At 43.4% G+C, this 144,179-nt stretch overlaps 1 protein-coding gene across 1 annotated transcript; it reads left to right on the top strand.

The window, feature by feature from the left end:
• The first annotated feature begins 64,075 nt into the window (after window positions 1-64,075).
• Window positions 64,076-116,290, top strand: BARX2 (BARX homeobox 2). Its single transcript, XM_032802370.1, has 4 exons — window positions 64,076-64,473; window positions 106,420-106,717; window positions 113,646-113,730; window positions 115,089-116,290. The coding sequence occupies exons 1-4, from the start codon at window positions 64,287-64,289 to the stop codon at window positions 115,338-115,340; spliced, it is 822 nt and encodes a 273-aa protein (XP_032658261.1). The 5' UTR covers window positions 64,076-64,286; the 3' UTR covers window positions 115,341-116,290.
• The last annotated feature ends 27,889 nt before the right edge of the window (window positions 116,291-144,179 follow it).

Here is a 144,179-nt window from a genome sequence, read left to right on the forward strand (position 1 = left end):
TTGTAACCACCCTGAAAAATACAGTAGTATTTTTAACCTTCTTTAAAAATGCAACAGTTATATAACTAAAGAGAACTTTCTACTTGCCATTTCTTCATTCCACTTCATAGCACTCCCAGCATACACAATATTAGCCATTACAGTAAACTGGGCTCCTATCCCCAGCTAAGGCCTCGTGAGTCTCTGTCCAAAGTGCTGTTTTGTTGCACTGGCTCAGATGGAAAAAATGGGGGGGAGAAATGGGGGAGGAAGAAAAATTATTGTAGTCTATCAGTATCAGCACATATGTTCAGTTTGATGCAACAGAGCAGGGCTCCAGGCAAATCCTCAAAGCGGAGGGAGATAGGACTTTAAGTCTGGGTAAGTGCCAAAGCCAGCAAAAGAATCAGAAGACGATGACAGCCTTGAAAATGCTCAGTAGAGGTCTCAATGGCAATTAAACTCCCGATTTCCTTTATGCTCAGACAGAAGCAATTGCCTGACTCCACCCAGAGTTGAAAGTGCTCAGCATCTTCAATGACTGAGCCGTAAATTTCCATTTTTTCCTCAAATACTGTAAGTCAGTAGAAAGTGCTTCAAATTCAATATGAAAGCTAACTAAGGAATGTCTACTGATTTAACACACACACACATTCTCTCTCTCTCTCAAAAATGTGTGTGTGAACAGTGAGATGCCCATTTAGTGCACTTCCATATCGTGTGTCTTTCATAGCACATATCTTGACTATAGAACGCCCTAATAATCCAAGAAAGTTTGTGGATGTTGAATGCGGCTTAAAAGAACTAAAAAGGCTCTCAGAAGAAACCAATTTAAAAGTATCACAAAGGACACTTTAAACAATAAAAAAGGAAGAGGTGTGTAGAAACCCTACATTACCAGCTCCGTGCTAGCTGAAGAGTACAATGCTGTCTTCCAACGTTTAAACAACATTAAAATTAGACACATGCACTTTGAAATCCCAATTATCCCTTTCTTAACAAATAAACTCTGGGGCTTATAATTCTACTGAATCCTAGAGATGCTCCTCCTCTGCTTACTGAGGAGCACAGGATGGGGACTAGATGGAAAGAATTAAAAGCAAGCGCCAGGAATTGAACATAAATACAAAACAAACTTTGTTTTTGTTTTGTTTTGTTTATAAACAGAAGGAAGTATACAATGCACTAGCTGTGCCTGAACATTCAGATTTATTTATAAATAATAAAAGAAATATTTACATTACCCAGAGTCAATAGGGCAAACACTTGGGGAAAACAAAACAAACAAGCTAGAATTCAATGAAAATTTATCACTGAGTCATGGCAAAGGGCACTGATTCACTGCAGAAGAATCGCGCAGAAGCCCTAGTAAAGGGAAGTCACTTTTTTCTTACCTTAAAAGAATAAATTCTAGCGCGAGAATAGCAAATTGCAGGTTGTCAGTGCAGGGACTTTCCTTCTACTCTGCAGTAAATAGGACAGCTCAGTGCACACTAATGAGCAAGGCAGGGAAACAATTCCGGGACTCCTGCCCCTTTCCTCACTGCAACCAGCACTGTGCTACATACGCAGGTTGCCTGCGATACACGGGAACAATTCAGGATTTCTTTTCACTCTTGCATAAACCAGGGTTCCCTGGCACATGATGCGCAGGGCTACGATTCCGGAACTCCTACCCCTTTCCCCATTGCCACAGGCACATTTCTCGGGATGCACTGGAACAATCCAGCTCGCCCATTCATCCTGGTATAAACTGGGGCTGCACGGTGCACACTACATGGCGCTGCCGAGGGATACAAGGCAGGGACTCCTGTCGCACCGCTCGGTAACCAGCATCATTGCAATACGCAGGCTGGTCGCGATGCCCCTGGAGCCGTTCAGTCCGGTGTAAAGTCGATGTGCGCGGTGCAGTATCAGACAGCGGCGCTCGCGGGACCAAGCCTAAGGACTCCCACCCGGGACCGGGACACGCACGCTGCACGGGAGCAATCTCGGGCATAAAGCGGCGTTTTGCAGAGCTGTGCGCCCAGCAACCCTCCCCCCGCGTCCCGGGAACCGCCTCGCGCACACTGCCCGGCAGCCGCAGGGGCGCACACCAGCCCCGCCCGCTGCACAGCGCGCCCGGCGGGGCCCGGCCCTTCGCGCCGCTCCTGCCCGCTTAACTTCGCCCGCCCAGCCTAGCGCCCGGGCCTGGCCGGGGCCCCGGCGGCGCCGCATCTCTCGCCGCCGGCCGGGCGGGCTCCGCGCGGGCTGGACGCTGACAGGGGGAGCAGGCGTCGTGAACGAGCCCGGCTGGCGGCCTCCGCGCCGCGCGGCTCCGCCTGAAAGGACTGGGCGGGGCTTGCGAGAGGGGCCGGCCTGGCGCCGCCGCCAGGGGGAGGGGCCCATTGCGCACTCCCGGGGCCGGGGGAGCCCGCCCCAGCCCCGCGGGAGGCGCTGGGGGCGGGCACTGCGGGATTATGGGGGGGCTGGGCACTGTGGGGAGGTGAGAGGGATGGGCACTAGGAGTGGGAGGTTGTATGGGCACTTGGACGGGGCTGGGCACTGGGTGTGTTGGGGGTCTGTATGGAGGAGCTGGCACTAAGGATGGGGAGTTTGTATGGGCACCGGGGAGGGGCCTGAAGCTGTTTGGGGTAAATGGTCGTTGGGGAGGAGCTGGGCAACTATGGGGTGGGAGTTGAGGTGGGCTGTTATGGGGAGCGGATGGGCAACTGGCAGGGGGCTGGGGTTGTGGGGGGGCTGTATGGAGGAGCTGGGGCACTAGGGAGGGGGAGGTTGTATGGGCACGGGGAGGGGGCTTGAGCTGTTGGGGTCTGTTGTTCGGGAGAGAAGCTGGGCACTATGGGGTGGGAGTTGAGGGGGCTGTTTGGTGAGACTGCGGCACTGGCAGGGGGCTGGGGTGTTGGGGGGCTGTATGGGAGGAGCTGGGGCACTGTGGGGGGAGGTGGAGGGGCTGGGCACTAGAGAGTGGGAGGTTGTATTGGGCAACTTTGGGAGGGGGCTGGGCACTGGGGTGTTGGGGGCTGTAATGGGAGGAGCTGGGCACTGAATTGAGGGGTGGAGGGGCTGGCACTAGGAGTTGGGAGGTTGTATGGGCACTGGGAGGGGGCTGGTCACTGGGTGGTTGTGGGGTCTGTAGTGGGAGGAGCTGGGCACTGTGGGAGGGAGGTGGGAGGGGCTGAGGCACATAGGATCTATAGTGGGAGTTGTATGCGGCACTGGGGAGGGCTGGGCACTGGGGTGGTTGGGGGCTGTATGGGGAAGCTGGGGCACATGATGAAGTGTGGGAGGGGCTGGGCACTAGGAGTTGGGAGGATTTGTTATGGGCACTGGGGAGGGGGCTGGGCACTGGGTGTTGGGGGTCCTGTATGGGAGGACTTGGGATAGGAGGGGAGGTTGTTGGGCACGGGGAGGGGGCTGAGCTGTTTGGGGGGGTCTGTGTGGGAGGAGCTGAGGCCTATGGGTGGGAGTTGAGGTGTTGGGGAGCTGGGCACTGGCAGGGGGCTGGGTGTTGGGGGGCTGTATGGGAGGAGCTGGGCACTAGGGAGGGGGAGGTTTGTTGGGCACGGGGAGGGGGCTGAGCTCGTTTGGGGGGTCTGTGTGGGGAGGAGCTGGGCACTAGGGGTGGGGAGGTTGAGGGCTGTATTGGGGAGTGGCACTGGCAGGGGGCTGGGGTGTTGGTGGGGCTGTTATGAGAGCTTGGCGACGTGTGGGGGAGGTGGAGGGGCTGGCACAGAGTGGAGGTTGTATGGGCACTGGGGAGGGGGTTGGGCACTTGGGGTGTTGGGGGCTGTATGGGAGGAGCTGGGCACTGTGGGGGAGGTGGAGGGGCTGGCACTAGGAGTGGGGAGGTTGTATGGGCACTGGGAGGGGGCTGGGGCACTGGTGGGGTGTTTGGGGTCTATAGGAGGATGTGGGCCACTGGGAGGGGGTGAGGTGTTGGGGGCTGTTATGGGAGGAGCGGGCACTGGCTGGGAGGGCTGTGTGGCCAGGGTGAGGGGGCTGAGGCTGTTGGGGGTTCTCTGGTGGAGGAGCTGGGCACTATGGGGAGGAGCTGGGCACTAGGAGGGGGAGGTTGTATGGGCACGGGGAGGGGGCTGGGCTGTTGGGGGGGCTGTGTGGGAGGAGCTGGGCACTATGGGGTGGGAGTTGGGGGGGCTGTATGGGGAGGGCTGGGCACTGGGGTGTTGGGAGTCTTATGGGAGGAGCTGGGCACTGTGGGGGGGGGAGTTCTGTGGGGGCTATATGGGGAGCTGGGCACTGAAAAGGTCAGTATGGGTACTGGGAGCTGGGTACTGGGAGCAGGAGGCTGTATGGGCACTGGGAGGCGGCTGGGAGCACTGAGGTGTTGAAGGGGCTGTATGGGAGGGGCTGGGCAACAGGGTGTGGTTTGGGGGTGGAGGTGCTGAGAGTCAGCCCCAGGGTTTGAGTGAGGTTGGGAGTGGACAACAATGGGCATTTTTGTGCATGAGAGTGCTGCTAAGCTGGGCGGCTAAGACATGTAAAGAGAAGACTGCCTGTCATGATGACCAAAGTTGTCTCATTGTTTCCCCCAAGTGTTTATACCCATGTTCTCTTATACTTAAAGTGTAAGCCTCTTGAGACAGGGACTGTCTTTTTGCTCTCTGTTTGTACAGCATCTAGCACTACAGTAATACACATCATAAACTGATACCTGTTATTGGTGTATAAGTGAGATCAGAAAGTAGGTCCATCATTTGGCAGTTGTTTTCTCTGAATTATGGGACACTAATCCCTACTTTTACTACTTGCAGAGGGTTATAATGAAACTTTGAAGTAAAATGTCTTCCACCTAATTATCAAAGAAATCTAGACATAAAGCCCAGGGTCAGTCTAGTCAGAAAGGTCAGCCTGATTTAATATTAAACAAAAGCATTCGTTCCTCCTCTCTGCCTCAGATATCTTCCAGCTCAATGCAAAATTAATGGGAGGCAAGTATTTTATGAAATCAAAATTCTTGGAGTGCTGCAGTAAAGATTTACGTTCACAAGCTTGCCAATTCATTTTGTATGGGTCAAATTTTTAAAAGATATTTAGGTGCCTTGTGGGATTTTTGTAGGTGCTTTTGAAAATTCTTCTAGGCACTTACATACCTTTAAAATTCTGGTCCTTGGTGCATATTTACAGCCAAAGAGCACTATTGTAGACCAATCCTTTCAGAGCACTCATCTGTAGTACTGAACCAAAAGCATGGGCCTATTGTGAATAGTGCACACAGTACCTTGCACTGGACAGTCCTTATAGAAGCTGTGGTAATTATTTTGCCTTCAAGTACATACAGAGGTGAAGTGGGGGATGGCAGTTTATTCAATTTGAATTGTAAAAATGCAGGTTAAATTGCTATGCTTGGCAGGATTTGATTTAAATTAGTTACCAATAAACTTCAATGTCACCTCACACAGAAATCAACCCCAAAAAATCTATCAATAACAGTCAGCAAAAACAGCCTCCCCCACATCTAGTGCCTATAAGGATCTGGTGTCACTGGCCTAATGGGCATGCAGGGAGCCTTCTGCAGTCACGCTGCCATGGCCCCACTTACCCACTCATAGCTGGGAGTACATGACCCAGCCTTGGGCAGGAGCTGTTCAACAGCAGAATGCCCTCCCTGCAGCCAGAGGCTTGTCTTCCTCCTCCTTGTATCCTGAACAAACTGTCAGGGGGCACCTCTGCTCTGCATCTCCAGGACCACAGCCTTCCCCATATCTTCCACCTGCAGGGAGACAGTATCACTCGCCCTATATGGCCAGGCATGGACCCCTTTTCAGCTCCACCATCACAGTCCCACTCACTCCCTGGTGAGGAGTGAAAGGGCTGTCCCCAGCAAGGAGTCATTCATCAGCAGAGTGATCTTCCCCATGGCTGGGGACTCTTTCTCTTCCTCACAGCCTAGGCCAGAAGGCTGTGCTTCGCCGAGCCAGGACCACAGCCTCCCCCGTACGTTGCTGCTGGGTGTTCGAGCCCCTTAACCAAGCAGGGGCAGCTCCTTGTAGTCCCACTCTCAGCATTGCCCTAATGCTAACCATAACCCCTTCTTAATTTCCTACAACTGTGAAAATTAAAATGGTTATGAATAAAAACAAAGTTTACAAATAAAAATGGATATTAATGGTCAAAATATAAAAAAAAAGTTAAAATCAAATTCTGCCAAGTTATAAATAGCCCAGGAAATGCTGTATTATGGACCACTGAGAGAATATTCCCTCGTTGGATTTTATACTGTCTTGTTTTTTGTTTTTCTCAGTGTTAAAATTCAGCATTCTCTTGCCCGTGCCCCTTGACAATGGGACAGTTTAAGAATATATGTGGCCAGCTATCTAATATTATGGTGGGATAAACTATGCCCCAGTTTCCCAACATAGTGGGGAGGTGGGGATATGAAGGATTAGTGGGGTGCTTGTAGATGGTCCTTGGCTGCTCTATGGAGTCAGCTTTAAAAGAAAAATGGGGCAGGAGGGATAGCTCAGTGGTTTGAGCATTGGCCTGCTAAATCTAGGGTTGTGAGCTCGATCCTTGGAGCAGGGGGTTGGACTAGATGACCTCCTGAAGTCCCTTCCAACCGTGATACTCTACAAAAGGCATGTCTTTAGCCCTTATGCTTGCAAAGACAATTTTCAAAGCATGACATGAGTGTAAATGGTGCAATGGCTGTCTGAGTTTACATAGAGCCTGAAACAATAGCTCTGAGATGGCAATATTTTAAATTGGTTAAAGTGCTCATCAAAGAAGAGGAAATATGTTATGAAGACCTACATTAGAGTTTCCCGAAGTGTGTGTTATGGGACTGGGGAGATACAACCAAAGGAGTAGCTGAGGTGGGGTGCCACATATATAAAAATTAAGATGGCAAGGTTGCAAGGGGAGATGTGATTGGTTTCCTTTTCCTGAATGGAAGCTCCACTTTCAAAGGTTTGGGAGAGTGGTTTGTATTATGGCCTGTTTCTATGGTGATCCTGTCAAATCTAACCCACTAAGTAGGCTGAAGTCAAGCCTACTTGGATAGGTCATCTCCAATGAAACCTTGGGACTCTGCAAGAAGTGGTTGTGTTGATTCAATAAAGGCCTTTCTCTCTGACTACTGCATCAGTCCCCTAACAGGCTGCACAGGAATACTGTGCTACTGGAGGTGGTGTATTTTGGAAGAGCTATAAAACCAAGATCCTAACATTTCATAGCTACAGAAGATGCCATGGGTATTTTTTTAATAAGAGAAGGGATATTGGTGCCCTCGTTGAATTCCTAGTTAACTACACTCCAACCACCTAAAGTTGCTCTTAGATTTTATGAGCATGAGGTTGGTCCCCACGTCCTGCCAAAACTGAGCTGTTAACACCTGTTGTATTCCATCCAATAAGCAGGTGTGAATTAAGCTCATCAGTGTAATCTGGTCTGTTGATTAGATGAATGTTTTTATACATCCAGTCAAATAATAACACACCAAATATTAATTATTGCAGGTTCTCCAGCATTCAATGGGTTGGCATGTCCATCATGAAAATATCACATCTGAAATGGCCACCCCCACCAATGTAAATTCAGATAAACGTCATTAGGATCCTTCAGATGGTCTCTAATGTTTGTAACTGGAGTACAGACACCCCAGGACTCAGAAGACCTATAAAAGTGTTGCTTGATTCCAAAATGCAGTGGCCAGCTGGAACCACTGAAATTTTTCAGTTGGACTTCCACTAGTAGCCTATGAGAAAGTCAAAGTCTAAACTGTTTCCAATGTTATGACCTTAAGTCTGGACCTAGGGAGTCTGTACAGAGGGGAATGCATTTCCATGGTGTGTGAGGTGATTCCTGTTTATCCATTACCTACTTCAAGTGCTTTGAAGAAGGGTGCTGCAAACTTACATTGCTAATATTGTGACCACCCCAAAAATCCATGCAGCCCTGCACTCCTGTTTATTAGGCAGCATCAACATTAGCGTAGTCTCGAGAGTTTTCACATATGTAGACTCTGTCATATTCCTCATGTCTTTAGAATGAATAACTCAGTGATGTTGCCAGATGCTTTTGCTGCTGCTCCCAATCAGAATATTTTTTCATTATGTCTGTATAACTGAAAACAAATGGTGAGACTACCCATGGGAAAGTGGCCTAAGAACACTGGAGATCAAAGAAAGGTCTTGGCTCAATGGACTCTATATCCTGAGAGTTCCTCCTGCATTTTCTCTCTTTAGCTCCCTCCCACAAAACTGTATATTGTGGCTTGCACGGCCTTTATTTTTTAAAAAGTCTGAAGCAATTTTGCTTTTTCCCAACAGCAGGGAGGGAGGGGGGCGGAAATCCCTTGTTCCTACCTAAAGAGTTGCCTTTGGTTAGTGTTCATTATGTCCTTCAGTGTGGTCATTTGTCCAACAACTGAAAGGGGCCGTGGCTATGCCTGGGAGTGCTGGCAGGCTGACTGGAAAAAAGAGTGCAAAGTCCTTGCACCTAGCTCCCTTAGTGGAAAGAACTGACATGAACTGCTTCACCCCCTGCCAATCACAGCTTCTTGCTGTGCTGTCTGGAGGGCTTGTCTGCCCTTTATAATCCAGACCTAAAGGTCACTCAGTGTTGTTCACCTCAACAGCATATTGGTTTCAGAGAGATCTTTGTCCAAAGGCAGGACAAAGTGCCACTTCCATTACTCTGACAGATCTGAAGTCTGCTGTCTTTCCAGTACTTTAGAGAAAGGTGATCCATAATTATATTATCATGAGTGAGAATTTGGTCCCCTTGTCATAAGAGACGTCTTTGAGGATAACATGGCTTGTCACCAACCCAGTTTTGCCCCAAGGTTCATCAGCTACAAGGTTTTTCTTTCCCATTAAGAAGCAAGATTATGGAAAGGGAAGAAATGATCTTACCTGGGTAGAACAGATGTTATTTTTCTCCCATCAGTGCTGACAGGAAGAAGGGAATTCACACATTGCTGGGAGAAATTGTGGAAAGTCATAACTTATGTTGTTGGCTGGCTAAGAGCGACCTAAGCTATACTTTTAGATGAAGCTGTCTTGGTTGTGTCTTAAAAAAGTTTGATGTGTAATGTGCCAAATAGTTCTGTTTCACACTCTTTCTCCCTCTTCTTCCTCTGAATAATTGTTATTGAGAATGAGATGATGGATATAACTGAATTATATGAATGGGAAAAACACTTCATTTGAAGATTCCTTTCCCATCACTTAATATAAGAGGATGGTGCAATCACTGTCAAGAATTGCTGCATACTGTTTACAAAATAAAAGTCAAACCATAACAAAGAAAACAAGTAAAAGAGAAAAAGAAAAGGAATGAGAGGGGGTTAGGGAGGAATGGGGGAAATGGGCTGCTACTCTACAATATTGCTATAGATTCATCTCAAAATCTCACAGCACTTCATAGACAAGAGATGGATGAATGTATTAGTCCCATTTAGTAGAGGGAGATTGAGGGTATTAGTCCCATTTAGTAGAGGGAGATTGATTTTATAATTATCCATAGTATTGGGAGAAAGGAGAAATAACCCTTTGCTAGAGGCTACTTATGTGACCCCAGGCAAGTCAATTCACTTTTCTGTGCTTCAGTTTCACAGGTTTAAGACAGTACTCACAAAACTGTTGGGGAACTTAATTAAATTAATATTTGTTCAAAGTGCCTTGAAATCCTTAAATGGAAAGTGCTTTAGAAGTGCAAAGTGCATTGAAAGCTGAAGAGAACACCCCTCCGAGTGACCTACAGTCTTAAGAGACTGCTCCAAGTAATTTAACGTTAATTATAATCATTTATTTTTGTGTCAAAGGGGTAGTTGAAGGAATGTACCCAACTGAGAAGCAATTAGGTATACAAAATCTACATCAAGATATACAAGTAAACGATGCAAGCAGGAAGTAGCACAGGGCTATTAATAGTCTATTATTCCAATAGTAGGAGGAAAGCAAGCCAATACTCAGTGAAATAAATCAATTTGTAAGCAGTTCGCAGGGAGTCATACACAAAGGCCAGTTAACAGACAGAACTTGGTTCTGCATCATTATAACTAGGTACTTAAGATATTAGGGGAGGATATGTCATATTTCCCTGGATGTCCAGAATTGTTTTATGTTGTTTTAGTTCAGGGCTGAGATATATCTTGCTTCTATGTGGACTGCAAAACTACAAAGGGATCCTAGAGTTTATCTACACATAAACTTTGTGTTTTAATTAAACCAATGCAAGTTTGCACACAGACACCGTTATTTCAATTTGGGTGGTTTACTGTATTTACATAAACCAAAACAAACCACTCTTTAACAGAAATAAGCATGTGAACAAACAAACTTGCATTGTTTTAGCTAAGTCAGTTGAAAAACACACCTTTAGTTCAACACGTAATAGACAAGCCCCTAGATATCAAAGATGAAATCCTGACCCCATTGAAGTCGATGTGAGGGTTGCCATTCACTTCAATGGCACCAGGATTTCATCCCAGGCCTAGACAGTACAGTTATGAGAGGTCTAGATATGTTCTAAGAAGAATAAACACATAAATCGGGAGCTCAGAATGTTTGTTTGGGGGATAGCCTGTTATTTAAACTGTTTCCAGTGTAAGTTAAAAATATTTATATTGGTTTTGGTTTTGGTTTCTCTTTTAAACTAAATCTAAATTTTGCGCTGTTTGCCCTTTTTACTAGTCACCTAGCTTACTTGTATCATGTACTGAACATTCTGTTTACAAAAACTTCAGCTATTACTAATTAGAGATATTAAAGCTATGGATGACATTTTTCAAAAGGAACCCAGATTTTTAAAGGTATCACACCTAAAGATGCAGATAGATATCTAGAGGGATTTCAAAAGCACCCAGGTGCCTCACTCCCATGGGATAAATCTTAAATACCTTTAAATATCTGGCCCGTAAGAGCTTAAGTCTCAATGAAAGTTGGCTCTTAATTCACTTAGGCCCTCTAAAATTTGTTACACATACTCCTATGAGATTCAGAAATACCCAGAGACACAACAATTACTGCATTAACTGAACCCATAGTCTGCTTTCAGTGATGACAGCACCCTAACATTTCTCACCATCAATCGCAGATAACCAGAAACAACTATTTGCTGTACTATATTTATAGTAGTGGAGCCCCATCTCAATTAAGCAGAATTCAGGAGTGTATTCATGAAGAATGCCATAACGTATTGCTGTTGCACAATATAATCAGGTACTAAAGTGATGAACAGGTGGGTTGTTAATAACAGACTCATCAGACTGGAAGCTGTGCCATGCCATGTTGTTGGCAAATTGCAGTCCCATAGACAGATTGCAGTCCTTACAGACACAGATTGATGGAAACTGTGTCTGCAGGGATAATTCAATATTTTAAAGCAATACTATGATGTTCTGAATGTCCTGAAATGTGTCTTCCCTTAAATATCATAGGCAATATTCTGCTCTCCTTTACAAAAGCATGCATCTAGAATAACCCCATTAACTTAAGTGGATTTACAAAGAAATAAATCCAGAGTAATTTACAGCAGTATTTCATGATAAATGATCTAAGGGAACAGTTCATAAAAAGCCTATAGTCTAAAAATGATTTGTTCAAAAAGTCCAGTAAATAATGAATATATTTGCCACCAATTGGACTAATTTGGGATGATTCATAACCCCTTCAAAAAAAAAAGAGTCAGAATAACTAATTGAAAGAAAAATTGGATGAATTTATTACCTCTACTAAGAAAACTGTGTCAATGCTGTTTAGTTATAAAAGACAATCGAGAAGTTTGTAAGGATGACCACGGAATGAAGGGATATTGAGTCCCTGATTCTTCAAACACATATTTTTACACAGGTGTTTATTGTACATGAGTAGTCCCTGGGACTACACACAGGTATAAAGTTAAGCACATGGGTAAATATATGTAGGATGAAGGCCTAACATTTTGTTTCGCTCAGTCTCCTTAAACAAGCAAACCCATCCCAGTTAGAACTCAGCCTACTGAATAGAATTCTTCTAGTTTTTCAGGCTTATTTTACTTCCCAATTACATGCAAACATGATGCCACACTTGGAATAGATTAACTTTGACTACTTTTATGGTCACATAAATGCTCCTGAAGCTACACTGGCATAAAGCATCTATAGAATCAAGTGACTAGTTGGGTTAATCACATGGATGTTCCTCGGAGAAAGTGAACTTCAAGCAAGCACACTCAGGCACTTTGATCTAGGAGGGCAGTTTAAATGGGGGTTCTATTGGAACTATTAATTTTTTCAGTAGTGTTCTTTTTAGATTGTTCTCTCTGAATTTCCTTTAGGATCCCAGGGCCAGGCTTGCAATTTGTGTGGCTTTAATCTGAGTCAAGCTCCCCAGCTGCCAAAGACAGAGGTTTGTACAGTCAACTATTCAAGTATTCTCCAGGAGCAGTATAGGTGGAGAGTTGCCTCAGTAAGGTCTGATTACCAAGGGGTGTGTTTAAGGCCAGCAAATGACTTATCTGTCAGCAGGGCCCTTGATGATTCAGTTCCTTTGAGTTTAAGGTCAATCTTGTGACTTGTCTTACATTAAACAAGTGCTCAAAGCCAAAGTAATGTAATAGACATTTCTGTATTTGCTGTGTGCAAAACTAGCTGTAGGTTTTGGGAGTTCCTGCATGCATTAGGACATCGGGGCACCATGAAGATGTCCACATCCTTCATAGCACAGCCATGTATGGGCTGAGGTTAGGGTGACCAGATGTCACGATTTTATAGGGTCAGTCCCAATATTTGGGGCTTTTTCTTATATAGGCTCCTATTAACCTCCACCCCCTGTCCCGATTTTTCACACTTGCTGTCTGGTCACCCTAGCTGAGGTACCTGGGCAGGTCAAGGATGTTTGTCATTAGGATATGTGGGTTTTAACAACTGACGGAAGGACATCTATCATTGGGGAAGGCAGAAGGGTTTACGCAACAAGAAGGAAAGTAGAGAAGGTTTAGATAAATACAAAGGTGTTGTCTCCCAATGTTCATCTTCAAAGGTAGAGGGTGGGGTAGACCATCTAGTGTGCAAGGTCTTGGATGTATGAGGGGAGGGGTCACCCAAAAGCATGTCGCTCTGTACTGCTATACACTTGGCACTTGCCTAGGGGTGGCCATGATTGCAGGGAGCCCATTGCAAGCGCCGAATAGTCATTTAACTGGAAATTAATTTCCAAGGCACTATAAGGTGCAGTTCAGAGGCAGGGGAACCAAATTCTGCTTTGACTTCATAGCTGCCAAGTTTTGAGAAGATCCTTGTGTGACAGTTGACACACATTATGCACAGTGCTAATTTGCATTTCTGTGAATAATTCAGATGTGACCATGATATTCAGTTTATAGTCAACATATCCTGCCACAAGGCGTGGCAGAAACATACAAATTGCCAGACTGGATAAACCCTGAGGTCCACCTAGTCCAATATCTGATCTGACAGCGGCCAGCACCAGATGCTTCAGAAAAAAGTGCACGTAACCAACAGCAGTAGATATGGGATAATCTTCCCCACATCCAGTCTCATCCTGGTCTCCAGTAGTTAGATATTTTGAAAGGGATACAAAATTTCACGCTTCGGGCTTATAAGCCAGTCTCTAACTAGTGGAAACCAGCATGAAGCTGCATGAAAACAAAAAAAGCAGCTGATGCTGGAGAGGGTGGGAGGGATGCTGGGGTGGGAGAGTGAGTGCTGGGGTATGTCTGGGGGTAGTGGTGGGAGTCTGGAACTGCTAGAGGCAATCTGGGAGTGCTAAATAGTTATCTGTGGAACCGCTGGGCATACCGCGCTAGGTGGCTGAGTGGAAAGCTGGGGATCTCAAAGGGATGTTTGGTTGGGGGCTGGAGTAAGGTTACCATCTGTCTGGAGTTTCCCCAGATCGTCCCCTTTTGAGGTAGCTGTCCTGGGAAACCTGTAAGGGTGGTCAGAGCACACTGCCAGCTGTCCAGTTGTATGGGCACAGGATGTTATTTGTACCTCAGAGGTGGTAGCCCTAGTGTGGAAAGAGCTGTCTGGGGTGCAAAACCGGGGATTGGCTGGACTTGGAGAGGTGGGTGCGAGCATGGGCCCAGGGTATCTGGCTCGCTGAAGGGAAGCTGGAGTTGCCTGGAACCATTATTGGCCTCTCCATCTCTCCCTACTAGCCCCAGCCATCTGTTCCCCCACTTGGCCACACCTTCTACCCTACGATGGAGGTGCAGTGACAGGGGAGACTGAGAAGCCATGTGGCGGCCTGCAAAGCAGGTGCCACGCTGACTTCTGGTGGCCACCAGCAGCAATTGCAACCTATCATTGGTACCCAGTTGGATGTGTGACTTTTTAGCTGGACTGCATGAGTGTAATGTGTGATGCCGGACACTTAACAGCTCCATACCTTCTGTCCTGTGCAACATACATCACAGCCAATTTTTTCCCTTACAGCACAATAGAAAACAAATAATTATGAGTTTGGGAAGTATTAATAATAAGTTAAAACAAAGAGACAGGTGAGGCAGCAGTAGTAGGATTAGGGCTACACAGTCAGATGGGGACTCAGTACAGCAGCAAGCAGCAGAAAGCTCAGAGCAGGATGCAGGGAGGAGGAGGAGCAGATGCACAGTATATCTGTGGCACTCCCTAAATTAAAATGACTCAAGGGACTAGAGGCAGGACATCTGTGAGTCATGCGACTCCAATTTGGCAGCAACATTTTGATGGATGCCCGCTAGAACCTGAACACCATGAGGCAACATTTACACTGTTTTATTATTCCATGAAATTGATCTTGCATGGAAGAAGAGTAGAAGAGGGTTTACTTTTCAAGCTCTTGTTAAATTTCTTCCTTGTTAGCTAATGGGCTGTGAAATGCGGAGGCAGGAAAAACCTGATAGCAGCTGGTGGTAACTAGAGATGAGTAGTTTAGATCTGAACTTCCCAAAAGCTCAAGAGTGTTTGATCTTGCATATTGGAAGTCAGTGGGATTATTTTGCCTCTATATAGGTGTATCTGAGAGGAGACTTTGCCCTGTAGTTTACATATATCAGAGCTGAAGGATGTGAAGTCAATGAATATCAGAGATAATAGATAATTAATCAGTGGAACTCACTGCCACAGTATATTGCATCCCACAGCTTAACAAGATACAGAAATCACTGGACATTTATATGGAGAATGAAAACATTCACAGTTATATAATAGGATCAAATTATTATTGTTAGAAGGGCTATTTAAACCTCATGCTTTGGGGCATAAGTCAACCATTAACTGATGGGGTTAGGAAGAAATGTTCCCTATGGGTGGTTAGTTTATAATTGTTCATTATGAAGTTTTTTGTATCTTCCATTAAGGCAGCTGGTTCTAGACACAGTCATAGACAGCATGCTGGATTAAATGGACCATTAGTCTGATCTGTTATAACAATTTCTATTTAAAATTCCTGATGTATTTCACAAGTGCAAATGGGTTTGGTAGCCATTTCCCATAATGAGTACTTGTCCATATCACAAAAAGAATGATGACAAAATAAAGGCCTTCTATAGCTTTTTTCTTTTTTTTGGTGGGGGTGGGAAGGAAGGAGACAAATTCTTACATATTATGAATTAATCGATTCTAATTCCCAAAATAACGGATAGTTCTTCTGTATAAACTCTCACCAAAACATTCATCTTGGACAAAATATCAACCCGGTGTGAATTTCCCATTAGCCTGGATTAGATTATGAGATTTTCTTTGCTTAATCTTATAAACGATGCTATATAAAAATGTATTTAATAATCATATAAATATAGAAATCTATTTAAATTAACATCACCCACTTTAAGCCCCTGAGGCTTAATACAGACTAAAGATAAACTCTAACAAACTTTCTCAGTCCTATAAAGCTTAATACAGACAGACTATGGTATTGTAAAGATGAAAGCTGTAGGAAAGCTCAAAGCTTAGCACTTATCTTGACAGAAATAAAGTTAAATACTTACTACTGTATTTTTTAAATGCTGTAAATCTTAATACAGACTGTTACTGCACTTAGGATCAATTTATAATCACTCTGAAGTCTATGACAAAACTTCTGTTGATTTCAACAGCCCACAGGTTTTGGCTAACAGCTTTTTTTAAAGCCCTCTATAGATATTATTTCATGTTAAACCCTGTATATAGAGCTTAAGTCTGTAGATAGAAATAAAGCTCAAAGCTTTAAACTGCAAACCTTAATACAAACTGTAGCTAGACAACAGATAGAAAGGAAGCTCAAGTTTTATGCTTTGGACTTAGTGGCAAACACTCAAAATAGGCCCCATAACAAATATTGCTAGTGAGGACTGAAGTGCTTTGGCAGAACTCTGATCATAGCCAAAGATTGGAACAGAGATGCATTTAGAGAGACCTGTATGTGTGTAAGGGGAGGAGAGATTGGAGTGTGTTTGGACGAAGACTGACCTGGGAGGAGGTGCGCAGGATTGGAATGGCATGTGTTGCACGTCAAATGGACATAGATCTGCAAAGCTGCACAGAACCCAGTACTGGAATATTAGATTTGCTTGCAAATAAAGCAGGGCTATTGTTGACATGTGTCAGAGTTCTTTCCTTCTGCAGTAGCTACGTCAAAGGCTCTGAATGGATGAGGGGCAACTCTGCTCAGTGGAGACACTGATATTTGTCACACAATGCTAGGCAGATAAAATGGTAAAAAGAATAGGCGAATAGAAAAGCCAGCAATAAATATGAATTTGAAATAAGGCAAGTTGAAGACCAGCAGGTTCTTCAGGGCAGGATACCCCTATCCAATTTGCCTGATCACCACTGCTTTGCACATAGTCATTTGGTCTTTATTGTGTATCTGCTATGGTATATTTCAGCCTTTTGTTACTACAAGACATAATATACAAGAGGACAGACTAGCAGCAAGACAAGAGTTAGTGACTTGGGACATGGGCCGTCATGTCTAGTGGTTAGAGTAGGCATCAGTAGTCAGGAATTGGAGCCCAGGGTCAAAGTCAGAGTCTCAGGGCATGTCTATGCTGCAATGTAAGCCCAGAGTTAGTAGCACTTGAGTTAGCAGACCCTGGGTTTGTTAACCAAGGGCTTGAGCATCTACTCATTTATAACCCAGGTTAGGAATTATTGAGCCCTGGGTCCCAAACTGGGGCTCCAGCATCTACACGGCATTATGTGGGGCCAAGTACAACCACCTGCATCCCAGACTTCCTAGTGCCCTCCCAAAGAGAGGCTGCTGTAGCCTTTTGTTCCTAGTGCAGTGTGGGAAAACTTGACTGTCCACCAAACTTGACTATCCAGAGAACAAAGAAAGTCAGCCTATAGGATAATGGGATACTTTTAGCGGATTCCCAAAGCATGAGTCCAGTAAAGATCACATGCGAGACCCCAGGGTATGTCTACATTAAAGACTGTGGTAAATTGCTGTCTGTGCAGTGACTCCACAGTCAATGGTTTTACAGGCTTAACAGGTGCCCAATGCACAGGCGTCACACACAGTGGCATTATCGAGTGACAAAAGAGCCTTAGGGGAAGGTAACACTGTTCTAGGAGATCATTATGCTAAAAGGAGACTAGGCTATGATGGGAAAGAAGCTAGGGGAAGGATCTGTGTATGTTCTGTAAATTTGCCAGTCTCTGCAGGCAGATGCTGAACTAAAAATAAACCAAGGAGTCTGCAAGCAGCTTCTTCCTACTCTCCCTTCACATGGCCTCTTCCTTTGTCTTCCAGCCCATGAGGAATCAGACAGAGCCTCTGCTGTCTGGCAGTCTGTTCTGGAATTAGCTGTGTTTGCACTGTACATTTTTGTCCCTCACTGTCGCCCTCTGCAGCGACCCTATCCAATGACAAGCAGAATGTCACATCTAAACATTAAGGATGTCTCTGTCTAACTGAATCATTCTTTATTATTGCATCAGGCAGATGTAGGACTTAGACTTCCAGGAAACATTTATTAGATTGTGTATCAACCTGGGATGGCTAATCTTTTTTATCAGCAAATTATTACGTGTCATGGAATCTGTTAAAGATATAAGCTCAGTGAAGAGGAGCTTTTATCTAATTTATTCTAAGGGGCTTTTTATCTTTTAATTATCGTGTTTTGTTAACTTAGTTCTTCTGACAGATGCAAGATTAGCAGCTCCAGAGAAAGAAACTTCACTTGTATCCACAGAACACCTATTGCCTGAGGTCCTGAGGAGGACATTCAGACTCCATGGGCTGTTCAGCCCTCGGCTTTTTTCTTAACCGGCTAACAAGGCTGCAAACAGTGCTAGCTGTAGTGGTGGTTTTAACAATGTGGATATTTGGACTAAGACCCAGCAAACTCATTCCATATAAGCCACCACATAGCCATTAGAAAGAGCACATCTTTCCATCACTATTCAGCTGAATTAAAACAGACAACTTAGAGATGAAAGGATCCACATTATATTACCAAAACCAGACTGCAAGAGTGCAGGAGAAATACCTGGTCTCTGACACATAAAGGTTTACACGTAATACCAACTCAGTTTTCCCAGTCTATCTCTTGCACTCTTTTTGTTTTACAGGTATTCAGGGGAAAAGCTCCAAAAGTAGACTTTGAGAGGAAGGATGGTCAAGCAGTTAGACAGCTACCCCTGACGGAGGGAGAGACAGGTTCAATTCCTGCTCTGCTTCAGCCGTTCTGTGGGTGTCAATCAGGGGCGACTTTAGCCATTTTGCCGCCCCAAGCACAGCGGCACTCTGCAGGTCACCAGTCCCGTGGCTCCGGTGGACCTCCCACAGACGTGCCTGCAGAGGGTCCGCTGGTCCCATGGCTCCAATGGACCTCCCATGGCATGCCGCCCCAAGCACGCGCTTGGCGTGCTGGGGCGTGCAGCCGCCCCTGGTGTCAGTGAAGGGTTAAAAGAACAATTATTTTGGTGCAAGGATGGTTCTCTCTTTAAATTAGTTTCTCTGTTTATGTAATGCACCTTGGTTTAATGCACAGGAAATGTGTTTGTTTCTGAGCTCTCCAGCTGTTATGGGGCCTGCTGTTTACCTCTAAATACATGGTAAATCTATTTTTCTAACTGCTTTATGTACTTGTACCAGATACAGAGGACTCTGATTTGTACAGTCCCTTTGCCTATTTGGCTCAGAACAATTTGTTTGGTGAACACACTGAGTCTGATTCTCCTGACACCCTAATACCAGAGTAAATCCAGAGTCCGGCTACTGAAGTAAATGGAGTTGACATATGTTGTTGTTTGGAGGAGAATCAGGTTCACTGATTCCTTTAAAAATATTGTCAGAGATTCTACAGCACTTTTCACAGCTCATGAGAGTGTTGGATCCAGTGGCTTGACCCATTTCTAGCCTAAATTATTATGCTATGGCCTATACTAATTTCCACTGTATTTACAATTCATTAGCTCTCCTTTATTAGCATTGTAATCATCACAGACCACACTCTTCTAGAAGGTACCTGTCTCCTTTCGGGTCAGCAGAACTGGACTGACTGGATGGAGATTTCACAAGGTCGGAATAGCTTACAGTGGAAGCTGGCAACTTCTAGAAATAAGCCAGCAAAACAGTTATGTAATAAGATAACTTGCAGCATCAGGTAATAAAAAGAGTGTCTCTGATTCAGAACAGGGTATGCAAAGCCCGTGAGATGGCTGACACTCCCTTGAGAAACTGGAGCTGAGATCCACATGTCTTTCTGCCTTTTTTGGGCCAGAGATCAGGTAGGAATGGCCTTTCTTGCCTGAAATAGCTACTTCTACTTCTGTCCTCTGCAGAAGAGCAGAGATGCTGCAGAAATGAAAAACAATTGAGGGGAAACACTAAATTTTTTTCCTGCTGAAGCCCAGATAATGTTTTTTTATCTATCTAAAGTACTTACATGGCCCTCATTACAGTGGTATCTGACTGTGTCACAGTCTTTCGTGTATTTCTCCTCACAACACCCTTGGGAAGCCGGGAAAAAATGCTGTCCCCATTTTACAGATGAGGAACTGAGACTCAGAGAGGTTGAGGGTGGGATTCACAAGGCAGACTTAGGCTGAGCACTGCAGTGCCTAACTTTTAGGTGCCCTGCCAGCAAGTGGAATTCACAACCAAGTCAGGCACCCAGATTCCCCACACAATAGCCATCTAAGCTAGCCAGGAGGCAATGATGAGGGGAGGGGTGTTGGCCTAAGCCTTACCCATCAAAGGGAGTAAGGATACGTCTACACTACAAAAACCCCGTGGCAGAGAGTCCCAGAGCCCGGGTCAACTCACTCAGGCTTGCACTCCAGGGCTAGAAACAGCAGCATAGACATTCCTGCTTGGGCTGGAGTCCAGGCTCTGAAACCTGCTGAAGGGGGTGAGGTCTCCAACCCAGGGCAGCCCAGAGGGGAGGGCAAGTGGGGCAATTTGCCCCTGGCCCCACAGGGGCCCCCATGAGAGTTTCTCGGGGCCCCTGGAGCAGGATCCTTCACTTGATCCAGGGGCCCCGGAAAACTCTCACGGGGCCCAGACCCCCGGAGCGTCTTCCGCTCCGGGTCTTTGCCAGCAGGGGGTCCTTCCACCCCAGGCCACCGAAGTGCTGGGTCTTCAGCGGTAATTCGGCGGAGGGGGGCCCCCGCCGCGGGTCTTACCGCCGAAGCAGGGACCCCCTGCTGCCGAAGACCCCAGGCCCCCTGAATCCTCTGGGCGGCCCTGCTCCAACCTGAGTGAGAACATCTGCACACAGAGGTGCTGGAACAATTTTTATAGCGGTGCTGAAGATGGAAACCATGTATTTGGGTTGTTATTACTACTTCAGGCCAGGAGGTGCTGGTGCTGGAGGTGCTGCCACACTCATGTCTGCATAGCTGTTTTTTTTGCATTGTAGACAAACTTTTTGGCATCCAAGTCTGGGCCACAGGGAGATGCCTCCCTCCACTCAGGATTCACAGCCCTGGACCCTCTCTTGGAAGAAGGCACCTAAGCCAAGTCAGTGCTTTCTCAAGAAAAAGCAAGATGCTACCCCCCTCACCATGCAATGGGCTAGTGCTCTCACCCAGGCTAGTTGAGATCTGGGTTTGAATCCCAACTCTGCCTAACATAGAGCAGGGGTCGAACTCAGGCCTTCTACCTCCAAGACAGTCTCTTAACTGCCGGGTATTCTGGAGTGGGTCACTTTGCCTCTCCTGTTGAAGCTGTTCTGCTTCATAGAAGTGAATATTCATGGAGCCAGAGAGAGACTCTAGAACTCAGGGGTCAGGGTATTCACTGCAGGTATTCACTGTGTGCAGTGCCAGTTCCTGCTCTGATTATAGTTAATGAATACAAAGTGGAACAAATTCAACAGCACAGATAGCGATAAACCAACCCCAGAATATCCCAAGGCCCAGTGATCTGGGTTTGAATTCCTACTCCCCATCAGGCCGAGTGGGGATTAGAACTAGTGGTACAACATCCATGCGAGTCCTCAAACCACTGTGATATAGATCATAAAGGAACCATCCTGTCCCCTGGCTGTGTTTTGTACAGGGCCCAGCCTGGTAGACATTTATCTAAGGCAGCCTCTGAGCCGGTTGACTGGATCAGGCCCCGCAGGTGAGGATAGGAAGGGATTGTGAAGCCTGATGGGGCTTAGTCATGAGTTAAGCCCCGGGCTGCTCAGTGATGTCGGGACTGGCCATGTGTGCCGCTGCCTCACCAGCAGAAACGTATGCACTTTGCAGACTTTACCAGGAGAAACTTGGGCAACTACAGAGTTAGGGTGGTAGCTGAGCAGGGGTTTTGTGAATGCCACTAGCACCTAAATGTTGGACTTAAGTGTCTGTGTTCCCCCCCTCCCAAGTGATTTGTGGGAGAACAGGAGAAGCCTGGCCTCCCAAGCCTTCAGCTAGTGCTTTAACCACTGGATCCCCTTCTTGTCCATCTAAAGCTCTGGAAGGAGTTCTGAGTGGGTTCTAGTTTCACTGAGATGGTCCATCTGCCCCTATTTACAATCACCCAAGTGGTTTCTTTCCTGCTTGAGCCCTGGAAACTTTTTACTCTCCAAATTCTTTTTTTGCTGAGAGGAATAATATAATAAACCTTTAGCACTATTACTTGCGGTTTGCAGGTCACTGGCAGAAGCTGGTGGTTCAAGTACTTTGACAAATTCTAGTTTGGTAAGCATCATCCAGGCACTGATTAAGATCAGTGGCTGGGCCTATCAAAGAGAAGGAATCCCATCAGAGTGAGATCTCCACACTTCACTGCACAACAAGAATCAAAGCATTTCCTGGTTTGCCTGAGGATTTTATGGGTTTTTTAACATTGTTGTATTGATTTTCTTTCAAATGCAAAAAAAAAAAAAGGAAAAAAATACAGATATATCAGAAAGAATTAAGAAGAGCAGTGGGCTACAGAGGCTGAAAGTAGGTCAGATGCATCACAGAATTTTAAAAAATCATTATGATTAACAGAGATTGAGGAAAGCAAGAACAAATAGTGCCAAAGGGATCCAATTTATCAAGCCACTTAAGCAAAAGACTCTAATTAAGTGGGGTCACCACACCAATCCACCAATTCCCAGCAAATGGAGAGAGGTGACTCTTCCCTGTTGCAGACTGATTTCTTAACCTGCCTTTGCTCTATTGTAACATGACCACCCTTGTAGAAACCTTCATGCGGTCCCCTGTGATTGTCACCACTGCTGAGGAAAAGCCAATGCCCCAGAAACACTCTTTTTCTATTTGAGCTGTTCCTATTCCCAATTCTTTTAAATAATAATGAAACAACATCCCTGTTAGATTGCGAGCAGGGACGGAACCCTCAGCCTCTGAAGCCTGCAACACTAGTCCTTGACCTAAAAGATTAACTTCATTAGCAGAAGGCAAAAGCAGGAGGCTATCCTCTTTATTACAGAAGGGACCATGCACATATTTTACTGGTGAATTACAATCATGGTTACTATTTTTACATTGCAGCCAACCTGAAGGTTGCAATTTAAGGATCACTGCCCCATTGTGGCCCTGCCCATTTGTATATATAAATATAAAATTCTACACTTCTATAGTGCCCTTCCTTTACATAGGCAGGTGTCTGTAATTATCCACATTTATTACCCCATTATTTTCCTCCAGCATGAGGTTAATGTTAATGAGGAATAGGGAGGTTAAAAGAACTGATTTTCTTTTGCTGAAAGGATATAAAATCCTAGTGTTGTTACAGTTCCCAGAGAAAATCAGGTCCTAAGTGACATGTCCAGTGAGTGAGTCTGAACAGATCATATTATAGGCCTCAATACCCTACTCTAGCTGCTGGATAACACTGCTACCCATATATCCTGTACATCTCCATGAGACTTAATATGACCAGACAAAGCCCCTATTGGTAGCTGCAGGAAATTCTTTTAATCTGCAAGAGTTCTATCTCCTAACAAGAGAGGCACTTTTATATATTTAAGGGCTGTAATAATTCTCCTATTACCTGCAGAGTTTTGGACCATTGCTGCACAATATAGCAGTATTCCTTTGTTGTGGCAGCATAGCTCCATTCCCCATGACTTCACAACCGGCTGAGCAATGCTAATATGTTTTCCCCGTTAGTCTGGGTCCTGCAATCCTCCTCTAGACAGCAACTGGAATCTCTGAATCCTTTGGCAGAGCTCTGCTGTATCAAGTGTTTCTTAACACGAGCAAGCTGTCTGATAAACTGAAACAAGATGTGGCTGTCTCTTAACAGTGGGTTAAGTGCTGGCTGAGTAGCCTTCTAAATGACTGGGATCTGGTGCCAGAGGCTGCAGAATGGTCTGCAGCTCTATGCCAAGCCCCCCCAGAAGTGCTGACTGGGGCAGTTGGTGAGGTATGTAGCAGGCGTGGCATATTGAAAACAACACATTTTGTGCCACTCATTTATTTTATGTTCAGGAGGGATCCGTATATGAAGTGTGTTGCCTTGCAGCTAAAGTTACTGCTGATGGGTTCTGGGCCTTGTGATCCCAGGAGGCAAGATTCCTTTCTGCTGCCTTCGCAGTGACAGATCCAGGGCAGTACAAGCCCAGATGAGTGTCAGTGCTTTTTCTGCGGGCTCTCTGCAGCTCCTGCTTTGCTGGTGACATTCCCTAGAGATCCAAGAATTGACAGACCTCTTTCTACTCTCCCAGGCTCAAGACTGTGCTTTAAGCTAATGTGGACAGGGGTGTCATATTAGCTCAGACACGAGGTCCCGTTAGTCCAATGTTCTGTCTCTCACTGGTCAACACCAAAGGCATCAGCAGAAGATGTAAGAAGTCTTCAGTGGGTAGATGTGATTTAATCTGCATCCAACATTAGGTTGCATCCTTATATGCAATACAGACTGGCTTAAAACCTGAAGCATAGGGTTTATATCCCTGCCAGAAGTTTTATTATTATTAATTGTAACAACTCTGGAGATTATTTATATCCACACAAATGTCCAATCCCTTTTCGAATCTTGGAGGCAGATCTTCAGCGGGTGACAACCAGCACAGTGCTATTGGAGTCAATGGAGCAATGTCAGTTTACACCCATTGAGGATTTGTCCCTAGGTTTAAATATTACTGCAAGTTGTTGAGTGTTTGGTATGCAACTACCTGGAAAACCTCCAGATCTGCAGCCATCTACAGAAGTGGTCCAGTGTCTTGCACTATTATTGGAGATATATTGCAAACTCTAGCATTTTGCACAGTTACTGAAGAATACTCCAGTAGTGTTTCATAAGGGTAGTTGCTTCTTGCTTCATATTTGATGTTAGGCGTGCATATGGGATTGGAAGGATAGGAGGTAAGAGGGCAGGTAGAGAGAGAGACTGTGCAGCGACTCCCCATCAACTCTATACTACAGCAATAATCTTTTCATTAAATAGTGACAAGAAACAAAATTAGTGTTTAGTTCTGTTGACTGGATGTTAGGATTCAATTCCCGGCTCTGCCACTGACATATTGCATGATCTTGGGCACGTCACTTTCCTGCTGTGTGCCTCAGTTTCCTTGTTTGCAAAATAAGGCTAATGATATTGACCTACCATTGAGTTGTAAGGCTTAATTAACGTCTATGACCAACTCTGAGATGCTCACATGAAAACTACTGTGTGAATGGAGAGTCTTGACATTATTACTACTGTTCTACCTTTAAACTGTCAAACTGTTTAAATCTGCATGGCTGCCTTAAGCAGCATGTGCAGATGAAAAAGCTGTAAAGGAACAAATTCTCTTTTTGTACCTTGGTCTTGGAATAAAATGTCATAATTGGAGGGGAAAACCAGGGAACTATTATTGCTAGAGAGAGGTATAAAGGGCTAGGAAAGAAACCAAAGCAGCATTAGAAAGAGGAGAGATAAGAGACAACCATTCATACAGACCAATAATGGAAAATCTAAGTACCACCCAAAGGATCCCTTAAACCAGGCCATTAAAAAGAAATTCTAATAATAAACATTTCACATCAAGGGGCCTTCCCTTTACAAGAGTATGACAAAGGCAGTCATCTGCCTAACCGCAGAACTCCCCTAGCTCTAAGACATTAATAATACTTTACAAGTCACATTGGTGCTTTTCATCTGAAGATCTCCAAGCTCTTTACAGGCCCCAGTTTAAACCTCATGGCATCCCCTGTGAGGCTGGCAAATGTTACGACACCCATTTTGGAACAGCAATAGACTGGGGCACAGAAGGGCTGTAGACCCTGAGTTTCTAGGCTCCTCGTCCCATGGCAAAAGCAGAGGGGTGGTTAAAGGAGTACCCTTCTCGTCTAGCATTGCCCTGGGGTTGAGAATGGCTGATTATACAGGGTACATGTGCTGGAATACCTTGGCACAGCAGGGTGAATTAAAGGCCAGGATGTACTGCCAACCTTCACACCATTCTTGGTTCCTCTTTGTTTATGTTACACTCAAAGGAAACTTTATAATAATGTTATTTGCAGGACTTGGAGCTCTCTAGCACCCTTTCCATCCATTTTCTCCATCCTACTCTCCTCAAGCAACTTCAGGTTGCCACATCCTAGATGCCTCAACCAAGATCAAAGACTCATAGTGCTAAGCATATAACATGAGACCACTTCTGCCCCAAAGAGTTTACAGGCTGAATAGACAAGACAGACAAAGGATATGAGGGAAAACAGAGGCACAGGAAAGTGAAATGACTTTCCCAAGGTTACACAGCAGGTGAGTTGCAGAGTCAGGCATGGACCCCAGCTCTCCTAAGCTCCAGTCCAGCTCCTCACCCACTGAAGCTGTTCCAAGATCTCAGCTCCTCCTCTTCTCCCATTCCCTTGCAGCTGCTGAGGAAACACCTCCAGGGTATTCCCAGCCACCCAGTAGCCCAGGACATGAGAGAGAACTGCTGGGGCCAAACTCTGTCTTGCTCCAAAGCATTACCTCTAAAATCCAGGCTGATGACTTTTATTTTGTTGGTTTTGGTAATAAAGAAATAGGAATGTTTTTCAACAACTGGAACACCTCTGCCTCCCAAAAAAAGATTTCCAGCAAGACTATGATGGTTCTAATATCCACATGACACAGAAAAGATTAAATTGCACAATTCCCAATGGAATTCAATGGATTCATGGTTCCTTCGGGCCCCAAGAAACAACAATGTTTTGTGTCTCTGGTGCTGGCTGCCCAATTTGAGACATCTTGACGGAGTCTGAATTTCAGAGGTAGAGGCTAAATATCTTTTGGAAATCAAGTCTTTTTAAGATGCCTCAAATTGGGCACCCAAAATAGTTAGTCTCTTTTGAAACACTTGGCCAACAGATCCTGAAACTTCATGCTCTGAACTTTCAAACTGTGGCCTGATCTACACTGAAGAATTAGGTGGACATCACTATGATATGCAGGGGTGTGAAAAATTCACATCCTTGAATGGTATAGCTATGCTGACCTAACCCCCAGTGTAGACGCAGCTAAGTCAACAGAAAAATGCTTCTGTCAACTTGGTTACTGTTCCTTGGTGGGGTGGCATTGCTACAGCAACAGAAAGACCCCTTCTGTCACTATAGGATGTCTCTATGTTCCAGTGTTACAGAGGCCTATGGTGCCCTAGATGTACTGCTGTAGTGCCTGGAGACGTGGCCTAAGTAGTGTCGGTATGGATCAGAACAAGGATGGGAGATCTCGTCCACATCTAAAAATTAGACAGATGTAGCTACAGCACTGAGGTCTGTGAAAAAATTGTGTGCCCTGTGTGCTGCAGTTAGTTTGACCTACTCTCACTGTAGAGCTGCAGGACGGTAGTTATGCTGCTGTAGTATAGACATGTTGCAGAAAGTCATGCTGGGGATACAAGAGATGGCATTTTACTCTTTACAGCAGGGGGAGCCAATTATTTTTGTCAAGGTCCAAATTTCTTGGGCAAGGTTAAGTTAAGGTCCAGACTCCAAAGAAAAGAAAATAATAATAAGTTAATAAATAGATTTCAGGTTCCATTCAGAAGCATCTGGCAGTGTGGATTTGGTGCACAGTCTGCTTATTGACTACTCCTGCTCTACAGCAATACTGAACCAGTGAACCCTGCAAGATGCTAGAGGGCACTGTGCTCCTGGAGATGCTCTCTTTAGGATGATGTAATAAAAAGGCCCTGCCTATTTCTCAAGAGTAAGGATGGTTGCCCAGGGATCCTGGCTCATTTCCAGTGGAGTTACTTTCATTTTCATAGAATCATAGGTCATCTAGAGAGGTCACCTAGTCCAGTCCCCTGCACTCATGGCAGGACTAAGGATTATCTAGACTATCCCTGACAGGTGTTTGTCCAACCTGCTCTTAAAAATCTCCAGTGATGGAGATTCCGCAACCTCCTTACATTATCCCCTCCCCCCTTACCCCATGCAATTTTAATCCAGAATTTAGGACTCTTCTGCCATTGCTACCCTAAACTGTTGTCACTGTGCAAACTGCTGTTAAACACCTGCTGCATTTTGATGCTGGGAAAATTAATCCTTATGTAGATGCCTTACTTGCCCCAGCGAGCCATTGGGAAGGTTAATTAACTGTTGTTTATTAAGTGCTTTGTGACTCTTGGATTAAAGATGCTACATATGTGCAAAGTACTGTTATTAGTTACTAACAGAAACACTCCCAGCCAGCTGCCTTGCGAGGGTGGAGATGTTGTCATTTCATTACAGAACATCATATGCAGGGTGCGTGGTCTAACTGGATCACTGAAATATTTCAGGCTGCAAGCCAAGCATAGAAGTACGTACACTGTGTGCGTTATGTATGTTTTATTAGCCAGATTTTGTCCATGTAATTCCTCTGACTTCAGCTGGAACAGGAAAGTCTTAGACATAATAAAATGCAACTAGAATCTGATTCTACAAGGGAGATGATCCTTTAATTCCTACAAAGTAAAAGGGAGTTGGAGGTTCTCAGGCCTAGATCCTCACAGGCAGTTAGGTACCTAATAGCTATTGACTGCAATAGGAGTTAGGCACCTAAATACCACCGAGGATCTGGGCCTGAGGGCTCAGCATCTTGCAGGATTGAGCACACTGGGCCTGATCCAAAGCGCATTGAAGTCAATAGGAAGACACCTATTGTCTTAGGGGGGGTTGGATCAGGGCCTTTCTGCCCATGTGCAGCATTTGTGTTTCCATCACCTTCATTACCAAGCAGTATTCTGGCACCGGTGCCCCAGCCCAAGCCTTACCTCTGTTAATGGGCATTACAGCCCTGCATCTCAGTACCTGAAAGGTTTCCCCTGGGCACTGGTTTTTGTCCTGGTACCTAGGAGGGCTGATATTTTTTTCTACCCAGACACTTCATCAAGTCACAAAATGTAGTAACTTTATACATCAAAATGTGATGTATTAAATATTCCCGAGTTTGTTTTCTAAACATCTTATAGCTCCATCTGCAGCCAATGTGTCTTTTCTCTTTCTCTCTCTCTCTCTGTGATGCTTTTTAGGAGGAAAAGCACTTATTGATCTTATTTTGGAGACACTTCTTCCTCTCATCCCTTTGTTTTTTCTCCTAAGAATCAGCACGGTGCCCCATTCAGAGGTTTGATACTCTGCGATCACTCTCTCTGGCCCCACGCCTGCTTAGTTTTGGTCAACAACATCCTGCAGCCCTGGCATGGACTTTAGCCATGGGCTTTGGGAATCTCTGAGAGAGGAAGGAACAAACTCAGCCTGTCCACTCATGCAAAATTCTTCTGGCAAGACAACAAAACATGATCAGGGATGTAACAGGTTCTCTTCTCCACGCTTCAGACCACCACAGAGTGGATGCTGCAGAGTTTCTAAGCACCACTGTGTTATTTATTAGGTCCCCTCCAACAGTTCACCAGCACAGCCTTTTGCAGCAGTATACAACGGGAAGCAATTTTACCCCTTAGCCCACTCTCCAGAGAAGAAAAAAGCAAGTTCTGTCCCTTAACTGTTCCCAGCTGACAAGCTGGTTTTTCTCATTCATTAGCTCATGAGCCTCCTGCCTAATTAAGCAACTGGGCACCCATCTCCCCCAGTCAAATCCATACCTTAGTGACCACAGTGCTGGGTCAGCTCTAGTCTCCCTAGCTCAGGGGTCCCCAATGCAGTGCCCATGGGCACCATGGCGCCCACCGGGCCATCTAAGTGCACCCACGTACTGGCCAGCGGATGAGCATCCGCCGAAATGCCGCTGACAAGCTGTGTCATCCAGAGGCGGTGCTGCCGAAATGCCTCCAATTTTTTGCGGTATTTCAGCGGTGACGCCTCTGGATGATGCTACTTGTCGGTGGAATTTTGGCGGTGATGCCTATTGACGTTGCCACTTGGCGGAATTTTGGCGGATGATCGTCCACCGCCACGGTCCACTGCCCTAGCTCATAAGTAGTGACTTACTCCTCACTACTGGATACAACACTTTAGAGCTGGGACCATTTTTTTCTTCTGTATTTGGATGGTGCCAACATGATGGAATCGTGGTCCATGACTGAGGCTCCAAGATGCTATGATAACACAAATAAACCAATAATGAGAATACCTCCAACTTCCTTTAGCAAATAGGATGAGACTCTAGAAGTTAGTGAGTTTATACCCTCACAAAGCATCTTGGGAACTATCAGCTGTCATCAGCAAAGGGAACAGGCATTTACTCACAGCTGCAAAAATGTGAGTGGGTGGAGGAGTTAAGGGAAGTCAGATTCAGAAGGCCATACAATCTGAAGAGGTCTTCAGGATGAGACTTTGCTGATGCTCTGGCAGAGGGAGAAGATTTATTTCTTTGCTTCTGTCACTGTCACAGCCTAGGAATGTAAAAACATCTTGTGCTGCAATAAATCTGACTCAGAGCAAGTCTTTCACTATGAATTCTCCAACTACCTCACTTGCCGCTTCATCATCTGTCACTCCTGGTAACCTGGATGAGACGAGGGGTGTGTGTGTGTGGTTAGGCAACAATCTTTGTGGATAAAAGACTGTTAGATGCTTCTCCTAAACTATTCTGGGCAGAATGTTTCAATGCCTAATCCCTCTAGGGCACCTGGAATCCAATCAGATACAGAAGCGAGGACTTCTGTTCTCACAAGAGTAAGAAAGGGCTTGACTGGCAGAGCGGATATCATGATAGCAAAGAGCAGTGTTTCACACTTCCAGCCCCACGTCAAAGACTATTATTCATATTATGACAGTGCCTAGAGACCCAACCAAGACTGTAGCTCCATTGTGTGAGGCACTGTACAAATGCATGTTACAATCCTTGTCCTGAAAAGCTTACAGTCAAAAGAGACTGTCATTAATCCCATTTTACAGATAAGGAATTGAGACATGGAGCAGTTAAGTGACTTGCCCAAGGTCTCAGAGGAAGCTTGTGGCAGGGCTAGGAATTAAACCCAGATCTCCAGAGTCTTCATCTAGCTCCTTAACTATAAAAATCATCCTTTTTTCCCCACTAACAGCCACTCTGGGCTCACTGGATTCTGAAACACCTTGGACAGACTTGTAAGGGTGCTGAAGATCATGAGATCCCAAGTGAATCCAGGAGGAGTCTAGTCTTTGACAAGGAGTCTAGTGGTAGTCTGTCACACTGTCCCCTGTCTCTAGCTCCCCGGGACTCTCCCCAGCCTGCTCAGCATGTTCTCAAATGAGTGAAAAACAGATCTACAGATTCAAATAAAGACATCATTCAAAAGAACAGAAAAAACACCTCTCTCTGGAGACAGAGGGTCAAGGCCCCAGAACCAAGTGTGTTCTTTCATTCAGTGCCCAGAGACAGGGATATAGCCACAAGAAGCTTCTCAATTGTCAAGACTTTAATCTCCTTCCAAAAGGATGAATAAAAAGGGGAAATAATTTTTAAATGGCGATGCAAAAAAATTGATCGGAGGAGAGAAAAAGATCTCAAATATCTCTAACTCTCCATAAAGGACACCTGCCTTAATTTCTCCGTCCCCCACACTGTGCCAATACCGCAATCCTCCCCAGGGCCCCAAACACACCCTGATATCTCTCCATCTCACGCACACTCACAAGGCAACAGCTCCCATGACAAGGCACCCATTCCGGTATCTCCAGTCCCCCCTGATTTCCCATCCATCTACCCTCCCATCACACACACACTGCTGTAATAATTCCAGCCACCAAGCTTCTCAGTTTATCTTCCCCAGCAGTGTCTCCCCTGCCACCCACACATATCTCTCTGACACAACCATGCCCCACTTCTCTCACATACTCCATCAGTGTGGTCATCCCCACCCCTCAAAATGCTGTCTCATTCTCGCTTTCCCCTACCATTCCCACACTCACCAGCCGCTAGCATAAACCCACAGCTACAGAGGCCCAGGAGGTTTCGTCTGTGGCCCAGCATCCACAAAGCCTAATGCCATTTGTCACAGTTACAGGCAAACTATGCTTTAGACCCTTTTCAATCCCTCTTTAGAGCAGTCTGCACCTCTGGTTCCTGCACCCCTCTCAAAGGGGTTCAACCCCCTGGTCCAACCTCTCTTGGACTTGATCTCTGGCTGGCAACCCCTGTTTCCCAGCCATGTTAACACAACAGGCCCAATTATGCTTGGCACCTATAAAACCATTTCCTCCAGGGACCTGTGACCAATGGCTGATTTAAGTGACACAGAAAACAGCTTATTCAAAACAAAGCATTATTTATTCAGCTAAAGGTACGCCAGATGCACAGTAGAGGGTAAAAACAATATAGGTCAATGTGCATATTTTGTCTTTCCTAAACCTTAATCTTTCCTTGCATGCTTTGGTAAGATCTACTCACCCCAGTTACCTTCACCTCCGGGTGGGAGATGCAGCCCACACTGCTCCAGCATGATCTTTTGTCTCTCTCAGTTAGACATGCATCTACAGCCATTACTAACAACCAACTTATTCTGTCTAAGGCAGCTAGCATCTTTAAGGTTTTAGCATTCCTCCTTCTGATCTTAGGTTCAGCATGGGAAGAATACGTTTCACCAGCCTGCTTGGAATCAGGCCAGGGGTGTTCCCCAATTAATAACCTGCCTCACTGTTTCCCCCCAAGGACTGCTGGCATTCTCTGTGATAGTACCTTATCTTAGCTTGCCACTGTTTCATTCCCTGTTGGTTTCCCCCTTGCAGCTTCTTTTAAACTAAATCCATGCAGCCAGACAGGATAATATCTCACAAGTAAACTGAGGTGTACATGATGTTTTTAAAAAATACAGAGCTTTCCTCCATTCTCCATGCAGTGCAACAGATCAAAGTGTCTCCCCAGCTTCCATTCAGTTACTCCTCCTCCCCTGCCCCACTTCAGGGTTGGAGCATACCCATTAGAACATTTCCTTGCCTTAAGGCTTAGCAATTACTCTGTTCTTACTCTTGGGGTTTGGTGAGGTACATATGGGACAAAGACAACCCCTATATCGGGGTCGGCAACCTTTCAGAAGCGGTGTGCTGAGTCTTCATTTAGTCACTCTAATTTAAGGTTTTGCATGCCAGTAATACATTTTAACGTTTTTAGAAGGTTTCTTTCTACAAGTCTATACTATATAACAAAACTATCATTGTATGTAAAGTAGATAAGGTTTTTAAAATGTTTAAGAAGCTTCATTTAAAATTAAATTAAAATGCAGAGCCCTCCGGACTGGTGGCCAGGACCCGGGCAGTGTGAGCTGCACTGAAAACAGCTCGCGTGCCGTACCGTAGGTTGCCTACAAACTACCCTATATCCTGGGGCTGTGCAGACACTCCTTGATCCCTGGGTAACTTAGGGTACGTCTACACTACGGATAAATTCGAATTACATTAACAGTTTATAAAACATTATATAAATTCGATGTCACACAGGCCACACTAGGCACAGTAATTCTGGTGGTGCGTCCATGTCTGAGGCTAGCGTCAATTTCTGAAGCGTTGCATTGTGGTAGCTATTCCGTAGCTATCCATATTCCCGCAGTCTCCCTGCCCTTGGAATTCTGGGTTGAATCTTTGTCGCGGTGTTCTGGTGAAATGTCTCAGTCATTCCTCCTCCGGGAAAACAACAGCAGACAATCTTTCAGCCTTTTCCTGGATGCCCTGGCAGACGCCATGTGCCGGCAACAGGAGCCGTACAGCTTTTTTTCTTTTTTTTCAGTTTCACTCCCCCCGTACTGTATGTACTGGATGCCGCGCGACAGAGGGCATACCCAGCGTACAACAGGCACCATTCATCTAGCTTTTCCATGATAGCAGAGTGGTTACCATCGTTCTGTACTGTTTACTGCCGGAGTAAAACTGGCAAGAGAGACGGTTTCTTCCCTCTCTGTACTGTCTACTCATCATGAGTGCCCCTGGTTGAGATCGCCTGTGGGCGCAAACAGCAAAACTGGAATGACTATCCCGAGTACAATCCCTCCTCTATGGTTCTCAAATAGATCAGTCCTGCCTAGAATATGGCAGTGTACTAGGACCAGTGTATAGATGAGCACACTGCTCCTGTCGTATTCCAGGGGTGCCCTGCAACAAACCCCGACCGTTGCTTCCCCGCTCCCCCAACCTTTCTGGCTACCGTGCCAGTGTCCGCCCAGTTGTGTCATGAAGAAAAGAATAGCAGGAATAAGGAAACACTGAGTTTTTAGTGACATAAAATGGGGGGAGGCAGCTCCGGTCATTGATAGTCGGCAGCATACAGATATCTTTCTTTATACACATGAAAAGGGAGGGGGCTGAGTTGAAGCTCAGCCCCCAGTTGCTTGTATGAAACGGTTACCAGCCGTTCTGTCCCATCTACTGGGAGTGACCAGGAACAATCTTCCTGTTTTTTTACCAGGTGCCGCCCCCCAGCCGGCCTATTCAGCCAACATTGTTAGGTAATTGAGGCAATTATCAAGTATGAGCCCGGGTCATAAGGACTTACGATCCTACTACACCGTCTGCCACCGAGAGGGAGAGGAGCGAATACTGCGTTCACTGTTGCAGCATAGGTCTACCAGCGCATTCAGTAGACAAGGGTGCACTGAAGAAGTCAAGAAAATGTTTCTTTCCCTTTTCTTCCACGTGGTGGTGGTGGGAGTAAACTGAAGAGCTATTCCCTGAATCAAGTCAACAATGTGTTGAACCTACAGGCATTGGGAGCTCAGCCAGAGAATGACAATACTTTTCGGGAGACTGCTGTGGACTGTGGATAGCTGGAGTCCTCAGTACCCCCTCTCCATGGAGCGCCATTTGAGTCTCTTGCTCCGTACGCTCTGGCCCGCAGCGCGTGTAGCCTGGAGATTTTTTTCAAACGCTCTTGGATTTCGTCTTCTGTAAGAGCTCTGATAGAACAGATTTGTCCCTCCATACAGCGATCAGATCCAGTATCCCCTACGGTCCATCGCCTGGAGCTCTTTTTTGATTGGGACTGCATCGCCACCCGTCTGTCAAGCTCCATGACTGGGGAACCACAGGAAGACTCCATGCGAGGCTTTTCCTGTTTACCTGCCCAATGCATCCGGTTCAGATTGCTGTCCAGAGCGGTCAGTGGTGCACTGTGGGATACCGCCTGGAGGCCAATAACGTCGATTTGCGGCCACACTAACCCTAATCCGATATGTTTACATCGATTTTAGCGCTACTCCTCTCGTCGGGGAGAAGTACAGAAATCGATTTAAAGAGCCCTTTATATCGATATAAAGAGCGTTGTAGTGTGGACGGGTACAGCGTTAAATCGATTTAACACTGTTTAAATCGATTTAAACACGTAGTGTAGACCAGGCCTTAGAGTAGCCTCAGGGCCCAAGGAAGCAGAGAACAGTCATAGTGCAGTTCACTCTGGTTCAGTCCTGACCTGTTTCCCTATGCTGGGGGGTGGGAACAAGTTCTGTTAAAAGCCCTCACATCAACTCTACACTACTCTGAAAGACAGGTGACCTGCACATGGGGTTAAAGTTAATGGAGCTACACTGGTTTACACCAGCTGGGCTCTGGACCATCAGTGTGGTGAGAAACAGCACTTTTTCATCACTGGATTGTTTTGTGATTTTTAATTATGCATTTTCCTTTGTGTTAACCTAGTTTTCTCTCTCTCACACACACACTCTGCACAGCCATTTAATTTTTAATTGAGGACACTATGCTCTTGAGCAGATAAAAGACTAAACCTTAATGGGGGAGAATGTGTCAAAGGAAAACAAAACAGTGCTGTGCTTTCTGCCAGCTGGACTAGGGCACTAGGTAATCCTGATTTTGCTTTTGCTGCTGCCTACAGCACTGTGGGATCAAGTCTCTTTATGCATGGCTGGCTGATGGGGAAAAAAAAAGAACTCTCATCTCTCTTGCCTCTGGTGTGAACTTGTCTGCTGTGGATTCTACTTGAATAGGTAGAAAGAATCCATATTCGACACATCATGCCTGCAGATCAAACCACAAAGAGAGCCTTGAATGAGAGAGACAGCCAAAATGAGAAAGAAAAGCTCTGCTGCTTTAGCATTCTTTAACACTTCCTACCTTCTCAGATGCTTGGAGAATTGATGCTTCCAAAGGACCTGGTTATGCAGAATGTTAGCAGGAAGAGAGGCCATTAGCACATCTAGCCTTCTGATTAATTTAATAATAGTTCTTTGAATGGATTTAATGATTTTCATCAAAGTTCTCAAAGCTCTGCAAAGGTAAGGTCAAAGTATTAGTTCCCCTCCCCTCACTTACACTTAAACAACAACACATTTCCACCCTATGGAGAATTCTAATATGTCAAAATGTATTTTGTCCCAAATTGGACAGAAAAGTTGAAAGAGCAAAATCTTTTGCCGAACTCAAAGTTCTGAAAATATTTGATTTGAAACATTTCAGTGTTCCAACTGAAATTAAACATTCTCATAAGAACATAAGAATGGCCACACTGGGTCAGACCAAAGGTCCATTTAGGTCAGTATCCTGTCTTCTGATAGTGGCCAATGCCAGGTGCTTCAGATAGAATGAACAGAACAGGTAATTATCAAGTGATCCATCCCCCATCACCAATTCCCTGCTTCTGGCAAGCAGAGGCTAGGGACACCATCCCTGCCCATCCTGGCTAATAGCCATTGATGAACCTGTCCTCCATGAGCTTATCTAGTTCTTTTTTGAACCCTGTTATAGTCTTGGCCTTCACAACATCCCCTGGCAAAGAGTTCCACAGGTTGACTGTGCGTTGTGTGAAGAAATACTTCCTTTTGTTTGTTTTCAACCTGCTGCCTATTAATTTCATTTGGTTCTTGTGTTATGAGAAGGAGTAAATAACGCTTCCTTATTTACTTTCACCACATCAGTCATGATTTTATAGATCTTAATCATATCCCCCCCTTAGTCGTCACTTTTTCAAGCTGAAAAGTCCTAGATTTATTAATCTCTCCTCATATGGAAACTGTTCCATACCCTTAATCACTTTTGTTGGCCTTTTCTGTACCTTTTCCAACTCCAATATATGTTTTTTGAGATGAGGAGACCACATCTGCACGCAGTGTTCAAGGTGTGGGTGTATCATGAATTTATATAGAGGCAATATGATATTTTCTATCTTATATCTATCCCTTTCCTAATGATTCCCAACAATCTGTTTGCTTTTTTGACTGCCTCTGCACATTGAGTGGATGTTTTCAGAGAACTATCCACAATGACTCCAAGATCTCTTTCTTGAGTGGTAACAGCAAATTTAGACCCCATTATTTTATATGTAGAGTTGGGATTATGTTTTCCAATGTGCATTACTTTGCATTTAACAACACTGAATTTCATCTGCCATTTTGTTGCCCAGTCACCCAGTTTTGTGAGATCCCTTTGTAACTCTTCGCAGTCTGCGTTGAACTTAATTACAGTGTATCTTAAGTAACTTTGTATCATCTGCAAATTTTGCCACTTCACTGTTTACCCCTTTTTCCAGATCATTTATGAATATGTTGAATTAATAGTACTGGTCCCAATACAGACCCCTAGGGGACACCACTATTTACTTCTCACCATTCTGAAAACTGACCATTTATTCCTACCCTTTGTTTCCTATCTTTTAACGAGTTACCAGTCCATGAGAGGACCTTCCCTCTTATCTCATGACACCTTACTTGGCTTAAGCGCCTTTGGTGAGGGACCTTGTCCACATGCTTGTTGACCCCCTCAAAGAATTCTAGTAGATTGGTGAGGCATGATTGTCCTTAACAAAAAAAACATATTCTCATATTCCCAAACCAAAATGTTTTGTTTCAAGTCAATGTGACATTAATATAGGTCTGCTTAAGCAGCCACAGCACCTCATGGGAATTGTAGTTCAAATATCTTAGGTCCCATTCTTTGCTATGGGCCAGACTCTCTGGCCAGACTACATTTCCCATGAGGCACTACATCAGTTTAGCAAGATGAACAAATTTACCCATGGAAAATTTTGATGGTGTGGAAACCGCATTTTCTGTTCACATGGACACCCACCCACCCCTCAACAGAAAATTCGCACCAATTCAGCTACGCTAGTTTTCTACTAAGAGCCCGTTCGGATGAATGAGCTACTGGTTACTCTGCCAGGGAATTAAAGAACCCATAAGGTACTTTGCATAAGCATATAGGGTTATCTTGTTGCCACCCAAAATTGTCCTCCTCACCCCATGTTGTGCATTGTGCTGTGCACTAGGTACCTTCTACACCAGAAGTGGCTGCATTGTGCTAGTAATATATTTATAGAGTTTGAAAAACACTTTGAGATCCTTTAGGATGAAAATTTCTATAGAAATATGAGGATGTTACAAATCCACAGCCACTCACAACACCACAGTTGTCACACATGTTGGCTGCTATTTCACAGCAGCAGCATGGATAGAACTCAGATTCTCCTGCTGCAGAAGCCTCAGACCTCCTACAGTCTGAACAGAAAACAAAATCTCCATTATAATTTATGATAGAACTAGCAATGAAGATTGTGGGACCCACAGTTGATTGGGTGGCATCAGAACTGAGGGGAGTAGTGCATACACAATGGCTTTTATAGACCTTGATCTTTTCAAGAGGAGAATGTCCCAAATGAACTGGGCAAAGAGAGGTGACAGGGCTAGTCGCCGAAGGCAAAGCAAATAGAAAAAACAATATTTATAATCGTGGCAAAAACTGCACCCCAGTGGTTGTGCCAGAAAGTGATTTATCACAGTCAGCCCACTATCCATGTTGCAATACCATCCCTCAGGGATGGCTGCTTGGAGGTGTTGGTATTGGGGCTGGCAAACGCCTTGGCTGACTCTGGTCCCATGAAGGGCTCTGCACTTCAGGGCTCCAGAATCTTTGCAGAGAAATGTAGAACTTTCAGACCATGAGACCATGCTACGGGGAGCGAGAGCCCGGGAGAATAATACACAGAACAAGAGAGAGAAACGAAGACAATCTTCTGTTTTTTCTGCCCCCTGCTCTTGTGTTGGCTCAGCTACTGCTGAGACCATGAAGACAACTCATAATCTGCATTTCCTTTTCCTCTTCCTCTGGGAATGGATAGCCATGTCGAATTGACCCTGTTCTCCTTCTACCCCTCCCATTTCCTTTCCCAAAGGGGTCTCTCTAGCATACACAGCCATCTGGCTGTTTGTAGCAGTGTGAACTGAGTTCTAAGAGGCATTCTTTGGAATCCAGTCCAGTTCACACGATTTCTCCTCTTTTCTGCATCTCTGAATTTCTTTTCCTGGGCTGTTGCTGTCCTCAGTGCCCTCCTTCAACTTGAATCCAAGGCAAGTTCCCATCCCCACTGACCTCCCCAGACTTTGCCATTCCTGTGCTTTCCTTACTGTTGTTGTGCTCAGGGTCTGGTGGGTCCTGTCTGCAAGGCAAGCACTAAAATCATCCACCACTACAATGGCCACCTGAGCACGGGCATCAGCCTCTCTGGCTCTTACCCCATTCATCCTGGGTTAAAACCCTGACCTGAAAGGCACTGCTGGAAGCGCAAGGGAAAGATGCAAACGGTTCCAGAGGAAGTTCAGCCTTGAAAGCATGTGGCAGGGTAGTGAACAAGAACCTCAAACACCCTGATTGTGCCCAGAGGAAAGCAAGCAACAGAAAAATCTGCTTAACTCTTTCATTTCCAGGAGCAAGCATGGGAATGAAAGGGACAGAACGGAGGGAGGTAAACGTGAATGTCCTCCAGGCAGACCTGGCTCCCTGGATGGTCAGAAGAAGCAGCTGCATAGCGTACCAAGGAAGCAGGGGGAGCCCATATGTGGAAATCCCTCTGGAGCAGGTTTATAGATTTTTCAGGCCAGGAGAGGTTGTTATAACCATTTTATCTGACCTCCTGCCTAACAGAGGCTGGAGAATTCCACCTTATGATTCCTACATCATGGCCAACATCTCTCTTCAGTACTCACCTTTCATCAGCAACTCCCTATATGTCAAACATTGAAGGCAACACCAAAGGCCTAGATCCTCAAATGATATGTAGGTGCTTGACTTCCACTGATTTCAATAGGAGCCTAAATACCTCTGAGGATCTGAGTCGTACCTTTGAGGAACTGGGCCAGAATTTGGCCCTGATTCCCTATCAACTATATAAAAAAACATGCGTCACTTCCTCTGTCTTGAGTCTTTTTAATTAGTATTATTGAATTGCTTTACAGCCCACCAATATTATGATGTGGCTGAGGTGTAAAGAGATAGCAGAATGGCAGGGGTGGAATTGAAAGAAAAAGGACAATGGCTTACAGCAATAAGGCTACCTGGTTGTTTCACTTCTCGTGGCAGACGTTTTTTCTGAAGGAGAGATTTAATGAAGGTAGTAGGCTTGTGGGCCTGCTTGATAAGGCCTTTGGAGAAGGAAAGCACAAAGCAATGTGGGTCAGAGAGCTGAATAAGAAATGGAGGCTCAAGAGAGCCCAAATTTTAATCCTGATTCCTCTGCTGATTTCCTGTGTGCTCTTGGACAAGTCACTTCTCCTCTCAGTTTCCCCATCTGTGTAAAATGGGAATAAATAATGCTTGAAGTGGTTCAGCAAGAGATGTATGTTTACAGGTGCTGGAAGGGAAAGTTGATGGCAGAAGAACATAAGGCAGAACAAGATGATCTTGGATGGATGATGTTGTATCCTGCATGGACCAAGAGGACAATTCATTCAGAAAGAGATTAGCAGAGGATCCCACAGAACGGGCTACCATGGTTACAAACCTCTCATAATGGAGATGTCACCTAAGAAAAAGAATGCTTATCCAGCTACTTCATGGGATGAATTTTTAAAGGATTAATTAGCTACGTTCTGTATGGTGCTTTGAACATATAAAGCATTATCAAAGTGCCAAGTATTATTAGGAGGCACCTTTTGTGTCTAAGTACTTCCAGGCTAAGATCTGTCTCTATTTCAAAACATTTGCAGAGTACATAGAATGCTTTTGAGTAATACAAAATAGGAAATAATAGAGGAAAAATAAGAGGAGGAGGAGGAAAAGAATCAAAGTGGCATCAGTCATGTGCATCCTATCTATCTCCATCACCATAATATCTGAGCATTTTGTATGACAAGAGCTAGCCAATATACTGAACTAAAAAAAGAAAAAAGCTATTTGCACTGAACTGTGTGAATCTTGACAGAGTTACCACTAATGTCATGATTCCAGCACCCAACAATTAGCTATTCACTAGGCAGTGGCAGAAGGCACAGGGGCTGGTGGAGTAAGGGAGAAATGCAGGGGAAAAGAAGGAGAATCTGTAAACTCCTTGAGGCAAGGACTGTCTTTTACTGCATGGTTGTTCAGTGCCCGGCACAACTGGGCTCTGGTCCTGGTTGGATGCTACCCTAATACAAATAAATAAGAATACTAAGGTGACAGAGGAAAGATGATAAAGAAAAAGAGGCGCTAGTGCAACAGTGGTTATGCCCCTCATGATATAAATCTCCAGCTAACAGCTTTATAGATTAGAGATTGGTCTTAACTGATAGATGTAGGAGATATTTTGGCAGCTTGTTTACCCAGTTAGGAAGCTTTTTGCAATGCATCCTTGGTCTGAGATGATGCCTTTACTCATGTTGCAGTAATAAAGGCTTCTGCGGGCTACCAGCTTCTAAAGGCTCCCCCACTGATACACTGCCATCTGGTGGACTCTTCCTTGTGAAATGGATTTCACAATCAGTGTTCTCTGAAGCTGGAAGCTCACCTGTGTGCTGTGTTTGTTCTGTGTTCCCACTAGCCCATGCAATGGCACTGAACCTTGCAGAGGACAGAGGCTTCCCTGAACTAGCCTCTGAGGGCTGAGACATGGGATGGGCAGCGGGAAGCTCCAAATGGGGTTTCAAGCGTTAGTTTTTTTAAAAAAAATACATTGTTAGAGATGGTCCAAGCATTCCACAATTTAATTTTTCCAAGAAAAACCAAGGGATTAATTCTTGGTGAGAAATACTATAAAAAATGCACCACATTTTCCAACCAGATTTAGTAATTTTTCAAGAAATCAGTGGGCAAGTCATTAAGAAGGACAGAGGTAGGGATCCAGTGCCAAGCAGTCCTGCGCAATTAGCACTCTGAACCTGAAGAGAAACAAATTCAAATTAGAAATAAGGCACACATTTCACAGTCAGGGTGATTAACCACTGGAACCAATTAGAAAAGGAAATGGTAGATTCTCCATCTCGACGTTTTCAGATGAAGTTTGGGTGCCTTGCTGGAAGATATGCTTTTGTCTAACACAAAGGCAGGGTTACTTGGATAAAATTCTATGGCCCATGTTGTAGAGGAGGTCAGGCTAAAGGATTGAATGGTCCCTTTCTGGCCTTAAAACCCCGTGCCCCCAAACCAACCTATGACTTGATTGCTACTGCTTGGCAGGCTGGTTGTGTGCTGTAGCAAGGGGATTTGGATTCAGGACTCCTGAGTTGTGTTCCTGAGTCCCTGGGAAGAAGTGGGGCATATTAAGACAGATGACTGGGAAGCTTTGTCCTACACACAGGAGTTGCACTGTTCTAAGTCAAATTGTTTTAAAAATGTATTTAGTTAAACTGGTGCAAGCCTATTTGTGGAAACACTTATCAGCATGAAACTGGTTTTACTGGGTTAGCTTTTGCCTTTACATTCACTGACACAAGCTAACGAGACAAACTGGGTTTAAATAAAATTAAGAGTCCACACAGGGTTTTGAACTGGGTTAACTAGAACGGCTTAGAAGCACTCCTTCAATGCAATTTTGAGTGTGTGGGAACCATCAGGGAGTCAGGATTTCTAGGTTCTGTTCCTAGTTCTGCCAAGAGCACCAATGCTACAATAGGGTGGCGAGACTTTATTAAAGTTAGCAAAGTTCTTTGAGGTCCTCCAATGAATGACGCAATAGGTGAGCAGCAAAGTGTGAGTACAAGGTCATCGCTGCTTTAGAAACTTGGGAGTTCCTTGGCTGACTCTCCACAGGTGTTGTACAGGCAGGGAAAGATGCTTCTTCCATTCCTGGTGGGGATCATAACAACATTTACAGTCCTTGGGTAGTGCTCCCTGGGACCCAAGCCCAGACTCAGATCTATCATGGCCAGCTGTGGAAGAAAGTACATGCCGAACTTAAGGGCTGGCATCAAGTCTGGGCCCACTCCCTAGCAGCTCTAGGAGGCATTGAGTGTAACTGGGCCTTAGGTCACATGGAACAGACTCCGTGAGCCTTGTTATGACCAGTAGCACCTTTAAAACAGAGAGCTGTTGTCAGAGGGCACATGAAGCATGTCAGCAACAGGAAGCCCACTACAAAAACTTCAGCCTCTTAGGCAGGGGTAGCAGACAAGAGAGATCCAGAGTCAGGGAAGTTTCTCTCCATAGTGGCTATAAAGAGCTAGCTAGTGGATGAAGAACACTTCCCAGCCCTACCTTTCCCTCCTCCAAGGTTAGGGAGTGCAGAAGTGTGTTGTTAAGGCCTGTTGTATTACTGTGAGCCTTTCGCATCTTCTGTTATTGAATGAAACCTTCCCCAAGTGAAAGGATGTGGACATTTACTTGAGAATTTGGGCTTTATTTGGACTGGTCTGACTGGGGAATCTGCTCATTGGCTTAGAGAGAATAAAACGAGAAATGCTTCAAATGGAACAAAGCTCTCACCTTATCATCAGGGGAAAAGGGGGGTCGTGCAATGAGGGCACTAGACTTTGACTTAGGATACCAGGGTTTTGTTTCCAGCTCTGTTCCAAAAATCGCTGTGCAACCTTGGGAAAGTCACATCACTTCTTCTGTGCCTCGGTTTCCCAACCTGTAACATGATACAACCCCACCTCCTTGGGGTGTTGTGAGAATAAATCCATCTGTGTTTACTTTGTGGAATGCTCAGAGACCGTGATGATGGGAAAGCCAATAAGCAAACATAAGATAGCAAACAACAAATACGCAAATATAAGCCACTACCTGGCAATTCCATAATGCAGGTTTTAGTGAGTCCTGGTCTGTTGTGGTGGAAAGTATCACCATAAATCCTGATGCAATAATAGCTTTGTATTGCATTACGAATCCATTACACAGACCTACATGCACACCTCAGTGCAACAGAGAGATAAAGAAGCTTTATGTTCTGCACATGCACAATACACAGCCTTCAGACTCTTAACTTACCAGAGACTTAGTTTTTTTCACTCTAACCTGGCAGCAAAGCAATTGCTTCTCAGCTATATCAGTAATTAGATGTTATGGCAACCCGTTGGTACTATGGTGATGGGTGCTCTAGAAACACATTAGACTAGATAGATAGGTATGCATAGTGATAGATTTGATCAGCCAGATGCTAACTTGCTAGCTACCAAACTCAGTCCATTTTGAGTTATATGAATACACAAAAAGATGACAACATGTGACAGAAAAGCCGTCACAGCACATCCCCTCAGGGCCTTGCAATGCAGCTGCCTTGGTTGTCCCACATGATCTTCAGCCATTGCTTAACCTCTCTAGCCAAGCTGTTTCAGAGAATTCAACCCCTTCCAGGGTAACAGAGTCCCTTAATGCCAGTCCAACAGAAACTGGAAACCAAAGAATCTTCAAAAAGAACAGGAGCACTTGTGGCACCTTAGAGACTAACAAATTTATTTGAGCATAAGCTTTCGTGGGGTACAGCCCACTTCATCGGATGCATAGAATGGAACATATAGTAAGGAGATATATATAACATACAGAGAACATGAAAAGGTGGGAGTAGCCCTACCAATTCTAAGAGACTCATTAATTATCAGCTGGAAAAAGAAACTTTTGTAGTGATAATGACAAGAAAGTGTGAGGATACTTAACATGGGGAAATAGATTCAATGTGTGTAATGGGTCTGCCTAAATTGATGGTATCTAGTTTGCATGTTAATTCAGGTTCAGCAGTTTCTCATTGGAGTCTGTCTTTGAAGCTTTTCTGTTGCAAGATTGCCACCTTTAAGTCTGTTACTGAGTGACCAGAGAGCTGGGCTCAGCTTTTAGCCCACTTCTTTGAAGACAGGCGCCCAGCTGCAACAGCCTACCCTAACCCCTAACAAGTTCCTAGACTTCAGTCAAACCAATAGCCTGGGCCAAGCCCACCTTCCTAGAAAGGGACTCTTGCAGGCTGCAGTCTCCATACAACTCCTAGCCCTCATCCAGGCTTCTTACCCCACAGAGCCACAATCTGTCTATTCACCATCCCACCCAGCCTCCTACTGGTGGGCTTTCCTCCTCCTAAGTCCATCTCCCAGGCCTAATAACCAGCGCAGGTGTAGCAGAGCGGGTCTACTTGAGCAGCTTGCTGCTCTTTAACCCCTTCCATTCTGGTATGGGGTTTACATACCCTGTCCCAGAAGGGTGTTTAAAAATAATGTTATTTTTGCTTTTCATGCTTAATTATAGACATATGTCAATATAGGAAAACAGCCAGAGCAGAGGACTGGGAACCAGGACTCTTGGGTCTCTAACCAGCTCTGCTACGATCTTGAGGGGTGACATTAGGAAACTGGGCACAATAATGAGCTGAAAGTCTATTTTACACAGTCATGAAGACACTATTAAGTAGTACTTTGGTCTGATCCTAATGAGGCAGGGTAAACTTCAACTGATTTCCACGGGTGCTTTGGTGCATAGTAGGAGCACAGGATCAGGCATTTGTAAAGACAGGAACCTGATCCTGGAAAAGCTCGACGGGACGCCATTCACAGTTATGATTAGAAATGTTCTAGGAATGCATGGGGAAGGATGAGCGTACAGTATGCATTAGACCCTGATAGAATGGTATGCAGCTCTGTCAGAAGTGGCCAGATGGCACTGTCTTTTTTTCCCAGTGATTTTGATTTGATAAGGTCATCTTTTCCATGACTGCGGTAACGGATCCGTCACTCAGCCAGGCCGCAGGAGAGCTGGGGATGTGTGGGAGGGGAACATCTGACTTAAATCTTCTCCCCAGGACTCTTTCAGCCTTCACTGTACCTCCTGAGCCCCATTTCTTGATGCGGGTGTGTAAGGTCGGCTCGTCCAGCTCTCATACTGTCCATAAGCCTGGTGGGGAGAGAAAACTGGGGGAGACAGTTTTGTCCCTAATACATAGGACTGGGAATCATGAAGTCTGGGCTCTATCCTAGCTCTGCCACTGTCCTGGTGTGTGATGCTGGGCAAGTCACTTCCCTTCTTGGGGCCTCCGTTTGTCCTGCTATAGAAAGCTTTCCTGCCTATTGAGGCTTCTGTGAACTTTGAAGCTCTTTGAGATCCTTGGATGAGGTTCATAGCATCATTGTGACTGTAACTAATTTAATACTTTAGGTGAAATACTCCTGACCATGAAGTTACTGGATAAACTTAGCCCTTTGAGCAATTTGTGAATTATCTGTGAACAGATTTTGATTTTCCACGGTTAGCGTGTAATGCAAAATGGCTCGATGAATACATTGGCCCAGATTTTCTGGTCTGGCTCAGACATGCTCGGCTCAGGGCCAGAGAAAGAGAGAGGCAAAGGTGGGATTATTCTGGTTTAAGCCTGCAGAGGTCTGCCAGCCTACATCAAAAACAAAATGACTAGTTTAAAAAATAGAATTGCAGGTTGAAAGTTCTGCCAGCAGATAGAGCTGTGGTTCCATCCTCCAGAGACAGTGCACACAGCTGATGAGAGATGCACTAAGGGAACTACTGAAGGCTTCTAGCAGGCTAATTCCTCCACCTCTTTCTCCTGAGGCAGCCGCTTTGAAGGATCTCTGCTTTGTTGTCACACAGGGTCCTCACCACATGCTGGTGGTACATGGGAAAGCAGAGTGATTATTTCACAGGATTAGAATTGCCATCCCAAAAAGGTCAAAAATCATGTGTCAAACCCAAAGAAATAATGAAATTGACTTAAAAAATATGAGCTCTTAAAAAAATAACTTTTGGGTTCTTTTTGTCTGTTGGTGTTGTAGCTTTCACCTTTTCAAGCTTTTCTCTGCAATCATGAGGGCTAGAAACTTACTTAAAATATGAAATCTGAGACACATATGTAATCGCCGACTCCAGAAGCTGGGGCTTTAAAATAAGCACCAACATATCAGGAGACTTGTGATGAAATTGCAAGAGCTGGCAACACGGCTGGACTCAAATGCATGTTTAGCCACTCGTGCTGATGAAAAAATTACTGCATGAGGTTTTCTGGCCTGTGTTGAGCAGGAAGTCAGACTAGATGATCACAATGATCCCTTCGGGCCTTAACGTCTAGGAATCTATTAATCTGATTCTGTGTGTGTGTGTTGACAGTGAGGATGCAGATACTGATTCTTAAATGCACCAGTGGAGTCAGAAGGAACAAGCTTGACTCACTTCCAAGCCTCAATCCATGGAAATTGGGAGTAACCCCATTCAAGTCACTGGAATTACATTGGTGTGTGTGTATGGGGAATCAACCCCATGTTAATTTCCCTTGCACTTTTGTCCTTATTAAATTTAACAGCCATTGGGCCAGCTTTGGATTCATTTCCACACAGGCCACTCTGGTGCGAGCCCAACAATTTCAACAACGTTACTCCAGATTTATATACATAGAATCTAGGCCATTGATTTCCCTGCCTTCCTTGTTTGTACTACAGAAACCAATGTTTATGTTCTTGTTATTTATTTATTGTATCGTGCTAGGGCCTAGGAGCCTCCATATGGACCAGCACCTCAGTGTTCTAGGCTCTGTGTTAACACAGAACAAAAAAAATCGTCTCTGCCTGAAAGAGCTTACCCTTGTTCTGTAACTAGAGATGTTTTGGAATAAGATGCTTTACTTTCCTTGATGCTTGGAGACCTTTATTGCCACAGAGCTGAATATTGGCATCGAGGGGATATCTTGTTCGGGAAGGACAGGCAGGATAAAAAGGGGAGGACATGTTGCATTATACATCAAGACTATATACACTTGTTCTGAGGAACAGAAGAGGTAGGAGGAAGAGCAGTGTCTGGATGCCACAGTCAGGGCCGGCTCTAGACACCAGCCTACGAAGCACGTGCTTGGGGCGGCACCTTGGGACGGGGCGGCATTTGGGTTTTTTTTTTTTTTTGGTTCGGCCGGGCAGCGCTGGGGGAAGGCGGGGCTTGGGAGGCATGGCGCCATGCTGGGGGGGCGGGGACTTGGGCGGCGCAGCGCTTGGCGAGGGCGGGCTTCAGCGGCACGGCGCTCAAGGGGGCGTGGACTTGGGCGACCTGACACTCGGGGGGCGGGGACTTGGCCAATGCGACGCTTGGGGGGGGCGGGGCAGGGCGGTGCTCTTTGTTTTTGCTTGGGGCAGCAAAAATGTTAGAGGCGGCCCTGGCCACAGTTTAAGAAAGATATGGAGAAATTGGAGAAAGTCCAGAGAAGAGCAACAGAAATGACATCAGGTTTAGAAAACCTGATCTATGATGAAAGGTTAAAAAAACTAGGCATGTTTAGTCTTCAGCAGAGAAGACTGAGGGGGGACATGGTAACAGGCTCCAAATATGTTAAGGGCAGTTATAAAGAGAACGGTGATGCTACTGAAGTGAGGACAAGAAGTAATGGACTTACTCTGCAGTGAGGGAGATTTAGGTAAGATATTAGGAAAAGCTGTATAACGATAAGGGTAGTTAAGCTCTGGAACAAGCTTCCAAGGGAGGCTGTGGAATTGCCATCACTGGAGGTTTTTAAAAACAGAATTGGACAAACACCTTTCAGGGAGAGGCTAGGCTTATTAGGTCCTGACAGTGCAGGGGGCTGAACTTCATGACTTCTTGAGGTCCCTTCCAGCCTGAAATGTGGGTGCAAACTGCCTTTGCAAACTTACTGCAGGCAAAAGAAGTAACTGCGCAAGCAAACTGGGAGCTCATGGAGATTCACTGATATTTGTACAGTGTTTGGGGATCCACGGAGCAAACATGCTAGGGAAGAGCATGGCAATGCACATAAGGAATCATATCTGCATTTTGGCAATTGGCAGCACCTGGAGGCTGAGCTGAGATCAGAGCCCCCATGTGCTGAATTTCTGGGTCTTTTCTGCAGGAACAGGGCTTCTCCTACTTCCTCGCTATCCTTTCTCTCCACCTACGCAACCTCAAAGCTGCCCCGTCAGAGAGGCCTCAGCCAATCTTGGGGCACCAAGGAATGCAGGGAAAACAAATGCACAGAGACGTAAAGACTTGCCTGGAGTCACATAGCAGGCCCGCTGCAGAGCCAGGGTCCCTGCATCCCAGCCCAATTCTGTGCCCATTAGACCACATTTCTTCTCAAAGCCCACGTCTGATTATTCATTACCAATTCTCACAGGCCTATTCAATGCAGTGGCTTGGCTTTGTTCTTTCTCTGTCCATGTCCTCCTGTCTTCTCCCCCACACCTTGCCTTACATTCTTAATCCATAACACAAAGGTTTTGGCCATCGGTTTGCTGGTGTGAGGCAGAGCAGCAGAGAGACTCATCACCTTAAATGTAATGGAAATATCTGCTAATGAATGAGCCCTCGTTACACCTGTTACAAGGAAATGCTTAATTGACAGTGGCCACCAGATAACAGGGTTTAATTAATAAATCTGGGTGGCGTCTCCTAAACCACAGGAAGGGATTACAGGGGTTAATGTGCCTGTCTGATGGACTTTTATGGAAGAGTTTTGCTGCCTGTCTTTAACCTGCTGGTCTCCCACCCGACACTTGTGAAGGGGAGAGTCAATTGGTTAGAAAAACATAGCGGACCTGTCTGAATGTTTGAACTGGGGTTGGCTGGCATCTGGGGATGGGACCAAGGGGATAGTTGTTTCCCTGATGCTCCATCCAGCAACTGGGTTTCTGTTCTAACCACTCATACATCACCATGTGTTCCACAAACAGTCCTCTCTCTAACTTAACATTTTCATTATGGGCTCGTTAGCTTCTTGGTGATGCTCCTAGCATTGGCCACACCGATGCTAGTGATGCTTTTGTTTTGGGAGCAATTCATTAATAGACATGGGCCAGATCCTCAGCTGGTGCAAATCAGCATAGACCCATTGACATCAATGGAGCTAGGCTGATTTAAACTAGCTAAGAATCTGGCTTTATGTTCAATTGCAAGCTGTTCTGTAGTGTGCTTGGAGAGCCAGAGCCCGATTCACTGAGGACAGGTTTTCCATTGCTCAGATTTGCAAGCTGCTTGGATGTTAAGTCCTTTCTTCTTCACACCATCCCTTTCCCAGGGTTCTTGGTACAGTGTGAGCAGCTTGCCTGAGTGTCTGTTTGAATGAGTATCTGATCACAGCCTCTTTTCTATATGCCCCAGAGGTAACTACACCAGAGACCTGATTCTACACATTCTGGGGCATCATTTACACCTGTGCAAAATGGGGCTATAATCAAGCTCTTTGGGTCAGGACCAGCTTTTTGCTTGGCATTTGTGCAGCTCCTAGCACAATGACGTCCTGGTTCATACTTTGGACTCCTAGGTCCTATCGCAATACAAAAAAATAATCATACTGAACCTGACAGATAGCATTTCCCACCCACTTTGCAGATAATTGAGCCAATCGTTTTCAAGTTCTCAGCGTTCCTTTAAAAGAGGAATAGACAGCAGCAGCATTTGGGCTTCTAATACAAGGAGGTTTCATATGCACAGGCGTATCAGTATAAGGACCAAACCCTCAGCTAGAATAAATTGGCATGGCTTCCTTGGACCTAACCCGATTTACACCAGCTGAGGATCTGGCCTGTGAATTTATGTTTTTGCACTGAAACAAAATGACAGCCAGGCTTTCAGCATGAAAACACTAATCCAGTTTTAAGGAGTGCCTCTCTTCAAACAATCTCCCCTGTGACCAGAGAGAAACATTTGTATTACAAACAGGAATCTCATGCGACAATGTGGCATTACCAGTTCTGCTGAAAACGATTAGGCATCTAAAACCCCACAGTCATCTCCTTGCCTTTCTGGAACAGCCATTTGTGGTTCACCACCACAGTTTTAATGAATCCATATCCTGGCTATTTTGTGCTTTTTGGTTTGATCTGAGAACCTTTTAGCCTGGTTGTTGTGTGTAAATTAGGGTGACCAGATGTCCCACTATTCGGGGTTTTGTCTTATATATGCAACTATCCCCCCCAATATCCCGGGAAAAAAAGTGCCCTGATTTTTCACACTTGCTATCTTGTCACGCTAGTGTAAATCTCTGTTAAAACTTAGATGTGGATAAATTCTTCCCCACAGTGACACTATCATAAATCCAGAGTGAGTCCACAGAAGTCCACGGAGCTAATCTGGCATTTATACTGGTTCTGCTGACAGCAGAATTTAGCCAAACAAATCTAGTTAGCTCTAATGGTGCTCAGGCTTCAGTTTGTTATGGACCATAGGCCAGATCCTCAGGTGATCTAAATCGATGCAGTTTCATTGAAACCAATGGTACTAGACCAATTTACACCAGCTGAAGATTTAGTCCCAGATCCTAATCCTGATCTTCTTGAAGTCAGTGGGAGTTTTCCAGTAACTTCAGTCAAAACAGCAGCTGGCTGTGTCATCATTTACACCTGTATGAAGTGGGTGGAAAATGCAGACTGGTGGTAGCATGTTAAACCACTTTGCAAATGATGACACAAGGTGCAATATAGAAAAGAATCTTGCCTCATAACTTAAACAAACAAAATGTCCTAATTTACGTTACCCATGTTCAAAATCAATGTCCTCTTATGGATCATCTTCCCATCCATCCCCAATCTTGCACCTTCCCTGCAGTAACTACACATTTGTAAACTGTATGTTCTGTCCTGCTCTAGTCCACTTAGGGGATAAAAGCTTACTACTGCTGTCAACTAACAGTTCCTTCTTTGGCTGAAACAAGAGCAGTCTGAGCTTTAGGGCTGAAAGGTCTGGATTCAAACCATGCTGATTACCGGAGGGATGGTGGATTGAGGAAGTTGTTACACTTATCAACACACTATTATCAACACAATATTGAGTTGGAAATAAATTTGCTTTAGCATGATGAGTTTGCCTGCTCTGTTCCCCCACCCTGCCCCGCCCACACACAACACCCTGTGTGGCTTCTGGGGTGTTTCTCTCCACCTTCCAGGTGCTGGTCTTTCCTTTCATTAGGACTGAATTGCTCTGATCTGCCCTAGTCACTTTGCAATCTGCTTCTGCTCTCGTGTGCATTTGTGGCTACCTCTTGGTTTTGGTGCTGTGTGCAAATTTGATTGCCCCTGGATTTCTCCATGAGGAAAGAAAGACATGAAGCAACTGGGCAATGTAAAGAGAGGGACTGGCGGAGGTGGCAGTAGTGGAGGCTTAAAGTCTGTTGGGTCAGAAGAGCCGCTGGGAACCCTTTGAGATCCCTGCAATAGGCTATGACTAATAGGAAGCGTCATTCTTTGGAGAGAGAGATATTCTTCTCTATTTGACAGAAGTGACTCCTTGTACCACCTAGAAATGGCCCATAAACCTCACCTTGAGAACCCCTGTTCCAAAGCTAGCGGAGAACTATTATATTTATCTACTGGTAGGGCAAAGAAGAGTGCTGAAGAGCAAAACAAAGAGATGGAAATGCCAGGTTTTAGCCCTTGGATTGGTGATGCTCCTTGCAATGCAGGACCTTAAGTTCTCTCTCGTTCTTTCTGCTTCCCTTCCAGTACAGAATAGTATGTTGTCACTTTGCTCCACTTCTTTCCTAGATCAAATCTTTGGGGCAGGGACCATTTTTCTCCTGTGTTTGTACAGCGCCTAGCACAACAGGGTCCTAGTCCATGACTGAGGCTCATAGGTGCCACCGCTATACAAATAGTTATTAGTCATAATTGTTAATATCCTCAAATTCCTTTACGGTGTTAAAAAAATACAATGATGGATTAAGCACAGATTGTATGTATTGTGAGCTCTTGTATGGACTGTCAGCCTCTTTGGGACAGGAACTGTCCTAGATCAGTGGGGCCCGATCCGTGATCAGTGACTCCAGGGCATAAGTAAGGAGTAAGGGAGAATTCTGCTTCTCTTCCTCTGCCAAAAGTAGGACAGAGTTCCCTCTCCTATCCCTGCACACCCCCAGACTCCCTTCCTCTTTGGCTTAAAGCATCCCTTCCTGTTTCAATTTGCTTTAACTGCTGGGTACCAGTGTGCTAGAAATATTAGCAAATTTAGGAATCGGTAGCAGAGAGAGAGAGGAATGGAAGAGGCTCAAACAAAGGTGGAGAGGCATGTGCTCAGACGGGATTTGAAATTACTGGCAGACTAGGCCGGTGTAGGGAGTTCTGGCTGTCAGGAGCTACTCTTGCCCCAGTGATGGGGAGACTGTGAGAAGGAAGGAAGGACGGAGAGGTTGGAGCTACAGGAGAGGATAGGAGAAAGAGACAAAAATGGAGCAGGTGCAAAGAGTAACTGCTGATACCTGTTGCAGATAGAGCCAGGCACGATTTGTACCGTTTGAGCTAACCCCTGCTGGAAATTGGTTGCTGGCTCCTGTTGACTGGAATTGGGGCTAATCCCAAGCCTAGGCATGCCTGAGACCCATGGTGGCAGTAAGAAAGGATGTTGCGGTGGCCCAGGCATGAAGAGATGAAAGCTGAGATGAGGCTTTCATGAGAGGTGGTGCGGAGGCAGCATAGCCACATTCTAGCGGTAGCCGTAGACAGGTCTGCAGACACAGGAGAGGTGGAGGAAAATTTCAGTGTCAAGGGTAATGCCAAGGTTATGGACAGTGGAGCCCAATGGGAAGTCCAACTCAAGGAGACAGGGGAGTTATGTTTGAGGATGCTCCTTAATCACATGGGGCTTGGAATTGCCTACCAGTTGTTAGTGAAGTACACCACCCCTTAGCTCAATATAACACAGTGAAAGCTCCTGGGCTTAACCAATGGCACCAGGGCTCAAACCAGGGTCTTAACAGCTACATGTATTTTAATGTCCTAATTATGTTCAGTGGCAATTGAGTTATGTCTGACCTCTCACTGTACCTCATTGATACTGAATGTTCTTTCTGCAGAGGCAGGGTGGGGTTATCCCCACATGGTGCAGGACTAGACTTTTCATGCAAACACTTTTCACTAAATGAAACAGGAATGAGCCATAGCTGCCAGAGTTAAAAAGATTTCCAGATTCCTGCATTATTCCTTGGGTCCTAGTAAGCAATAGCATGCCATTTAAAGTCAGGAGCCATAGGTTTTTCTCCCCCACCTGACCCTTCTCTTCTCCTATCAGATGCACCCCCCTCATCAGCAGCCTGACCTCCCCTAGACCACAAGTCGCTATACCCAGCCCTTCCAAGGAGCTTAATGCCTCAAGGGAATGTCTACCATCCCTGTTTACGAAGCAGTTTTCCCGGACAGAAAAACAAAATCACACAATGCAAGTGATGCTGATGAAGAACAAGCTGATATTCCTTCGTGTTCCACTGCCCTCGGTGCGCTGGAAATTGCTTTGCAGTGGTTGAAGGACAAGTAGTAAATGATGCAGTGATCGGTATTACAACTTACACTCCACCCCGCCTGTCAGTTTGGGATGTTTTGATTTTATGAACTCTTCAGTCCCCAGTTAGTTTGTAGAATAGGGCTTCTACTGTAATACCTCCTGCCTCCTGGGTGCTGGAGAGTTAGAGTTTGTACAATAACTTCTGCTGTGCTTTATTATTCATCTGCTCCCAGGGCCTGACTCTCCCCTCTCTCGCACTGGTGTAAATCAGGAGTAACTCCAGTGAAGTGAGCGGATTGCACCAATGTGAGACTTGTGTAAGTGAGCAGAGAAGCAGGACCTTGGCTTTTATACTGCACCATGGTATCTAAGCTCCTTACATAAATCTATCTCCTGTGCACGGTCTGCACAGAGGGTGGTCCCTGTGATGTCAGTGTGGGCTAGGTAGCACGCTCAGTGTATCTTGGGGTGGCTGATGGACTCTCAGTTGGAAAGGTTGCACTGAGATACATTCTGGGTTCAGATCTGGGGCCTGCAGAACTATAGGGCCTAGGAATGAAGGAGCCTGTCTATATAGATTATAAACAGGCCTGGAATGAAGGAGCCTGTCTATATAGATTATAGATATAGTTATAAAGATTGACGCTTGATGACATCAGTAAGTCCCTCTGGGCTTCTTCTTGCAGGCTGAGAGAGTGGAAGATTATCAGTTCCTTAAAGTTCCTGAAACACCATCCAGTATGAATAGACTCCTTGTGGAAAGCCCACCCGATTGCAATGTTTCGCAGGTGTCTCTATGGTGACTGAGACATACTCTTGGTCTATTGGTTTGGATTTTTTTCCCCTTCTCCCCATTCAGGTAAATCATCCCAGAAAAAAAGAAAAACCAGGCAGGTATGATCCCTGTGGACTATGGATGCAGCATCAGTTACTGAATGTCAAAGGATTCCTCTTCTGCACTGCAAAGGAATTGAAAGCATCATCTTTTTAAGCTACCACCCATCTTGGGAGAGATCCACCCAGAGCCAGGCAAAAATAACTGGTCTTGAGCATAGCTAGCCCCAGATATGGAACTCTGATCAGTTTTAGGCCAGGGCACAGGTTAAAGGCCAAACCAGGGGTAGGGTCTGGGGTCCACGGTGCCAAAATCAGGTAAGCTCTTCTCAAGACATTTCAGCCCCAAACTGTGAGGATCTAATGATATCAGGTGGTTTCTTCTATATCATCATCAAATATGCATAGACTGCTGAGGACCACTGTGCTGGCCAGTGTGACCACGGTTGATGTCATCACCCCAGGGATGTTCTCCACAGGTGGCACCCGGTAAGGTCAGGGCAGGCACCCCTTTGCGCATTGATGGAGAGTTTGAGAGCATAGTGTGCCAGGTTTGTCCATCTTGTGATATGGCTGAAAAGAGTCCAAGACTACTTTGGAATATAATGAGCGTCTGAAGGAGAGCCACGATCTTGAGCGCAAATCTCTCCAGAACAGCTGTTTGGATGATATTTTTGTCAGCTTGCCCACATTGAAATGGACTCCTGGAGGCTTTGAATCTGACCTGGGACCAAAACCCCTAAGAGCATAGCAGGAGGGAATGTGTTGGCCATGATATTTTGGAAACAGTACATGAAAACCAGGGTGAATGGAGGAGTGCACTAGTGGGCAGTGTTCTTTTTGTGCAAAAGTCCCTGATACACCAAGCCCCTTTTAGATCCAAAGACTTTTGCTTAATATTTACATCACACAGATGGAGTGGAACTCTAACCAGAGGTCTGCTCAGGACTAAATTTAAAGCCTGACTTGAAGCCCAACTAGCCCATGACTGACCCAACCCCAGCTCGAACCCAAGAGTGTCACATCGTTTTCAGACCTGACCCAAACCCAACACTCCTCCCCAGATCTGCATCAACACCATTGCCACTGCCTCATCCTTGGGGCTCAGCTTGGTGGGGGCTTCCTGAACCCTGAACCTCATGCCCATGATCTGTCTCTGGCCACCGCCTGGTTGGGGGGGTTGGGACGGTAGTAGCTACATGCCCAGCTCCTGTCAGCTGCTGCCATCTTGCCACGGAGGGTGCTGTGGAGTGAGAGACGCTGCGACTTGTCGGCACGCTCATCCTGCAGCACAGTCAGAGCAGCCAAGTGGAAGCTGGGCACACAGCCCCCATCTCACTGACCCCATTGGCAGTAGGAAGCGATTAGAGCCTACCCAATCAGAGCCTGAGAGTGTTGGATGGTTGCTGGACCCAACCCAACCTGACACTTGTAGTAGGGTCCCATCGAGCTCAGGTCGGGTTGCAAGGCCCTAGCCCGAACTCCTGCACAAAACATGAGCGAACGGCCTCCGGCAGGAGGTTCTCTGCCGGGTTGAGAGGATGGAATCCTCACCGCCCAGACTACGGAGCCTCCCAGGAGCTCCCTGAGGCTCTTAGTCCTCTGTGCTCTGCCTCCACGAGGGTGTGTTGCTCAGTGGATCCACATGTTGTGGAGAAACTGGCCATGCTCCTGACTCTTCCTAAGCCCACTGGCTCCTGGCCCTTTCCACATCCCCTGCTTGGTGGCACCAAGAAAGTCACCACAGAGCAGGGTTCTATACTATAGCGGAGTCCTCCCTCAATGGGATGGCAGTGGAATCCCAGTCATCACCTTTGAGATCTACGATCACCCCTTTTCTAGGGTAGAGGATCTGGCCCATGATACTGTAGGACACTGCAATGAGGGATGCAGTAGAAAGGGCTGGGCAGAGTTGCTACTGCTTGTGCTCAGCTGCTTTGCTAACTCCAGTGAGGCTGCAGTTTCCAGTTCATCTTTCACAGATTAGCACTGTCCCTGGACTAAACTGGCTGCAGAAAGTTATTGTTCAAAATCCAGCTGGTTTATCAGCTTTTTGACTCTAGCGCTGCGTAGAAGGTCTCTGAACTTCCTCAAGCATATTACGCTCTCTGAGTCTCTCAAAATCTAGCCACAGCCAGAGTGAGAGTCTCTGGGCCAAGTTACCAGCTAGCCTGATTTCAGATGCACCATCCTTCTACACCTCCTCCAACTCCCCGTTCCAAACAAACTTTCCACTGTTTCAAATGGAAGCTCATTTGGATGACTACCCAGGGCAGAATGCAATGGCTCAGGGTTTGTGCTGCCCCAACTCCCATTGGCTTCCCTAGGATTTGGATTCACATGGTATACAGGAATGGGCCTGAAGGCTGCAGCATAGAAGTATATCATTAGACGGGCTTGAGATAATGACAGCTACTTAAAGGGAGTGAGTGGTTAGATAAACTGAGGCTTAAGTTATTTTTTTCACTTTCATTGTGGTGAGATTGGAGCTGGGGAGGTCTCTGGGGTTCTGTTTCCTGGCCTGCCACTGACTTTGGCCAAGTCACTTAACCTTTCTGTGATTCAGGTAGACAATCATAGAATATCAGGGTTGGAAGAGACCTCAGGAGATCATCTAGTCCAACCCCCTGCTCAAAGCAAGATCAATCTCCAGACAGATTTTTGCCCCAGATCCCTAAATGGCCCTTCAAGGATTAAACTCACAACCCTAGGTTTAGCAAGCCAAATGCTCAAACCACTGAGCTATCCCTCCCCCAATCTAGAACTTGCGGATAATATACTTACTTACTTGAAAGTTGTGAAGAAAGCTTAATTACGTGCTGTTCCCAAAGGCCATTAATATCCTTCAGTTTAATCACTAATATAATTACAAAGTACATCTCTACCCCTTTATAATGCCATCCAATATAACACAAATTTGGATATAATGTGCTAAAGCAGTGCTCCGGGGGCGCAGGGCTGGGCACTGCTGCGGATCAAATCAAGTTCGATATAACGCGGTTTCACCTATAACGTGGTAAGATTTTGTTGGCTCCCGAGGACAGCGTTCTATCGAGGTAGAGGTGTATTCATTATTATAATTGTTATTAGTGCTCATGACAGATTTCTTTATAGATATGTCGCTGGCTTCTACTTTGTGATATGATGGGAAGAAAACCTCCAGAATGAGAGCCTGATTCTAATCTCACACTCATTTAATTCCACTCTGCATTTCTGGTGGTGTAACATCAGAATCAAATCTATTTTTATAACAGGTCAATTTTGGGCCAACTGTAATGCGATCAATTCTGCACTGTTTAGTTCCTTTCCAGGTAGCACAGAGCCCATTCCTGCAGGAACACAGACACATTAACTTAATTTAACTTAACTAATTTAACAGTGCTAATCTGTTAAGTTAGTGTGTCTGTGTTCCTGCAGGAATGGGCTCTGTGCTACCTGGAAAGGAACTAAACAGTGCAGAATTGATCGCATTACAGTTGGCCCAAAATTGACCTGTTTTAGGGCCTGCTCCCATTGTTTTAGGGCCTGCTCTTCCCTTGTTTTAGGGCCTGCTCCCATTGAAATCAAAGGGAGTTTTGCCTTTGGCTTCGGTAGTGGCCAGATTGGACCTCTCGGAGTGCAAGTGCTCTCCTGAACTGCATTATTTTGTACTCTGCAAGCTCAGCAGTGGGTGTGCCCTGCCATTATATAGGGCACCAAAGAACACACCAAACCGGCTAGAAAAAATCCATACCAGTCATGGGGTAGGATCACTGGCAGAACTGGAGATGTTTAGAGAGATGTTTATGGGGTGGTGCAGATTTTCCGATGGGTGTTGTATAGATACCATGTAAACCTGAGTATATGCCAAGAAATGTAGGCCTCCTTTTGGCAGGTAAACATTTGTAGGTTTTTTTTCTTGCAACTGCTATGAGCCCAGAATCAGGATGCATAAACCAGGGCTGGGGAAGCTGGGATGTACAGGAAGAAAAGTGTACCAGCCTGGACATCCAAACATAGAAATAGGACTTGACATGCAGAATAGCCACACCTGGCACTTTGCACCAGTCTTAGGACAGCGAGGAAAGCAGAAATTGTGAAGAATGGCATGTAAGGCAAATCTTCCTTCTGATCTCTCTGGACACAGTGTGAGGTGGAGTGAGTGAAGACAACAGATGTACTAAATCCACAGCATTCATAGCCAGGTGCTAGTACAGCAATTTCCACGTGGTTTGCCGACCCAGTCGTCTGCCCCACTAATCACACACTGAGATCACCTTCTTCCTCCTTCTCCTTTTCTCTCTACCCCTCATCCAGGTTTTAATGAAAATACTATAAATAGAGCATCCCTGAAATGATAATCCTGCAAACTGATGTGTCTGTCACTTCCTCCCACAAAGGAGTTGAACTGGAAATAGAGGGAAAGAAATCCAGAGACTTAAAAACTAGCAGCACAGGGTCTTCTGAAAGGTGCCCTTGGAATAGCAAAGAGTTCAGGGCAAGAAGTGATGTCTTTTAAGGCTCAGGATCAGGGGTAGTCAATGGGCGGACCGGGGGCTAAATCCAGGGGCTAAATCCGGACTGCCAGCTGCTTTTGAATGGACCTCAAAAATCTTTTTATTTACTTATTGTTATAGTTATTGCTATTTTTTAAATTATTATTTTCTCTGGAATCTGGACCTTGACTAGATCTTGCCCAAGAAATTTGGACTTTGCCAAAAATAATTGACTACCCCTGGCTCAGATGCTTTTGAGGTGAACCAGACAGGTGGCAAAATGGTATTTGCTTTTCAGATTGTTCTCTCTTTGTGAGGATTTTGTGCTGGTGAAAGGAGCTGCTTTGATGGGTCCTTTGGGACTCAATTCCCCTCACTAGCCATGGCGGGGGCAGGGAGAAAGCAACCTTTCCTCCTGTGCTGCTACACCAGCGTTAGCAAATAGGGCAAGTCCTAGAGTAGACAGGATGCAGCATCTAACCCTACTCAGAACTCCTGAGCACTGTCTAAAGTGAATATTTCCAGCAGTGCTGGAGTTACTCAGTATTCTCAGGGCCCGCACCGCCTGCAGTCATTCACAGCTGTGCAAAGCCAGTGCAGTGTGACTTGGTGGCATTTATAAAATCCACCTGTAAAATGGAGCTAAGATTTCTGACCTACTTTGCCAACTTTTCTGAGATCTACCTGGTATTATTATTTGACGTCTGCTCTGCACAGGTGTAAATGAAGGTGCAGGGCAACAGTGAGTCAGGCCATCGATGTTCAAAAAATCCTATGACTGGATTGAGGTCACACAATGAGCCGGCATCAGAGCTGGAGACAGAACCTACAACCAGGGCCGGCGCTTCCATTTAGGCAGCCTAGGCAATCGCCTAGGGCGCCAGGATTATTGGTGGGTGGCATTTTGCCGGAGGGGGCGGCAGGCGGCTCCGGTGGAGCTGCCACAGTCGTGCCTGCCGACAGTCTGCTGCTCCCGCGGCTCCAGTGGACCTCCCGCAGGCACGACTGCGGCAGCTCCACTGGAGCCGCGGGACCAGGGTGCAGGGCAGTGAAATTGCCGTGCGCATAGGGCGCTAAAACCCCTAGCGCTGGTCCTGCCTACAACTCCTGCAGCCCGAAGCACAAGGCCAGGTTCCATTGAAAGCCTCTTTCCAGGACTGGGTGACTGTTATTTGCACAATTTGCTTGTGTTCCCCTATCTTCATCATGCAAGACCCTAAACTGATGAACGTGCTTAAATTCTTGCCAATTTCTTCCCTGATTCTGATTCTGTCCTTGCACATACAAAATTTCCACTGGAGACAATGGGCTGCAGGATCAAGTCCCTGGAGTTTTACACACACACACACACACACACACACACACACACACACCTCTGAGGAAAAGGGCACATGCTGAAGTCCCAACCAGTTACTGTTATATACCTCAGGCTGAACTGCTCTTTGTAAAGTACAGGTATCCACTCCCCCGCACAATTACAGCCAATCCCCCCACTCTCTCTCACACACACCATGGCATGCGTTTCACCTTCCTTCTCCCCATCCATCCCCACTCATCCCATTTCTTGGGAGTGAAGCAATCATAGGGGAGAAGGAGTTACCAGACAGGCAGCCCTGCTTCGGGAGACGCTTGGTGGCTCCAACAGCTGTGCGGGGTTTGAGTCTCTTTGGCAGATGTTTGGTTTTCCAGCCACTTCATTAATGTTGGAAACAAAACCCCTGATTATTCCTGACCAAAGCACTCCTTTTATGATTGACAGCCAGCGTGTGTTTCATTCCACATAACCCATCTTATTGCTCTAGCCTTTTTTTCTTTTCTTTTCTTTTTTTTTAAAATTCTCATTATTAACAAAGTTCCTTTGGACACTTCAGAGAACTGATCCCATCTGCCAATACAGCTCTCCCTGGGATCTAGCCGGGGAGTTCTAGCAGCTCCTGGAGTGGCTGATGAGAACCTGGTAAAGACTGAAGTGTCAGCTGCAGATCTACCAGGAGCCAGACTTTCAGATGCAGGAGTGAAATAAATCAGACGACAAAGGACCCAAGTCCTTGAATCAGCTAGGTGTAAAGCGGAACAGATCCACTGAAATAGATGTCTGGATTGCAGCTTGTCAATTTCATGACAGGCTGTTTCACTCCCAGCATCTGTCCTGCACCCTAAAATTAGCAGATGTCATAGATTTATCTGCTGGGTCTTGTCAGCTTCTCTTAAAACTATTTCACTCCAGTAACTGCACTCTGAAATGCCAGGGGAAATTGCCCGTCTCCAGCTACTAGTCACCAAAGAACGCGCAGCAAACGCAAGGAAGTATAATGACCCTATCTCCTTTCACATATTGTGGGGGGTTTCAGTTTCAGGATTCAAATCCTGACTTCTTTAGGACTTTATTTGTCTACTTATGATCAGCAAACGCTCGCTACTTATTATGACACTTTGAGTTATCGTTAGATATTTTATTTCCTTGAAATAATCATCATTTGTGTTATCTGTTGCACTGGAAGTGTAGTTATTAAAATCTGTTTGTTTTCGAATAAAAAACTGGATATTACTATTATTATTATAAAATAATCTAACCCCTCGAGATATTTTTGGGGTAGTTTAGCAATTTAAACAACGGTTCTTCAATATAAAAATAATTAAGAGCATTCGGATATATTTTTATCTGAACTCATCGCTTACCATTTTAATTAAATTCCTGTTTACTGTAATCACCTTTAATTTCTCAGCTGCAAAAAGAATAAACAAAGTATATTCCAAATATAGAAAATAAAATACTATTTATTTTAAATATCGATGCGTTCCTAATTACTTTTAATGAACAAGATTATTGGTCTTCTCTCTCTCATTTATAAAAATTGCTGTTTGGGGTTTTTTAAAACAAGTATCTGTACATTTAAAAAATTGCTCTATCTTTGAAGAAAACATCAAAATTAGATCGTCTGTTTCCCTAAGCTTACTATTCCAATTTTTGACAGTGTTTAGAAAGGATATCCATATTATTTTTATGGTTCTCAAAATAGACCATAAAACCAAACAATAGTTGCAATAGAAAAAGAAATATTGATCAAACGGAAGACAGTTTTAACAGGATTCCAATATATGTTTTATAACTGGAACCACAGCAAACAAAAAGTTACCCAAACAAACTCCATGCTAAAGACTCTGAATAGAATGTTTTTTCTCTTTCAAAACACAATATTTTCCATACACACAAACACGAAATCTATAATTTCTGAACTTTCTAAAAATTAAAATATATGGTTTGTTCCCTTACAGGTCAACATTACTTTGAAAATAAAAAAGTGAGGAATACGGTTTTATAGACTATATTAATGTATTTATTACATCTAATAATAAATTTATACTTCGAAAAATTCAGTATATAGCTACTTTCTTAATTAATTTAACAATTGTTTGCATCGTATAGTCGATTCACGCATTTTAGTTAATGAGGGACAGACCAGAATCAACAAACAATTGATGTCAAAAGTAATTCAAATAATTGTGCTGAAAAAGTCCTGTCCAAAAACAGGCATGGGATAATTTCTAAAAGCGCTACAAATCCCTATCTCAAAAACGATTCTCCCTTCAAATCGGGAAGAATTGACCCAGTGTGAACATAAACCAGAGAAATAAAAATCAGAGCTAAGTCATCAGGAAAGGTTTGGCTTCTGCAAAGCGCAGGAAAATTGCACGAAAGCCCAGAGACACTTGAAGTTAAACAACAAAGAAAAAATAATAATCTTTAGAATTAAACGAATTGACACATGATTGCTTAAAAGGAGACGAGAAAATGAGGAGCAGCACTTAAGAACAATTATGGAACATTAACAAATAATAATTTCTGCAAAACAGTTGCAAGCAATGAAAATGACACTATTTGCCAAGAATCTCTTTCCATTTTTAATCTTTCTGAGCTTTATACTCCGGAGCGAGATGTTCAGTACTACTCGGAGGGGGAAAACTGCATTTCCAAAGATCACAAGGGGTTATCCAATAAACAGCTGTGAGAAAATGGCCAGGCAGAAACTCATCTGAAAACAACCCAATAGCGACTAATGCTGCATTAGTGAAGAAAGTGTTTACAATACAGTACACCTATAGTTCTCTCTGTGTAATAGTCCAAGTCCTTAGCCGCAAACACAGCAAATCCCTTAATTGTTTAGCCATTATAAAAGCTCTATTAACGTCTGAACACTTAATTACCTCCTATTTTTCTCCCTTTACACGAACTGTCGGTAAAGAAATACTCATTTGTGGGTCGGTGTGTGCACAATTACATACCCACCAACGAGTATTTCTTACGGACAGTTCGTGCAAGGGGAGGAAAATAGGTAATTAATTGTTCTGAAGCTAAGAAAGCGTCTCTCTTTCTCTCTGCAACACATTTCGGAGCGCTGGTGTGTATTTGCTCGCCCTGTACTATTGTTCCAAAGTGCTTAATAACTTCCTGATGGACCACATTGCTACTTGAATTTTCAAGCCTTAAACTAATTGCAGGGGGTGGGGGAAGAGAGAGAGAGAGAAGTCACCCTGGAAGCTTTCCAGGCAGCATTAGAAGGCAAAGCCGAACTTAAAACACACTCCGGTCGCTTAAAATAGAGCGCGCGCGCCCGTGCGCCCGGGATCCTGCCAGCCGCGAGCGCAGGGAATGAGCGCAGGAGAAGCCAGAGGCTGCCCTGATTGACAGCCGAAGTGTCCTAAAAAGGGCTCGGCGAGATGCTTATCGGGAGGTTTATATAGCAGCCGAGCGAGCGCACACTGGAGAGCGCTCATTCACCCAGGCGAGCCGCAGAGACCACGCCTGGCCTGGGGTGGGGGGGGGAGCACCCTTTGGCAACCCCGCTCCGCTCCCTGGGACCCTCCCCACGCCCCTTAGAAAGGGAGAGTTCCTTTCTCCGGCGTCCCAAAGCCCGGGCCGCTCTTCGGGGAAGGGGGCTGAGCCAGCGGCGCTTTCCACCATGCACTGCCATGGCGAGCTGAGGCTCGCGTCCCCCGGGCAGCTGAAGGCAGCCAGGAGGCGCTACAAGACTTTCATGATCGATGAGATCCTATCCAAGGAGACCTGCGATTACTTTGAGAAACTTTCCCTTTACTCTGTCTGCCCTTCCCTCATCGTCAGACCCAAACCTCTGCACTCCTGTACTGGTAAGAGCTTGAATTTTCTCATCTCCCCCCCCCCCAGCCATTTCCCTTCTGCATCTGCCTCCCAGGAAGGCTGGATCTGGGTGTGCGTGTGTGTATCTGACCGTGGCACCAAACTCCCTGAGATTTTGCAGCACCGAGCCACGGCAAGGGAAGGGATTTATGTCTCTGCAAGAACCCTGGGCGCTAGGGTTTCACCTGGGATTGGAACAAGCACGTGTGCGGTGGGGAGCTGGGAGCGCACAGAAAAGATTTGCAAGCAAAGCCCTTTTTTGTGTGTGGTGGTGGTGAGGGGCAATAAAGTAGCTCGATTTTCCAGTGTGGACTCTGCAGGCGCGACGTCATATTTGTAGCGGCGAACTAAGGGAAACCCTTTTCCCTAAACGCTCTCCTCTCTGGCCAAAACATTCAGAAACTCCTCAGCCGGTGGATGCATCTTTTCCTCTACACTCTGTATTTTTCTGTGGTTTGCTAAATATCCAGTGATACCCTATTTACCTCCCTCTACAACACACCCATCTTCAGCTCTCTCTGGAACATCCACAAATAAATGGTTAGGGAGGAAATATCCAGAACATATATACCCCCTACTATTAAAGCCCTGATCAAGACTCAGAGAAGTCACTTATAAAATTGTCAGTGACATCAGTGGGAACACAAATAAATAATAATAAAATAATAAGAAGAATTCCCTAGTAATAATAGTTCCACAAACACAGGACTAGATCTTATGTACAGATTTGCACCAGTAGACCCAAGCACGGCTGAGGAGCCCACTCACTTCAACTGATGGATGCCTTTAGTGGAAGTGATTTGCACAATCAGAGCCATATGCATTTTTGCAAACAAATTAGTCTAATGCAGTTTGTTAGGCGTGCACCCAAAATAAATGTTACTCTTCTGATAAATTACACGCAGAAAAGTTTTCTCCTTGCTAAGACGCTATGAACTTTACAAGACTGCTAAGCAGTTAGAGAGAGCTCAGCAGACTTTTATTCTCCCCAAAACTCTGTGTCCTCCTCATACCCTTTTAGTAGAAACATTATTAACTTTGGAGAATTTAATGATAAAACTGATAATTAAAAAAAATAAATCCAAGTTATTTCAAAAAATGTTTCTAAAGGACCAATTCCTGGTAATGCTGATGCTAAAAATTCATGGAATGTTCTGAACCTGAAAATACAAGAAGTCTGCTGAAATCAGTGAGGAGTGCTGCCTACAGATTGATACCCCACCATTTGGCCCAAATTCCTCTGTGAGTAAATGAAGAGGATGGTCTTGATGAAATTATACCAGGGTAAAACTTGATTTAAGTGACATCAGTCACTCTCATAGATTTATTTATTTATTTTTAAAATAGAGACTTATTTAGTTCATGCAAGATCTACAGCTCCTCCTGCCTCAATACCCTAATTTGCAAATATTACTATTAAATAGAAAGATGCTGGAGCCCAATACTGTAGCAAACCCCAATTTCACGTGCTTTTGCAGAGAGGGTGGTTATAGTGCAGTTCTTATTCATAATAAATTTCCTCATATTGCTTCCTACTTGGTTTTTAACCAACCACTGACATACTTCTGGTGGAAGGGATACTTACTTATCAAGATCCCACTGGCAAGGGATTTTTTGCAGCTAACCCTCTGCTACAGTTTAGCCAGTGAAACTCTGTCCATTGGGAAAGTCCCCAATGGCTTCAATGCACAGCAGAGTGCAGGCTGAAAATCCTTACGGAGGGCCAATCCTGCTTACATTGGAGTCGATGGCAAAACACGCGTTAACTCCAGTGATGCGGGAATCGGACCAGACTAACCTTCCACTCCAGAGTAAAGATTTTTCTCTTTTCACTGTAGGAAAATTCTATTTTACATAGAGGGGAAATACCACAAAAGAAAGCAGGCTACCAAAAATCCCCCAAGACTTTCAGAGGAGCAATAACCCAAACATCCAGTAATTTACAGGGCTGTAAAAATAGCTCAGCATTATAAAACAATACTTAGTTGCTTATCTGGGGTAAGCGCTTCTGATTTAGTTTTGATGAGTGAATAAACTGTCATTAACTGTTTCATTATCATCAAGCCCGTGGGAAGGTTGAGTGTATTTTTATGGGTGATTCCATGCCAGCTATGGAAAACATTGGTTTTGCAAGGCTGAGATAATAATTCATAAACAAATGAACTAACTCAGCAGTTATGGATGATGCTATCATGAGACATATGTTCTGATTATTTAAACCCTGTTACTTTCCGTGTTTAGTAGTTCACTGAATTTCCCCTAGGGATTCTGCTAATAGCCCCAAATCCATCTGACCTATGCCATGACTGGGTTGATTGAAGATTCTGGTTTCTACTGGAATATGCTTCATAAAGTTGCATTGGTTGAGAAGCACTGGGAAGGATTTGCTGGTGGGATTAAAACCATAAAAGAAGAGGCTACAATAGTCCACACTTTCAAACTGTAAGCCACTGGCAGATTTATAGCTACAGTTAAAAATTTAGGTCATGTGAATCCTTTTGTTATAAGAGAGGAAATTCTGTCATTGGCCAAGAAATGGAGTTAAACCTATAAATATAAATAAAGATGAAGATAAAAAAACACATAAAGCAAATCAAATAATCACCTACTGTCCAGACCAAACATTTCAAAAGAAAAGGTAGCACTGTGGCATTTACCATACTGCTTGGCTGTCTTTTTACATTTTGATGCATTTACTCTCCAAGCTGGCTAAGGGAGATAGGGCTTTAACATTTGTTTAAGGTCCCCCCTTGGGTTGATGATATAAAATGTCTTATGTCTAAGCAGTGCAGGTATCCAGCATTGCCGCTTTCTGATCGGAAGAGAGATCTTAGAAGCACTGGAAACCAAAGGGAAAACATTTTTCTTTTGCCTACAGTCAAGAGTTAAATATTTAACATGTGCAGTGGAATCAGCACAGAATGAACTCACCCTGCAGAGTGTGCCAGAGAAGCAGAATGAAAGTTCTGAATCGTTTCAATGTATCCGAAAGGGGCAGATTGAAGTTCTGGTTGAGGGGGATGTTCACCTCTGAATCTAAGCCCGTTGAAGTCAATGGAAAGACTCCTGTTGGGCTTGGATCATACCTAGAGTAAAATTGGGACGGGGAGGGGGAAATAACTTCTCTATAAAAGAGACTCATTATGGTATACTTAAATTTACTGTAGAAGTGTAAACGCCTGACATTTGTTGACAAAAAGCAACGAGAAGGTCCTGCAAGTATATAATTTAGCACAAAATAGTTAGCCAGGTTCAACTATATGTGGTGGTTAAGATCCACCATAATCAGATGCCAAAAATTATATATTCTTAATAAAGAGGAATATTTTTCAGATGGTTGTTAATAGTTCTCTGATGCTAGCTTCCTGGACTCTGATATCTTGGACACTAAGAATATCCCTGTTCATTCATTTAATAGCCTTTGCATATTATGTAGCAACTAACTAACTAACTAACTAATTGATGTAGTTCTGTTGTTGAAAGTTTTCTATTTGGGGGGTTTTGTTATTGTACGATTTGAAGGTCAGAGAAGCCTTCAGACATTATTTCCAACTGAGTAGGAATCTATTATCAAAATGCCTAATATTTAAAAATGTAAGTAAACAAAAATATGCTTGAATGAGTCTGTATTAATTCTATCCTGTTTATTGGCTTTTTTTTTTAAATCATTAAACCTGACACCTAGTTAGGTCTTGGTGTGATGTATACTGTAAGTGTTTGGAAATCAAAGATGTTTCAGTTTCTAGGGCCAAACTGTAACTGCATCCTCTTTTCCTGGAATTGGTTCCTTCAAAATAAGTTGGATTCTTTGAAAAATAAAAGCCAGGGCACTGGATACTTAAAAACAAAATGTTATCCCTAGAGTCCCTGATGTCGAATAGTAATGAAACCAAATAATATTTGCTCTATGCAGCCTCTAAACTATATATATTCACAGGGTTGTTGGATATAAAAGAACCCAAGAGCCTTGGGTCAGGGCTCCATTTCAGTTCAACAAAGTTGACATTCTTTGGGCATTCATCGTGTTTGTCTATTCTATGTATTGCATCTCCCACATCTGTACTGTTGCTCATCAGAACTTGAGTAAAATTTTTAAATACTCTGGTGACTTAGAAGCTTGGTCTACACACAGTTTTTGTATCAGGAGAACTGTTTCAGTTAGGGGTATGCTTTTATTTTATATTTTTAATTGAAGTAGTTACACTGACACCACCCCTAGCGTGCATGCAGTTATATCGGTAACAAGGTGCCTTTCACTGGTATAGATTATTTGCCTTCCCGTATGGGAATGCTATACTAATATAAGCACTTTTATAACTGCATCCACATTAGGGTGACCAGATGCCCCGATTTTATAGGGACAGTCCTGATATTTGGGGCTTTGTCTTATATAGGCTCCTATTACCCCCAACCCCCGTCCCAATTTTTCACACTTGCTGTCTGGTCACCCTAATCCACATTGATGGGAATTGTACCATTTTAGCTATATCAGAATAGTTGAAGTGCTACAACTTTTGTGTATAGACAAGCCCCTAAATCCACTTCAGCCCCTTTGATAATGTTAATCCTCTTCTAGTTATCCTCCTTGATAGATATCAATGGGACAGCATGCCTCCAAAGGTGACTTTCCTAGCTTCAGTCTTCTCCCACTGTAATGATACTTTCCATTGATTTCAGTAGAGACATGACTCAGGTCTATATATATTTTTTTCTACCTGAGATTTGAGAAATATGACTCTCTAATGTAAAACCTATTGGAGACTAGAAAGTTGTTTGACATCTTTTCCCAAAGGAGAGAGGGAGAGGCCCAGGTTAAAGCTTTTTAGGCTTCTGTTTTCTTTTCTCTCTTTTTTTGCTATGTGGATTAAACTACAGAGCATCTATAAATGTTGGCTCTATGGGAAGTTGTGGGCTTATGCAGCAAAGCATGAACTTTGATATTCCTGAACTTCTGTCAGGCTTGTCAACTTTTAGGAAAACACACAGAGAAAGTAGATTTCTTATGTCTTAAAACAGCTCAGTTTTAGACCAATGACTGCAAAGCAATATGAAATTCCATGTGGCCTGGGTTGAAAAGCCTAGGAATGGACAAGCTAACTCCACTTTGAATTTGATCTGGGACACTGTTTAAAATCTGGGTGGAAACCATTTGTGTTGGGCTCATGTTTAGCCAGACCTTTTCCTTTTAATTGAAGGGATACTGTTACGGAGTTCCTGGGGGAGAGCAGGGAACTGTGGGAAAGGAAAGGGGAATGGATACAGCATGTGTATCAAAGTGTGGAGAAAAACGAGATCCCCTTCCACCGAAAGCCTATTATCTGAAACATAACAGCTGTATTAATCCAGTTAAATAAAACAAATGTAAAGTTGTGGGTAATACCTTCTACCAGACTAATTTACACCTGAGTACACCAAAGCTCCTGTCAGTCATGCATCTTCAACTGGGATTGAATTGCCATCACAGGAGTATAACACAACTCTGTCCTGAACTAAAACCAGAGAGTGAGGCCCAAATCGTCATTTTTGTTAATATAGCCCCAAAGCAGCAGCAGGCACAGACTTCATCAGATTCTATCGAGTTCAACATCTATAAAAGATTCTGCGAATAGGTACTGATATTGCTGTCACTTTCGTCTACATATTTGTACAGTGATGCACACAAGAAAACAAGTCTCTCTCTTAAAAAAAACAACATTTTATCTGTCAGTTTCAGTTGCAAAGAGAAATAAAATCCTATTGATTGATGTCAAACAGTAAAGACAAAATTCAAAAAGAAAAAAGTAACCCTGGAAAAAATATAAATAATTATTTCTCAAGTATAAATTTCCAGATCATTCTGGATCCTTTATTAAGATATTCCTACAAATAGTTCCTAAATATTCCTGATAACAGTAAGGTACTTGAAGAAATACTTTACAACGTAGGGAGACTGTACGATACATCTGTGTTAATATGCAGTGAAATACATCGGCATATCCTAACATTGTACTAGACTTTGCCATAAGATTCTCCTCTGAACCATCTATGCACACATTGTTTTGCCTTTCAGTCATGACCTAACAAAAGTTTGAGCTTTGTCAGAATCTCAAAAGACAAACTTCTTCCTGTCTAGCATAAATCAAAGCTTGGCAGGAAAAAGTACTGATGCAATTACAGTATTATGCCAAAGAAAAGCCAGATCCTCACTTAATGTAAATCGGCATACTTCTGTTGACTTCAGTGGAGTTGTGTCAATCTATAATGACTGAGGATCAGTCCCTAACAATAATGTTAAAGAGCTTAGTGTGCTTCAGGATGCCTAGACTTTGTCCTGTATGTTCTGTATATCTGCAGTAGAAAAAATAATTTATAAAGTGGCAAATGCTAAAATATGACACATGAAAGAAAATAATGAATTGGCTAATGATAACAATAATTAAATATTTAGAGAAGGGTCTGAGCCAGTGTCTTGGACCTGAATACACTAAGCCTTTGACAGTATCTGAGATTCAAAGCTGGATCAGGGATCTGAATATTGCAAATGGCCCTTCTCTTTCTACTGAAACTGAACAGAAAATCCCACATCTGAAAAACTCCAAATTTTGGGGTGTCTAAAATTTGAATACAAACCTGAATTTTGCAGCTTTAGCCCATTGCTAATAATAATGAATAAAATAACTAACAAAAGGGAAAACTGCACAGAATAAAACAGTGCCAAACACATCAGGGGAGGAGGAAATAGAACCACAACATTGGAAGCAATCAAAGTTCAGTCTGGTTGTGGTTAAATCTGATTCAGCATTACAAAGAAGCCCTGTACTATATCACTTTTGTTCCACTGTGTGAAAAATAAGCACAGGTCTAAGTAAGCCAAAATTTTCACTTGGACAATAGCTTTGCTTAAAAACTTGACTGAGTACTGCCTGAGCTCACCCAAGGTTATTTTCAGTGCATTACCTCAGAGTCATATACCAGTAGGGTGACCAGATGTCCTGATATTAGGGGATTTGTCTTATATATGCAATTATACCATTATCCCCCCCCACACCAAAAGTGTCCTGCATGTTTCACACTTGCTATCTGGTCACCCTATGTACCAGAGATTTTTAAATAGAACATCCCATTGGAGTCAATGGAGCACTTGTTTGAAAATTGATGGTGTGATATGGCACATAGTATTTTATTAATTATTATTGGTGGTGGTAGTGTTTTGTGGGTGTCTGTAAAATGCACACACCACAGAATGAACATTTCAAAAGTTTTGAGTTCAGGAAGGACACGGCCATGGGCCATAGTGGGGGTTAATTTAGGGGGCTTGGATGGTAGAGTAGGGTTCTGGACTCTGTGATGGCTTTCAAATGCCTTTGTGTTTTTTGTCTTCATTGAAAAATGTATAAGTGAGGTATGGTTTATGCTATTGCATGCAATATACAGTAAAATATGAGGTGTGGCATGGGCCCTTGACAATTAGCAGCTGGACACTGCAGAGAGATTACTAGATGTATTCATTGTACATGTTTATTAACCAGTGCTGATGCATGTCGAGAGCGGGGTACACTCTGCTCATGGTTACTACTGTGCAGCTTCCTTGATTTCTGTACATTTGGATACATTCATTTGGTTCTACTCAGAGGGGCTGCATGGGTGTAACTGACAGCAGAATCTGTCCCACAAACGGACTGGACCCTGATTTCCTTGCACATCCCCAATTGTTCCCTGATTTCCATGAGAGTTTGGGGTGCATTCAGGTCGGGCCATGGGTCTTCAGAGTGTATAAAAAACAACCTTCCCATCAAAGTGAAAACAGCTAGGTTGTGGAGGCTGGTAGCATATACAAGTTATCATAAGCATTCCCAATTCTGGACCTTAGCATCCAGAAATCTGGGTGCCTGCATGAACCCCTCTAAGCTTAATTACCAGCTCAGATTTGATCTCGCTGCCACCATCCAAAAATTCCAGGGTTTTGGCTCCCTCTGGTCTCCCCAAACCCTTCCCTGGGGAACCCCAAGACTCAGAAGCCCTGAGTCTTACCACAAAGGGAAATAACCCACTTCCCTTCCCCCTCTCTCTCCCACCCAGACTTTCCTCTCTGGGCTAACCTGAGAGTTACTGATGCAATCTTCTTTACATCACAATACAAGAAGCATGTCTCCTCTATTCACAAAGAGACAAACCCAAATACAGGAAACAGAAATGATTCATCTCTCTTCCCCTCCCACCAATTCCCTGGTGCTGCAGAGCTTAACCCTCCGTAGATCTACACACAGAGAATTCCCTCCCCTTCGTTCCTTAGCCTACCCAGAGAGAAAAAACTCAAAACAAGTCTTAAAAAAGAAAGCTTTATATAAAAAAGAAAGAAAAAAACACATGAACATATGATCTCTGCATTAAGTGACAATACAACGGGCTATTACCTAAAGAAAAATATGAATAAACAGCCTTTCAAAAAGACATACAATTTAAACATTCCAGCAAACTAAACATGTAAATACAAAAACAATATAAAAACCTATATTGTCTTATACCTGTACTTACAACTTTGAAACTGAAGATTAGAAGCTTACAGATAGAAAAAGATCCCCTCTCATAGCTGAGAGCCAGACAAAGACAAAGACCCCAAAAATTCCGTCCCCTGAGCTTTGAAAAATCCAGTTTCCTGATTGGTTCTCTGGTCAGGTGTTTGATTCCCTTTGTTAACCCTTTACAGGTAAAAGAAACATTAACCCTTAGCTATCTGTTTATGACACAAGTGTAGGGAAGTACTGGTTTCACTAAGGGCTGTCAATCCTTACCTATTTTAATTAGCTAGAAAACAGGATGTAGGGCCTGATCCTGCTAACATGTACACCAGAGGAAAGCAGGTGTAAATCGATGGAATACACTGCAATACAGTGGTGTAAGGGAGAGCAGGATTAGGTCCCGTGGAAATGACCTCAACCAATATCCACCCAACATCGAGTGTCCCTCGTTCGCTTTGTTTTTAGTTTCTAGGCCTGATAGGAATGTTTTCATAGAACCATGTGCTTCATCGTTCACACATACTGTCTAAGTCTGAAGAATGTGTTTCAGAGCAGGCTTAAGTATCGCACATTATCCTCAGGTCTTGTGAGTGTTTGCATCCAGGAAAACACAGGAGGTGGATTCCTGTTGTGTAGTTCTTCCCCCGGATGGCTTTTATTCTGAGTGTGGTTCAGTTCCTAGCAACTGAGCAGGATCTAGATGAGAAGCTTCCTGTGGGTTGATGTGAAATTGACTCAGAAGTTTCATTTTAGTGGCATCTTTGAAAAATTCTAGCATTACGATATGGGCCCACACAGTAAATATTTACTAGTTTTCGTCTTCCTTTAATTTTACCGTCCATATTAATTTATTAACTGAATCCTTTCCACTATGTCTCATGGAAAGAATGTAGCTCTAAGGAACACTGGGTAATCAATAACATGCTATGGTGGGGAGGGCCATTTAAGTACTTAGATGGATATTGAGTTTAATATGGTATAGACCTGGGTTTGATTTTGCTCTCAGCTTCTCTTGTGTAAATCAGGAGCAACTCCAATGAAGTCAGTGAAGTTATACCAGTGTAAAGTGTAGGTTGTAGCAGCAGGAGGGCCAAGCTGTTTATTTTTGAAGAAATAGAGTTGCTTCCTTGTGAAGATTCCCCTCTCCCTCCAACATGAGAGGACAATTCAGAATCTTGCTAAGTTATCTACCCCCAATGATTTTTTTTTAGACCATAACAACATTTATTCTATATGTATCTCCGCATAGCTGTATGGTGTATGTATATATATTGCAATAAGGGAATTTTCTCTCAGTGAAGTCAATGACAGTCAATGACACCAGGATCGTGTCCATTATTAGAGATGGCTGGGAAATGATTTGTTTTTTCTCCTATGGAAAAATGTTGATTGAAAAAAATTTTTTTGTCAACTTTTCTTTGAAATGTTATGGGCCTAAAAACCACAATCTGAAAACAAACAAAAAGGCTTATTTTGGGGTTTCAAGGTTTTTTTATGAAAGCCCATTTTGGGGGGCAAAAATGGACATTTTCCACAAAACTTTTGTTTAGTCAAAAAAGAAACATTTTTTCACAACAAAAGTTTTGATGGAAAAATTTCAAATGTCTTTATCTCTGAGGCTAGGAAAACACACTAACAATAACTCTGTGTGTGTGTGTGTGTATTCTAGTTTGCATTAGTATTCTTTACTTATGTAATTAGTTGACTGATTTTAATGGTACTGCTCGCCCAAGTAAAAACTTGAACTATCATCTCCTACATATGCTGGGTATTTCATGTTGTGTTGTTACACTATTTACTAATTTATTTCAAAATAAGAGAGAGCTTTCAATATAAACCTAGTCCAAGTACAGTACTTCACTCCCACTGCTGTTTTGGAGGAGAAGCCCTGCATTTTAGTGATCCATATATTAAAAAAACATTTATATTCCAGATTACGCATGGCAAAACCAATACGTTACTCAGGGCCATATCCTCAGATGATGCAAATCACTTGATTTCAGTGGATTCATCAAAAAAAATCCTGATCAGCTTTAATCCTCACTATTAAAGCAGATGGGGGGACCAGTTTCTATTTCTTTAGGCATACAGGAGCCTATTCCCTGTATACTACATATATATAATACAGCCTCTTTTAAGTAAACACACAAGGATGGGTTGCTTAAGAGAGATGTTCTGCAAGGCAAAGAAATGTACATATGTTTGTGGTTACTTAGGAGATCTTTTCAGACTAATAAGGTTGTTCCCTGGATAGGATTCACTGTACTAACATACATATATGGAAGAGCTTAAAATGTAGCCACAAAACAATATTGAAATATATTAATAAGATTGTATGTCAGGGTTTGCTCTTATTCACAAGCAATAAAAGGTGTGAAAAATTTCATTGAAACCTAAAATAATAATAATAATGAATAATCTAGGACATATTCTCCTGTTTTATTTCTGAGCATTTCCATTAATATTTTACAAACACATTGCCTTTATCCTTCCATTTGTTTTTGTTCAAAACTCCCATTTGACCTCAACACTTGCAATACTTTTTATTTTCTGAGGACTGAATGCTGGAACAGTTGATATTTGAAATATTCTATAAAGCAGGAGGGTGATAAAAGGGACTGTAGATCATTGCAGACTGATGTCCTTTTTAGCTGCTTTTCACTAGCAGATTTGTTTTAGATCACTTGATAACAGTGAAGCTTGCCGCGTTGGTGTAGCATATTAGAGAGATAAGGTAGGTGAGGTAATATCTTTTATTGGACCAACTTCTGTTGGTGAGAGACACAAGTTTTGGAGTTTACACAGATCTGAAGAAGAGCTCTGTGCAAGTTCAAAAGCTTGCCTGACTCACCAAAAAGAAGTTGGTCCAGTAAAAGATATTGTCTCACCCACCTGCACTCTCGAATAGCGAATCTGGCCGTTGAGTAGTAGGAGACTCTGTTAGAATTGGAATAGTTGTTTTTGCTTTGTGACAATACATTATAGAACAATAATAAATGATGGAACAGGGTTTGGGGATGAGAGTGAAGAACAGTTGATGGATTGTTTTATTTAGAATGACTTAGAGCTCAATTTCACTCCTACTGAAGTCAATTAAATAGGAGTTGGATCAGTGCCTCAGTGAGTCAATTTGAATCATACTTTAATTGTAAGCACTTAAGTCACATTATAAGGTAGTTTAGTACCTATATTTAAGTCATGTTACAACAAAAGTTTTTATGAAGGCTCAGACTGATAGATTTATTTTTTAAAATTTTAATGGACCCATTTTGTTGTTGTTTGGATTAAACTTCTCTTACAGTGCTTAGAACCCAAATGTTGCCGCACTTGGCTGTTGTTAAACAATGCTATAACAAGTAACATTATAACTATGTTTTTGTCTATCAAACCCTATATAGTTGAAAATCACATGAGAAGAAGCAAGTGAAATTGACTAGAGAATAATTTAGAAAGGGCCCAACCCTGCACACCTACTCGCATGTGACTTTACTCATGTAAGGCCGTTGAGTTAAAGAGACTACTCATGTGAGTAAAGTTATGTTTAAGCATTTGCAGATCAGGTTCCAGTGTGATAAGCATTATATTTTGTTTCCGTTGTCTGAGCTGAGTGAAGCACAAAGTACAAAAGGTACACAACATACATGATAAAAAATGAGAGAGGCTTGTAAATTCTTTCAGGTTTAATAATATAGGTTTAATTGGTTCTACCTTGGGATGGGGGAATAGACTAGATGACCTCTCACGGTTCCTTCGAACCCTACATTTCTACGATTCTTGTAAGGAGTTATCAGCAACAAAGGTCAGGCCACTTGCTTTGTAAATTATGACTTTTAAGCCTGACGTTGTTTCTATTTCATGTTATGTGCCTTTAAGTAGGAGAGTTCCTGATTTTTAAAAAAATCCAAAATATTGATCCTTTATCTATTCAGTCCTTCCCAAATTTTCTCCAAATACAATTATTTTCTGCAAAATTCAAAGGTATGTTCCCAAATGTGTCTATTTATAGCATTTGAATGCTGACAAGTCTAGTGTCTCCATGCTTGTGTTTGTTCTGAGGGACAGGCTGTGCTCACGGGGTTGTGGTTCTTAGTGCTGTCTCTGTTGATCTGTCAAAAATTATGGACATTGTGGATCGTGACTGTATAAGTGGGAACAAGTAGGGCTCATTCTTATCTATCTGAGTGGATTATATTTGTCCCCATAGACAGGAGGCCTTTTACTCTATGCCAAACATTGAAAGGAATTCTGCGGGGTTTGGTGTTGGGGCCTGTTTTATTGTCACGCTTTGTAAACAGCTGTGTCAAAATGAAAGGTGAAGGGCCTGATTCCCATTTTCACTAAGGTCGCTTTACATTGCCCTGGCTGTGTAAAAAGGTCTTAAAGTGGATGAAAATTCCAGACGAGTGCAAAGGAGCCTTAGTGTAAATGAGACTCTGGTCCAGAATGTTTCTAATGGCTGTATTCACCGTGTACCACTGCCTCTTAGGAGCAGGTGCGAATGACAAGCAGCAACTAGATTTTGATAATATTTTGCAAACATTCCCGTATATTCCCCTTCCCTTTCATAAAAAGGAACAAACCCAATGGCTAGAAGAACTAATTACAGCCTGATTTTCAGAAATACTGAGCCACCGACAACTCCTAGCAAATCTAATGGGAGTACAGCACCTCTGAAGATCAGGCCTTCTAACTCTGTAGTCATTGTGGCCTTTCACCCATTTTAAAATACAACTAAGGATATGAGTGGAAAATGCTGACGAAATGGACTGAGGTTCTTTTAGGACCATCTCAGGTCTTTTATTTTCTTTTTAAATGAAACTTTCCACTGAAATAAATGGGAAGCTGCTTCTAAATTGAGAGCCCAGTTATCACAATAGCCTTTAAGGGTACGTCTATACTACCCACTGGATTGGCGGATAGTGTTTGATATATCAGGGATCGATTTATCGCTTCTTGTCTGGACGTGATAAATCGATCCGTTAATCGACGCCTGTACTCTACCTCGTCAGGAGGAATAAATGGAGTCAATGTCCAGGTAAGTCAAATTAAGATACTTTGACTTCAGCTACACGAATAGCGTAGCTGAAGTTGCGTATCTTAGTTTAAACCCTGCTGCTAGTGTAGCCCAGGCCTTAGTTCTGCAACATTGTTTAGCCAGGTAAATTGGCTGTATTATGGATTTGGCTATTTAGGAAACTGCTTCATATGTGATATCACATATCTTCTTCTTTTGCTCTAGCAAATTGTCAAGTTGTGATTTCATCTTTCCTTTTACACCTGCATTCTGTTTTCAGTGCAATTCCATAAGGGACAAGCCCACTTTAAGTGGTCTCACAAGTGTTTTACAAAACGCTCATTTCAATTTTATAAAAACATGCATAACAGTGCAAAAAAGACACACCCATCTCCCTTTTTCAAGAAGAATAGAAGAGTTAATGCAGTGATAAGTGCTTTTCACGTTACACATTCCAACTTAAAAAATATTTTGCATTTTAATTCTCTATACGTACACTAAGTCACTACACCGAAAGCCATCTATAGCATATGATAAGGATGCGGTAAAGTGACTATGGCTTTGTACCACATGTAAGAAGATCTGGGTTCCAGTTTTGTAATAGATCTCTATGTGTTCTTTGGCTCAGTTTTCCCCTCTGCAATGTGGGCTACTTATCCTTGGTTTATAAAATGCTTTGAGATCTGCTGATTAAAAGTAGCAACAGAGAGTCCTGTGGCACCTTTAAGACTAACAGATGTATTCGAGCATAAGCTTTCATGGGTGAATACTCACTTCGTCATGCATCTGACGAAGTGGGTATTCACCCACGAAAGCTTATGCTCCAATACATCTGTTAGTCTTAAAGGTGCCACAGGACTCTCTGTTGCTTTTTAGGGATCCAGACTAACATGGCTATCCCTGTTAAAAAATGTGAAGTACTTTGAGAGCTACTGATGAAAAGTACTATAAGAAATAGGCATGATTATTTAGTTATTCTTAACCCATCACAGATCGTTCACCTCTAAGAACTGGTACCAAAATTGGAAACGCATGTCCATCTTATGATTAACTGAGGCCATATCTACATTACAGGGACTATACCAGCATAGCTACAGTACCTACATGGAGGGAAGGTTTTCCCCCCCATCAGTGAAGTAACACCATCTCCCCATGTGATGGTAGCTAGGCTGACAGAAGCATTCTTCCATCAACCTAGCTGCATCTACACTGGGGGCTGGGCCAGCGTAGCTACATTGCTCAGGGTGCCCTGAGTGAGGCAGCTATGTAGACGTAAATCTTAAGAGCAGACCAGGCCTTAATTTATGTGTCTAGATAGGTACGACTCCAGTTAGAGCTGGAGCATTTTGTACTTTGAGACTAGATTCAAAAGTGCATAATGACTGCTCTGTCTCCTCATTCATTTTCTTAATCTATTTTTGCTCTGCACAAGCATTCTCCATCCAAGCTTCTTGCACCTTACAACAATAAGTCAATCAAAGACTTAGCACAGATGTTTGAAGGGCCAATTTAACTCTTTGGATGCTGTAGACTGTGCACCCAAATTCTTCTTGACTTAACCCTCCCCCCCATTACTCACTGAAGTCAGTGGGAGTTTTGGGTGGGTAAGGAGAGAAGAAATTGTGCAAGATATATGCATACAGAAAGATCCTGCTAAGCTGGCAGCTTGGAACATGTCGCTCTTGTGAATGGAGATAAACGAACTTCACAGAGTTTTGAGAACTATATATGAGAGAGCTGAAGGTTTGGAGCTCTGAACACTTTCCTCAGTTCTGCCACTGACTCAGTGTGATCTTCAGCAAATTACTTCCTTCACCATGCCTCAGTTTCCAAATCAATATAACGAGACCAGCACTTACCCACCTTTATAAAGGATTTTAAAGTGAAGTGCTAGAGAAATACAAAGTGTTATTACTGTCTTGGTTTGCAACATTAGTTCAAGTTAATGCCACCATTTTTCTTCACAAAGGTGATTCAACTACACTAACTAATTTAATAGCCGGAGAGATGCCTGTGCCGTATAGAAGGGATAGACCAGCCCTCCCTAAGGTGACCAGATGTCCCGATTTTATAGGGACAGTCCCGATTTTTGGGTCTTTTTCTTATATAGTCTCCTATTACCCCCCTACCCCATCCCAATTTTTTACTTTTGCTGTCTGGTCACCCTAGCCCTCTCTAAAAGTTATGCTGATACATGTGAGAGCCCACCGACAGTATGTACACTGTATTTATTCTTTCTCTGAGTTTCTCATTCCTCTCCTCTGGTCCTTTTTTCCTGTTAACCTTTAATTTGCTTTTCACTCTGTCCACTCTCTGCTACATTTTACAAGATATCTTTTTGCTGCATTCTCTCTCTCTCTGATCCTTTTTTTTCACAGTCTCTCTCCTAAGTGGAACGTTAACCCAGTGACATTCGAGTTCAAGTCAAACTTTCGAACCTGTGACATCGAGCGGATTTGGAATTAGGCAAAACCAGTTTGCCCATCCCTCACTGTAAAAGGGTTAATCCTCTAAACTATTGAGAGAGAAGGGCAGGGAATTATGAAAGGAGCCCCTGTTTTATAAGCGTTTATATTACCAGTGGTTGGATACTAGTAATAAGTAGGTTGCTTCTATGATTTATGACCGCTTTTCAACATGTTGATGATGGGTGATATGGTTAATTGTTGCAGAAGCCATTTAAGGGTACAGGCTACTTACCACAGCTGTGCAGGAAATTAGATGTTAATATCACACAGAGTTATTTGTTTCCTGTTCAAATAATTTAAATAAAGGTAATCTTCTAAAGAGGAGGACATAACTGATCATGTGCCCTGTTTTCCTTCCTTAGATTGTCTTAGGACCTGCACGAATTTATTTTTTAATGCAGACTTGTTTTTACATTAGAAATTCAGCTTGTGTCCACCCCAGAAATCTGTATGGACCACTGAAGAACTAGTTAAGATTATGATATCATGAATGAAATTTGATTTAAAAGAGAAATCATTTGTGGTCAGGCTCTTTAAAGCTTTTTGCTTGTTCTATTTATTTATTTTTTGCTAACACCACTTTAGGGAAGAGCTGGAACCCAGATCACTAATATTTGATTTGTAACATTAGTAATTTCAGGGCAAGACTCTTATTTTGGATTAGGAGTGTTTTATTTTGATTTAATTTAAATTGATCTTTTGCTGACTTGAGAAATAGGACATTCAATCTGAAATAAGTGTATACACCCATAAATTTGCACTGAAATATCTGAGGGTGTGAATTAAAACTGATTTAGTTAGTTCAGTTCCAACTTGGGTGTAGAGAAGCTTTGAGAGACCTGGGAGGCAAGACTGCTTTTGAAGAGCTCCCAGAACACTTTTGAATCTTTGGGTAAAATCTTGGCCTCATCGCATCAATGGCAAACCTTCCAGGATTTCACCCTGTTTATATTCAGTGTTGCGCCAACTTAACTAAAGATATATTTTTAAACTAGGGCTGTTGATTAATCGCAGTTAACTCACGTGCTTAATGCAAAAAATTAATTGTGATAAAAAATAATCGTGATTAATTGCACTGTGAAGCAATAGAATACCAATTTAAATGTATTAAATAATTTTGCATTTTTTCTACATTTTCAAATATATTGAGTTCAGTTATAACACAGAATACAAAGTATACAGTGCTCACTTTACATTATTAGTTTTGATTACAAATATTTACATGCTAAAAATGATAAACAAACAAAATAGTATTTTTTCAATTCGCCTCATACCAGTATTATAGTGCAGTCTCTTTATCGTGAAAGTGCAATTTACAAATGTAGATTTTTTTTGTTGCATAACTGCACTCAAAAACCAAACAATGTAAAAATATAGAGCCTACAAGTCAACTCAGTCCTACTTCTTGTTCAGCCAATTGTGAAGACAATTGTGAAGACAAACAAGTTTGATTACATTTACGGGACATAATGCTGCCTGCTTCGTATTTGCAATGTTACCTGAAAGTGAAAACAGGCATTTGTGTGGCACTTCTGTAGCCAGCACTGCAAAGTATTTATATGCCAGATATGCTAAACATTCATATGTCTCTTCATGCTTCAGCCACCATTCCAGAGGACATGCTTCCATGCTGCTGACGCTCTTTAAAAAAAATTGCATTAATTAAATTTGCAATTGAACTCCTTGGGTGAGAACTGTATGTCTCCTGCTCTGTTTTACCCACATTCTGCCATATATTTCATGTTATAGAAGTCTCGGATGATGACTCAGCACATGTTGTTTGTTTTAAAAACACTTTTACTGCCGTTTTGACAAAACACAAGGAACGAATGTGAAATTTCTAAAGATAGCTACAGCACTCAAGACCCAAGGTTTAATAATCTGAAGTGCCTTCCAAACTCTGAGAGGGACTAAGGGTGGAGCATGCTTTCAGAAGTCTTAAAAGAGCAACACTCTGATGTGGAAACCACAGAACCCAAACCACCCCCCCCAAAAAAAATCAACTTTCTTCTGTTGGCATCTGTCTCAGATGATGAAAATGAACAAGTGTTGGACTGCACTGCTTTGGGTTGTTATCGAGCAGAACCTATCATCAGCACGGACGCATGTCCTCTGGAATAGTGGTTGAAGCATGAAGGGACATGCGAATCTTTAATGCATCTTGCGACCCTGGTTACAACACTGCCATGCGAACACCTGTTCTCAGGTGACATTGTGAACAAGAAGCGGGCAGCATTACTTCCAGCAAATGTAAACAAACTTGTTTGTCTGAGCGACTAGCTGAACAAGAAATAGGACTGAGTGGACGTGTAGGCTCTAAAGTTTTACATCGTTTTATTTTTGAATACAGTTTTTTTTTACATATTTCTACATTTGTAAATTCAGGTTTCATGATCAAGAGATTGCACTACAGCACTTATATTAGGTGAATTGAAAAATACTATTTCTTTTGTTTTTTACAGTGTAAATATTTGTAATGAAAATATAAACTGAGCCCTATACACTTTCTATTCGGTGTTGTGACTGAAGTAAATATATTTGAACATGTAGAAAACATCCAAAATATTTAAATAAAAGGTATTCTATTGTTGCTTAACAGTCCGATTAATTGCGTGATTAATTGTGGTTAATTTTTTAAATTGCATGATTAATCGCGATTAATTCTTTTAATTGCCTGACAGCCATATTTTAAACTGATTTAGTTATACCAGTGGAAAAACCCTGTGTGGACACTCTTATATCAAATGATGCAAAATGCATTTGGAAACTTTTAAATCAATTTGAGCTTCCACATGAGCACTTTGCACAGTTTTAACTAAACTGATTTAAAAACTGGTTTTTAACTAAACAGGTGCATCAAACCATTAGCTTCCCGAAATCCCGTAGGAAAGATATGGCAGGAGGACTAAACATATTATGGCTGATATTTCTATTGGGAATTAAAATGTAAGAGCCCCCAAACCAATTCACATTTTAGACCAACTTTGTGCATCACACAGAACCCATAAAAAGGTAACAATTTACTAACTTGGTATTTTTTTGCATGTGCAGGTTGACTTCCAGGGCCTAATCCTCCTTTCATTTGTGCCAGTATACATAAGAAGCAGCCCCATTGATGGAGTTATAATGATCCAAAATTGATGTAAATGAGAGGGTAATCAGCTCCTCCGTAGGCAGAACCTGCCCCTCCGTGGAGCCTGATCTGAAACCCATTGAAGTCAACAGAAATAATCCCATTGACTTCAGTGGGGTCTGGATCAGGCTCTGAATGAAATGCCCGGTTATCTTAAAAAAAAAAGCAACGAGGAAAGTACTCCTCACTGTTTTTGCTGATACAGACTAACACGGCTACAATTCTAAAACCTGATTATCATAGACATGCAAAGGGCAAGCCAAGGAAATGTGGAAATTCCACATCATTTGCTGTCAAACTGAGAGAATGTATCTAGTGGGGTTCCACAGGGATGTGTCCTGGGTCAGGTACTATTCCATATTTTCATTAATGACTTGGATAATAGAGTGGAGGTTATGCTTCTAAAATCTGCAGATGACACTAAGGTGTGAGGGGTTGCAAGCACTTTGGAGGACAGGATTAGAATTCTAAGGGACCTTGACAAATTGGAGAATTGGTCTGAAATCAACAAGATGACGTTCAATAAAGACAAGTGCAAAGTATTTCACTTAGGAAAGAAAAATCAAATGCACAACTACAAAATAGAGAATAACTGTCTAGGTGGCAGTACAGCTGGAAAAGATTTCAGTCCTGGGGGTTATAGTAGATCACAAATTGAATGAGCCAACACTGGGCATCATTCTGGGCATATTAGAAGGAATGCCAAATGTAAGACATGGGTGGTAATTGTCCTGCTCTATTTGGCATTGGTGGGGCCTCAGCTGGAGTACTGAGTCCAGTTCTGGGTGCCACACTTTAGAAAAGATGTGGATCACATTGGAGAGTCCAAAGAAGAGCAATAAAAATGATAAAAGGTTTAGAAAACCTAACCTATGAGGAAAAGTTAAAAAACTGGTCATGTTTAGTCTTGAGAAAAGAAGACTGAGGGGGGAACTTGATAAGTCTTCAACTGTGTTGAGGGCTGAAATGAAGAGGATGGTGATCAGCTGTTCTATGTGTCCACTGAAATTAGGACAAGAAATAAGGGGCTTAATCTGCAGCAAGGGAGATTTAAATTAGGTATTAGGAAAAACTTTCTAACTAGAAGAATAGTTAAGCTCTAGAATAGACTTCCAAGAGAGGTTGTGGAATCCCCATCCCTAGAGGTTTTTAACAACAGATTAAACAATCATCTGTCAAGGATGGTCTGTAGATATACTTGGTCTTGCAGCAGTGCAGGGGATAGACTACATGATCTCTTGAGGTCCCTTCCAACTTTACATTTCTATGCTTCTATGATTATTGTCTAACATATCAGCTGTTTTCAAGATATAACAATAAACCCTGAGGAATTGTCTGACCTGGTCAGTGATTGAAATTACAGGTGGGTCATATAATCTGTTAAGCTGAATCTTTGAAGGCGTAGTAAAGGCTCTGGCAATGCAAAGGAACTCCCAATTTTCAGAGTGCAGCAGGCAACTGCCAGAACACCAGATCTTTCAGAGTTCCATCCAGCCCTGAGAAATCTGTTTGAGAAGTGTCAAAATATTTGCATTGGATTTATGCCTTTAAAAAATGATCATGCCATAGAATATGGGAGGGGTGGTTGATGCTTGGCTAAGTATGCTGCTTTCTTTCTCAATTTGAAAATTATAGAAATGCACAAAGTGTTATTTTGGTTTGAAAATTGCGCACGACTTAAGTGCCTATTATTGGAGGTAGAATTATTATTATTCTCATAAAGCACTGTCAGTTGTGCAACAGCAGCATACACAGATTGCTTGATTATTAGCATATATATTAATGGGACACTAAGGAATTTCATAATCATATGACACAAGAGAATTCTCAATGTGGTGTTCATGCAATTTACTTATGCGGAAATGGGCTTAGAAAACTGTGAGATAAGAATATCTTCCATTAGTGCATTCCATTTGCAGATCTCACAGGGTTTTTACAAGAACCTTTGTGTAGTAGGTACCACCTTCTTTATTTTACACATGGAGAATGCAGAGGCACAGGGAGGTTAAATGACTTGGTTGAAGTCACACAGGAAAAACTGTGGCAGAGCTAGGAATCCCATCAGGTCTCACTCTTTCCAAACTCATATCTGAACTACCAGACCATCCTAGTCTATCATGGGGCTTCCCAGGACCAGAGTAAATGATACAGCTACAAGCAACAAAGCATGCGTCTGACAAAGTGGGTATTCACCCACAAAAGCTTATGTTCCAACCTGTCTGTTAGTCTATAAGGTGCCACAGGACTCTTTGTTGTTTTTTACAGATCCAGACTAACACGGCTACCCCTCTGATACATATAGCTACAGTAATACACTGTTTTCTATTTCTTTTTTGCTTATATGCTTTGTCATTAATATTTAGTTCTCTATAGAGCCATAGGTTTACCTAGTGCTTCACAAAACAGCACAATATTAAATTCCACAGTGATTGATGTCTTAGAAAAACTTTAGAGAAGTAGATATACAGATGAAAACTAGAAATGGGCAAAAAATGAATGCTTGAATCCAAACCCCTTCAATCGTTGAGATGGGGAAGAGTCTCAAGTTTGGATCATATTCCAGATAGATACAAAACTGCAAGGAACCTATTTTCTAGTTCCAGTATTGATGCAGATGTGACTGAAACAGACGTCCTTGCAAGACTTCAATCCGACATGGCACAAATTTGGTGAGATCAACTCACAGTATGAGTTTGCAGGACTTCAGCACCATAGATGCCAAATTCAAACCCAAAAGGTAATTAGGATTGAAATCTACCCCAAATCTCATCTGGATCTGGATAGAGATATGAACACTATGTCCCCTTCAATTAAAATAGGAAAAAAAGTACTGCATCTAACATGAGTGGTTGGCCATGTTCTCTGGAAGTCCTGGATTTCTAAGGCTCACTGACTGGAATTTCTGGCTTATACATGCCTGAATCCCTCTAACACAATGTTTCTCAACAACTGATCTGTGCACTGGTGCCAGTCCTTGATACAGTTTAGGAAGGCGGCAAGCTGGTCCCTGGTATCAAAAAGATTGAGAAACACTGCCTAACAGACCTGTGGTGTATGCAGCTATGTAACTGAAAGGAGAGGTTGTCGTAGTGTTTTCTGACTCATGCAGCATGGCATATTTCTATAGTGCTCTCCAAACATCAAAACTGACATTTTCAAAAGGGGCCACTAACTTGGGGTCTTTTAATTTCTGGAACACCTTTACAGCTGATATTTCAGAGTGGCTGAGCCACAATGGGAACTGCAGCTACTCAGCCATTTTTGAAAATATTGACTTAACAGTTATATCAAAATGAGCATAGCGCTGATAAGAGTCTGCACCAACTTAAAAGAAAGATTCCCTAATATCACTAGTCAGGACCCCAGGGCATCTCGTCAAAGGACAGGTGATTTTCTGTTGTTCGTTGTTTTTTTGCCGCCTTCTGCATCATATTTTATACCTTTTCCTTCTGCACCCTTGAGAATGGTGATGCTGCATCTGTACTGACTTGCGTTTGCAATGTCTTTCCCCTAGGAGAGCATTTGTCAGTGGAGAATTCCGGGCAGTGGAAGCTGAACTTGTTCCCTTTTTGGGGAAAGGAAAGCAAAACATTTTGGGCCAAATGCTGCCCTTTAGGATGTGCACATGACCGTGATGTAGGAGGGACTGGGACATGTGCAACTGAGGGCAGAATCTGGCCCTTTAAGTGGGAAATCTAGACTTATGGGGAGCAAACTCGATTCTCAGTTACATCTGGAGTAACCCTTTGACTGCTATATGGCACCAAGGTGGCTGTATCTCCTCTAACCTTGGATACATGGAGTGAATGGTAGCTCATGAGGACTCCTGCATCACATTTCTATTTTACCATAACCTCGCTGGGAATCGTCTAACCTCAGCCATGGATCAGTCCCCTCTGCCTCTGAGAATGCCTTCAAACTGAAAACAAGCTCATCCCTATTGCCTAAGCCTCATTCCTTAGGGAAGAAACATGCCAGTCCTGGCCTCCAATGCTTGGAATCCTGCCATCGCCTCATTTTCACAAGAGAGACCAAAGCCGTCACATGGTAACATTCTGGGAAGTATTAAGGATGTTGTCCATGTTGTTCAAATGCAGATGGCAGGAGGACTTGTTCCATGTGAGCACTCTCAAAGTGGTCATCACTCCTGGCATAGGTCCATCTGCATATGGAGGACCTTGTTGTACTCTCCCATCAGTTTCGACACAGAAGTAACTCCATCAGCTTCAACAGAGCTGCTACCCCTAGTTTCCCAGGTGTGCATGAGATTAGAATTAGGCCCAGAGGAAGCAAAGCCATGTCTGTTTTTTACTGTAGTAGACGTGCCTGGCCTGATTCTGCTCTCACACCAGAATAGCTAAGGAGTCATTGGGTTGAAATCAATGGATCCATCAGATCCTCAGCTGGTATAAGTCAGTGTAGTGCTGATTTCAATGGATCAACACCAGGTTCCACCAGCCAAGGCTCTGGCCCGCAACGTGTTTATACCAGAGCAAAATTTGTGTAGGTGTGATCAGCTTTGGTGTGTTTTACAGCAGCTAATTATTTTGCCTGTTGCTTAACTGACATTTCCCTTCTGCAGATTAACTCTGTCGCAGCTTCTTCTATTATCCTCAAACCGGCATCTATCTGCCTTGTTTTGGGGATAAAGGAAATATTCAGTAGCGTGGTTTGACATACCCTCAACAGCAGGTCTGCAGAATGAATGCAGCATGTCCTTTCCTTTGCTTCTGGGCCATAGCGCAGGCCAGAGGAATGGATGTGTTGAAACAAGCAGAATGAGAAATTCTGCCTGCAGATTGCAGGTATAACAGTCCTGGGTGTCCTGCCTCATATGGGACACTCACATTTCAGTGTTAGAGTCAGGGCAGGAGGAAGGGTCAGTGATTGTGCAACATGCTAGCTAAGACCCTGATTCGGCAAAGACTTATGCACAAGCCTAATTTTGTGCATTGTGAATGGTCCCACTGAAGTCAATGGAACTACCTACACTATGTATAAGAATGGTGAGACTGGGTCAGATCAACAGTATCCTGTCTTCCAACAGTGGCTGGTACCAGATGCTTCAGAGGAAATGAACAGAACAGGGCAATTGTCCAGTGATCCATTCCCTGTCATCCTATCCCAGCTTCTGACAATCATACATAAGTTTTTCAGGATCAGGTCCTAAGTGTGTCATGTGCACTTTACTGGCTGGTCTACATAGAGGATAATAGTCTGCTACTGCTACAAACAAAGATGCTCCCTTTCACTGAAATGGTACAGGCCTGTGTTTTGGCGCTAAATTTTTCATTGGTGCTAGAAGCCATGTTACAGCAGTAGATTTCGATGAATTTGATCTTAATACATTTTAGCCATCTGAAAAATGAGATTGTTTTATATGTCTTAAGTCTATTTTGTTGGTGTACGATCAAAATGAACATGTACATGTGTGTACTACTGCTCTTATTGGATGAAATGAAAACAGCTTATCTGTATGTCTTAGGTCTTATACTACTGACAGCTAGGGGAGAGTCTCTTTTCATTCAAATAGCTGAGGCCTGAGGGTTTGAAGCTTCCTGAGTAGTCATGGACTTATTATGGTAGGCTTGAATCTATTTGTTCTGAACACATCACATAACATTTAAAGGAAACGCAAAACTGACAACATCATCATCAACAACAAATGTCAGGACTGGATGAAATCCCTGAGCTAATGGAGTCTTGCCCCAGTCTATACTCCATGTGGCTTTGGATTCCAACATGCATGCTCTGGACTTCCTTGAATAACACTGCTGTTGGCAGTATGAGTATCTTTACCCCTGCTGTATGTTGTTCCTTTGTTACCCAGCCATGAGGGATTTCTCTCTCTCCTAATTGACAAACACAAAGGATGGGAAGGTTGGACAAAACTCGCTCATGTATCATTTGCATCCTTCTAAATTGCATTGTGAGTGCAGCTGTTCAGTCAAATCGCCCACCAAGTTTATTTTTGTCCCGGAGAGGAAACGGAGACGGGTGTTCTCTCTATTAGGGCAGATCTGAGATCAAAGAATCATATATGCAGCTCAGGAGACACCTTTGCTAAGAGGTTTTGGGTTGGTGTGAGATTATAACAGGACAACATTTGAGATTATAATAGGTAAAGTTTTAACCAAAACTCAGCACATCTCTAGCAGATTTACACTGGCACCTGTTGAAATGCTCCTTTCATTTCGTTCACAGGAAATGGGGCTTCTTCCAAGAAAGCAAGAATTAAAAACTGGTCACTGGCCCAGGAGATAAAAGCATTTTCCACAAGGCCTGTCAAGTCAATATTAAATGGATCTCTGTTTAGCAATAATTAAACTCTATTTCTATCCTTGTGTCACTCACCAATTTGGTTTATGCCTCTGAAGCAGGAAGAGGCAGTGACATTTATGGCCAGCTTTTTGTTGGCACGAAAGACAAGGGTGGGCTTGTGAAACCTGAAGAGTGCTTTTGTGTGCGCTGCTAGTCAGCTGTCCAAAGTTAGTGTTTGCTTATGGCTGTTGCGATAACAATTAACAGAACAGGAAATAAAGGACTGATTGATTTATGCACACACAGCATGATGCATGTAATCTAGACACAAACAATGCCATACAAAGTGGAAGTTGACCTGCCTTACAAACATGTTTCTAGGGGCATTTCAGGGTGTTGCTTTTCAACCAGTAAAACCCCTACCAGGCTACTTTCCGCCACACTTAGACAATGGGCCCGTGCAAGGGAGAACTCACCACAGAATGTGCTCCCCTTGCAGCTGGGGCACGGCCTAGCAGTCTCTCCTCCTCTAACACCTTCTGTTGATGGTTGCTTCTGCCCTGCAGCAGTCTGCTTCTGCTTGTGACTCAGCCCTCCAGACTGAAACCCACCTCTCTCAGGGTAACAAAAAGTCCAGGCAAATAACTGTTCCAATCCTTATGTCTGGTCGTCAGCCCTCAACTCTAGAGTTACAGTACCTCTTCTCTCAGGACTTTCAACTGCCCTTTATCACCTTCCTAGGGCCTCCCACTACACTTGGTTCCAGTCTAGGGACCCTATAAACCAGCAGCCCAGGCCTGCTTCATCAGACTGTGTGCTGCTACCACCCTACCACAGCCTGTCAGTGGGCCTCTCCCACTACTCCTCGAAGTTTCACCTGTCTTTCAGGGCCATGACTCACAGGCTTTCCCCTGAAATCCTCCAATAAACCCCAAAACCCAAAGTATAAATTTAACCCAACGTCTGCTCTCCCCAGGTTTGACCTTTCATGCCTCTGAAGTTCCCCTTGCTCTGTTCCTCAGTTGAATGCCTCACAAGGCTCGCTCCCTAGGAGTCCAGGTTCTGCCCTTTTATCAGGGGTCCTCATCACTGGAGCTTGTTCTACTTCCCATGGCTGCTCCATGTCTCTCCTGGCCTCTTGCCAGATTCTGCTACTCAAGAGAAGGTTCCCGGGGCTTCTTCTCTGACCCTGCTACTCTCTCAAATGCTTGGAAAGGGACTGTAGCATCCTTTTCCTGTGTCCCTGCAGCCTCTTTCTAATCTGTGCTTCCTTTCATTATAGTCACTGCCCAGCTCCATCTTTAATTAGGCCGGGCTCACCCAGCTGGGTTAATTCGCCACTCAGGCCACCATAACCCTTTCAGATCTTGTATAGAAACTATTACAGGGCCATGGTTATGTCAGAATAAAAGAGCCTCACCAACTCAAGCTAAATCAAAGGGGGTGCTTTATTCCAAACTAAAAACATCTGCACACAAACTTGCACTGAAGTAACAAAAGGTGCTCATTGAAACCCTTATTATGGTGCAAGTGTGCATGTCTGTAGACCAGTCCCTGTTTTGACGGCCTCACGGGTGCACTGACAGATCCCTGAGTCTGAACAGAGCTCAGTGGAACCTGTCTGTTGTATGTGAATGCCTCACAATCATTCAAATGGGGAAGCATTATCTCCATTGTACAGAGGGACAGAAAGATTAAGTGACTTGCCCAGCATCACCCAGACAGTCTGTGGTAGAGCAGGGGGATTGATCCTGAGTTTCCAAAATCTTCCTCAATGTCCTGAGGTTTCTTTTCATCTGACTGTTATCTATGTAAGACAGATGGTTGCTGTTGGCTAATCTTGCGTACACTGAGAGCTGGATCTCCTCCACGCAATATTCCCCTCCTCACCCCCAATAAACAAGACCAGATGCTGTTTGCAAATCATTTCCTCGATTATAAGCATTTGGCTCTGTAATCTTTTGGCTAGTTTGATTTACTAAACTCAGTCCATAAAACTCTGAAAGCTAGAGCAGGATTTTATTCTTGGTAATGGAGGAAATAGTTAGCCAGAATATTTAGCATGACTTAGTTCAAGAGAATGATCTTTAAATTGAAGTTAACTTGCTGGAGCCTAAAGGTCCCTCGATTCAGACATACAGAGCCCTGCAAAATCTATGGATATCCAGGGACCATGTTTACACATCAGAGATTGGATGTGGATACAAATTTTGTATCTGTGCAGGGCTTGACAGACACAGTAAATGGACTGATGGCTTGTATCCCAGTAACTTTCCTGCGTTGTCCAAATGCTATGGTTTACAGAGATGTGCTTCCTTTGGGACTGATATACCCTGGCCTTAAAACTCCCTCAGAGTCCAAACACGAAAAGTCTGGAATAGGAACTCATACCCAGACCCTCTGCTCATTTGGAACTGGTTCCAAACAACATGGCTTCAGGCCCATTCTTCTTTCTAGGGGACATAAGGGGTGACCCTCTTAGGGTTGTGAGCACCCCCATATTCTCAATGAAGTCAATAGGATTTGAAAGTGCCATATGCCAATTGTAAAGAATCCCAGAAAGAGTCACTTTCTTCTAACACTGATCAAGAGACTTTATTAGAATAAAGAAAATTGTGTCACCTTTAAAACCATTCTGCTTCTCTCTCTCTCTCTCTCTCTGTCACTGCTTCTGCCTAGAACCTTTCCCCAGCCACCTCACCTGTGCTGCCTCCTGCTACAGATTTAAAGAAACAGCACACACCTCCTCTAAGTTGGTTCTCAGCACCTTTCAGGATTGGACCCATACACGGCTATGGAGTAGAGATTATCATAAAGGGGCATGTCCTTCCAAGATGGAGATTGTGGCTTGAATATATGAAACAGGGTAGATTAATCAGGAAAGCAGTGTGTATTTTCCTTAGAAATGGTTAGTCCAGAGTCACTTGTGCTGTGACATTTGCTACACGGAATTTCTTGAGAGCCAACCTGATGGTTTTCTTAAAAGCTACTTTGAAGAAAACATCCACCTTTATTTATAAATTTCCTTCTCCGACGAGAGTAGAACAGGGTCTGGAACCCTCTCCAACTTGACAGGGAGCCTGGGATAGAAGATGCTATACATAACAATAACAATGCACCTATAGTGCTTTTTTCTATCCTTAAACCTCAAAACACTTTAAAAAGCGTGGCTAAGCACTATCATCCTCTGAGATTAGGAAACCAAGGCACAGAGTAGTTAAATGAGTTGCCCAAGGTCAGTGGCAGAGGTGGGTCTTCTGACCCCCTCCACCCCCCGTTCAGTGCCCCACCCATACTGCTTCCTGAATAGCACAGAAGTACAAAGCATTATTATTATTATAGGCAAGAGTTAGTGGCGTCCTTCAGGGCTTTGCATTCAAGACCTTTACGGATTTTGGATTGTGTATATTAAAGTTGAGTTAGACGAAGGGGGATGAGCTATCTAATGCAGGGTTTTATACCGAGTTACCTTTGCTGCAGTCACCGAGCTGAGCTCTTGCTCTGGGAGTTTCTTAGACTTGTCCCATGTTCTGGGCTAATTAGTTAATGTCTGTGCAGCGCCTTGAAGATGTAAAAACCATGGCATAAATATTAAATGTAATGATTAGCAAGTAAGTATTAATTATCCTTCTGGTTAGATTTTGTTAAGGCCTCCAAATGCCTTCAGGCATGGGTGCCTCAATACATTCACACTTATTAATTAGTATTATTATGTAACCATTATACAGAAACATTGAGTTGATAAATTGCTAATGGGGATGGGCCTGAATCAAAGCCCTGGCTCTTATCAGCTCCAAACTTTGGGGAAATTTCATGTGCGGGTCAACTCCTAAATTGGGCGAAACCCTCCAGAACTTTGGGAACGTTCAGCTGTGGAACTGGATCTGAATTTGTCACTAAGACCGATGCCTAGTAGATAAATGTATATGCAGTTGATTTTTATGGGTTTATTTATTTGCATTTAATCTCTGTGAAACACACTGATGAAGAGTGCTGTTTAATTGCTAGGTATTATTATTCTAACAACAACAGCAGCAGCAACTAATATTTACACAAATTAGGATAGTTAGACTTCAGCTTCCAATGATTCCAGGTGCAAAGTTGTTGACACAAAATTGAAACATGCTTCTAAAAACTGTGACTTTTACCTCTTACTTAGTCAACTACTTTCAGCTCTTAGACTCTACAGTGACAGTTATTGTAGGAAGCCCTAAGATAGCTGGATAATAGTATAGCCACACTTTCCCTTCCCTGTCTCCTTCCTCAATAGCTTCAGAATATGTGGCAACTTGCAATTTATGAGAAATGAACAATAACAGCCATGAATATTGTCAAGGCAACACACTGCAGAGCTGGGCCCTAATTCTCTTGTGTCTTGCACCAGGTGTTGTCATTTACTCCAGTGCAAAGTGGATGTAAAATACCACCAATTCCAATCTGTTAGCATTTTTAGACTCTATGTTGGAGGTGTGTAAATCACTACACAAGGTGCAGGACAATAGAGAATAGGGCTCTTAGTCAGAAAATCTCAACAGCTGAAAATGGGCATTTTAAAGAGAGTTTCCACAATTTTTTGTTTTCTTCCCATTTTCCTCCAGCTCAGGACACATGAAATCCGGGCTCCATTGAAGCCAATGGGGACATTGCCATTGATTTCAATGGGACTCAGGATTTTTCCCAAGGGAGAGAAACCACTGGTTACTGAGAAGCCCTTTGATACTTGATTGGATTGCATTTAGCTTCGGCAACACTTGTCTTCCTTGTTATGCTAGTAAAGCTCAACGGACTGAAACCTAATACGGTGCAAGCTGTACCTGTGAACTCCAATGGGGAGCTGTTGGACTGTGCGCCCAGTGAGGAACCTTGATGAAAATGATTCTCTGGCACCAGCAGGAATGATCCTATGCTTTTATTTGAGCCGCCATGAGACTGATGATTCCCATGGTGCTGTGACCTTTGGCTGAGTCTTGGGGCTATTTTTGGAAACTTTCAGAATGTTCCAGGAGTGCCCTTCATCGCTGCACATGTGCAGAATCTTTGGCTTCGGCTTAGCTACAGCAGGGCTTTGTGTGCAACCAAAAAACTGAGAGCCAATTAAAAATCCTGGCTGTGAGACCTCTCTGGTCATCCAAGTGACTGTGCTCCCATGTACTGATCCTGAGGAGTATGGAATTGCAGCCAGGTGCAGGCCTGGAATAAAGTAAACTCATCTTCAGAATTTGTGTTTAATACATAATAACTAGAGAAGGGACTGAGCTGCAAAGCTGAGATCTGGATCCAAAGTCTGGGTCAGAGGATTCGGATCCAGAGTTTCAGTTCAGTCTATTGTACAGATAGAGGTCAGCTGAAAAATGCAGATCTGGATCAAAATCTGAACTGTTCCTAAATTCTGGGTCATTCAGATCTCAAACCTTGGTCACTCATCATTAATATTAACTGTTTCATGGCTGACTTCTTAACCAAATAACTGTACACCCAGCAAATGTGATTTACCCATTGTTACCCAACATGTACCCTGTCTTCACTAGATTTTGTTTGGCCCTGTAATTCCTAACATGTGCAGCTCAACTGGCAGAAACTGTATTGTACTGGTCATGAGACACACACAGACTCAGGTACGTTTACCATTATATCATCTAACCCTATTAGGTGAAACAATGGTAACAACAGCTGCACCCTCTCTACACTACACGATGCAACCGCTGGAGTGAATTCATCCCTGATGTAAATCCACTCAGTGGTAGACTTGGCTTTTTGTTTCTATGCTGCATTGTGCACTGTTTGGGCCAGATCCTCAGCTGGTCCAATTACTTCAATGGCCCTACGCTGACTTACCCCAGCTGAGAATCTGGCCCCATATCTTCAGTTATTGTAATCTCCTGGTTCATACCGTTGAATACGTTGAGGGATCTGATTAGCCCCAGAAAAGCTTGAGTATCTTAGTTATTCCTCACATTAGTTGGAATCTCTGTGTGTAACATTGCTGTTGTTAAAAAACCTGATGGGAACCCTTTAACTCTGCCTGGTTTGGGCAGAAATATCTACCTGCCGAAACTAAGAGGGAAAGATATGGCATCCTGGGGAAAACTTAAAATAATTACTGAGGGTTTTTGGATGCAGTAGCAGCTGCTGCTGTCTGATCAAGCATCTGTGAGAGTCTGTTCTTAACATGATAGAAACCTTAAGGAAATTGTCCCTAGAAGATAGACCATGTGGCACAGGGATAATACCTATTATCAGCAGGTTTGGTCAATGGTAGTAACTGCCTGAAGGCCTGATCCTCCTCTCAGGCCATGTGTACACTATGAGTTATGACAGTGTAGATATGCTGCTGTAGTGTGGCTACTTCCTATATTGACAGAAGGAGTTTTTCCATTGCTGTAGGTAATCCACCTCCCTGAGCAGCGTTAGTTAGGGCGACAGAAGCATTCTTCTGTCAGCCTAGCAGTGTCTATATTGGGGATTAGGTCTCTCAGATGTGTGACTTTTTCACATCCCAGAGCAACCTAGCTATTTCAATCTAAATTTTAAATGTACACCAGGCCGGATTTACACTATTCCCCGCCCCCCCATGACAATCATCTTATTCTCCAGTAGAACTGGAATGAGTGAGAGGAGAGTCAGTCCTAAGTCATCACCTTAAAACATCTCCTAAAAGTTTTCTTCCAGTACAATTTTGTGCAGACTTTTGTTGCCGAGCAGGGTGACACGTACCTTGAAAATACTTTGGTAGACGCAGATAGACACATGTCACTATGGCTATGTCAGGACCAGATTTCCATCTGAGTTGCACAATGGCATGTGGGTAGCTGTGCAGATCGTGGGTAGTAGCTGCCCAGAGCGGGAGGGGAGTAGCCTTGGTGGGGCTGCTCTGTTCCATCCTTGCACAACTGGGTAGGACTGGATGGGGAATGGGGAGAGTCTGGGCTCTGCTCACACAATGCACTGGCTAGAAAAGCTAGGTTGGTTTCCTGGCAGAAGTAGCTTCACCAGGTATTGTATCTGACAGGAAGTACGTCCCCCTGGAAGGGGGTAGCTCTGATTCTTCTTTGGGGGTCTTGGCAAAGGAAGTCTTAAATCTGTCCCTGTTCTGTGCGGGGGTAGAAGAGACTGGAATCATAGAATCATAGAAGATTAGGGTTGGAAGAGACCTCAGGAGGTCATCTAGTCCAACCCTCTGCTCAAAGTAGAACCAACCCCAACTAAATCATCCCAGCCTATGTGTTGTCAAGCCAGGCCTTAAAAACCTCTAAGGATGGAGATTCCACTACCTCCAGCAAAAGCTTTGCTAAAGTCAAGGTATATCACATCCACCGCTTTCCCCATATCCATAGAGCCAGTTATCTCATCATAGAAGGCAATGAGGTTGGTCAGGCATGACTTGCCCTTGGTGAATCCATGCTGACTATTCCTGATCACCTTCTTCTCCTCCAAGTGCTTCAAAATAGATTCCTTGAGGACCTGCTCCATGATTTTTCCAGGGACTGAGGGGAGGCTGACCGGTCTGTAGTTCCCTGGATTCTCCTTCTTCCCTTTTTTAAACATGGGCACTATATTTGAATTTTTCCAGTTGTCTGGGACCTCCCCCGATAACCATAAGTTTTTAAAGATAATGGACAATGGCTCTGCAATCACATCAGCCAACTCCCTTAGCACCCTTGGATGCATTCCATCTGGCCCCATGGAATCCAGTGTTGCTAATCCAAAGATTCAAAAAGCATAAACCTGGACCCCCCTCAAATAATGAAATTGGTTTTAAAAATCAAGAGATATTTTAAAAAGAAATTATACATGCTGGGTTCTTTTTATTTACCCTTTGAATTTTGAGACTTTTGGGTGCACTTGGGTCACTTTTTATAACTTTTCTCTGCAACTATAAAAGTTCAAAACATACTTTTTAAAAAACTGAAAGCTGAGATTCTCATGCAGTCCCACAACTCCAGGAGCCGGGGCTTTAAGTAAAACACCAAATATCCTGAGACTTTTGATAAAATTGCGTGAACTGGCAAAACTGGGAATATCCATTGCAATGCATGGCTGTACAGGCAACCTAACAGAAGCCTGAATTGCAGGTGTTCCTTTGTTTAGCTTTATGAATCAAGAAGAGGTGCCGATCTGAGCACTTCTGACAATCACCTAAAATATACTACTCCCCAAAGAAACAGACAGTATCTCCATATCCTAGAATAACAGCCAAATAGCCAGCAACACAGCCATAAACAAAATCCCCCTACAGATAACCCCAACAGTACCTACTTCTTCAGCAGCACTTCTAAAATGATTAGCATTCTGCCATGCCCTGAAGATTGACAGATACATGCTATTGCAGACCACAGTGGGGAATATATCCCAAAGAAAAGGGGCCTGACAAAGAATGCACTCGGCGGAAGCCCGTTCACAATTATACTGAGTGGAGGACCCAATTGTGTCCCTGCTAATCTGTTGTGGCAGTATGGCACAGTGAGAGAGGTGCTGCTGCAGGTAGGAAGGTCTGGAGACATTAGAGCTTTCTAGTTCAATATCAATGGTTTACCCTCTGCCCCAAAATGTGTAGGCAACCAGTGCAGATCTTGGCACACCAGTTGCCTATGGTCCCAGCAAGAAATTCTGCATCCTTAACAGCCTGCTGTTTTCTGCACTAACTTTAATTTCCAAATGGATTTTCACCTATATATATATATATATGGAAATAGGTCATTAATAGACAAGGTCCTAATAGATGGTGCTCAAGAATCTGTAACATATTTTGTGGCTAGGATCTATCAAGAGAGTTTTAAAAAGTATACATAATACATTTTGGGATCTTTTTATTTGCCTTCCATTGTCAGAGCATTTAGGGTACAGGTTTTCAAGCTTTTCTCTGCCACCACAAGGGCTGGAACCTTAATTTTTATTTTAAATGAAAGCTGAAATTCCAAGGTAGTAACCAAACTCCCACAGTGGGAGTTCCAGCTCGAAGAGAAATAGCACATGTAGAGAGACTTGCAATAAGATTGTGTGAATTGGTAACACTGCTGTTCACATTCAGACCCCTCTTAAACACCTGTTTCTCCTATGCTCCTTACTGTGAACTAAGCTTATTTGTGTGTATGTCTATTGACTTGTTAGGTGGAACAGGTGTTCTTGGACAGAGAGCCAGACAACAGGCAACATATATATTATTGTCATTCCCCTTTCTCCTTGCTTCTGAACATGTGTCTGTGCGTAGATTGTGACCCTCTCTGAACATCATCTTTCTCCAGCATTTGGAAATCACCTGGCAAATATTGGATGCTGCCCTGATTACATAATAAATAATTTATTATAGAGTGTGCTGGTCCTAATATGAGAACTTAGGTTTCCTTGTACATTTGAATATGGGTCATGAAGGAGAGGGCCTGTAAAAATGTAACCTAAGAACCGATGAAGGCCGAGATGAACTCTGCCTGCTGCTATAGGAAATGTCCTCCTGGGGAAGTGGGGCATCATGTGCCTGCCAAAGCCTTCGGCTGCCGCGGCACACCACAAGAGGGGAAAATGCAAACGGGTTCTCTGCGTGAATTGAAAGAAAAGAGGCATCTACGGAAAGTTTTGCAGCTAGCTCCAGTGTGGCTGGAGCAGGGAGGGATACATGACTGCGCCCCATGCCAACAAGGCTGAAGGGAGAGGGTCAGCCTGAGGGAAAGTGTTACCACTGCTGTCCCCGATCTTGATTTCTGCTGGGGGGGGAAAGGGGGTGCTTTAGTTTATGTCTGTGGCTCCACAGAAGGCCTGTTGGCAGAGGCTGCTAAGGGGGGTGGTGAAGCAGCATGTCCTATGCTACCTTGATCATACTACTTCCCTCCCCAGTACTGACTGGTTCTTGGACAGCACTAGCCCCCGCGGTACAAGAGAGAAACTGCTATGACATCCTCTCCTCCTGGAGGTTTTCTCGCCAGGGACCTTGCACTAAGGTTTGCACTAGCATTTTGGCTGCTGGAGCAAATCGGGGTTAATACTACTGTTGGGCCAGATCCTCACCTCCCACTTCAACAGAGCTTCACTAATTTACACCAGCTGAGGGTCTGGTCTGTGAATAATAAATGCTCTTGGGGTGAAATTCACATTTGGGCAGAGAGCAGGCACAAGGACCACCTAGATCTTACTTATAGGCCAGATCCTCAGCTGGTGTAAAATGACGTGGATGCTGATGTGCATGAGCTGAGGATCTGGGCCAAGATGGGACTTAACTAGACCACAGGCTTTGTGCTGGTCCTCTGTCCCAGGGTGAATTTCACACACTGCCCGTTTGCTCTAGCGCTAACAGCCTCAGTGGAATTTTCAGACACACTCAGCATTGGTGTAATCCTGCTCCCGTTGAAGCCGGGGTAAAACTCTTATTGATTTCAGTTGGAGCAGAATTAGGCAACTTCTGAATGATTATCCAAATGATTTCTCTTTCCTTATTTCTAAGCAGGGCTGGTCCAAAAAATTACCAGCAATTTTTTAACAGAAAATTGGATTTTTTATTAGACAGAAATTTTTGTGGAAAGTATTGGCTTTCTTAGAACATTTTCAATATTTTTGTCAGAAAAATGAACAATTTCAGCCAAAATTTTTGGTTGCTGAAAACTAATTTTGTTGTTGTTCTCTTTTCAGTTTTTTTGATGGAAATTCCTCATTTTCTGCTCAGCTCCATATTCAAGGTTTCTTTTCTTCCTTCAGGCCGCCTGCACTTTCACCACAGTCTGAAGCTGATGTTTCATTTGGAAAATGAGCTAAACTCCTCTTTGGTTTCCTTTTGTTTTGACACTTAGGACTGTGCAGATTTATAGACTTTCCTGTGTCGTAAGTTCATTTTCTTCTTTTATTTACCTTTCACTGCAGTGTGTTCCAAGTGAGATCTCATTCTGCCTCCGAGCTGAGCTGACCTGCCAAGGGAGCTGATCCATAAATCTTTCCTTCCTTCTTCTTTCTTTCCAAAACAGAATTAGCTGACTTTGCCCAGGAGGAGAAACTGTTCTGCCATTGCCGGCAGTCAAACAGTGCAATTAATTAGTGCTTTCCCTTTTCTCCCCTAGTTTTATTTGTCTGTGTCAAAGGTATGCAGCATAGATCGCACAGAGCCCAGACGTGCAGGGGAGAAGAAAAAAAAAAAGATTTGTTTGAAGTATTTAATTTTCATGAAACTTTTGAAAGGTGATCCAGTGGGGGTTGTGGTGGGATATATTTGTCATGTCCAGTGGTCATAAGGAGTTTAATCAAAACCTTCCAACAGATGATTGGAGCTGACTTCAGGTCGGTCTGATGAAAAGCAAGTGTTTTCAGTTCCTGTTAGCAAATTTGGGCTCAGAAATGGCTCAGGGGAACCTGATTCTCCATTGGCTTGCACCTTGTGTTCACATCTGTGGGAAGTGGATGTAACATGCTGCCATAGGGATCTGAGTTATGCCTGAGAAATGAGCCTGCTTTGATTGGTAAAAATTCTTATTCTGGATTAAATTCTTTTGGGGAAATGGGATGATTTTCCTGCTGTTTTCTTGGTGTTCATGATGGAAAAAAAATCCTTTGGAATTCTGAGTCTTTTTGTATTTTGTTATGAATATTTTTCATGCCTCTAACTAGGAACCAGGACTCCTGGGTTCTATTCCTGGTCCTGCAGTGGAGGTAGTATGTGGCCTTGAGCAAGTCAGTTAGCGTCACTCTATCTCATTCATTCACCAGTAAAGTGGACATAGTAATAGTCATTCATCTCATAGGGGCACTGTGAGGCTTGACTGATTTCTTTGAAAAACACTTGAAGATATTCAGACTAGAAGTGGCTATAGAAATTCAAAGTATTATTGTTATATGACAGCCCCTGGACAAATCAGCCTTAACATCTGATCACTTCAGGGACAGATACAACCAGACAGTCCAAGTGTTGCTGGTGTTGGGTATAGTGATATGGGGAAGTCTATAGTCTGTATCCAACTGAAACTGTTCAGTAAGACAGAGCTACTGAATGGAAAAACAGCTGTCTCAGCTCCTTTACGTTTGAGACCGAGCAAGTCATGACAGCACTGAGCAGACGGAGCCATTTGCCAATATTTAATTTGTTGGTGATTAAGAAATTGCTTCATTTCCACAATTACTGTGTCTGTCTAAAGAAGGATCCAAACACTTTTGAACTCTGGGATGTTCAGAATCTATATTTGGATCCAAACTTAGGGGAGTCTGAAATCAGAACTGTTTGGATTTGAATTGTTCAACTGGCATCTAGGTATCATAGTAACTGAAACCTTATCAATGATATATCTAGATAGAACAGGAAGGGCTTTGCATCCAAACACCCCCAACCTCTGAGGCACCTAGATTCAGATCAGTTTGTACCCTAGCTTTTTACTTCATGATCTAGAGCCTAGATTCTTCAGTGTTCAATGCTCTATAAATTTACCTAGCTAGACAGACCCATAGGGCCTCCTCAACACCTCACTTAGATCTGTATGGCTGGGATTTTGGGAGCTGGGTGCCTTACTCCCTTAGGCTCCTTTGAAAGTCTCAACCATGTCACTCTGCTGGCTACAATGCCGCTATTCCTGATTTAAACCAGTGAAAGAGGAGACTGAGGCTCATAGACTTTGGCCTACTTTTGTAACTGTCACCTTCCCTCAGACAGTGTCAGTAGTCTCAGATCCCAAGTATCTTTCTGAGCGCTCTCCTTGCTGTATCTCTGAACCATCCTGCTTGGCAAATTCTCCTTATTCCTTCATAACTAGGGAGGAGAAATCTGAGAAACCTTGTCAGGTACTGGAGTGAAGATGAGGCATCTCCACTGAAATGTGGGGCTGGAAGGGACCGCAAGAAGTCATCTAGCCCATCCCTCATGCCAAGACAGGACAGAGTATACCTAGAAAGAAGCTTACATATGAAGCTGTCATTGGGGTAGAGACCATCTTTTTGTGCTATGTTTGTAAAGCGCCTAGCACAATGGGTTCGTGGCCTATGAATAGGACCCCTAGATGCTATGGAAATACACATAAAAATGATTATTTACTATTATTATTCATAATGGCCAATTAAAGAGATGTTGCTACAATTGTTTGGCCCAATATTTGACCTACAGGTTTTTTTATATTCCTAAATAATAAATGAATAGAAAATAGTCAGAGCCAACAGCTATAACAAGCTGTTTACTGCCTAGCACTCATAAACAGCCTGACCATAGCAAATCCTTATTTGTGACCCAGCACTCATGGGTAACAGACCAGATTTTCCAAAGTAAGGAAGTGCTCCTATATAGAGACTAAAATAAATAGGCGCCGAGCTCTTTTGAAAATCTGGCTGGAGGTGTCACAACAGGATCTGCATAATAAAGATACACGTATAGGCCAGTGATCTTGGTACAAGGAAGGAGATTCCCTTTTCCCCTTTACATATTCCTCTTACATAAGTAGCTTTCAGCAGTCTAAAGAACAATCCCTGAAGTCTTAATTTTTCCTAGCTCTGGGAGCTGTTCTAGCTCTCCCACTGTGCAGTCCCATGTGCCACCCCTAACCCAAAGAGGAAAGTAAATATCACTGATTGCTCTGCTATAAAATATCCTTTGCTAAGCTCCCTAAAGGCCAGTCCCTTGTAAAAATGCTTCCCTCTCAAGGTTTCAATCAGCTGGAGCCTTTCATACATTTCTGAGCTTGGGTGATTTATTGTTCTTTAACAATCTTGCGGTTTCTTCCCTGCTACACTGGAAACACGCAGGGGTGTAAGGGAGAAAGTATCAATTAGATGCCTGGCTGTGGCCAAAAGCCACCTGTGTGCAAGAACAGGAATGGCATTTCGGGCTCTGAGAAAAGGTTTGGAGTGTGAGTCCTGCAGCAGCGCAGGGAGATCTTGGACTCTCTACCAGCGTTGGGAAATTGTTAACCAAGACCTCCTGATATTGGAGTAGGACATAGAGTGGGCCATATCCATTCCTGTATTGGCACAAGGGATGGTGCTTGCCCACTCCGTATTCTGGGCCTGCTGGGGCCTGGTAGGGGCCCTATTATAGCCTAGCTGGTATGGCCCCCATGGATCATAGCAGCAGACAAGGCATAGGACTGCCACCCAGCCACTCCGCCAACATGTCTTTGGTCCCATCCAATATCATCGCCTGTGCCAGGGCTTCCTGCCAGGCAGGGCAGGGGTAGAGTTGGCCCCATGGTTCCTGCAGAGAGTCTCCTGCATTGGGGGCATTCTCCTAACGGGGGGCCTTGCAACTTGTTTGCCCTGGTGTAGCTGGCACAAAGGGGGTGAGCACATCACCATTCATAAACCACAGTGGCAGAGAAAGAAATGGCAGTGGCGAACTGGCAAGATGGTTCCAATGCAGTGGGTGAGGTTCTGCTTTTAGTTACTCCCAGGCAAGCCAGTTGGTGCCAATGAGGCTGCGGAAGTATCAGTGAAGGCAGAATTCAAGACACCAGGCACTGTAAAGTGAAGGGCTGAGTTCTACCGAGACTTACCCTCTTTGTACAGCCATTGGTGGACAAATCAGGGCAGAATTTGGTCCAGCAAGCTGATGGATTTGTAAATCACCATTGTCATGAGGTGCCAAAGGATCCATAGAAACAAAACATTGCTGTTTTGTTTCCCCTATGACACCAGTTAATGGTGGTTGGTAAATTCTTACCTCATCTTCTCTTGGATTTCAGGTTTTGTTTTTGTTTCAAATTGAATAAAGTTTTGACGTGGAGGGAAAAATAGCGGCAGAGATCACAGCAATCAGTTGCGTTTTGTAGATCACTGCAGTTACTGGAGAGGTTTGGATAGCACTGCAATCATTTTGTCAGATATGACTAAATTCAGCCATCATTCTTAGAACTGCCCTTTTTAAAAACTTCACCATGATTATGTAATTTCTGATTATCAAGCTGCTAAGTGCTAGCTTATTCTTTGGCTTGCTCACCGTGGTGAGCGTGACTGATTATGTCTGACACCCCTGTCCTCTAGCTCAGAGGACAATAATAGAATCTAATCCTGGTTGCATGAGCAATGAGATTCTGAAAGGATAATTTTTCCAGAAAGAGAGAAACTCACAGGCTTTTAACAGCATTTGTAACATGATTGCTCATTCTCTGAGCCAGATGGTCAAGTCCTTACTCTCAGTGGTGAAAAGTTGCTCATTGAAGTAGACCCAATGAGGTCCACAGAACTGCTTGTGTAAAAAGGTGCCCATCAGTAGGTGTCAGAAGTTCACAATCTGGTCCAATGATGGTACTCAGACCTGGCCTTTCTAGAGCACCATTTGTCTAAAGCTCTCAAAGCACTTTACAAATATGAATGCATTAAACCTTAACTCCCTAGGTAAATCTTAACTCTGAGGTAAGGATTATTATTCCAGTGTTACAGATGGGGAAACTGAGGCACAGATAAGTGATGTGACTTGCCCAAGATCATACAGCAAGTCAGCTGTAAAGCAGTGAATAGAATCCAAGAGTCCTGACCCTACATTTCTTGTTCCAATCGCACCACAATGAAACATACATTCCCCACAAATTGGTCCAGTTTCACTGCATAAAGGTGTCAGATGCCTGATTTACAGGGCTTTGGAACTGGGGATGCTGCTGAAGTAGACTCACGGCTGGGTTTGGAAGCCTGGATCGGAATCAAAACTTCCACTAGTATTTGGGCATGTTTGGATTTGATGTTCCAGAATGGCCCCCTAGCCACAAAGATTGGTGCTTGAGCCAGAGCTGAACTTCTGCCTAGTTCTCAGGATTAGTGCAGCCCTGATGGTCCAGTCTGGGCCCATTTCTAGGGATTCATTTAGTGTCAACAGAGAAGGAGAGTTCCACTGGTTAAATAACTAACAGGCATAAAGTTTGGTTTGATTTCATCTCTCAGTCAAACTAGATGGTAAAGTGAACCACCTCTACTGCATATATCACTCAGGACTAGAACTGAGCAAACAATTGTTTTTTCGGTTTGATGGCTGAACCTAACAATCCAAAAAAATCATCATTTTGGGTTGACGAAAAACCATATTTTGTTTGTTTTTGTTAAGTTTAGTTTTTGGATTTTTTTTAAACTTTTTTATTTAAATAGATCTAATTATATTTAGAAATTAAATCTTGTTTTGAAATGAAAAATCAAAATGTTTCATTTTTGAAAGTGTCTAAATGAAACATTTCAGACGTAAAAAAAAACAACCCTTGTTGTTTTGGCCAAAACTATTTGCCCAGTTTCATCTGAATTTGCAAATATATAGTTTTGGGGGCTAATAAACTCCTCATCTGGAATTACACAACTCTACTTATGACTGAATTGATTAGTTATTAGTTGTATCACAGTAGCACCTAGAGAAGGTAACTAGGCAAACAAACAGTAGAAAACACTCCTTGCCTCAAGGATCTTACTATGTGAATAGATAAGACAGACAAAGCGGGGGGGTGGGGAGGGGCAAGACGGGGGAAAGGAAATAGAAGCCCAAAGAGGGGAAGTGACTTGCTAAAAAAGGTCACACAGCAGGTTAGCAGCAGAACCAGGAGTGAAAACCAGGTCTCCTGACTCCCAGTCCAGGGCACTATCCACTGGACAATACTGTCACTGAACTGTACTTCCCCTCTGTGCTTCCTCCCTCCTAGGGTCCCCATCTCTGAGGGCATATCCTCTCATCTCCGTCATCACCCGGCAGCCCTCTGTGGTCCCTCACCTTGGCCCTGCAGCTCCCAGTTCCAGAGCGTTGTCACCCCACTCCTCCTTGGGAGCCACCAGCGCGGAGACACAAGCCAGTGAAACCCATGCCAGCAGTGAGTCAGAAGGGGAGCAGCTCACCCCGCGGTTGAAAAAGCCTCGCCGAAGCCGGACCATCTTCACAGAACTCCAGCTGATGGGGCTGGAGAAGAAATTCCAAAAGCAGAAGTATCTGTCCACACCAGACAGGTCAGAGGAACGGGATGGGGGTGTGACTGGAGGTGAGGCTGGGACAGTGGCTCTGGGGTCATGACCCTTAGGGTAGAATCCTGCCACTGTGAGTTGCAGACCCAGGCTCATGCTACAGCGCTAAAAAAAAGGATTACACTGGTGTTCAGACTGGAGCCTGAGCTCTAGGAATGGGGGTAGGCTTCAGAACCAGAGCCCGAATGTCTACACAGCTGTTTTTCATGCTGTAGTGTAAGCCTAAGTCTGTAAACCTGGGCTCTGAGACATGCTGCTGCGGGATCCTGCTTGCTATATAGGTGTTCCCTATGAGACCTAGCCATCTACAGGGGATTCATATATGTGACTCTCAGAAAACCAGAGGAAAGGTAGGTAAAACTCTGAGCTCACAGAGGAGAATATAGGGCCCAGTGCAGCCTTGAGCACTATGAGTGAAATCATAGAATCATAGAACTGGAAGGGACCCCGAGAGGTCATCTAATCTAGTCCCCTGCACTCATGGCAGAACTAAGTATTATCTAGACCATTCCTGACAGGTGTTTGTCCAACCTGCTCTTAAAAATCTCCAATGATGGAGATCCTCCCTAGGCAATTTATTCCAGTGCTTAACCACCCTGACAGTTAGGAAGTTTTTCCTAATGCCCAACCTAAACCTCCTTTGCTGCAATTTAAGCCCATTGCTTCTTGTCCTATCCTCAGAGGTTAAGAAAAACAATTCTTCTCCCTCCCACAACAACCTTTTATGTACTTGAAAACTGTTATCATGTCCCTCCTCAGTCTTTTATTTTCCAGACTAAACAAACCCAGTTTTTTCAATTTTCCTTCATAGGTCATGTTTTCTAGACCTTTAATCATTTTTGTTGCTCTTCTCTGGACTTTTTCCAATTTGTCCACATCTTTCCTGAAATGTGACACCCAGAACTGGACACAATATTCCAGATGAGGCCTAATCATCGCGGAGTAGAGCAGAAGAATTACTTTTCATGCCTTGTTTACAACACTCCTGCTAATACATCCCAGAATGATGTTTGCTTTTTTTGCAACAGCATTACACTGTTGACTCATATTAAGTTTGTGGTCCACTATGACCCCCCAGATCCCTTTCCGTAGTACTCCTTCCTAGGCAGTCATTACCCATTTTGTATGTGTGCAACTGATTGTTCCTTCCTAAATGAGGTACTTTGCATTTGTCCTTATTGAATTTCATCCTATTTACTTCAGACCATTTCTCCAGTCTGTCCAGATCATTTTGAATTTTAATCCTATCCTCCAAAGCACTTGCAACCCCTCACAACTTGGTATCATTCACAAACTTTATAAGTGTACTCTCTATGCCATTATCTAAATAATTGATGAAGATATTGAACAGAACCGGACCCAGAACTGATCCCTGTGGGACGCCAGCCATTATGCCCTTCCAGCATGACTGTGAAGCACTAATAATTACTCTCTGGGAACGGTTTCCAAACCGGTTTTGCACCCACCTTATAGTAGCTCCATCTAGGTTGCATTTCCCTAGTTTGTTTATGAACAAATCCCCAGACATCTGGGCTGAACTGTCAGCAGTGATGTAAATGGTCATGTAAGTCACACATTGGGGGGCTGATTCTCCAGGGGCTAGCACTGGGTGCTGTCATTGACCCCAGTGCAAAGTGCATGTGTGACTCCCATAAAGAAACATTATCTCCATTTACTCACTGCTTCATCAGGTACCTTTAACATTGTCTTTAAATACTAAAGACTGTCTCCGAACTACAGTTGGTTATCCAAGGCAAGGGGACAGCAGGGACACTGGAAACTATATCTGGCTCCTCCCTAGTTTACTTCTGTTCATTTCAAATGCATCAGGGCACAGTCATGCATGGCAGGGGGCTGGTTGGAGGGCACTTTGGCCATGCATAGCAAGGGCTTTCTGCACTGAGGGTAGAGTCTCTCCCATGGCATTACCTATCACTACTACTTTAAAAAGACACAGGACCAAAATGTTTCTTAAAGTGGAAAAAGCAGAGGTAGCAGAAGGGCTGCTCAGCCGTTGCCGTGCTGAGGGCTCTCCAGTTGAACGGTGATGTCTTCAGGACCGAGAAAGATGATTCTGCCATTGGTGGAGGACTTGGGCAGAAGACTGGATTGAATTTCAAGGCTAACTTTTCCCAGGATCAAAGGTGACCTGAATACAGTGAATGAATGGAAATCACATACCACGAGTATTGTATAAAGAGAGGGCTCAATACATGTTCATAGCAGCATGCATCTATGCAGAGAGATACATGCAAAGAACAGAGAGCAAAGCTTTTTCCCTTGCTCCACCCTTTGAAAGGGTGCAGCATGTTTTCCCTCTCCCATGCTGGCTCAGTTCCACTGACTAGTGCAGGTATGGGTGTGGGTGTGTAGGCAGAAATCTGCCTATCACCCAGCCCCTCCAGAGAAGCTAGTTCCACTATGAGCACTAGACTGGAGCAGTCTTTGCCCTTGGGGAACATAGAGGACTGTGACTATGACTAGTCCATAAATAAGAGGTGCAATGTGGAGCTGGGTTTGTTGTGCAACAGCTTCACTGCAGCTGCCAGGAGGGATGGTCACAATCTCTCCCTGAGTGTCTCTCGACCAAGACTGTTTATGTTTCTATTTAGAGCTGGTTGAGATTTTTATACCTTACAATTTTCCCTTTGGGAAATATAGTTTTGGTGAAACTGAAATTTTCCATGGGGAAATTTTAATTAAATGTTCCGATTTCTGACTGGAAAATGTAACCCCCAAATATTCATTTTAAAATCAGGGTATTTGTTTTCCAAAAACTAAAACAAAAATGACATAAGAACGACTATACTGGGTCAGACCAAAGGTCCATCTATCCTGTCTTCCAACAGTGGCCAATGCCAGGTGCTTCAGAGAGACTGAAGAGAACACGTAATCATCAAGTGATCCATGCCCTGTTGCCCATTCCCATCTTCTGGCAAACAGAGCCTAGGGACATTATCCCTGCCCTTCCTGGGCTAATAGCCATTGATGGATCTATCCTCCATGAACTTAATTAGTTCTTTTTTGAACCCTGTTATAGTTTTGGCCTTCACAACATCCTCTGGCAAAGAGTTCTACAGGTTGACTGTGCACTCTGTGAAAAAATACTTCCTTTTGTTTTCTTTTAAACCTGCTGCCTATTAATTTCATTTGGTGACCCCTAAAATGATGACATTTTAAGTCGAACGAAAATGTTTGTTTCATTTTGAATCAATGTATGTCTAAATGACATTTTTGTTTTCACTTAAAATGTAGTTTCACTTCAGGTTTGAGAAATAAAACATTTCAGCTCTTCATGTTCAGTTTTTGGATTGGGGGAATTTTACACATTTCTCTCTCTTTTTTTAAAAAAAGAGGGCAAAGATTAAAAAAGCATGTGAAAATGAGGAAAAATCCACTTTTCATATTTTTAACTGTTTCCCAAAATTTTCATGCACTTTCTCACTATTTTCCAGTTTGTTTTCAGTTGGAAAAAAGTGTGACATTTGTTTTCATTCCCATTTCACATACTTTTTACTCCATTCCCCAGTTTTCCCAGTGGAAAAAGGTAGAAAAAGTAACAAAAGAGGGGGAGGCAGAGGGAGAGAGGGGAAAGAGAGAAAGAGAGAGAAAAAGTCCTGAAAATCCAGAAACCAAAATAGAAAATTGAAAAATTTCAGCTTCCAAAAAATTAAGCAAAATGACATTTGAATGAAACAAAAATTTTCATTTTGTTTTGCTACTGGGAAATGAAATGAAAAATTTCATTTCAAAACATCATTTCAGAATTAAATTAAGTGAAGATTTTTATTTCATTTCTTTAGAAAATTCCCACAGAAACCCAAAATACTGTGATTTGAAAAATGTTGAAGGGGAGAAGTGTCTGGGTTTCCCAATCAGCTCTAGTTATACTGAATTAGGCTTGTTTGTCTGGAACCCTCACAAAGGAGATCTGAGATTGCCCTTTGAGGCAGTGTGGCTCTGTGAAGTGTTTTCCAATGGACACCTCATTGGCATGGAAGCCAAGAGACTTGAATTCTGTTTCAGGCTCTGTTTCTAACCTGTTGTATGGTAATCTTTGACAAATTGGCACACCACTCTGTGCCTCAGTTTCCCGTTTTTGTAACTACTGACCTGCCTCATGTAAGGCGTTCTGAGGCTTAGTGTATTACTATTTACAAAGTGATTTGAGATTCATATATCATGTCAGCCTAGCTTTTTGGGTTTATTCTGTGCCAAATGCATTACATGTGCTAAAAAAGAAAGGTAGGGGTTTTTTTTGTTTGTTTTAAAGAACTTGAATCACCCATGTGTCGGGATGCATGGGGAGAAAATTGTGGGTTTAAATTACAGGAGAAAATGTTGCCAACTCAGATTAGTTTTGCAAACCTAAAGAAAGTGTTTGACAGGTTCACAAAGTCTAAAACCCCACGTCACCAACCCCAAACTACTTCTGAGGTCTAAGGTTGGAAGGATTAAATTTTTATCAGTAAACATCAGTGAATGTTGTTTTCACTGTGCACACACAAACTGACTAAAGCTTTCCCCCCCATAGATAATAAACAAAATTTACAGATAGGCAACGTAAGCAAAATGCTGCTTGAAAACTTTGTATCGTTTGATTTCAGGACATTTACTTTGTATAATTTGACATGATCTTGACATTTATAAAGCTTTAACTTTTTGAATCTCAACTTCTACTGTCGTTAAACTATTATTGTGTGACTTTCCCCACTTTTGCCTGACCCCCCCATACTTTCCTGCAACTGTGAAAATTTAAATTGATTAACAATACAAAAAGCTTACAAATAAATGATATTATCTGTCAAACCTATAAAAAAATACATATTGAATTCTGCCAAGCCTGCCTGTAACCTATATGCTTATTTTTTTCATCTGATGAATCATGTCATCAATGCACAGGTCACATTGGGCCAGATTTTCAAACACTTAGCACCCACAATCAGGGACAGGTTTTCAAATGAGTGCAACTCCCATCTAAGCACCTAAATGGGATCAAATTTTAAGCAGCTCCCATAGTGACTCCTTCACCATGGTTTTTTTGAAAGAGCTCAGTACCCAGCATGCTGGTCTCTTTTGATATCTAGCCCATTTGGCATGATTCTGTATCCCCTAAGGCTCAGGTGTTGTGCTGACTGGCTCAGCACCGCCTCATGTGACTAGTTGAGTGACCCCATCAATCAAGCAGTCTTGGCTGCTGAATTAATTAGAGGCATGAAAGTTTTTTGGCTTTGCATATGACCGAGGCTGATGAGCAATCTCTGCTCCTCTAGCTCTTCCTTTCTCTCTCTTTATTTGTTTCTTTGGTTTCCTAAGCAATGCCAGTTATGCTAATGCGCTCGGAGAGAGGTTGTAAAGGTTACAGGTAATAGGTGTGACAAGACACAGGCCTCCTGGCAGGAGTTTGTCAAGCAGACATATTTCCCATGGGAGCTCATGAGCTGGGAACGCAGTGGCAAGGGCATGGATTGAGATTTACACTCACTCTTGTGTCTTTTGCCAGGGGGCTACATTGAGGAGCATGGGGAGCTATGTAATTGGATGGCTAATTAGAAGCAAAGGAGTGCAGATGGGATAATGTCTGGAACCTGTGGGCTTGATACTGTTCTCCCAAACTCATCCACGTAACTCCTTTGACTTCAATACCCCAGCTATTTAGTACAGTGAGTGGTATGAAGAGACAGAAAATCAGCCCCTTTAACTGCAAAGGGGACCCAAAGTGGGACAAGCATGTGTGAGTTTGTTTGTTAGGGTGTCTGAATATAGGCATGTGTGACTGTCTCTACTATATATCCACTTGGATCCCAACTTATGTTATGAAAAACTCAGCTTTGGAAAGCGTGTTTCCCAAGCTGTTTCAGGGACATACAATGTGTTGTTTCAGGGACTAAAAAAAGGTCCACAGAAAGTTTACAGGACCTAAAACACATTTAGGTGCAACTTCATGTTTGCACCTGAACCCATCTGAGTTTTGCATGGCTTCACATTGTTGAAGAACATTTGCCCAGCTCTACTTAGAATTTCTGAATGACACAAGGTCAAATTCATCGCGATTGCAGCTCCACTGCACCACTAGGTCTAGATTCATTCTCACTTAAGTGATGACAAATAAAAGAATTTCATCAGGCATGAATTTGGCCCAGGATCTCCAGATCTCAGGCTTTGTAAAGAAATAAATAGATTAATAGTTATAAAGAAACCTCTATAGATTTGGAGGTTTGGCCCAGATAAATTAGGATAAGCATCTGTGCTGCCAACTGTAGGTCCCCGGAAGGCCCAACACACACAAATTTCTTTATAGGCATTTCTAGAGCTCTCATCACTGTGATATCAGCAAATTAATAAATTCAGACACACAACACCCGAGGTTGGAAAGCATCCTTATCTCCAATCTATAGAAAGGGAAAGTGAAACACAATAAAGACATGGTCACAATTTTCAAAGGTGGCCTCTGATTTTGGGTGCCAATTCTTGGGTGCTGTCTTGAGACACCTAAAGCCTGATTTTCAGAGGTGCTGAATATCAGGGTCAAGTTGTCTCCAGCTGGACAACCGAACTTTTGTCCTCATTCACTTGCCCAACAAAACAGATAGGAAAAGATGGAAACAGACTAGCTATCCTATCTCCCTGTTCTGCACCATAACTACAAGACCATTCTTGCTTCCTCCATAAGACCATATTTCATTGGATCCTAAATTTGGATCATGACTGTTTACACTGATTTTTAATTCTCCTCTGAACTGGAGAGAAAAGAAAGTTAGGTGAAACCGATAGCTATCTTTTAATGGAATTTACTTCCCTGTATGTGAGCCCTCCCATTGGCTCTCTGCAGGATACAATCAGGGATTCGCTACTGCAGTGTATCTGGACTCTACATTTCCTTTGTCAAGTCTCTGTATCTCTTGTCTTCTAGGCTGGACCTTGCCCAATCCCTGGGGCTGACTCAGCTCCAGGTGAAGACTTGGTACCAGAACCGCAGGATGAAGTGGAAGAAAATGGTAAGAGATCAGTAGCTTCCCAGCAATGCCTCCAATCTAACATCAGAGAGACGGATCCTGAGCTAGAGTAAATCTGTGCATACATGTAGATGTCTTTGGCATAAATTCTGCCAATGAAGCTATGCTGATTTACACCAGCTGAGGATCTGGTCCAGAATTTTAATGTTCAGTTTGTTACTGATAACTGGTTGCCCGAAAGGCTCACATGGCTGAATGTACGTTGGGTGAGACTGGCCATGGACAACAATGTGGATTCAAAGCACAGGGATGAAAGGGGGAGGAGCAGAAATTTCTCCCTTTTCATTTTTTGGCAACCCTGGGATCTTTATTGCTAGTGGGAGTTGGGGACACAAAGAGACTTAAATTCAATGAAGCTAAGTCCAGCTCTATTAGGCGATGTCCCTGCTTCTAACTTTTAAAGCTGTCTTTAACTCTGACTCTGCCTCCATCTCTTCCTGTACACCTGCTCCTGCTCCCTACGGTCTGCCCACATTTCTCTCCTGACCTTTCCATTCATCTCCTTCATGTACTCCAAACTTCAAACCTTTTTACATGCAGTTTCTCAGTTAGTGTACACCAAGCCTCCTCCCTGTCCTTCAAAAACATCTAGAATGCCCACTTGTCCAATGCATCACTCCAGCTACAATAATGACAACACTCTGTGTCTGTCCTGTATTGTATTAGAGGAGAGGAAGGGCAGTGAGGTTCTATTAGTTCCATTCTGGTTCTGTCACTAACTCACTGCATGATCTTAGGCAAGTTGCCTCCTCTTTTGTCCCAGTTTCCCTGTGTGCAAAATGGAGATAATAGAGGTGACAGAGCTATTTTGCTGATTTATCCTGGTAGGAAGACCAGATGGACCTCATTAGTTCCAAAGCAGGAGTACAAAGGATTGAGCCTCTAAAAGACAAGGGAGAGCTGACAGGAGGAGAAAAACTCACTTTGGAAACTCAGGCTGAGGTCTGCTTGTTCTTCCTTAAGCTAAGAATGAAAAGAAAATCTCAGTAAGGGAGCTGAATTTTGGACAAGCCTGTGTGTGTGCTATGTTGAGAGTTGGGTCCCTCCCCAGCCCAGTGAAAATGAGCAAATGGATCCTATGTAAAGTCTGAGATATTAATGTCTGCTGGATTTGTGCTTGCTGCCATTTAAATTAATTAAGCCCCATTAAGTCCCACAAGGTCTACACATCACTTAAGTTCCACTTGAGTCTGGAGTAGGAGGTAAGGGTGTCTAAACCGTGGGCCAGCTCTTTGAACAGGGATAGATTTCATCCTAATGTTAAAAGTACCATCAGGAACTTGGATGGAAGACACTAGTGCAGTTCAGAATGGTCCAAACACTTATTATCTTTGTTCCAGGTACTGAAAGGTGGGCAGGAAGCTCCGACAAAGCCTAAAGGCCGTCCGAAGAAAAACTCCATCCCCAGCTCAGAAGAGATCGAGGCAGAGGAAAAGATGAACAGCCAAGTTCAGAGGCAGATATTGGAGACATCTCAGGCCCCAGAAGAGCCTGAATTGACAGAGAAGAAGCCTGAAGTCTCCTTGGAGACGGGAAAGTCTCCGGAGCACACATTGGAGCCCTCCCCGGAGGAGACAACGCCCTTGAGTTAAAAGAGGAAAAACAGAAGAAAAAAAAAAACAGAAAAAGGAAAGAGAAAAAAACAAATTAAAAAAAAACAACCAAAAAGACATTGTGTATAAGTCAGGAGCTTGTGCACTTTGTGTCACTGGGAATCAACCAGCGTGGGCTACCGTGGAACAAAGAAACCCAGTGCGTATGGTGACAGTCTTTCCCTTCCCAACAGCATGTGTAAGTCCTCCCTGCAGATAACAAGGGGGCCTGAGTACTGTAGAGATATCTTCCAGAAGAAACTGTGTGTCTAGAAACCTGAAATAGCCTGGAGAATCAGGAAAAGCCCAAGGCTCCTTTCATGCCACGGGAGGTGGTTGTGTAGTGATATGACCATCTTGGAGGGTTCGGTGTGTTCACTTGACCTTATCTTTGCCTTTTAAGGTAGAAATGGACAGTGTACTCAATCTGGCCTCGAGGCAATGACTGCCAGGAAAAAGGGAACTTTTACAGCACAATTTCTCATTTAACCAGCACTTATTTCTGTTAGCCATGGGCCCAAATGAAACAGTTTTTTGGAGGATGCACAGACTGAGGGTTTTGGTTCATCCCATTATAAAGATAGGTGCAAGATTCAGACCCAGGTCAAGGTTCAGATTTCAGATCTTCCTTGGAGGTTTGAGGTGATCAGATGTCAGATGTAGAGCAATTTTTATAAAGATAACGGCCGTTGGGTAAAATCTAGATTGAGATCACGGTTTGGCTTTCAAGCTGCTCCAGAACTGGGATTTTTGCTTCGGGCCCATTTCTAATTATTGTAGGGTTTGTATTTTTTTCCCCCAAGAAGCATTTAAACGTTTTCAGGGTTAGGGGAGAGCAATGGAGTTAAAAATTGGCTGAAGAAAGTTTGCATTTGTTTTTAAGATCTGTGTGCCAAGAATAGATTTGCATCACGTTTCCTAAAGTCTTGTTGAGGGTGCATTTTGCCCGAAGGCTGCAAGAGATGTATTAAAATAACCTTTATTTTTTAATTAAAAATGAAATATATAAATAAGACTCTGTGTCATTTCTCTTCCAAATCCTAGACAGAGGATTTCTTCTGTGCATCACATTAGCACGAGCAGCGTCAGCGCAGCTATGCTGTGTTGAGTATGTACACACTGGTTTGTATTCGGCCTGGCTAAGCTGTGCTGATGCCACCTGTGCCATGGTGCCTATGCTACTATATATACTTACACTAGCTCTCAGTGAGCTAGAGTGCATGTGTACACGAGCTGTTAATCACACCCCCAGCTTATAGTGGAGATACAGCCTTAGTGTTGAGTGCCCATCTACGTTAGAACAGCCTCTCTGGGTGGCCCAATACGGACACATCCTTCCTCCCCTTAGCCCTGCCTCCTATGTCAGGGCTCACAAGGTGGTCCTTGGGGAGTGAGGGGGAAGCTTTACACTTGTCTTCAAGTTCCTGTGCTGGGGTGATCCTGCACCAGACAGATATGACACTTAGGGCCCCTTTACACCTCTCCTGCCCTTTTATATGGCAGAAAAGGATGAGAATCTTACTTTTGATTTCCTAATTGGTAACCTTGTGTCTTAATCACACATATCCTTCCTACTTTAGGGGATGTGCTCAAATTTAAAAAATTTTTTTGAACAGGTGCCCATTCCACAGTGTCACCAAACACTCTGAGATGCAAAATAAAAGGAATGAGTATGAGGGTGGAAGGCCAGGAGTCTGGTATCTGTCCTATCAGCTAGAATGTAGGCACAATATGTCCCTGGAAGTTAAATCAAGACTGGGTGTTGTTCCAAACATATGCTCTAGTTCAACCACAACTAAAGACTCGTTCTGGTGTTCTTACTACATGGCAGTCCTATGACGTGTTATGCAGGAGGTCAGACTAGATTATCACACTGATCCCTTTTGGCCTTAAAAATCTATGATTTCCTAGTAGTCATAGCATCAAAATTTTCTAAATGAAATTTATTCAGATGTCTCAAATCCAATCGTTTTCTGTGAGGACTAGAATTAGGAGCATAATTTTCTGTGAATAGTTTACCTGATGAATTTCACCTATTTGCAAAGTGTCTGTAAATGTCTAGCAGTTTGTCAAGTTTATTTGGATTCCAAAATGTTTTGCTTAATTATTTTTGATGTGCAAATAATTTCTGGAACTGATAAAAACAACTTCACAAAATGTCAGTTATTTCCATTTTGCAAGGTTGGAAATAGAACAATTTTTCATTTTTCCAAAACTTTAAAAAAATTATTTTTGAAAATGCTGAATTTCCAAAATTTTGAAATTTCATTGTCCAACTTTTTTTTTTTTTTTTTTGCCACTGTGTGCCATGCAATGAAAAAATATTCAGGGCATTTTGTTTTTAAAATTTTCCTTTCCCCAGTCGAACTTCTCAAAGGTGAGGATGTTTTTAAATATTACAGTGGAAAAAGGGAAATTGAAACAAAGAAAAAATGACACCCTCAAAAAAAAAAGAGGGGAACAAAAATATCAAAAATCAGAAGTTTCAAAAAATATTCAGTTTTCAAAATCTACAACAAAACTAAAACTTCAATTTAAAACAAAACAAAAATTGAAATTTCCTACTGAAAAATTAAGAGTGTTGAAAATGACATCCCTGCCCCCTTCTAAATTGTTTTTGACAAAACCCCATTTTTCAGTGGGAAAATCTTAATCCATCTCTAATCACTGTGAATTATTTGCTGTGAATATTCAATATTCAACTGCATTGGTTATTTCTGAATAGATCCATAAGTCACTCAGAAAGTTTCTGTTCTTTTGGATGAGTATCATTCTTTGCATCTAGCTTTCCAGTGTGATTTATATTTACAAGTTCAACGTTTACTCTACAAATATTCTGATATTCACTTAAAAACAGTCACTTCCACCATCCTTCCTGCTAGCAAACTCAACCTCCAAAAGGTTCACAGAAAACAAACTCTAATCAAGAGTGAGAACATTGTCAAAGCCAGTTAGTTTATAAACTTTTTTTTTTAATAATTTTTTGCCTAAATTACTTACAGTATTTGCTCAACTGGTACAAACCCCATGAAAATTGGTGGGAGTCTTTCCATTGATTTCAATGGGCTTCGATTAGGCCCTAATAGGATCCATGGGAAGTTCTGTATTTTACTTGCACCTAGAGGAATAACATACAGCAATTCTGATGTGATGAGGCATAGAAGTCCCATTCAGAGATTGGCAGGCCAGAAATTAACCGTAGCCTTCTGGCTAGCTCACTTAGCTGAACCCTGCACAGGTTGGCAGGGTAGCAGAGCTGGGCCAGCTATGTGGAGATAATTGATCTTCCAGCACCTTAAAAGAACAGAGTGCTGTAGTGAGGTGAGGGCAGAATATGGTAGTGGGAGTCAAGAAGTGGTAGGAGGGGGAGGTGGTTTGTCCACCTTCTCTTCACTTCAACTTGACTTAAATGAGCCATATGCTTCCATTTTGTTTTGAATTGGGCTGAAGAAGGCTTCAGTTTATGCCTTTACTTGGCCCGAGAGAAGCCTGTTAATGTTCAGCCTTTAAAAAGGCAGCATAGGCCTTTTAATTCACTGGTCTGTTCTACAAGAAAGCCCACCCCTGATTGCAGTGAGCTCTCAAAACCCTTTGGAAATCAGGCCATGCCTTTTCTTGCTGGAATGTGGAGTTAGGTGCCTAAAGTCAGGCATTGACATTTGGAAGTGCTGTTCTACAGTGGGTGATATCGGCCGTCTCGGTCCAGAAAGTGTTAACCTGTGCCATACCAGGTGGGAGCAGGCGGAAGACAAGGGTCTGTCTGCCTGGGCTGGGAGGAAGACTCTCTCCAGGAATGGAAGTCTGGGCTCAGAGAAGGAGCAGGTTTAGGAGGGTGTGGATCTGGAATTTGGATAGATCTGGGTTTAGCCTCCCTTAAACTATGCCTAGATGGTCTAGAGCTGCTGGGGCAATGTGAAATGTAGAATTAAAAGTACATGCTGTCCACCAACAACAGCCAGCTCTACAGTCCCATCAGTCGGAGAGACCTCCATCGTCCCCACATCTGCCTTAGTACTGGTTGCTTCCCACTTCTGCAGCTGCATTTCACTAGTTCTTCAGGGCACTGAAACGGTGCCTCTTGCTGAGCAATTAGCAACTCTGCTTTTGGAGACAAATATTCAGAGATGCCACCTTCATCAAGACCCAGCATGAGAGGCAGTATTGCCTAGTGGATAGAGCATTGGACTGGTACTCAGGAGATGTGGACTCTATTCCTTATTCTGCCAGTGGCCTTCTGGGTAACAACGGTCAAGTCATTTCACCTCCCTGTACCTCAGTATCCCCATGTGCAAAATGGGGGTAAGATAGCTTCCTTGAAAAGCGCTTTGAGATCTACTGATGAAAAGTGCTAGCTAGGTGGTATAAAACTATTATTACAAACTTAACATGCTAGTTGGGCATGTCTCTCTGGCCACTGTGCTTCAGTCAACTCCTCAGCAGCTTCTCCCTCCTGTCTCCTGCATTAGTGACTGCATCATACTTTGTTTTGGAGCAGCATTCAGAAAACACCCTGCAGTCGAGTCTATTCTGAAGGTGCAGGGTGCAGTACTTGACCATGGAATATCAGTTAGTTCTGGAGAAAGCCTGGAGGCTCGTCATGTGGACTCTTCCAACAAGCCTGCACACAGATCAGTTGAATGCTTCATCTTTTATCATTAGAACAGCAACAAGAGGCTTTCCAAGCTTCCGCCTTCCCATCCCAGGTTCCCCCTGCAGACAGATCTGTCACTAGAATTCTGAAAGGCAACTTTTCCCATCACGGGGGTCCCCTCTTCTGTCACTTACAGGGGTTCAAAGAGTCTGCGGCAGGGGTGGAGTACATTTTGAATGGGGCTTGATCAGAGATATTTGACCAGGGAGCAGAACACTGTCAATGTTCAGGGGTGTTCAGATTTTAGTTCCAGTACAAAGTACGAACCACGCTGTGAGGCTGGCATCAGAAATCCCCACAGGGATGTAAGGTGTTCACATCTGGGGTTCTGGCTGGGGTTCTCTTCTATATTTTTGGAGCCACCTATTCAAAGCCAATCCTGCAAGGCACTGAGCTCTTCCTGTTAAACATTGAGTTCCCTCAGGCCCCAGCCTGGATGATCAGGCCCTAAAACTCCCCTTCATTGAAAACATATAAATGCATATTTAGCTGCTAATTTAACTTTGTCAAACTGAGTTTTTTCTGTGTTTGGGTTTTTTTTGTTACACCTTTCTCTCCTCTTTTCCCTCCTTCCCCCTCTTTTCTGGGGGAAAAATGGAAAAAAAAGGAAAACAAAGTTGGAATAGAAAAAAAGAGGAAAAAAGAGAGGGGAAATATTAACTGAGCAGAATAAAATCTGAAAAAAGTCAGCTTGATTTTAAAAAAATCAAAAGCTTTTTGTTTTTCCACTTCCCATTCTTTTTTGTCAAAAAACCCCCAAACAAACAGTTTTTTCCCCCTAAATGTGAAAAGTCAAGAGAAAAACAAGCTCTTCTGTGAAATGGAGGATTTAGATGGGTTTACCTTATGTGCAACTATTTTCACTCAGATTTATATAGTTCTGCAGGATGGCATAGAGATCTCAGCACCAGGACTGAAATATCTTTATTTCATATATGCTTGTATTTTGTAAAGCTTTTTGGGCAGAAAGAATCATGGTCAAGATTTTTAGAAGTGACTAGTGAATTTGGACATCTCAGTTATTTTGGGTGCTCAGCTCGAGATATCTGAAACAGGCCTGAGGCCTGCTCTACACTGACATGAGTGCCCCATTACAGTGATGCAGAAGAGACACCTCCTGATTTTTAGGAAGTGCTGAGCACCCACCCTCCAAAAATCTGGTCCCTCTAAGGTGTCTCAGATTGGGCACTGAAACACAAGAGGCTTCCCAAAAAAATCACAAGCCACTTCTGAAAATGTAGGCCTATATAAAGTAAAATGAAGATGCTCTGATCTAGACCAGGTTTAGGTTAGAATTCAGGGTTTGGTTTCAAGGCTGAATCAAGACTATGGGTGGGTCCAATACTGCCAAAAATCTCATAGAATCATAGATGTCAGAGGTAGAAGGACCCACCCCACTGTTAGAACACCCACATCATCAACCTGACAATGCAGGATCACTCCCTGTTGAACATGCTTGCTCAGTCTCCCGTCTCCCTCTTGCCCCAAAATATTTTCCTCCCTTTCACCTCATGCTTTCCTCTCTCTGCCACACCATGTTCCATTGCACTCCCTCAGTGTGCCTCCTACCCCTCTACATTTCTCTGCACTCTCCTCAGTCTGCCTCATGCTGTCTACATTTCTTGAACTTCCTATACTTTTCTGCATTCCCCTCCTTGCTGATCCAACAACTCCATTCCTGGCACCTCCATATTATCCTGCCCCTTGCCTGACTCTCTCACAGGGTGTTTAAGGGGCCACTATCTTCCCTGAAGGCAACTTGGCATTAGCCCTATTGGAAGAGCTGGATGGAGGTGGTATCCATTTTTTTGCCCAGGACAGCCTCAAGTTCAAAGGGACATGGCAGCCATCTTACTAAGGGAAGAGTCCCATTGGCAGTAATGAGAAATAGCAGCCATTTTGGATAAGGGAAAAACGTGATGAGATTGAAAGGCATAAATCAGAAATTAATTAGAACACTCCAGGCTTTGAAAGAGTTGGCATCACTATATATTTACATCATAGTCTAGTAGAAGTGTAAGTTTGGGGTGGGGGGCAGGTTTCAGTGTGGAGATTTGAAACCTAACCCAGGGTGTTTTGGGGCATCTCCAGAAGACACTTCTTACTAAACTAAGGAATCCCTCTTTCCTCTCAAGCAGGTGCCTGCTATGAGCAAGAACGATATCCCAAGCCCCCTGCCACACTCCTACTGCAACATGCTCATCTGAATCATTGGAACAATCTGGTAGCATAGCAGTACTTGCTACAAAGGAGGCCTCCTGCAGCTGCTGTGATCTGTCCATGCCAAGATAGAAAGGTATGCTGCTAGATTGTTGCCAGTTGAACGAAGTGAGCTAATCCCCATCCAGTCTGTTCCAGCACATCCATTACCTGCTGGAAACACTGATTATTTTTTTGTCAAACAACCTAGGGCAGGAAGAGGGTGAGTTACTCCACAAATATTAGGAGCTACTTCCAACCTCAGGTGGCCCGGGACTGACTCAGCTTTTTGTTTTACTTCCTGTGGTTAGCAAGAATTAAAAAAAATAATTATACAAAGGAGTTTCCAACAGAAGAAGGTTAGTGGGAATGCCAGAGTGCAGGCACTGGCAGCAGCAGCCTTTGGTTGACTGCTTTCCATAGGTCCATAAAGTAAAAGAAACCAACACACCAGAGACAAAATAGCATCTCCGCTTCCCAGGTCTACTAAAGTCCTTCCCAAACATTAGCAACACTCATGTCCAGTAGGAAGAGTAGTGATGAGTTCATGGCTATTTATGCGCTCATAGCCGTCAACACAATGTTACATGCGCTGGGAACTTCATGGCAGCACCGACAGAACTGTCATCTTCCCATTCCAAAAGTGCAGGTCCTTGACATTTGAGCAAAAGAAAAATCTTCAAGAGCAGTCTAAGGCCTGTGACACATAGATGAGCAATTCTGAGTCAGTGGATATGCACCTGTACCCCACATACTTTAGGGTGCAGTATTTGACTTTGTTTCTCCAGGGGAGCGGGAGAGAGCCAGTGGAGAGGAAACATGGATGTTAGCTGGATATTCTGTCTCTCTGCACATCTTCAGAGAGTAGCCTTTAGGGCAACTTGGCTGGGAAGGCCCAGCAACTTCCAGAATAGGAATTAAAGACAGGCAGCCCGGTGGACTCATCAGCTGATCAACACAGCACTAAGAGATGTGCCTGCTGTGACAGCTGGATCCCACTCCCTGCCCCACTTTGGATACAGGTCAGCGTTCTTCCAGGTTTATTTACTAGGTGAGCTCTCCATTAGGATAATGTTTGGGTCACCATGGAGTATTTTATGGATCTATAGGAAGAGCTGGGGAAGAAGCATTGGTCTCCTCTAGAGGCAACAGAATCTGTAGAACGCATATTGAGCTATCAACTAAGGGCTCTACAGTGGGATTCTGCCTCAGAGAGAGTGAGCGAATGGGGCAGCACTTAATGAGGGGAGGATTTGTGAATTCTTGTCTGACATAGCTGGGTTTATGGGAGAGAAGATGGCGTCCTACAGAGTGAGAGCCTTATAGAGATCCAGAAGTGGACCTTTTATATGCTCATCCCAATCCGTGTACTGCTTTGGATACAGGCACAGATTCTGTTTCACCAGCAATTGTGAGGACCAGTCAGTTATTGACCCCAGGACTGGAATACTGCTAGCTGAGGGGATCCCCAGCCTGTTTGTTTGCTGATGGGATTCTGGGGGGTATGAAAGGACTGAGACGCTGCTTCAAGCACTGCAGGGTCCAGGTGACACACCCTAGGTACTATGGTCTGGCCGTAAAGACTGAGCAGTCACTTCTGAGAGAAGATCAGAGTGGACATGTTTGGATGTGTGTGCTGAAACTTTCTATTTGAATGTTTGTAACAGAAATAAAAAGGGGAACATCAGCATGAGGAACACCAGAGATTTACTGTTTTTGCTGCTTTTGTTGAAAAGTTATTCATAGTATTACAAACACTGTTTACAATATTTTATCCTATTCACAGTGTGTTTTGGGTGCACAACATGTTTGTTTTACTGAGGATGTACCTGGCGTCTCTTTGAAATTGCCTGGGGGCTCTTAACATCTGTTTGTCAGGGGTTTACATACAACAGCCCTCAGATTTAACTCTGTGTAATGTTTTCTGAACAGGTGCAGGAGGAAGGGGAGTGGATAGTTATACTGAATGTTGCCTGAGCATCCCCTGAGCATCACACACCGAGCCAATTCATTGTAATAGTATCCTCATTAACAAATGGAGGCCTGGAGAGGTGAAGTGACTTGTCTACCATCACATAGCAAGTCAGTAGAACTAGCGATAGAACCTAGGAGCCCCGGGGCCTCATTCATCCTCCAGGATTGTCCTGGAGTCTCCAGGAATAAAAGATTAATCTTTAACTAAAGATTGTGTTGTGTGATGAAACCTCGAGGAAACCTTTAGGAATATGTCCAACTAAAATCGGCAACCCTATATCATTGTTGACCTGCGGCCCCTTTGTGCAGGTAGGCTGAAACAAACGGGTTGGTCTGTAGGCCTAGGCCACTGCTTGGAATTCCTCTGGTGCAGTGAGATCTCTATGCCTGGCAAAGAGAGGGCCCGCTCAGCTCCGTCCCCCCATGCCCCAGGCAAGGAGCACTCTGGGATATTGTGGGCTGGGGGTGGGGCAGGGTTTGGCCAGGGTAGGCCTGTGCCTTGGAGATTCTGCACCCCTCCAAAGCCTCAGAGGGGCCCAGGTCCAGAACACAAAGACAGTCCCCTACTCCAAGGAACCTACAATCTGAGTAGCCCAAGGATAACCCTGGATCCTTGTACCCTTCTCAATCCCCAGGACCATTCTGCCTGCTGAATGCCATATTTACTGTTCATCAGTTTGGTCTCTTTCCTTTTTGTGGGTATACTGGTGAGGTATTCTAAGCAGCCGGGGATGCGGGGGGACCCAAAAAAGTTTGGTATTTGGATGCTTAGTCTGTCTAAACTCAGCCAGGCTCTATCTTCAATTCTCATAAGAGCAAGCTTTCTTGTGGGATTACATCCTGGTTCCACACTCACTCAGAAAGAGACCAAGAACAAACTTTCTCATGGAATTATTGTTGTTTCTGGTTCCAGACTAAGCTAAACCCATGGAACGTAAAGCAGTGCAAGAATCACAATAGAAATTGAACACTTTTCGAAACTTGGAAAAGAAAGTTTTGGTTCATATAATTGATGATGGCTCAAGTCTGTTTTTACCTTATTTCACCCAGTTAGTTAGTCCACCCCTGTTTTAAATATGAAAGGAGTTGAATATTTGCATAAATGTCCATTTAATAGGAAAAAATTCTAATCTGAGCCCTTTCCCATGACAGCCAGAAGTGGAGTAATGGGTCAGCTGACCCTTCCAGAAATGTGATCTACATTACCCATGAGATACTTTCTAACAAAGTGTAACAATGGCAATACTGTAGTGTCTCTTGCAGTAGAAAAAAATCCCATCTTGACTTAAAAATTTGTCAGTGATACAGAATCCACCATGACTCTTGGTAAATTGTTCCAATGGGTAATTACTCTTGCCGTTAAAAATCTATGCTTTATTTCCAGTCTGAATGTGTCTAGCTTCAACTTCCAGCCATTGTACTGGGTTCTATATTTCTCTGCCTGACTGAAGAGGCCATTATTAAATATTTGTTCCCCACGTAGATAATTATAAACGGCAAAAAAGTCATCCCTTAACCTTCTCTTTGTCAAGATAAATAGATTGAGTTCCTTGAGTCTATTACTAGAAGTCACGTTTTCTAATGTCTAATCAGTCTCCTGGCTCTTCTCTGAACCCTCTCCAAGTTATCAACATCCTTCAAAGGCGCCGAGAGCTGTGGATGGTTTGAATACTCTTTTAGATTGAAATCTAACTAACTAACTAACTAATTCAAACCCTTGTTTTTCAAGGTAAAATTAAGATATTTTAAATAAAAATTCCTGACCAGAACTGGTTGAGAAACGAAAACCCATTCTCATACAAAAAATTCAAAATTTCAAAGATGTTATTAAGAGTTTGAAAGGAAACCATGTTTTGCTTTTTCAAAATGTATCATGAGTTTAAAAAAAATCCCCCAGTTTTTATTGAAAGCATTATGGAAAGAGTTTTCCAAGTGGGTTATTGAACATTTTTGTTTACCAAATCCCCAGCTTTTAAGGTTTTTATAATGTTTTCAATGGTGATTTTCTTTTTGAAAAAGATATTGAAAAGAGTGTTTTTATTTATTTTTTTAACAAAAATAAAAGGAAAAAATTCCAGATGTCAACAATTTTTAACCAAAAAAAAAGAAGCTTTTTTTAAAAGGGTCATTTTTCAACAAAGAAAACATTTGCTTGAAAAATTGCAATTAGTTCTATTCCTAACTATGGTCCCAACCCTGCAATTGGATCTGTGCAGCTGGAGTCTGGCACTTGTGCAGTGCACCATTCATATTAAGATGGCTTTTAATAAACAAAAACACTCCAATCAACCAAAAACCTCATCTGTGAGTGTGACAGGTGCTGTCTCAATGTTTAATCCTTTGTATCAAAACAAGCTTATTAGTCTAATAGAAACAATTGTCTCCCTCCTGCAAAGGAGGTGCCCTGTTGTGAGTTCTCCAAATATTTGATTAATTTACCTCAGCATTTTAAAATTAAAACATAATATTTGCCCCTCTGGAACATATCAAGGGCTCTCTGTATCCCTTGCCCCACCATACCACTGCCCCATTTCCCCCGCTGTGGAAGGGTGGACTCACCACTCGTGTTCCTCTCGTGGCTGGACATGGCGTGGCAACTCTTTGCTGTCCGGCATCCCCTGCTGACAGTCGCTCCAGTCATCTGGCAGCCTGCCCCTTCTTGCAACTCAGCCCCTTGGCCAGGTCACGTTTTAGTTCCACAAATCTTCCGGGTAACTAAGAGGCCAACAAACAAGAGTTCAGTGAATAATTCCAAAATCTTTTGTCAGGCTATGGCTGCTGACTTGAGGCCCAGTGGTTCTTACATTATTTTCTCTGGACTCTGAATTGTGCTTGTCCTCTCAGGTCAGGAGACTTCATGCCATCTTCCCCAGCGGCTGGTTGGGAAACCCAGGCTCTCCCACATCATGGGTTACAGTCCAGACGCCCTAGGACGAGCTGCCAAGGTCTGTTCAGTCAGACACCTTATCCCTGCCTCCTTAACATTAGCCTTTCTTCAGGCCTTTTCCTGAGTCCCTTCCTGGACACTTTTTAATTTGAAACACCACTGGGATTTCTCCCCATAGATCTGGTTCCTGCCTTTGTGTCGGGTTAATCACAGCAGCTTGCTCCAGTTATGTGTCTGCCAGGGATCTTCACTTTCTAGTGCCCTGATAGTGACTGCAAAGTTTCCCCCTCTCTCCCTGCAGCCCCTCCAATCTCAATGTGAACACCCCTTCACTTTTACCATCACTGCTTGTTGGGCTCACTGCCTCCAGCTTCCTCCCACCTGAGGACAACCAGCCTCTAGCCCCAAGCTGTGGGTAGCCTCCCCTGAGGTAAAAAAAAGACAAGACATGCAGTATGGTCCTGGGCCTATAAGCTTGGACAGCTGGCTGTGTTCTGAGCACCTTACAGATTTCCTTGGACAGCTACCTCAGAAAAGGGATGATCCCGGGAAAGCCTGGACAGAGTTGCAACTGTACTTCAAGCTTCATTGCCCTTGGCCTCCTCCTGGCTCAGGACCCTCTGGTTCTAGCTCCAGACCATTCTCAGCCCTGCTACCTCTCACAGGGGTCTCCTCACAAGCCTCCTCAAGCAGCATTCTCCCTGCCCTGTGCCTCTTCCTTCATGAAGACCCAGTTTCACCCCAGCTGGGTTTGATCACCAATTATGCCTGACACCACTCCAGGTGCTACCCAGTGGCCTAATTAGACTCAGGCCCCTGTTAACCATGGTTACCTAGAGTGGGGTTTATATACCCTACCACAAACCCCCATGCCAGAACTCTATGTTTCCCCATTCCTACCTTTCTCCCCATTCTCCCATATCAGGACCCCCCATTTTCCCCATTAGGGGTTCTGAATGTCCCCTTTCCCCCATGGAAGGGGTTTGTGTGGCCTCCCATTTCACTCATGCCCTCCATTCCCCCTTTCCTTGCATGGCCAGGGCTCTGTGTGCCCCATTCCTCCACTTTCCCCAGTCTGCTAATTCCTTCTTTTCTCCATGCACCCAATTCTCCCCCAAACCAGATTCCCCCATTGTTCCTGCCAAGGATTCTGAGTCACCCATTCCCTGTTCCTCCCATTCCAGGGTCTTTATGTGCCTCTCCATTCCTTTTCCCATCATACCAGTTTCCTCTGTTCTCCCCTACTCCATGCCAGATGACTGTATGCACCCCCATTCCACTCATGGGCCCCTCTCTTCACCCTGCCATTCTTATTTCTTTTCTTTCTGTCAGGCAGATAAGTCATTCATGATGCCAATATTTTTTATCTGTATTGGAGGAAGAGCAGACTTGAAATGGGGGGTGGGTATTGTTATGTTTGAAACTTTTAATGGCTGCCATCCTCTCATTCTTTGATCTATAGACAGCACTGATGCCAGGGGATTCATGTGTCCCTCATTTCCCCCTCCCAGTTCCAATTTCTGTCCACTGATGCCTAGAACATTTCTTGAAATTTTGGAATTGATGGGGTGCAGCATTCAAACATTATTGCATTGCATTATTGCATTGCATTGCATAGATAGAGAAATGCCACTGAGTTGAGTGTAAAATCTCACGTCACTTGGCAAATTAGCCTGTGAAACTTAATGCCACATGATATTATTGGAGTCAAGGATTTAATAGGATTCAGCAGTGGATCAGATATTCATAAGAACAACGGGAGGATCCATGGTTACATCAGACAGGATGAAAAATGCTCTCCTGAGCATTAGGAACAGATCTCGATTGGCTGTTTGGGCAGAGACATAAGGATCCATCATTATGTTATCCCAACAGCAAGCCAGCACTGCACAGGCTCCAACTCCGTGAATGTGGTTTTGGCAATTCAACGGGGTTGTGTGTGATTTTTCAGGACACAAGGAAGTACAAAGTATGTTATGCCCCACTTATCTAAGTAACCTTCAAAGCAGTTGCCTCTAATCCTTAATGAACAAAATATGGACTTGCAAGCATGACTGCAATCCACAAACAGATACCTTGGGCCAGTTCTGAGGTCTATTACATCACTGCAAATCAGACACAATGGCAATGGATACCCAGACAAGAACCCAGCTAGAGAGAGAACTACCGGAGCAATGGAGTTACTCCAAATGTACACAAGTGTAACTGACAGCAAAATTCCAGGTATCAACTCAACCCTTCCCCTTTTGAGCATCTGAAGGTCAGCCAAGAAGGGACAGGAAGTTGGAGTAATTCTGCAGAACACGATTGCAATCAGTTTAAATGACAATCTCCTTGCATACCTACCGATAATTTTTTTTTAGTTCTCTGGTTTTGTTAATTTTTTTCCTCTTCCACTCTGTTTATTTTTGTTGCAGATTTATTAGGCGCACAGGTAAGTGTCATTTAGCTTTGCAGAACTGTCATCACCAGCACTTTATGAATGGGGTCATTCACTGACAAACTATTTAAACACTAAAAGTGGGGAAAAAATTACTGCCACAGGTCAATGAGGAGGCCAAGGTCAACCGAAACTTGGCTGTATTTCTCCTTGAATATAGGAATGTGAGGAAGACGCTGAGAGTTTGCTTTAATTTATCCTCACACATCAAATTTAATGTCACTTTGTCTGCAATGATATTCTGTCTAGAGTGCATGCCTTGGTTTTTAGCTGCTAGCAAGCATGGGATCTAAAATATCAATAGATAGGGAATCATGCATCTGCTAATAAGAGCTGTGAAAAATATATGTTCAGTCATGCAATCATACTCTCAAATAAAGTATGAGGCCTGGAGCCCCTATTCATCCCACTGCTCCTGCCAGCAACAATCAGTTCAAGGCTGTGAGGTTGTCTGAAAATGACACATAGTGTGGTCAGTAAGGCAATAAACCTGCCTGCCGGAGTTCTGAGTTCAGGTCTTATGTCTGTCCCAGCCTTTATATTTGATCTTGCACAGATCATTTCATCTCTTTGTGCCCCAGTTCCTCACCTATCAAAAGGGGATAATAATATTTCCTTTCTCCCACCTATTGTGTAGTTGGATTGTGAGCTTTCTGGCGGAAGTGACTGTCTGAACTCCTTTTGTACAGTGCCAAGCACAATTGGGCCCAGTGTGCTCTGGGCATTACAATCATACTTCTACTACTAATAATTTCCATAAAATACCCTAGAATGATGATCTGATGTGGCTGTTCTGGAGATGTGTTAACAGAAATCATGTATATTCTCCATGGGCATAAAACACTTGCAATTTTCATTACAGCAGAAGTTTACCGTAGTGTCTTTGGCCACCATTTCTCCTCCTTGACTGTTGTGCAAGGTGTCAGAAACATAGGAATTAAGGTACTTGATCAACGCAGTGATCCTTCTCGCCCAGTATCCAGTCTCCAATAGTGGTCAGCACCAGCTGTTTCAGAGAAAGAGGCAAGAAACCGTGCAGCAGGAAGTTATGGGGTAAATTTAGGGAAACATGAGAGTTTGTATGCCTTCCAAAACTCTTGGTTTTTGTTTTAATATTTATTATTATAACCTGGAATGTTCTTGTCATCCATAGAAATGTCCAGTCCTTTTTTATGAATTCTAGTAAACTCTTGGCTTCAATAATACCTTGTGGTTGTGAGTTCCATAGGCTAATTAAGCATTGTATGAAATAGTATTTCCTTTAATTCATTTTAAATTATCTCCCTTTCAACTTGTTCTTGTATTATAAGAGGAGGATGAGGAAAAGATCCTGATATACCATCCATTATTCTGTATACTTTTATCATGTCCTGTTTTATTCATCTCCTCTCTTAGGTAATCCCAATCTGTGCAATCTCTCTTCCTAGGGGAGCTTTTCCGGGCCTCGAATGACTTTTGTTGCCTATTTCTGCTACATACTGTTTGAGATGGTGTGACCAGAAGTGAACACAATCTTCCAGAGAAGGTATATTGTTAATTTACATAATGGTGTTATAATTCAGCACTCGGGTACCCGAGAGGTAGCTGCATTTTAACAGTGAGATATACGTACCAACTGAGATTTTTATGGGAATTGGGTGAGCAAATCTCTTAGACAATTTTGAAACTCTTCACTATAATTTGTAAAGTACTTCGGGACCCCACAGAATGAAAACAGCTGTAGAAATGTAACATATTGTGCCGGAAGCCCATTTCAAACAGGACTTGGCAGAGCCCTCCGGAACAGTCTGTAAGGAACAACCCTGAATTTGCTAAGTGGTGAGTAAAGGAGGTGGCCTAGGATTTCCCATCTCTAACTTCTATGATGCATCTGAAGAAGTGAGCTGTAGCCCACTAAAGCTTATGCTGAAATAAATTTGTTAGTCTCTAAGGTGCCACAAGTACTCCTGTTCTTTCTATCATGCTATGACCCTATGAATTCCACTACTTTTTTCCCTAGTGAAAGTTTTCTCTTTACCTGATCCTGGGATATTGCCAGGCTTACAGCTCATTATACATGGGAGATCAAGTTGTATTGTAAAGTTGACAAAAATAACAATTTTATATAGTTTTTCTCCCCCAGCAATTCCAAATCACCATGCAAAGCCTCTTGACTAATATGGTCAGATTTAGAGTTGATCCTTGCTTGCTTGGTGTATTTGCATGTAGGTATTTGAGAGATTTAAATGGACACCATTAGCTCCCATAGGGCCTTATTTCATAACATACCTTAGAAACACAATCTGATGGAGGAAGATAAGAGACAACAGCTTCTCAGTAGCAATCAGCTTTAATTCTGCTCTCCTTACAGTGTGAAATCAATGAAAACAAGGCCTCCATAGCCTTGGCTCACAAAGTGCTTTACGGATATTAAGTTGCACAGTACCCTTGCAAGGTAGGTGAAGCTGGAGAAACTGAGGCACAGAGAGATTAAGAGACTTGCCTAATAACACTGAGAAAGTCAGTGGTAGAGCTTGGCATAGAACCCAGGAGCTCTGACTTCCAGTTTCCTGCTCTGATCACTTGACAACATTCCATTAGGATAGAAGCAAATTTTTAAAAAATAGTTCAGGTGCTCATATTAAACCTATATTAATTTGATTGAAAGTCTTTGGCGTGGGAACCAGGCTAGAAATCCCACCAGCTCAGGCCTCCTCATAAGTTTTCCTGAATGTCTATGGTTTTGATGTAAGTGGAAGTATTATAACAACCTTTCTGGTAGTATTTTACCACCTGCAAATCCAGGCAAAATCAGCAGGTGCAGAGGAGAGTGAAATTTAGAGATTGGGAACAAGCTGCAGAATTCAGATCTGGATCTGGATTTTGAATTTGCAACAGTTTGGGGGTAGTTGGAGTTTGTGGTTTTGGCTCAAACTACTGTAAAGGTAAGGGATGACATTTTCAAAGGAATCTAAGTTACTTGGGCCCAGATCCTCAAAAGTATTTAGGTGTCTAACTCCCACTGACTTCTCTTTAATGAGAATTAGGCTCCTGAGTATCTTTGAGGATCTGGATCTTAGCAGACTAAGTACCATTGAAAGTCTTTGTTACTTAGGCTCCTAAGTCATTTAGGTTCTTTTGAAAATGTTACCTCAGGGCCATTCATGAGATTTAGATATGGATTCTGGGTTTGATTTCAAAGTCACCCGCCCTGGATGTTTGCGGGTGCTTGGGTTCAAGCACATTTCCAGGGTACCAAACTCTTTTGAGCTCAGACTTACTCACTGTTTTAACCTCAGTTATCACAGGACAGACCCTCCCACTACTGTTTTATTGGACTGGTTCACTAGCACCACAAGAGTGTGGTCCAAAGACTATTCAAGTCAATGGGTGCCTTTCTGTTGACTTCAGTGGCTTTTTCCTGTGTGAACTGGCACTTGTATCTGGTGGTCCCAGCAGAGAATGACTGTATAATCACATCAATTATCAGAGGGGTAGCCGTGTTAGTCTGGATCTGTAAAAAGCGACAAAGAGTCCTGTGGCACCTTAAAAACTAACAGATGTGTTGGAGCATAAGCTTTCCTGGGTGAATACCCACTTCGTCACGTGTATAATCGCAAGTGCTCATTACTGAGTAGTACGCACCAGTGTATCAATGAGTCATGCACGAACAGAGCTTGCTCCTCTTGCATGGAAGCTGCATTTTGGTGCGGTTACACCAATATGACGTTCAGGGCAAAGCCATTGTTCAAGGTCATCATTATAAACACATTGGCAACAGAATTAGCCAATAAGCAGAACTGCAAATTGTGATTGGAGGCACTCTGTGTGTGTGAGAGAGAGAGACTAAGTTATCCCTCACCAAAAACAAAGGCTGTGACCCTGGAACAAGATGACAACAGTTTTACCAGGTGAGCCAAAAGAAAGCTTTCTATTTCCTGAACCCCAGATTCATCCTTGGTGTAACTCCACTGAGACTACCCCATGGATGATTTTGGCCCTGAGCCAGTAGAAGCCGTGCTATGGTTTCTTAGCTGGAAGTTGCTACAATTTACATGCTAGCTGGCTCTATCCCCAGCATCTTCCTCTGGGTTGGTTGCTAGATGCATCCCTTTCTCTATCTGATTTTTTTTGTTTTTATGATATGTAGAAAATGAGGCTTGCCAGAACTGACAGTTCTGCTTTAAGTGGCAAGTAAAGAAACCATGTGACCTTTATATTCCCTTAATGCATTCAGACAGACAGATTTTATCCTCATTTTGTTTATAGATGTACACCCATAGGCTGAGATCTCATCAGAGCTTACAAACTAGAGTTCAGATGGGTGGTGCTTGGGTGGGAGACTTCCAAAGAAAAGCCCAGAAGTGCTGCATAAGGCAATGTCTGTGAAAGTGGGTGGCACTCTTCCTTTTGAGCCAGACTGAATCAATGTCCTGGAATGTTAAGGGGTGCTGTGCTGCCTTTTGGGTGGGATCTGAAGCCACAGTCCTGAGTGTTCACAGTAGTTAATGATCTCATGGCACTTTTAGCACAAGTAGGTATGTTTCTCTGGGCCAAACTCTAACTCCTATTCATTCTGCCTATCTAAATTCCACCTGCAGCTTAGAATGGAAGTGGTATTCTTCACTTCTTGCCCAAAAATACTGTGCAATATAGGAACAGAGAAATCGCCAGATGTAAGAAACTCCATAGTAGAAAGTTGTGGAATAAATTCCCTCCTTGAAGGCTTCAGCTTAACATCCAGTAGTTGGCTTAATTCAGAAGCATAAGGTTTTGTATTTCTTACCAAAAATAAAATAAAATAAAATCTTAGGATTCACTATAACAACCTTGGATATTCTTATTATCCCTGTAAATGTCCAATTACTCTTTGGAGCTTGCTAAATTTTTGGCATCCTGTGGCAATGAGTTCCACAATCTATTCTTTCTACTTGGCCCAAATGTGTTGCTTCTTTGTTGCTGTGTTCTACCCTGGAGATTTCCGCATTTCAAAGATGGGTGATATGATCCTTGTATAGATAGCTTCTTGAGAGCCTTTGGATGTTATAGATGCCTCCCTTACACAGGTGCAATACCATTGTAATTCCTGACTGAGACCTCTGTAAGTGACAGCAGACTCAGACCCCAAATGCTGTCAGATTGCTGCAGTTATTATTATGAATAAGGTTCTAATTTTATCCTAGCTTTTGCAAGAGCTACAGATTGGCACAATGACAGGCTGCATATTAAAAATAGAAGAGGTTGTTAAAGAGATCGTTAATACTCATGTTCAGTTCCATTTTTTAGAAAAATGAGGGGAAGAGGAGAGAAATTTATGTTTGCCTAATGAATTAATAATAATAAATCATTGCTACTGTTATTATTCCATTTGGCAAACACAGAAATATTTCCCCTTCCCTCACTGGATTTCTGAATGGAGCTGAAATGGATATGGCTGTGTCTGTATAACAACTTCTATTTATAGGGCACAATCCCTTCTTGAGTCAAAATAACTTTATTTGTGCTCCATTCTCGATGGCATTAATTAACTTTTGGTACAGAGACAGAAGAGGCAACAGAAAATTAATTTTGGCAAGATCTGGAGAAGTAATGGCTGGGGATTTTTTAAAATTAAATTATTTTTTTTAATTTTATGCAATGGAGAAAGAAATGGAAATATTTTTTTTTAAATGATTTTAAACCCCAGATGACTTTCCCCATTGATCAGAGTGGAAGAGTGATGAGCGCATGTCTTCAGACTAGAAATAAGGCCCAGATTTTTTTTAAACAGGGAGGGTAATTTAACAGTGGAACATTTTACCAAGAACTGTGATGCGTTCTCCATTACAAGCAATTTTAAAAATCAAAGATGGGATGCTTTTCTAAAAGATAGGCTGTAGTTCAAACAGGAATCAATTCAGGGAAGTTCTCTGGCCTATGATAAGCAGGAGGTCAGACTAGATGATCACAATGGTCCTTTCTGGCTTTATGATCTATGAAAATCAAATAATGCTCTTGGGAACACAGTGACCCATTAATTTGAGTTGGTAGGACTTTGCCTACGATCCCTGGTGTTGACAAATCCTTTAGACTGAGGGTATGGCTACACTTGAAACGTCAAAGCGCTGCCACGGCAGTGCTTTGAAGTGCGAGTGTGGTCGCAGCGCCAGCGCTGGGAGAGAGCTCTCCCAGTGCTGCACATACTCCACATCCTGATGGGGTTTAGCTTGCAGTGCTGGGAGCCGCTCTTCCAGCGCTGCGGCACTGTTTACACTGGCGCTTTACAGTGCTGTATCTTGCAGGGCTCAGGGGGGTGTTTTTTTCACGCCCCTGAGCGATAAAGTTGCAGCGCTGTAAAGCCCCAGTGTAGCCAAGGCCTGAGTGTGGTTGGAAAGTAAGATGTCTTTAGCAGCACACAGCAGGGAGGAAATGTTTAAGTGCTTGACTAGGGATTGCCAGTCCAGCTCTGCTCAGCATGGTCCTGGCATGCCACATATAAAAGTTCTCAGCTAGCAGCATTCGGAATTGCTGCAATGCTGTGTTAGTCTTAATCTGGCCTTGGCAATATGTGCATGCAGTTACCCAGCATGCCTTGCCAACAATTTTGCTTTATAAATAGAGGTAGCAGAATGCAAAAATTAAAGTGAGGAGGATTTAAGGTCCTTTACATGTTGTCATCGTGCATGAATGTGTAGTGCATGAGGCATGGATAACATTCAACTTCAGAGCGCTGTCTAATCAGAGATCCCAATACTAATCTTTCTCCTGTATTTCTGCTCCTTCATACCCTTCTGTCTCTATTAGCAGGTGTTTGATAATAAGATGAATTTTTTGGGAAAGGAGTTGAGAGATGAAGAGAGAGAGTGAGAGCACACACACACTATTCTACTTCCATAGCATCGGTTGGAATAATAGAAAATGATGCATCAATTTATCTAGTGATCAAAACAGAACTATTCCATACAGTGTGTTTTCTGATGCTTTGGCTAGTCTACTTTTAAAACGATCTATCTTTGCATCTAGTTTCTAAGCATTTCTAGTGAACGCATCATGTCATTGTTATACTGAGGCCTAGTCTACACGGGGGGGCATGGATCGATCTAAGATGTGCAACTTCAGCTACGAGAATAGCTTCCGCTTCCGCCTCTCACCCTGGTGGAGTTCCAGAGACGACGAGACGCCATACTTCGATCCCCGATAGATCAGTCACTACCTGTAGACATACCCTGAGATGCCACGTATCCAGTTAGAATACAATGAGGAGTATCGTTTTCTGGCTAATTCTCAGGTGACTTTCACTTCCTGCAGTCCCCTGCCTTGTTCTCTATTAATATTATTATTTATTCTTTGTACTACTCTTGCACCTAGGAGTCCTATTCATGGATCGGGATTCTATTCTCCCAGGCACCGTACAAATGCAGACCCTTCCAAATTCTAGAGCAAATAAGGCAGTGATACTAGCAACAGCTTCATTCATCACACAACACTGATTCATTCCTTAAACACTTGTGCACTGAATGAGGCAAGTGTCCTGTGGGAAAAAATAGTATGTATAGTTAAAGGCTGGGGACTGGATTTTTAAAGGTATTTAGGGGCCTAACTCCCATTGACTTTGTTCACCCAGTGTAAAACCCCATGTGGGCATTCACACCAATTTAAACCTGATTTATTTTGATTTAGCTGAGCTCAGTCATTTGACTGTTTAAGCTTAACCAACGAAAAAACAGAATCCGAGTTCCAGGATGAAATTCTGTGGGCTTCACCATGCAGGAGGAAAGCCTAGATGATCATAATGGTCCCTTCTAGCCTTAAAATCAATTATATAGATTGAAGAATGTCCACACAAGTATTGCACTGTTTAATGAGATCAGATATTAGTTAAACCAATGCGACTTTTGTGTGATGACAAGCTCTTAGACTGCAAGAAGCTGCTTCTAAATTACACAATGCCCACTGTGGCTGTGAAAAGTGGGGATCTCGTTAACGTACATGAGAATCAGGTCCTAAGAACCTTGGCCCAGGGACTGCTTTTATATCCATACCTTGCACAGCACACCATTGGTGCTTAACATATACATAATTATTATGGAGGTGCGAATCACAGCTTCATAGTTAAGGTTGAGTTCCATTTTGCATGTAAAGCAAGGGTTCAACCTCTTTGTTGTGTATGAAAAGTACAGCATATCCCCCCTAAATGTCCAGCACTCACTCATAGAATGAACACTGAGCTTCCTTAGATCTAATGAGTAACCCCATTCATTAATTTATGAGTTAAATTAATTTAAAAGATATGCGGCATGCTCTCCAAAGGCATCATATAAAGATGACAATAACAATCGAATGCAACCTTTGTAGGATTTCTTTCATCCTGAAAGTGCTTTACAAGTAACTTAACTTTAAATATTACTTTATTTTAGTTATTATTTGAATAGCTATTATAGATATTTTGATTGAATTCAGCCTCTTTGTGTTGATACAAACTCCAGGGATACTAACCCCAGTGGAGTGCAGTCTTCTCTTATATGTGCAGTATTATCTCCACAATGCAGTGTTGCTACCTGCCTAGCATGAAAAATAAGGACAAAGACGATGGTGATACAGTGTAAACCACTCCAGGAGACACTTGTTCTGTCGAGCACCTGACAGAGATATTTTCTCACTTTAAAAAAAATAAAAATGAAAAAAAATGAGGTTTTTTGGGTGGGGGTGAAAAGCAAACAGCCATCACTTTTCTGACCTGTCATATTAGATCATTTGAAATTTTCTCTCAGGTAAAACAGCTGGGTTCAAATGACGGTCACATACACAGCATTATCCATTGCAAAGTATATAGTGTTCAGCTGGTGTCAATCAGCATGGATCCATTTAAAGTGGCTGAGAATCTTGCCCTAAGTGTTCCAAGATTCACAGACTATATGGCGTCTTTCCCCTTTAGAAAACAGGGCAAGATCTGCAGTCTTTGGAAGGCTACTTGGTGTTGGTCCAGCTCCTGTGAAGCAGCTCCTACATCTCTCCTTTTTTGGCCTCCAGAGCCAGTGGTCTGACCAGGAGAAAGGGAGGTGTTGCCAGGGAGGCCTTTATGACCATTCTGGCTGTTGGAGGCTATGGGCAGCTGGCATAATTTAGAGCAGCCTGAGGCCTGTTCTAAACTATGTCAGAGACCTGGCCAGCCCCAAGATCTGGATGGGGATACACAAAGGGAGCTTATCTTGGGCACAGCTGGGGATCTATCCCACATGTTACAAATGGTTCCTGTTACTACTGTTTCCCGCACGATTTCCCTGGCCAGAAGGCACCAGGTCTAGCTGTTTTCAATAGTATTTTTAAAAAGTTTTCCAGAGTAGGTAGGGCACTAGAGCTAATTGATTTCTGTCAGATGCTATCAATCTTAAGGACTTACCTGGCCCCTATTACTGTTGTACCAGAGCACCTCACAATCTTTAATGCTGTGAAAAAACAGCTCTACTGCCCTGTTCCTTGAGCACTTCTACCCAAGGATTTTCTCCCTGGATGTCCCCTTTCAGAACAGTTGATCTCAGAGTCCCACTGCTTTCCTTCCCAGGGGAACAGAGAAGCTTGGAGAGCACGACTGTCAAAGTCCCAGGGACCAGGCAGGGAGAGCCCCATGTCTACTCTCTCTGCCTCTTGCTTGACAGGCTTTTAGCCACTTCCTCTCACTGGCCCTCTCCTCTTCTCTAAACCTAGGTGCCCTGTTTTAAAGCTCTGGCTCTGCTCCCTGTTAAAGGGCCAGTGTTAGCCAGTGACAGAAGGGTGGGTGGGGAGGTCAACATACAGTAAAAGACAGACCCTGCCATAAAGGACTTACAACCTAAATGGAGTGGTACGTCTGCCACCTTTTGATAGGGAACATTGTGTGTCCCTCTGTGATGACTCATTGTATGGAAGATGGAGGCAAGCAGGCCACAGTGTCTTCTTCATTTCACCTTCTTTGGGTAACACTAGTCTGGAGACGTGCAGGCACTGCAAGGGCTGCCTGCTGCTGTGGCTGGCCCCTGTTCAGAGATGTACGTTCCTTGCACTGGGTCATCTGCAGCCTGGCTCACTCCCTGGTACAATTACACTGTGAGGCTAGCTACAGAGAGAGGCTGACACTGGGGAGTCATGGGAGCCTTTGATTACAAGTAGACATGTGGGAAAGCCAAACCAGACTCTTAACCACTGCAGCAACTTGTTCCATAAACTCTGGAGGGGAGAGAGGACAGAGGAATGGCTCAGCCATTACCATGGGCTGGTTCACACCAGCCCTGATCAAATCAGGCAGTCACAACCCAAGCCTCTCCCTCCTGCTGTCTATCAGGCCACACAAAAAGGGAAGAGAAAGAAAGGAAAAGTTGGAGCCACATATACAAATTAATTAATGCTCTCCAGGCTCCTTCCTCTTGGTAATGTTAAACCTTTAATCCCAGGGATTAAACACCATGGTGTTTTATTTGTCCCTGTAAAACAAGTGAGGAAAGGAGTCCAGAAAACTATTACATCCAAATCCTTACCCTCTGGGCTAGAGATGCAAGCGAAAGACAGCCTGTAACACAAGCTGTTAGATTCTGCTGAGGTAGGATAACACTCATCCCTCGTTATAGTGTAGCACCCTGGTGCCGCATACACAGAGACTAAACTGTGGTCAGCACAGATTGAACTGGGACCCTTCAACACCAAAGCCATGAGCTCTTGCCACTTGTGCTCAGTGAGAACTCTGGCAGCTCTTGGTAGATGGCAGCTATAGTCTCCGTGGATGTGTCTATACAGCCCATGGCAGCACGCCTCCCAGACAGACCCAGGCTGGTGATGCTCACGCTAGCAATCTGAAGTAGCTCTGTAGGCAGCACTTTGAAGTTGTGGCTTGGGCTGGAGCTTGGGCTCTGAAACCCACCCCCCTCTCTAGGCTTCAGAGCCCAAGTTCCAGCCTAAGATGTGACTTCAAAGCCCTGCCTATACAACTATCATTAGAGCACTAGTGCCCTGCTAATTCAAGTCTGTTGACCTAGGCTGCCACGGGCTGTGTGAATGTTGTAGACATTGAGGCCAGCCACTACTAGAAGAAATGCTTACAGTCACCAAGATAGTGTATTACAGCATTACCCTACAGCCAGGATTCTCCTAATGTACAGGCCACCTCTTTGTGCACCCACCTGATTTCAGTGGGAGATTAAGTCAAGAAATGCACGACTGGACCCTGTGAATGCTCAGGTGCAGTATTATCTCGTGGATAGAGCAGACAACAGAAATGACTATGCTCTGGAGACAGGTCACCCTGCAACCTTGGGCAGGTCACTTCTCTTCCATTCATAGAATCATAGAAATGTAGGGCTGGAAGGGACCATGAGAGGTCATCAGATCTAGCCTCCTGCACTGAAGCAGGACCACCTAAACCTAGACTATCCCTGACAGCCAGTGATAGGGGTTCACAGCCTTCCTTGGAAACCAATTCCAGAGCTGAATTATCCTTATAGTTGGAAAGTTTTTCCTAATATCTAACCTAAATCCCTCTCGGTGCAGCTGCCATTACTTCTTGCCCTAATTTCAGTGGACATGGAGAACTATTGATCACCGTCCTCTTGATAGCAGCCCTTAACATATTTGAAGACTATTATCCGGTCCTCCCTCTGTCTTCTTTTTTCTTAAGACCAAACATGCCTGTTTTTTTAACCTTTCTTTGTAAGTCAGGTTTTCTAAATCTTTTATCATTTTTGTTTCTCTCCTCTGCACTCTGTACAATTTATCCGCATCTTTCCTAAAGTGTGGTGCCCAGATTTGGACACAGTACTCCAGCTGAGGCCTCACCACAGCTGAGTGGAGAGGGACAATGACTTCCCACATTTTACATTCAACTCTCTTGTTAATGTGCCCCAGAACCATATCAGCCTTTTTCTCAACTGCATCACATCATTGGCTCATATTCAATTCGTGATCCCCACTAACCCCTACATCCTTTTCTGCGGTATGACTAGACAGTCATTTGTTCCACTGAAGTCAATGAAGCTATGCCGATTTACACAAAGGATGTGGCTCATACAGTTTCATTTCCAACAAATATACAATTTTCCAAATATATTTTCCAAGTCTACAGCCCCAAATAGGGATTTAACCCCGTTATCCTCCACACACACCAGGTTCCAGTGATATCCTGTTATGATGCACTGATAGCTGTCTCTATACAAGCAGGTGAGTGAGCACTCGCAGTATTTGATACCCAGACAGTGACCAGTACATATTACTGCTTCTTGGCTGCCTATGAGTCTGGAAAACCATGAAGAAGGGAAGGATCTGGGATTTCTCCATCTAACCTACTTCCTCTGCTCAAGGAGCTCATCTGAGAAGGAGAAGAGAAAGAGGACAGAGAAAGGAGGTTGTTTTTGGATACTGGGATAGAGCATAATGGGGAGATAGTGGATGGCTGCAGTGAGAAGGATGGAAAATAAGGAGAGAGGTGGGGAGGAGAGGAGAAAGGTGGTGAAGGTTTGGAAAGACACAGCTGGGAAGTGGTGGAGGGAAAAAGCCCAAAATAGGGACAGTGGTGGTTGTTGAAGAAGGGGAGAAAAACAAATGCCTGTGTGTAGTCGTGCCTTTGCCTGCCATTCAAAGCCAGAAAAAGCAATGATGTCTCCCCAATTATGGGTCTGGCTTGCACCTGGCAACCTTGTTATAAAACGCTACCATTCCTTTAGTCCCAATTCTGCTCCCCTGCCACCACTGCCTATGGCTTCCAACTCTTAAATTCCTTGCACTGGAATTCATGTAAAATTCGGCCAGAATTGCAGGGTGTAGAGGTTCCCTCCTTAACATGTCAGCTGTTAATCAGAGGGGCTGCAAAGCTACTTACTCTTCTCATCCAACCTTCCACATGGAGGACTGAAATTTGTTTCCTTTGCAGATATTATTGCTGCTACCTGCCCGAGGAGAACACTCTCTTCCTTGAACTCTCAGGTTAGGTCACATTGTGCCTGAGGGGGTTTCCTTGCAGAGAGGTTCTGTCAAAGAGATGACACAAGAATTTGTTAAGAAACAAATATGTTCCCTCCCTCTCCCCCATTACTTCTTCACTGCCAGGGTTCAAAGGCACCCAGGCTTGGGAAGCTCTAGTGAAATTGGAGGAACTCTTTGTGCTAGGGTGCATCTACATGGCAAATAAAGGTGTGATTGTAGTAGGTAGATTCCAGCTAGGCCTCCCAGGCCTGCTGCCACAGATCTTGGGGCGTAGCAACTCCCAGAGCCTCGTAAGCAGCCTGAAAAAATCTGCCTGAGTTTCAACAAACATTTGACTTGCGTGCAGACCATTTGGCTTGAGTTAATCAGCATTTTTCAGTGAAAATAAGTGTTGGAAAATTTCCAACCAGCCTTAGTCCCACTGACCTTAAATGAAACTTAAGCTCCTAAAGCCCAGATCCTCAAAGGTATTTAGATACCTAACATCCACTGATTCCCCTTTTGACCGAACTGACAAGTAAAAAATTTGGGGCCTGTAGGAGAAATTGGTGACAGTCAGGTATTTCTTTGATGCAGTTTTCTTTATTTACAAAGAATGTACAAAGTCCTGTTTCCCTGAACACAAGAGGACTCAAACAGCAGGAGAGTTTCTTCATTTGCTGTCCTGAGCCTGCCTTTCCAAGCAGCTCTCTGTACCCAAAAAGCTTTTTCTCTTATCTTTCTCTAAGGGTTACATTGCAAGCTTTCTGTTACTGTCTGCTTGGCTTTCTCTTTCTGCTTCAGCTTATGCTGGGTGTCTCTCTCCCGTGCACACACACACAGACCAAGACAATTCCACCAGTTGAAGCCCAACTGCCTGCATCTGAAACCCCTTGGGCCACATGGGTCAGCTGTTACATGTGCCTATATTTTGGGTGCTAATACTATTGTTTGAGCCACCTGATTACAACAGGCCTAAATTCCTATTAAAAATGGAACTGGGGCTTCTAAGTCCTTTGTATGCTTCTGAAGATTTTACTTTAAGTGATGTGGCCAAGGGTATATAGGAAATCTGTGCCAGAGTGGGGAGTTGCCCCTAGATTTCCTGCAAACTAAGTTAATGCCCTAACCACTGGACCATACTCACTCATCTAGAGGAAGGATAAGAGCTCTGCCTGTGAGAATAAGCCCCCTTCCAAGAGTCTTCTCCTTCTGATAGTGTCTCTCTGACATATATAGAACAAACCATTCATTTTTCTCTGGCAGCTAATAATACATTAGGGTGATGATTTATGGCTCAGCAGTTAGCATTTTGCTGGTCTATGTGCAAGTCTCTTTAAATATTGCCTGGGGTAGAAATCCATAAAGATGAGGGAGGAGTCTCTGTGCAAGTAGCACAAAAGGTGTTTTGTTTTTCTTAACAGAAACATCAGCTTATGAAGCTGCCTGTTTTTTCTCTCTGTCTCCCTCTCCTCCTTTCTTTGGCATAGGATGCGCAAATAACTAGACACATTACTAAACAAATGCCTCTCTCCTCCAGGTTTACACATAAGCAGCAGCTGCTGCCTGCAGTAGCCTCAAGCCATCGATGCCATAGAGTGACTGCAGATACTCAAATGAAGGATGGCGGAATTGAGGGCAGAAGTAGATTTCCCAGAGTGCTCTGGGGAGAAATGTGTCAAGTGCTTGCAACATGCTGGCAAAGCAAGTGACATGTCCTCTCTGAGTGGTTGGTCCGCCTGGAGGATAGTAGTCTACTACTTCTGGCTGCTAATGGAGTTGCTCCGGTGGTAGCAGTCTGTGTTG

The sequence above is a fragment of the Chelonoidis abingdonii genome, chromosome 18 (assembly GCF_003597395.2).
Source record: "Chelonoidis abingdonii isolate Lonesome George chromosome 18, CheloAbing_2.0, whole genome shotgun sequence".
NCBI classification, from domain to species: Eukaryota; Metazoa; Chordata; order Testudines; family Testudinidae; genus Chelonoidis; species Chelonoidis abingdonii.

What these genes read in the sequence shown, in the direction of transcription:
- BARX2 (XM_032802370.1), top strand. Translation starts at nt 64,287, where the DNA reads ATGCACTGCCATGGCGAGCTGAGGCTCGCGTCCCCCGGGCAGCTGAAG. An exon ending in ACCTCTGCACTCCTGTACTG is followed by an intron (nt 64,474 to 106,419) that starts GTAAGAGCTTGA and finishes CCTCCCTCCTAG; the next exon opens with GGTCCCCATCTCTGAGGGCA. An exon ending in TATCTGTCCACACCAGACAG is followed by an intron (nt 106,718 to 113,645) that starts GTCAGAGGAACG and finishes CTTGTCTTCTAG; the next exon opens with GCTGGACCTTGCCCAATCCC.